Consider the following 120270-nt stretch of genomic DNA (forward strand, 5'->3'; position numbering starts at 1 on the left):
CCCTAGTCCTTCTCTTCATTAGACCATCCATGCCCAGTTCCTGCAATCATTAATTGTACGTTTCCAGTCCCCTAATCATCTTTGTTGCTCTTCTCTGCACTCTTTCTGGAATCTCAACGTCTTTTTTATAGTGTGGTGACCAAAACTGGATGCAGTATTCTAGGTGTGGTCTTACTAAGGCTTTATAGAGGAGTGGGAGTACCTCACTTGATCTTGATTGTATCCCTCTGTTAATGCAATTTAGGATTGCATTAGCTTTTTTGGCTGCCGCCGCACATCGTTGGATCATATTTAATTGGTTGTCCACTAAGACTCCAAGATCTCTCTCACAATTACTGCTATTAAGCTGGTTTCACCCAGTCTATATGTGTACTTTTGGTTTTTCTTGCCTAAGTCTAAGACTACTTTCCTTTACAATGAATTTCATTTTGTTAGACAGGCCCAGTGTTCAAGTCTGTCAAGATCCATCTGGATATTGAGCCTATCATCTAGGGTGTTGGCTATCCCTGTCAGCTTAGTATCATCCACAAATTTGATAAGTTCTCCATCTATTCCTTCATCTAAGTCATTTATGAAGATATTAAAGAATACTAGGTCTAAAATGGGACCTTGTGGTACCCCACTGCTTATTCCATGTAGATGTAGTACCATTAAGGACTACTCGTTGTGTATGGTTTGTCAGCCAGTTACAAATCCATTTGATGGTGATGCTATCTATCCCACTTTTTTTCTAGCTTCCTGGCTATTAATGTTAGGCTCATTGGTCTGTAAGTTTCCTGGGTCTGTTTTCCCTCCCTTTTTTTTGAACCACATCAGCTCTTTTCCAGTCCTCTGGTAGTTCCCCAGTGCTCAGGATTTTTGAAAGATATGGTGCAGTGGTTCTGAGATGATATCTGCCAGCTCTTTTAGAACTCTGGGATGTAATCCATCAGGTCCCAGTGATTTGTATTCATAAAGATCAGACAGATGTTCTCTTACCATTTTTTTTGCTTATTTTAACTTTTATTTCTGGTCTGTCTTTTATAGTTATGTTTTTGGTAGAGTGGACTATAGTTTCTTTTTGCATGAAGACTGGTGCAAAGAATGAGCTAAGCAGCTCTGTTTTCTCTCTGCTGCCTATTACTTCCTTGTCGTCTTCTCTCTTTAGTGGACCAACTGCTTCCTTGATTGTTTTCTTGTTATTTATATGTTGGAAGAATTTTTTTTTTATTATCTTTGACTTTTGTTGCAAGTCTTTGTTCACTCTGAGCCTTTGCTTTCCTGACTTTGTCTTTGCAGATTCTGGCTATATGCTGATATTATGCCTTAGTTATGTGTCCTTTCCATTTTTTGTACTTGTCCTTTTTGTATTTCAATTTGTCAGAGAGTTCTTTGTGCAGCCATGCTGGTTTCTTCTTGGATTTTTTTTCTTTTTCAGTTTTATTGTGCTGGTCTGGGCTTTTATGATCATATTTTTCAGAATTTTCCAAGCTTCTTGAGCTGTTTTCCCCTTTAGGATTTTCATCCAAGGAATCTTTCCCAAGTTCTCTCTAAGTTTGTTAAAATCAGTTCTTTTAAAATCTAGGACTCTAGTATTATTAGGTTTTATTGCTTGTATTTGTGTTATGTTGGATTCTAGTATGACATGGTCACTCTCACCAAGGTTCCTGCAGTTTCCCGCTGTCACTTCTTCTCTGTTTGTAAGAATTAATTCCAGTACGGCTGTCCCCAGGGGTGGGATTCAGGTTTTTTAACAACCAGTTCTGTGGGCATGGCTTAGTTGGTGGGTGTGGCTTGGTGGTCTTGTGATTAGGTGGGCATGGCCAACTCGACATCATTCATGTCAAGGGGTGTTTCTCCTCCCCTGGCCTCTCATGTCAGTGGGGATGCTGCAACAGTCATAAGTATGAAGAATGGTCATGTCACCTTTTTCAGTGCCATTGTAACTTTGAATGGTCACTAAATGAACTGTTGTAACTCAAGGACTACAAAAATACAAAAAGCTTCTTTGCTTGCAAAAAGCTGCCCTAAATACCAACCATTAGATTAAAAATACCCGCAAGCCTGAGTTACAAATCAGGCAGGGTGCCAGAGCACCTTGAGGAATTAAAATAGTTAAAATGCAGTGATAACTATCAAGCAGCCAACTCTTGCCATAAAGTGAAACCCTTTAGCAGAGAGGTCATTTAAGCTCTCCAGAAAAAGCACATCCAGGAAAAGCAATCCTTAGATCCATTTGCACCACTTAATACCAGCTGGTTTCACTCACCTCACAAGATATCCTAAGGAAATCATCCAGATTTAAGGAAAGGACACATGCCCCCCAGAAAGGCAATAAAAAAATCAATGCCAAGTTTGCATCCGGCCTCTTGGAAGTATACCCCAAAAGGACAATTCCAGATAGTATGAAAGCAGTGAGGAAGACCCCGCCTCCCCAGATAGAAAGAGAAACCATGAAGCAAGAAAAAATTCAAACACAATACAAATAATTAAATCACAACAGTAGCTGTTGCTTTTTGAAGCTGAATAGGGAAAATTGTCCCATCAATAATCATAGGGTTAAACGTCACCAAGCACAGAATTAACCTTCACCAAAAAACAGTTTTAGACCAAAACTCAGAAAGGGCATGTAAACTCATGTTTGATTGTCAATCTTTCTAGCTAGCCAAGAAGCTTTGTTGAATGTCACACATTTTGGTTCCCTGTCACTAAAAGCTTTGCTTCATTATTCAATTATTTCTTCAAAATGCTGATTGTCCAGGAAAGTATTTCCTCCCAACAGCAGTGTAAAAATCTTAACACAACCCTTCCCCTTTAAGAAAGCCAAGCCTCATAAGCTCCGGAGACAGGAAGTCTAGGCTGTCTGCCAAGAATGTAATAAGGGTGGAAAAAAACAAAAGGAGATTGCTTCTGACTACGGTTCTCCTGCTTAGAAAGTTAACAAGGGGTTCTATAGAACCGGATAGAACCGGTAGAATCCCACCCCTGGCTGTCTCTCTAAGTTGTCAGTTAGGTTGGTCAGGAACCTATTCAATTTCTCACTTGGTGCGGAATTAGTCTTCCAATTGATGTCAGGAGTTTTCCAATTGATGTCACATTATTTTTGAAAAATGCTTATATATTCCAGGATTAGTTCCATAGTAATTTTACTGACTACTGATGGGATAAGAAAAGTAGATAAGAAATGGTTATGTCTACATGAGTAAACTTGAGAGGCTCCTAGGGATGGAAATACCTCATGTTTCAGGAAAAAGATAGACAGATAAATTCCATTTACAACACCTACAATAAATGCCAAACACAAATAAACAAAACTTTTCTTCTAAAGGAGTTTAACTAGTCCCTCCTGACAACCTTGGGCCATTCTTAAAGGCACAGAGAGGCAATTGGGGGAAAGGACAGAGTTCATCCTATTTTGCTGGCCAGCAAACTAGGCTGAAGGTATTTTTCTTTTCATTGCTTATTTTAACATGATTTTCTAACTTCTAATTTAAAATTCTTGTCACTATGAACTGGAGACATTTTACATTCCCATCACACAAAGACTTTGAACACAGATGACAATATAAAGACAAGAAAAAGGAGAAAGAAAGGGAAAACAGAACATTCAGATTTAAACACCTTCTTCATTCTCACCATTAATCGCGGTTAACTGAAATTAGAAAGGCAAAAATCTAGAAGGGATTAATATTACTATATTTTCTTTTCTTTAATTGCCTTTATCTAGGCAAATTGGTTTTCCTGCTTCATCCCTGAGAATAGTCCATTTCTCACACAATCTGCACTCATGCTTTTTCCGCATCGCCACCTGGATGGGCAATGTCTCCTGGCTTCTTGCTTTCATCAGTCTCCCCAGGGGAGATCTCGGTGGGATCCTAGACTCTGAGCTCCCCATATTTGGGCTGCTCTTCCCACCATCCGCCATGAGACTCCAAAGTTCCTTTACCTGGGTCTCTTACATCCGCGGTACTACACCACCCCCATCAGGTGAAGGTACCTTTCAGCCTGTGGCCTGCTGCCTTGTATTTTTAGGCAAATGGCCTGGGAGGATTCTGTCTATTGAAATTAATCAGAGAACAGGCAGCTCCTTTTCCAGAACAGGGCTCTGCTCAGTGATTTTCAGCTGGCTGCCCAAGAATGAATCTCTCACTTTCCTTTTATTCAATCACTTCCCCATACACTCCTTCCCTTCTCTTAACAGTAGGTCCTTTGCTCCAGTCATTTCCATTCTTTTAATGGGTTGTTAAGGTCACTTGGAGGTTTGTCTGTGTCATCAGGGTCACCTGAGTGCTCAAATGGGTGTGGAACCTGAAAGGACTGTGTTGTAGTTTGGAGATAGATGATGTCATATCCCACCCCCTCTGTTGAGATCGGACTGTTAAATTTTGACATAGATGGCCTCTTTAACACATCTTTCAAACCAGCTATCCTCCCTACCCAAAATATGGACTTGTTGTCTTCAAAAGAGTGGCCTGTGTCTTTTAAATGCAGATGGACTGTATTTGTTCTCCTATGTTGTGCCACACGTTTATGAAGTGGTTGTTTAGTTTCCCCAATGTATAGATCTGCATATGGCCCACTGCATTGTACTGCATATACCACGTTGCTCAGTTTCTGTCTGGGTGTTTTATCCTTGGGATGGACAAGCTTCTGCCTTAGTGTATTCTTGGGTTTGAAGTGTGCATTATAGCACAGCAATTTTTAAACCCTGGGGTACTAGGATCTCCAAAAACAGAAATGGATTTATTCAAACCATGGTGGGTTTAGTCTAAGCCAAGTATAGTATACCCTAAGGTATACCGCTAAAGCTGGCTATGTTCCTAAGCCAGGGATCCTGAATGTGGTAAGGGCCATATTTCCCAGCTGTACTGCCAAAAGGCCAAGTATTTTGACTGCAACATGCATTTACTTTGGATGTTTCTATTGTTTTTATTGTTTTAAATGTTTTAGTATTTTGGTTGTTATATATATAATATAATATAATATAATATAATATAATATAATATAATATAATATAATATAATATAATATAATATAATATAATACAATACAATACAATACAATACAATACAATACAATACAATACAATACAATACAATACAATACAATACAATACAATACATATATATATATATATATATATATATATATATATATACATACATACATACATACACATGTTATGTCTCACCTGTGCCAATGAGGTGAGAAGTCCAGATTTCCAGATGAATATAAACAAGCAAACAAGTCCAGTAATGACAGGGTTAAATTCTTTGAGCCAGGAAAGTTCTTAGCAGTCTCCCACAAGTTGTCTGCCAAGTCCGATAATAAAGCAAGAACATAAATCACAGGCTATCGCCACACACAGAATCTATCGAAGCTTCTCTCATAAATTAACACGTTGACCCGAACAAGAACCCAGAGCTAACACGCCCACTTTTATTCCCTGTGGGGCATGTCAGTCTCTCATCTCAGTCTCTGATTTGTCCTTTCTTTCTGCGTTGCATCTCACGCTTTTGCCTGAGTCTTTGCCTCGCATCAAACCAACATTCCTCAACCAGAGGCTCTGATACGTCCTCCTGGTTATCTGCCGACACCTGAGGCACAACCAGGGGGGAAAGTTTTGCCAAAGAGGAAAGTCCTGGGGAGGAAGGCAATTCCAAATCCTCTAACAAAGCAGGCTCAAACCTCAGAGCCAAATCCTCCTCTTCCTCATTGTCCAAGTCTGTGTCCTCTAACAGAGCAGGCTCAAACCTCCGAGTCACAACACTATCCCTCACCGCAGGGCCCTTCCCCCGAGTCTGACGATCAGGACGTGGTTTCAATGGGAACTGTGCATAGAATCTCTGGATAAGGTCCGGGGCATGAACCATGGAAGCATCCACCCAGGAAAGAACCTCTGGTCCATCCCCCAGCCTCTCGATGAAGTATTGAAACCATCCTTTCAGCCAGCGAGAATCCCGAATGCTGACCACCGTGTCGTCAGCAGCAGGATCATCGCCGGGTACAGATGGAGGAACTGTAACAGTGGGAGAACGGAGAGCACACGAAGGGGCGTCAGGAACCAGAAGGGAATGGTGGAAGACAGGATGAATGTGCATGGAGCGCGGTAGGGTGAGCCAATAAGCAACGGGATTGATGACCGCCTCGATAGGGAAGGGACCGATGAAGCGATGGTCCAACTTCTTAATCGGACGATCGACCCGTAGATGCTTCGTGGATAACCACACCCTGTCTCCCACGGCCAGCGGAGGCCCGACAAAAAGTCCTGCATCTCAGGAACCGGGGAATCCAAGATCGACAATGGGAAAAACCTTGGATGGAAACCCATATTTGCCTTAAAAGGTGTCATGTGAGTGGAGGTGTGCTGGGAGTTGTTGAAGGCAAACTTCGCCAAAGGGAGATAAGTCACCCAATTGGTCTGTTGATGGTTAACAAAACATCGTAAATATTGGGCGAGAATGCCAATCAGCTTCTCCGTCCCACCATCAGGCTCTGGATGGTGCGCTGACAACAAGCACACCTGCATCTGTAATGCAGTCATCAGACTCTTCCAAAATTGAGCGGTAAACTGGACACTGCGATCTGAAACTGCCCTGTCCGGCAGACCATGTAGACAGAACACATGCTGCAAAAATAACTGGGCAGTAGTACGAGCTGACGGTAACTTCCGACAGGGGATAAAGTGGGCCATCTTGGTTAACATATCAACCACCACGAGTACCGTCGTATATCCCGTAGAAGAGGGCAAATGTGTTAAAAAGTCCATGGAAATTGCCCCCCATGGTCTGTCCGGAGTCGGCAGTGGTTGAAGGAGACCAGGAGGTGCACCCATCATGGCTTTCACTTGCCGGCATGGTACACAGGATGCGACATAGGCGTAGACATCATGCCGGACTCGAGGCCACCAAAAAGTCCATGTGACAAGATGAAGGGTCTTAAAAAACCCAAAATGGCCGGCAGCAGAGTTATTGTAACATTGAGTCATAACAAGAGCTCTAAGTGTCCTTGTGGGCATGTACAACCAACCCCAATGTCGTAGTAAGCCCTCCTCCAAAGTCCATGGGGAGTCAGGTCCAATTTCCCCCATTCCCTGCTGAGACCAAGCGTCTAAACGCTGCGCCTCTTGTATCCAAGTCCGCAAATCTACCGGTTCCTGGATAATGGACAAAGATTCCGGTGGCAGCACCGTACATGGAGGAAGAGGGTCCTCAGGACAAAGGTACTCTGGTTTACGGGACAGGGCATCTGCTCTCCGATTTTGACCAATGGGGATATAAGTCACAAAAAACTTGAACCGGGCAAAGAACAACGACCACCGAATCCATCACTAGTTCAACTTTCTCACAGTGGACAAGTGCTCCAAATTACAATGATCCATCCGAACCTCCATCTTGTGCCAGGCCCCCTCAAGATGATGTCGCCAGGTCTCAAATGCAGCCTTGATAGCCAGCAACTCTTTTTCCCAGATAGTATAGTTGCGCTTGGAAGGAGTGAGTTTCCGAGAATAGTAAGCGCAGGGAAAAAGAGGGGTGCCATCCGCTGGGGCTTGCAACAACACAGCCCCAATAGCCACGTTGGATGCATCCGTCTCCACCACAAAAGGACGATGAGGATTAGGATGCCTCAGGACGAAGGCCTTCTTGACAGCCTCAAAGGCCTGTTGCTGCGGGGGCCCCACTGGAACGGGACCTTCTTTCTAAGGAGCTGGGTGATGGGATCCATCAGCTTGGCAAAACCCGGGATGAAGGTCCAAGAATAATTAGCGAACCCCAAGAGATGTTGAACGTCTTTCACTCGATGAGGGGGTTCCCAACTACACAAAGCCTCCACTTTAGGCGGGTCCATGGCAATGCCTTCGGAAGAGATGATGTGCCCCAAGAACTCTATGGAAGTCTGGAAGAAGAGGCATTTCTCCAGCTTTGCATAGAGTTGATGCTCCTGAAGACATTGCAATACCTGATGAACTTGTTGAATATGGTTGTCCCTGGACCTGGAATAAATCAAAATGTCGTTCAGGTACACCACCACAAACCGATCGAGCATGTCCCGGAACACGTCATTCATCAGGTGCTGGAAGACCGCGGGGGCGTTGGTCAACCCAAACGGCATCACAGTGTATTCAAAATGGCCGTATCAGGTGCCAAACGCCATCTTCCATTCGTCCCCCTCTCGCATCTGCACCAGGTTGTAGGCCCCTCGAAGATCGAGCTTGGTGAAGACAGTAGCCTCCCGTAACCGCTCCATCAACTCTGGAATGAGTGGCAAGGGATAACTATTCCGCACCGTAATGGCATGTGTCAGCTTGTTTGGTTTTGGGGTCGGGGGGTGTGACAGCTGGCAAAGCAGCTGTGGTCTGTTTTCTGGATGGTGGTTGTCCTTCATTTATAGGATGGGCTTGGGCCTGGGTCTGATGAGGGAGATTGGCGGTTGTTAAGACTCTCCTTCAAAATTCAAACGAACAAAACAGAAAGCAGCCGTTTCACAATTAAATCAAACGGAAAGAAGTCTTACAAGATAACGGCTGGCAGAAACCACAGCATAAATCTTTACTCTGTCCGGCAAACCAGTCCTGGCAATAAATCCTCAGCCTCAGAGCTCTTTGCTGTAACGTCCTCACTCAAATAGTTATTTTGTTCCTGGCAAAATGTACCAGCCCAGCTGTGTCCTTTTATACTCATTAAGGCAACGTGCTAATTTACTGACTTGCTCTTCTCATTCGCTCCAGCTGATTTTGCCTTTTCAACCGTCTTCTATTTTTTACATTTAACCACAAATTTTCCAAGTTCTCATCTCCACTAGAAGACTCTCTCAAAACTTCCCTGTCAGCCATTCCCGGCTGTTGATCAGATAAGGAACCAGAGGAGGTCAAAGGTCCTGACAATTCTAATACATCAGGTCTGTCGTCCTTTGTTACGTCCATCTCCTCATCCTGGTTATCAGTCCAATCAGTAAGCCAGGCCGGTTCATATTGTTCTGCCATAACCTCTTCACTTGAACTCATATCAATCACAGGAGCTGAATCCAAGCCCGGAGCCACAACAGGCGGTGGTGTCCTGTGTTGTTTTGGGTCTGGTGTTGGTTTTCATGGCTGGGACTCGTTTGTTGGTGAGGGCTAGCTTCCAGATGTCTGGTAGGCGGGAGGGTGTTTCTCTATCTCGATGGCTTCCCTGATTATTCTCTTGCTGGAGTGTTCAGTGTTGGATATTAATTTGGTTCCTTTGAAATTAATTTCATGTCCTGTGGCTTTAAGGTGTTGGAAGAGGGAGGAAGTATTTTCTTCTCTTCTGACTGCGTTTTTGTGTTCTGCGATACATGCATTTATTCTCCTGTTGGTTTGTCCAATGTATGTGGCTGGGCAATTGTTGCATGGTATTTCATAAATTCCTTGGTTTTCTAGCTGGATCTTGTATTTGGGGTTTCTTAGGATGTTGGCTATTTCTTGGTCAGTGCTGAAGGCTGTCCTGATATTGTGTTTGTGGAGAATTTTGCTGATTTTGTCTGTGGTGCCTTTGATGTAGGGGAGGAGTGCGATACCATTGTCTTGTTCTGTCTTGGTTTTTTGGGGGTATTTCTTTTTGGATTAGATTGGTGATAGTGTTTCCTTGGAATCTGTTGGAAATTAATACGTTAGTGAAGGTGTGTAGTTCTGTTCTCAGGTGGTCTTTGTCAGCTAGGCGTTTGGTTCTGGAGATGAGGGTCTTGGCTATGTGATTGATCTGTGCAGGGTGGTGATGGGATTGTGCATTTAGGTAGCAGTTGGTGTGTGTTTTTTTTCCAGTAGATGGTATGTCCTAGGGAGCCATTGGGTTTTTTGTAAATTAGGACATCCAGGAAGGGAAGTTGGTTGTTGGTTTCTGTTTCCATGATGAATTGTATTTTGGGGTATAGGTTGTTAAGATGTGTGAGGAAGTTGTCCAGTTTTTCTTTCCCGTGTGGCAAATTAAGAAAGTGTCATCTACATATCTGAGCGGGTACTTACATGTATGGTATTTAGCTTTGTTCGGGTATTTTCCCACATCATTATAGTTGTGCTTTTAAAGTTGTAGCAACGTTTCGGGAGAATCTCATCTGCCAGCATTAGCTTCCAATACAGGAAACATAATGTTGCCAGCCAATCAAGACAAAAAAAGCCACAAAACAGACAGAAGATATTAGAAACACCAATCAAACAGAACACAGCAAACTCCAGAGCAAGACTCCCAACCAATCAGGATGAAGAAAAAAACCATTCTGGCACAGCAGTCGGCCAGCCCCAAATTTAAAACAGATACAGCTGTGAAAGTCTGACTCACAGACGAACACTATATATATATATATGTGTGTGTGTGTGTGTGTGTGTGTGTGTGTGTGTGTGTGTGTGTGTCTATGACTATGTCTATGTCTATGATGGCAGATGAGATTCTGCCGAAATGTTGCTACAACTTTAAAAGCACAACTATAATGACGTGGGAAAATACCCGAACAAAGCTGAATACCATACATATAAATACATATTTGTTAAGTTTTCGCAGGTATTTACATGTATATACACATACTAAGCCTGACACACAAGATTAAAAAGAACCCAATACACAAGCCTGAGGATGGCAGATGAGATTCTGCTGAAACATTGCTATAATAAAAGCACGAATATTAAGACATGGGAAAATACCTGAAGAAATCTAAATAGCATACATATAAATACCCGCAAAAACATAAGAAAACAAATATAATTACAAGTTGCCTGGAGTCATTAACTAAGGCAGCTATAAAAATTGAATGAATGAATAAATGGATGAATGAATGAGCACTAGCTACCAAAGTTTCCAAATTCTTCTAAAAATGCAAATCTTTGCATTGACAGGAGATGGCGCCAGCAGTCAGTATGACCCAGGGGTGCCATTTACCCTTAAGTCATTATTGACACAACCTGTACCCCCACCTATAAAACTCACTGAGAATAAAATTGGATAAAAAAAAAAAGAATGTACTCTCTACATTTGAATTTATGTACCCCAGAGCTTCTCAAGTATATGGGGCTACAGCTGCTTACAGACTTGCATAGGAAACTTAGAGTGAAATCCATGAGTTTTCACAAATACGTATTTATTTAAGCAAGCCTGATTAGATTTTGAAAAATTGTGACACTCTCTAAATTGATGGTGATTCACAAAGGTTAGTAATCCATACTTCAGCCCTGCTTTGTGAAATAAGGCATAATGTAACGAATATTTCTGTGGATGAAATTAAATGCTGGAAAATAATTTCAATACACTACTGCTGTCAAGTGTGTGAAATCCAGATGACAGCTAGATGACCGCAAAGACAGGTAATTTAGAACTTATGTTGCCGTCTAATCTATAAATATTATGTTATTGTATCATATCATATCTTATTATATATCATTGTGTTATATATAATTTACACATATACATAATGAGGATAATATATTATTATTCATGCATATATTCTTTTGGGGCTTTTAAGGTAGTTGCATTTTTCCTTTTCTTGCATCCTAAATCAATGCTTTACCAAACTTTATTTTTAATCTGCTTTACAACTGAGTGAAAATAGATTTACATTCACAATTATTTTATTCTAAAAAGCTTCACTTTTCAAAAAAGCTTTATTTTTGAAAGCTGACTTTTCATTCAGCTCTTTACTACTTTTTTTTAAAATTTTTGCTCTTTCCTGGATCAACTGAATTGGCTAACTATAATACCTCCGTCCCCACTTCAATTAGGAATTTCATCAAGAGATTCCATTGTGTCATTTTCATCACTTGTTAAAAATTCATTGTATACTTATGTTTCTGATGCAATGAAATATATAGCATTGACAAGAAATAACAGATGGAGTTGCTTAATGGGATAACAGATGACAGATGGGGTTATGCAAAGGGATTGCTAAAACTATCTGTAAACGATTAATAAGACAGAAAAGTTAAGTTGACATATTTTTCCAGATTATTAAAATAGATTATTAATTTTACTGATTATATTTTCCCCTGGGCCCAAAGGCAGCATGGACATAATTTTTATCCTCAGAATAATTCTGCAGTAATTTAAATATGCAAGCAACTTTGTGGCTAAGTCTGGGCTTAAGTCAAGATGGCAATACTTAGTTAACCTTGGCTAAACTAGCAATAGCTAAACAGAGTTAAAACTTGGATGGAAGACCACTAGGGAACTGATATGTATGTTGGGAATTGTAATCTACTGCAGCTGGAGAATTCCAAATTGGTAGTGCTAGATTAGATACAGTAGACAACTGAGTGCTCTATCACGCTGCTTATCTCCATTGATCTCCATCCTGTTACTTGTTACTTCAATAACATACCGCATATGTATGCTTGCCACAAAATGTATCACTGTAACAGCATTAGGCTTCGTGGAATTCTTTTCACTTCCTTGCCAATGTACAGCTTGTTGCTGACATAGTTTTCTAGGTTAATTCTTAGATGTTTTCCTCATTTCCCCCTTTTTCACGGGCTCTGATGATGCCTGAAGAAGCCTCACTTCCTAGCAGAACTTGCTTTCACAAGACAGGGTAGGGTGGGGGTGCACATGAGCCAACTCCTGACAAGTTGAAACTGGAAGTCAGAAGAACCACTGCCAAGCAAATTGCATCACCTAAAAGCTTGCTCATAACTGCATATGCAGTGTATCTATTCAATCTAGGGCTATGGATGGGGGATAAGAACAGAGAAGGGATGCATTGGGAGTTTTTCTGGAACGTTTTCTGCTCACCTGTTGGCTTCTGCATGGACACTACATTTTGCCACTACAATGTTCAATAGTTAGATGCAGTAAGTTCTGAATAACTTATTTCCAACATTCTATTGGACTAGAAAGATCAATAACAAGATAAGAAAATATATAAAGTACAACTTCTCGAACTCTTTCCACCCATTTATAAACAGTGCTGTAAGAAGTGTTCACATTTCTTTATTACAGTGAAGAAAATGTGAACACTTCTTACCGCCACTATTTATAAATGGCTGAAAAGAGATCAAGTAGCGTATTGTGCCTGTGAAAAGGATCTAAGGCGAATGGATGAACGTGTGTTGGATTTTTGTGCATATGAGTTTCTTCTTCCTCCATTTTCCTCAAAGTTACTGTACATCTGGATATGTATGTACGCGTATATTTGAAATGCATGTGAAAAATATATGCCCTGATGAAATGCTTTCTAGAATAATGGAGGAATTGGTTGAAGATTTTAATTTAACTCTGAGGTACTTTGGGGAAGTGCCAATGGACTCTTCCTTCTCTTAAAGAAGGAAAAAGAGGCTCTTACCATATTAGGCCAGTAAGCCTAACATTCCCAGAAAGATGTTAAAGCAGGAAATAAAGCAGACCATTTGTAAGCATGTTGAAGACAATGCTATGATTAGTAAAAAAAACAGTATTTATTCTGTCAAAATTAGATTGCATACAAAATCTCATCTCTTTTAATGATTGGTGAATGCAATGCTGTGGGTGACCTCTCTTCTGATTTTAGCAAAGCATTTAATAAAGTTCCACATGACATTTTGATTTGGATGGCACTGAGGTAAAATAGATCCATAACAGGTTGGCTTATCACAATTAATTACTCTACCTTGTCTTGAAAAACAATAGTGAGGTTCTTTAAGAATCTGTATTCTAATCAGTATTATTCAATATTTTTATAGAAAACCTGGATGATAGGATTGATAGCTGCTTGTATTTTGGTCCTCATCAAGATGACAGAAAACAATTTCTGTCTAACCTTTGGAAGATGTGGGTGAGTTGAATAAGATGCCCTTTAACATTTTATTAGCAAAATGTGAGATAGTAATAATAAAATATTAAATTTGTATGCTACCTGACTCTCAATCAGCCTGGGCAGCTTATTACATTTGGAGATTAAAAAAAAGGATGGGGAAATGATGACTTAGAAACACTATAGCTGAGAAGGGTTTGAGTGTGGACATTGACCAGTGATCACAATGATCATGTACACGGTCACCTGATCAAGATCCACTTTGCAACTGACTCATACTTACAATGGTTGCAGCATTCCATGATTGTAAATTGCTCCAGCTCCTACTACTTTTTCTCCCAAGGAGCCTAGTTATGGAGTATGTAGTCCTGGAGATCTCATACTCCTTAGTGCATATTCATCTGCATTCCATAGCACATACACATCTGTCTGGATGCTTCATGCAATGGCATGGTGGCCACTAACACATCATTCTGCACACAGCAGTTATCACCCTCAACCAGACCCTATTGGGTGGGGAATTCTGGAAGTCAAAGATTGCACAGCTTAAAGTTGACAAAGTTGAAAAACGCTTCCTTACAATATTAAAGATGAACTTCCTGTAGTATACAGGAATTGGAACAACAGTAACTGGGACCAGAATTTTCATCACTAAGCCATGCAGTCCTAAAACACTATGTCACATGGCTGTATCACTTAATGGCAATCCCAGCATTCCTGATTTTTATTGTTAAGCAAGGATTACAGGTCCTTAAGCAAGTCCCAGGTGAGACACAATGCAAGACATGGCACAAACACAATGGGGCTGTGCGAGTGACTTATCAGAGCAATTAGCAGCCTTCCTTAATGGTTTCTCCATTGGCTTTGCTTGTGAAAAGCTGTCAGGGAAGGTTGCAAATGGTGACTGTGGAATGCTACAATCATCAAGTGCCAAGCTTGTAATTGTAGGATTGCTGGGATGACTGGAAATCATAACTACTACTAGTTAAGACCCATGGGAGCACAGTGGTTAGAATCTAAGTATTGCAGGCTACTTCTGCAGACCTGCCGTCTGCCTACAATTTGGCAGTTCGAATCTCACCAGGCTCAAGGTTGACTCAGTCTTCCACCCTTCTGAGGTCAGTAAAATGAGAACCCAAATTGTGGCGGGCAATATGTTGACTCTGTAAACCACTTAGAGAAGGCTGTAAAGCAATGTGAAGCAGTATATCCCCCCACCACTGCAACTCTGAATGATTTCTAAGAATAATAACTAAAAAGATCTACTTGTATAACTATATGTAGTCTTCGACTTACAAACATTTGTTTAGCAACTATTTCAAGATGCAATGGCATAGTAGCCCTAAAGTCATATGATACAAATTTGGGCACTTGGCAGGCAGAACATATTTACGACTGTTGCAGTGTCCTGGGGTCACATGTTCACTATTTGCAAACTTCCCAGCCAACTTCAATGGGGGAAACCAGATTTGCTTAAGAACTGAAGCGATTTGCTTAACTGTGGCAAAATAAGTTATAAAATCAGGTATGACTCACTTAACAACCAACCTGCTTAGTAATGGAAATTCTGGTCCCAATTGTGATAATAATTCTAGGATTATCTGTAATATTCATGTTGAGGGAACCATCAGGCCTCAAATATATTTCTACATTTTTGTAAGCCTAAGCTGCAAAATTATATATCAGTGGCAACTTGAAATTTGAGTCTACATGGCACACTTGTTCAAAATGTTAAATAAATTGTATCACAGAACATCAAATCAAGCAGTTTGTTATATAAACTTCTCATTTATCTTTCCAAAAGAGCTAGCTCTTTTTCTTACTCCAGTGTTTGAAAACCAACAAATAGATGCCAATTCCTAAATTAACTGATAAAAGAAAGACATATTGGGAAATAAAAATGCTGGCTTTACTTCAGTGTAGCTAATAAGGCCCTCACTTCTGAATAAGTGGTTCCGCTGCTGTTTCCATTAAAACGTTCTTCCCAAAATTAATTTAAATCTCCCTTCCTGTAACTAAAATCCATTATTTATATCAAGGACTCTGAAACATGAAAGAACAGGTCTCAATTTCTTCTACATGACTTCCTGGTATTAAAAGAGTGTTAACATATTTTCCCAACATGTTTTCTTAAGACAAACCAGACTTAGTTCGGTCAATCTTAATTTCTTAGTATCTGATTGACCTCATTACCCTTCCCTGAATCTCTTCCAATTTCCAATCCTTCTTAATATGAGATGCTCAGAATTGAACACAATGTTTGAGTGTGTGGTCTGACCAAAGCAGAATGATTACTTCTCATTACATGAAAATTATTATTATACCGGAGACTTGCATCTTGCCTTCATAGACATGATGAAGAATTTAAAATGAAGATAAATTGAGATTTGTTGAAAAGAAGAAAGAGATGGATGATACTTACAGAACAACTAAATTAAAAATAAAGACTCTTTACTCTTAATTCTTACTGATTTCATGGACATGTCCAAGTAGCTTTCTTGGTTAAAGGAAGTGCCACTGCATTTTTAAAGATTTTTTTCCCCAATTTCTCAATTTAACCTGTGGTCCAGGAATTCCCCAATGCATTCTTGTTGAGCAGGCTTGACCTTGCTTGACTTTGAAACTTGAACCTTACTAAAATACAAGCAGAAAACCATTTGAAAGTTCACCAGTTAGTATAAAAAAAAATAAAAATAAAACAAAAAACATCGTACACAAAATGGAAGAAATAAAGAGGAAAAAAGAGATAAGGAGGAAACAGTGCATTTTCAGCTTGTATTTTTTATTAAGAAGATGATTACTACATATTTTACAACTTTTATTCAATATTATTAATTTCTGAGAATAAATATGAGGAGCTGTGAACACTCAAAAAAGCACTCCATTGCTGAAATTAATTCTTATCATTATTCCTACTCCTATCTAGCTGCTACACTTTGCTTTTTTTGCCCACTATTAAGGTTTTGAGTGTTTTGTTGTACAATTTAAATACATTAAATGAAATATTGCAGCACTTTAATTCACTGAATAAATTAAGGTCATTGTTCATTCAACGGTTAGGAAGAATTTTCTTCAATTCACCATTAAGATCCAACTTCACCCAATTACCCTTCAACCATGAACAGTAAGACTGCACTCTTTAGCAATGGAAGATTTAAATTTCTGATTGGACTGTGGTATACACTTTGTGCATGTATGTGCATGTTTGTGTGTCATGACGTGTGTCATGTTTATGGATTTATGTGCTTTGTACTTTGTTTTAACCTAAGTAATGGAGATGGGAATTGTCACTTGGTATTCTGGTTAGTTTATTACCTTTGTACAATTAATCAATGCAAAGCCTTCAAGATTATTGCAGATATCAGCCTTCGCCAACCCTCTATCACTTAATGTGGGGCAGAATATTTCTATCAAGAATGCTACTATATGTCATGTTTATGGATTTATGTGCTTTGTACTTTGTTTTAACCTAAGTAATGGAGATGGGAATTGTCACTTGGTATTCTGGTTAGTTTATAACCTTTGTACAATTAATCAATGAAAAGCCTTCAAGATTATTGCAGATATCAGCCTTCGCCAACCCTCTATCACTTAATGTGGGGCAGAATATTTCTATCAAGAATGCTACTATATAGGAAAGAGGGAGGGAGAAACAGTATTTGGTGTCTATTTATACTTACCAAGTCTTAAAGAGTGGCTATGCAAATGTGGCTTCAATCACATCTTAAACATCCCAACATCTTTGATTAACCAACACAACTGTCAATCAACGGTTGCATTTCTGGTTGCAGTACTGCTTAATATATAACCATTCCATTCATCTTTCAAAAGCCATCCAACTCCAGGAAGTTGCACTAGTCAAGTATTAGACTGATCATCTAATTTTTAAATATTTCATTCACAAGAAATCTGAAGGAAGATGCAAGTAAGCATTTTTCATTACAGTCTAATTGCTGTCTTATGTCAGCCTGAGTATATTCCTTAGGCACGGCTCCAGTCCCAAAGATGTCATTGATGTTCTGCAGGATTTCAAGCCCAACCACGACTTCCTTCTGCAGCTAAACAGGAAGGAAACTCAACTCATGGCCCAAGAGCAGCGTGTGCTTCCTAGATCCAAAGCTAACCAGGTCAAAGGATATCCTTTGCATCAAGTTCAAACCACAATTCTTTTAAATTTCCTCATTTGGATTGGATCAGCAGTATTTCTCTTCAGGGATTGGTCGACTTTTTCTTGTGAATTGGCCACTGACTAGTTGTCTCCTGCCGGCCTGCTTGCTGTAGCAAATATGATGATCTCATGCACCAATCAAATGTGTACAATTTGACAAAGTGAGTGGAAACTCTGCAGCACTTATGTAATACTTATGTAAATTCAATTCACGAATTGAATTGCAGTGGGGTTGCGTGTTGGAGAACTACATTCAGGAGACATGATGACACCCACAATGTTCTTGAACAAGCATACATAGAAAATAAAATTGGACAATACTATTACAATAATCATGTCTCATTTGTGGGTTCAGAATCCTGAAACAAGATTTTTATACTAAGGTGGGTTGGAGAACAGAATGCACAAGCCACAGGTTTATTATAGGACCAACAAAAATGTCCTGTATGTATAGAAGAGTGTGTGTGTGCAGGATTAGAAATACACCAGAATTCTACAATGCATCAGACTAGTGGTAGGAAAAAAAACAGAGATGAAGCAGAGAAGTAAGAAGAAGAAACACCTAAGTCAGGTATTATGACTACCAGACCTACTGTGTATTTTAAAGTCAGCTTCAAAACAGAGACTGAAATACAATCATCACTAGGAAGATGTTGGAGCTGTCAGATTATACCTAATTTGCTGGGGTGGGGGAAGGAAAAGGAGCAGCTGAGCATCAGCTCATTCTACAAACATGAAGGCTAGCTGCTATCTCAGATCATCAGAGGAAGCAGACAGGCTCCAGGCAGACAGCAGAAGTGAAAAGAACATGGCATGTATAGTATTTGCAAAGCTGGAGATTCTTTTTATATGGTGTACTTGGCAGCAAAAAAGTCAATTAATAAAAACCCTAATACATGTTATCTATAGTTATCACAGCTGCAAAATGACAACTTATAACTACGGTGGAATGAAACTGAGCAAGGTCCTAGGTAGAATGGGACAACTCATTGTGGCCAACTTGCTGTGGGACAACTTGCTGCAGAATTGGGGTGTGCATGTGTGTCTGTGTGTCTTGCTTTAGGTTTGAACCTTTTCAAGTTAGAAGTCCCTGAGGCTCAGGTGAGCTCTGCACTCCACGTGGATTGAAGGGCTGCTGGGATTCTATGCTCTGGCTCGCCCCTGCCACAAGGACTTCTAATTTTAGAAGGTTCAAACCCAAAGCAAGTCAAGGCCCGCTGCAATTCTCCGGCAGCAAGTTGTCCTAGAACTAGGCCTATGCGCTTTCTGCACAAAGTGTCACATAACAGAGTATACTTGACCGCAAGAGGGGGTTATGATTTAATATGAGCAATCCTGCATACTTTTATTAGCACCTGTCTGTTTTTTGTGATAGAATTCTTAAGATGATATCTTGAATAGACACTTCTTATTGGATCAACACAATCGCTTTTAGATGCAGTGTCTTACTAGTAAATAATTATTTTAACCAATGTATTTTTTTAAAAAAGTATAGTATTCCTTGCCTGCCAAAGAAATTAAAAAAAAAATACACAAGGTATGTTGTATTGCTCTTGACTGTCATGTTTAAAATGAGCTAATTTCCAAATTATATTGGAATTTGAGATTTTTTTTTCCATCTAGATCAAAAATTCAAAACTGTAATTAAATTTAATATTGAAGTACATTATTACAAGTTTTGTACCATTTTAAATTAGAAAATCATTCTGTTGATATGCAAATTCTACAAAAAGAAAGAAATCGATAATACTGGGAATTATGCTATTTACATACAAGTTCTTATTTTGAATCAAGTATTCTGTATGGTAAATCTTATGAAAGGACATGGAGTTGTGTGCTTTGTTCAAGCCATATATGTGGCTTACATATGTGTGTGTGTGTGTATGTCAGAGGTGGCATTCAGCAGGTTCTGACCAATTCTGGAGAACCCGTACTGGAAATTTTGAGTAGTTTGGAAAACTGGCAAGTACCACCTCTGACTGGAGATTTTACAGTATCCTTCCTCTGCCACGCCCACTAAGCCACGCCCACAGAACCAGCCGTACAAAAATTTGAATCCCACCACTGGCGTGTGTGTGTTTCGCAGAATCAATTCGCAGAATTGACTCATCAATTCACCAATTCATTAAACTTTGTATCTGTCATACAAAGTAAGCAGCTTTGTGTTTTAAACATAATTCTACAATAGTCCTCGACTTACAATTAAGCCCAACATTTCTATTAATAAGTGAGACAGTTGTTGAGTGAGTTTAGGCCCATTTTATGACCTTTCTTGCAGTTGATAAGTGAATTACTGTAGCTGTTTGTCACACAGTTGTTAAGTGAATCTATTGACTTCCCCAGAGTTTGCATGTCAGAAAATCGAAAAAAACATGACCCCAGGACATTGCAACTATCATATGAGTCGGTTGCCAAGCATCTGAATTTGGATCATGTGATTTTTATGGGGAAGTTACAACACTTGTCAATATGAAAAACAGTCACTTTTTTCAGTGCTGTTGTAACTTCAAACAGACACTAAATAAACTGTTACAAGTTGAGGACTATTTATATTTAAGAAAAAGCAGAAAGAGGTTATTCTTTAGCATTATAAAACAATTCAGACTTGCAAAAGCTATAAAAATACGAAAGTTGGCAGAAAGAAAAGAATGCTAGCCTACTAAATTCAGGTCTTTTTCAAAAACAAATATATTAGTGATTTTTTTAAAAAAAACAACTTTTGATAAAGGTCTATGCAATTTTTTGAATATGCAACTGTTTTTTGAAACCAATAATAATTTGTCAACTTAAAAATTTATATCACTGATATCTTATTCCAGTCATGTTGATCAAGAATGCAGATCCTTTTGGGCGTTTGAGAATAGGAGGAAAACGTTGCTTATAAAATAAGGCAAATCAAAATAATTTTTATTTTATTCTACAAATATTAATGAACAACTTAAGAGAGGTATCACTGGCACTGTGGATGATGCTATTTGAAAGCAAAACAAAGTTCAATACTTGGAGCAGCAATCCGGGCAAGTTCCTGTTGGGTAGTTCTGGATTGCACTTCGAAGCTAAACTTGGTTATGGGCTTCATCATTACCTCTTAGAAGTCCAGCTCCTGCTTCTGTGGAACAGCTTTGAAAAAGAGTTTTCTCCATTGCTTCCTGTCTCTTGTAATTTGGCCTCTGGCCTTTGTAAGGTAATAGGAGGATCATAAGGCAGAAATGGCTTGGGCAGCCACTCGACGGCCCAGAGGCAAGCTGAGATCTGTGATGGCCAGTACGATTTTAGGGCTGGACATATTCGATGCTTTCACCAATTCCGAGACCTGGCCAGGAATAACAAATTAATCAGTTGACCAAAGGCATACAGTAGCAAAAGGCCTCCTTCAAGTAGCCCACATCTCTCTGAAGAATCAATCTGTAAAAAACACTTATTCATGCTCTGGAAATGTATGTATGTGTATTGAATAATGCATATGTGAATATTTATTATCTTGGACCAATATCACAGAAACATAGGTATTAATAATTAAAATAAGCTGTTACTTATTAAAAATATTAAAGAGAATTATGTGTGAATTTTTTTTAAAAAAATGGTACAAATTTCCTGATTTGGGTTTTTTCGTGCATTTTGCTTAGTCTGAGTTTTATATGCCCCATACTGCATATTATTCAGAGTTTTATGGCTGATAAAGAGGAAGGCAGAAATTATACACATGAGTAAGAGTGAAGAGCCCATGTGAGTTAGTTTTACTAGTGAAACCTATTTCTAATCATGAAGATTATGAGAGCATCTTTCTAGCAAAGCTCCTTATTCTGGCAATTAGCTAGGACCCATCTCAATAATTGTTTTTGCCGGGGTGGGGAGGGAGGAAGTTATATTTGCCTCCTCAGTGTGTATGAACATGCTGTTTATACCTTATAGGGCTAGAGTATGCTGAGTGCAAGACAACCTCAGATATTAGTTTGTATAGAAAAACACAGTCTTCCATGAGACAAAACTGGGGCTTGGCTCTGTCTATGAAGCAATTTTCCTCAAAATAAAGAAATGATTGTACTCCTCCCTTAATTGATTTTATAAGATACTGGGTTTGTTTGACTTTTTTTTAAGTGTTTAGATTCAAGAAGTAGTTATAAATATTTATAATATTTCCATACAACTTTTAGTAATAACAAAAGATGTATATAGATAAGATATACTATTTTTTATTTTCTTGCATTTTTAACATCTACAAAAGTAATACATTTCATTTTCTAACATCTAAAGATCATGAATTTTATTCTGCAACTCACTGCATGTTTATCCCCCAAAAATACTCTGCAATGGACCTAGTTTCAGGTAACACACAAATGATCCCCACTTAAAACATTCCAATTGTTTTCAATATTATTTTCTGCCAGCTTACTCCCTCTTGTGTCAGAAAAATCAAACAGCATGCAAAGAAGACATTCTTACAGTTTGCAAAATGCTGAAAATTTGCAAAATAGCGATGGCCGGTGCCTTAGCAGCCCATGTCCCCAATAACAATGAAATCCAGAAGAAATCGCTTTGGAAGTGATACTTTAAGATAGGATTCAAAAACACAAAAAACTATAATGCAAATTTAGGAAGTAACTGTGCTTGAAAAAAACATCCCACCCTCACCAGAGGATTGTAGTCTGGGTGGAAGTAGCAGAGAATCTGAATGGTTATTATTGGAAAAAAAAAATTGAATAGGAGGCTATTTACAAAGGGCACCATTAAGAATCCCCGCTCAAGGAAAGTTTGAAGAACAATGGCCATCTTGCCTAATAAAAAATGGAATTGGCTTACCATGGTGAAAGGCATAAACTGTAAGATGCTGCCACGGCTTCCCTGTTCCAAGCAATCCACACATTCCTCCATGAACCACTGCACAAACTGAGTATGTGTTCCAGCTGTCTTGGCTCCCAAGATGGAGGAGATCAGCAAGAAGAGGTTGGCTGGGGAGTAGGATGCACATGAGAAAATAAATAATAATTGTCCTTGGGTAACCTACACAGCAGCAGATAATCCTGCGAGGCATCTAAGTCAGGATAAATGTTCAACTTTTCGTGAGCCAAGCTTGATTTTTGGTAATTACAAATACATTTGTGGTTTGCCACTGCGTCCTTAGGTATTTCTAATTCCGCTTAGCTTTTTTGCGATCAACTAAGGGGGCTAGGAGTTGCCACCTGCTGGATTAGTAATTCCATATTTTTTTCAAAAAATTACAACTGGTGTGAAGCCACAACAATGAATTTGATGTAGAATTCAGATTTAAAATAGCATTCTTGGATCACCGTTCTATCTCACAAAGTACAAGTTCGTGCAACACTGATTCAGAAATAAGTCAGTGAAACGTATTTCTTTAACAACTCTGCTTACACACAGTTACTTGACATCCATTACATTGAAGAGTTTCTTTTATTTATTCTTTCTTTGGCACAAATGCTATATTAAGACACCAGTTCAAAATGTTAGGCGCTAGGATTTTTCAATTCAGACACAAGGTTTTACGTACTTTTCAGAAGTAATAGCTTGCAAAGAAAAGATGTTAGTAAAATTTATCTTAAGTTTATTGTGGTAAAACAGTCATCCCTCATTTTTTTTTAGTTTGGAGGATGGTGGACTGAACAATGAGACTTAATTTTTTTTATCGGTAAAAGCAAAGCTGCAGCGATTTTCATTCTAACTACTGTATATTTGAATTTCTAAAAATGCCATTGGGATGAATCTAAAGCTAAATTTTTATTAAATTAAAAGTTTCATTCTTTACCCCATTTTAGTTTTGTCCTCTCCAAATAACGATTGGTTTGTATTACTGCTTTTTAAACATCTTGTGATGTTTAACAGTATAAAATATTTTTCTTTCTCTATTTAAAACTCTGTAAATCACTCATTGAACTTTTGAGACTTCAGCTTTTATCACTGATTCCAGAATTCAGACAAAAATATGAACAAAATGCATGCTTGCATTTCAAACTCAAAGAGGCTTTCTAAAACAATAGTTAGACTTTAATTCCATTGTTATAACAAGAAAGCAGTACCAGCTCTAAATTTCTGCATACCCTATAACAAGGGTGAATGGAGGGCTGTAGAACTGACTGGTTAGGATAAGTGGATACTTTTTGTTAACACCCCAAAGCATACAATATAGGAACTCCTTGTCCTTGACTTCTAGCAACAAAAAATTCTGCTGACCAGCACAGCTTGCCATCTGATTTGGAAAACTTATGTACAGTATTGATTCTCATCTCAGTAATTATGAAGAAGATACCACAAAATTCTTTGCTGCACCTTTGCCATGGAATAACTAGGTTATTGCTCTGGAAACGACTTTTTTGTTTAATTCCAGGTCAAAATGGCACCTTTCAAACTCTGCTTAATACAATTGGTTGTAATTTTTTGGGCATTTAGATGTCACACAGATTTTGCTATAGCGCACATGCTGCTGTCTTTCCGCTTTTCTGGTTTTGGACTAAAATAAAATATTTGAGATCTCTCTAACTAAGGTCCTGTTTAGCCCTGGGCTGCTGGCCAAAGTAAACTTTTGGCCTTTGGGGGAAATTTTATTCCTGACACTTTTAGTAAAAGCTGAAGAACTTACCAAGAACTCTGTTGAGGGGATCGCGCATGCTGACTGTGTGAAGTTGAGAGGCAGAAAGCGAAGTGCTCATTGTGCGGTCTGCTGAAAAGAAGAGAAACAAACCTGTTTCCATAACTAGAAACTCACCTAGGAAGACGCAGACTAAACAAGGAAGACTTTTTATCAAATCATGGTTAGTCAATGTGATGTCCATATATTTCTACAGACCAATCAGCACTTTGCCAACTTGAATTTTGTTAGATACTTTTAACTGTAATGATGTGTTTCTGTGCATGTGTGTGTATATGTTAGCATCACATTAAGACTCATAAGCACTTTAAAAAATGACATGGCTGCAGTGATACAAATCACTTACAGTACCCAGGAGCATATTAGATGGCATAGTATCTGACAGGAACCCCTTTCCCAAATTTGTCTTCCAATGAATAGGTTTTTGGAAACTGCAAAAGGCAACCATTTTGTGATAGCACCTACTGCATTCTTTCTAAAGTCTACACGTGCCTATTAATTTCAAGGAGTCAAGGAGATTACCTAAACAGAATTTCCTAACACTTCCCTTTTTATGGCAATCAGTCACGGAACTTTCAGTGACCAAAATAGGTTGCTGCTGGATTTCTGTTTTATCATTATTAAACAAATTGTAGACCGTCATTCTGAATGTCTGATGGTATTATTCAATCAGTTTTAATATAAAGTATTAAAATATTTCACAGTATTCCATTGGAACCTTCAGAAGTAAACTTCACCATTAGAGAAACTTATACAGCAAGCTTCATAACAATGGAGATAACAACGCTGATAAATATTTAGGGATTATCAGAAGAATTACTGTGAAACAGTTTAAACAGGTATTATATAAATCAGCCTTTGCCAAATGGTTGTCCTCCAGATATGCCAGATTACAATTCCCAAGACCAACAACGGGCTATGAATTATGAGAACTGTAGCCCAGCAGTTTTAGAAAACACTAGCTTGGGAAAGACCAATATAAATGCAAAATATTATCATGATCATTGTTATGGCTGCTGTATGTTATCAGATGAGTCTAGACAAGGCTACACTAACTGCCTTTTCTGCTATTCCCGTCTGTTGCCTACTTTTGAAGGAAAACATCTGTTTCCAATCACAGATAATTTTGAAATGGTTCAGAATTAAGCTAAGGTGAACCATTTCCACTTAGGCCATTAACTTGGTTGATCAGCTTCAGAGAGTAGACTCTATAACCAAGGGTAAATAGAGTAGACCTATATACTCTATAACCAAGAGTAAATGGGAGGGGAGGAGACATGACAGAATTGGAATTAGAAAGGAAGGCAATCTTCTTTTCCAATTCCAATTCTGTCATGGCACCCCCCACCCCACCCCCCACCCCATTTACTCTTGGTTATAGAGTAAAAAAGGCTGTTGTCTTTTGTTTTTCCTTATTAAACTACTATAACTATTACAGTAGAGAAGAAAGAGACATCTTAAACCACTTCAGTGAAAGAAAGAATCAGCACATTAAAAACTCCCAAATTGCAAAGTTATAGAGGAAAAAGGAAATTACAAGAAAGCATAATGAAATACGAGGAAATTATAAATACTATGACAACAACAAAAATTGGGCAAGATTCCAAGATGATGAACAATCATATCCTTCATCTCTATGAAGCTCTGACTAATGCTGTAAAAGTCTTGCTGTCACAGTAATTTTTCATTTCATCGTCCTTTCCTGGTTTTCCTTTTCTGTAGTGTTCTCTCTTAAGCATTTTTTTTTTTTTTTTGGGGGGAGGAGAGACAACAAGAAAGCTGAATGAGCTGAATAAAGAAAGTTCCAGAAAGATTCCTCACCGTGATTCCACTTACTGGGGCTAGACAGAACACTGGGGTCTTCCTCGTTGGAGCTGAGCAGGCGCATGAGTTTTGATGGCTGAGTATCATCCAGTGGAAAAAGACTGATATAATCCTAGAAGAGGATGACCCCCCCAAGATCAAACTGCAGTTACTGTTAACAAAATGCAAACCAATGCAGGTATTCTGGGCCTTATCCTCCCATTCGAGTATGAGCTTGTAGTACGATTAAGGATTGTTAATTAAGGATGATTCACACCCTATATTTTGATACTCCCTTCTTTTGCAATACATGAAGAGAAGTGAGTACAAAGCCAGTAAAAGTATAAGACAGCAAGAAATATATGATAATTAAGAACCTGAGTTGTGGTGCATGAGCCTCTGATTCAAAGACCACTGCTGTCCTAACACTCCTTCTGCAAATCTATGAACATAATAATACCAACTTACTTTGCAGGACAGAGATAAGTGAAAATTGACCAATGTATAATGGTAATTACGACTCCTAGTTGTTACTGAACTATAACTCATACTAACCCTAGTCAACATAGCTAATGAAAGATGAGGTTGGGAATGTAGTTCAACAATATCTGAAAAACTATAGTTTTTAAAAGGTACCGTAATTGTCAACTTACCATGATTCATTTAATGACTTTTTAAAATTAATAGGATCTTGGAAAGAGCAATGGACGGCCTGTAAAGCAGTGGCCCCCAACCTTTTTTGAACCAGGAACCGGTTTCACAATTATTCTTCCACGGACCGGTACCTGAGTAACGCGAGACTCCACCGCCATCGGGACAGCTCTTCGTTCGAAGCCACCACCACCCTTCGACGAAACTAAGGCGCGAGCACCCAAACGCCACTTTCCAACTGAAAACCTGGAAGCACTTTCCAACCCAAAACCCGGAAGCAACTGAAAACCTGGAAGCGCCGTCAAAACAAGATGGCAGCGCCCAAGTTTTGCTGTCTGGTAAAAAATGATCCACGGACCGGTACCGGTCCAGGGACCGGTGGTTGGGGACCCCTGCTGTAAAGGACTATCAGCTGTCATAAATGAAGCCATTTTATCCCCAGCATATCCCTGCATTTTCAGCACTTGGCAGCTGGCTTGCATTTATGACCGATTTGTGGAGTCTCACAGTCATGTGATGAGATTTTTTGGACACTTTGATTTAGTTATTTACTGTGTGAATCACTTAATGATCCTAGGATTCTGATTTATAACCATGATTCATTTAACAATTATCGTAAAAGCAGTAAGAGCAATGGGTCCAGTCATGTAAGTGCCTCAACTCACAACTGCAGTGACTTATGATCAAAATTCCAATTACAATGTGATTGTAAGTCAAAGACTATCTACATATATCAGGACCAAGGATTCTAACACTATAATTATAAGGGCTCTATGATAGCTGGGTTTGATTCTTTTTTTAAAAAAAAGATTTATTTAAGTTTTCACAAAACATACAAATACAAATAAAATATCTTTTTTTGAGAACAGCGTGGCCCCAGGTTATCACTTCTCCATACATACCTAAACTCAATTCATATTTATCTTATACATTCTAATCCATATCTTATAACTATTTTCACAATTTTTTCAATAGCTTTTCCCCTTTCCCTACTTCCTATAGCCTTATTTTAAATTATCTCATACCTTTCTTAATTCAATTACATATCTTTTTCTAATTTTTAAAATCTTTCTAATCAATGTTTTTATACTTTCGTCTGTCCTGTTTACAATTTCATATTATCTTTTCTCATAAAACAAATTTTCCCCTGTAATTACTAGACTGGAGTCTAACACCTTTGTATCTTTTTTCAAATCTTGTTTAAAAATTTAAGTTACACCTTTACAGTTATAACATTCATTTTCTAACCTCTATTTTATAACACATACCTATTTTCAATCAAATTCTGTTTCCCCCTCTTCTTCTCCCTCCCCTTTTTATTCCCTTTTCTATCTGATTCTCCCTTCTGTGATCCTCCCTTCTGCTTCTTCCTGATATTATGATTACTTTTCAAATTACTCTTTTTTTGGTTGTTGCTTCAATGCTTAAGTTTTTAACTCCCTATCCCCCCTTTCCCTTTTTTTACCCTGCTTAAAATTGTCTGGTCTTTAAAGATGGCTTTTTCGTTGTCCCGCCCTTCTTGTTCTGCCAGCGTTTCTTGTTGTTTTTCATAGTTCAAGATCTCCATTTCTAAAAATTGAAATACGAAGCCAAAAATATCCTCTTCCCTCTTGTGCTTCTTTCTTGTTCTTTAAGTCTCATTTTTAATTCTTCAAGGAGTGATGCCATTTTTAAAAAATTTAAACAACCCCCAATTGATTTTATTTTGTTTCATTAGGATCCTCCATCCAAAGTTCCAGGAATCATCCAATAATCCAAAACTGTTTCTTGCTTCTTTTCTCACTTTCTCTTTCCAGGGGCTTTGTTATCTTGTAGCAAAGTTTCAGCTACAACGTATCTTTTGCAAGACTTGTTAAAATTCCTCTATCATTTTTTTTTAAAGTTCCAGGTGGTCTCCTCCATTTTCCAGATTCCACCCTCTTTTTTCTTTTTTCCCTCCACTTTCTTTCTTTTTCTAAAGAAAATTTTTAAATTATCCAAGAATCTTTATCCCTTTGACACTTTATTTTCAGCTAGAAATAGAATATTAATGTCAAAGTGTATTTCTTAGTATCAATTGCTTATTCGAATCTCTTCTTCTTAACGTTCCAAGTCAATTAAAACTGTCAATGTGAGAGGAAAAAAAGCCAATTCCGTTTCCTTTCCCTTTCTCTTTTGCCGCTTAAAATCTTTTTTAGGAATAGTATTAGTCTTTAAAATTCAGGTTCCAGGTACCTTAAATAGATGTTCTCCATTCAACCTGGTCAATCAAACTTTCTCCTTTAAACTTCCTCCTGCACAATCTTGTCAGGTCAGGTTCTTCTTTGAGGTGGCCATTTCTGACCAGCGCTGCAACCGCCTTTGGGAACGGGAGTAATGGCCAGCCGAGGAGGAGAGATGTGGCTCTCCTCAACCCCGCTGATGGTTCCCCCTTCTTCACCATCTCTACGGGGTGGCTTCAGCCCCGAATCCAGGTGGCTCGGGGCGCTCCAGTGGTGAGCATGGATCAAAACCGTGCACGATTGTGATTTTGGCCCATCGCCAAAGAAGCCCAAACCGGAAGTAGTTGGGTTTGATTCTAAGCTGAAGGAGATGACATCTCTGTTCTCAGCAGTCATGGAGACTTTCATGGACACAAACCCAGTCAAACTCACTCTCTAATCACTTTGGGAAATGTTCAATTTAACTATTTTATCAGATATTAGAGAACTTCAAACGGCAAAGTTAATTTGATACCCAGTGAGAACAAATTTACTCTTCCTTGCTGCTTTTATATATTAACTCTGCTACAACATGTGATTTACAGTCCTCTCTAAGCAGTTTACAGAGTCAGCCTATTGCCCCCAACAATCTGGGTCCTCATTTTACCAACCTGGGAAGGATGGAAGGCTGAGTCAATCTTGAGCTGGTCAGAATCGAACTTCTGGAGTGAGCAGTGTATTAGCCCTGCAGTATTGCATTCTAACTACTGGGCCATCACGGCTCTTATGACTTGGGAATCATATATATAATGTTTCTGGGAAATAACTAAAATGGAACTAAGCCCTTATTAGAAACTGAGGCTTGATGAATGGGAAGAGGAAATTCCGCATGATGCCTCTTTATAGGAAGAAATGAATCTAGATATGGAACTGCTCCAAGAAGAAACCTTCTTATGATGCAATTTGCAATTTGCATAGTGGGTGGTGAAGGCTTCTTTTAAATATTGAAGAGTGATAAAAGACCAAATCCTCTTATGTCATATAAAGGTATATAAAGTTGGACTATTAGAACCATGGATAAGCTATTTGTTATTTCTGGTGGCTCCCAGCAGACATTTTGAGGAACCTGGATTGAAAAGATGATGATTTTTGGATTGAGTATAGATAAAAGTTGGTTATAGGGAGGAGAAATTTTTATCTATAACTTTACAACAAGGTGAAGAGTTAATATAATAACCTGGTGCGATGAAGTTTACAAGCCATTTTTATTGTTTTTGTTAGCATTTCCATTTCTCTTCTACTCCCCCCCACCCGTACTTTCTATAGGGTCTATGATGACTTGTCACCACTAGCTCTGGGCAGCCAGCAGGGGGTAGCCTTCTCTCTACCGTTAACTCGGTGCCACCATTTCTTTGCAGGGCATCTCAACACCTGCAGGGATATGGTGGGCACTGGATGGAGAGCTGGAAGAGCGAGCATAAGAGGGCAGAGGAGGTAGGTTGGCTCCGCCACGAGTGCTGAACTGGCAGTTCAACTGCAGCAGAGGATGGGGCAGGGGGCAGGGAGGCAGCAGCAGAGGGGGGCTTCCTATTTTGACCCCCCCTCGCTGTTGCCTCTGAGCCTTGGGCTGCACTGCTCTACAAAGGTTATTTTTTAAAGCCCCATGGCTCTGCAAAGTTTTTTTTAAAGCCCTGCAGAGCCTTGGCAATTGCCCCCACCTGGTGCTGCCTCCCCACCCTCCATCTCATACACCACTGTGGCCAACCTATTGTTACTGCTCTCTCTGAAGCTCACTCGTCCCGCTCTCCACCCAGCACTGCAGCAAGTTACCCCTGCAGCAACTTTCCAGTGTTGAGATATCCTATAAAGAAATGGCAACACCAAGGTGGCAGAGTTGAGAAGGCCGCCACCTGCTGGCTGTCCCGTGCTAGTGGTGTGGAGTCGTCCCATTCCGTTTCTGCACTTTTATTTTTAAATGCAAATAGGAAAATATAATGTTAGAAATGGTCTTAGATGCTACTGTGTATATTCTGTGACTCTGAACCCACAACATTATACATAACTTTTCAAAATGCCTTATTCTGATAAAAAAAAGCTGGTTTGGGTTTTTTTTTTTTAAGGTACTAAGCTTCTAGGTTATATGGCTTGCGAAGAAAAACTAAGACATCATTTCTATTATCAGAATTAATCATGACCAGCCTTCAACTTAACGAAAACAAAAACTAATTATTCATATCTTAGAGTTCAGAGAGAGACATTCTCCTTGGTGCAATTTTAAAAGTCTCATACTCCTATCTAACATTATGAAGATACAGAATACTAACTGCCAGAGTTGGAAGGGACCTTGGAGGTCTTCTAGTCCAGCCTCCTCTTCAAGCTGGAGACCCTATACCATTCCAGACAAATGGCTGTTAAATCTCTTCTTAAAGACCTCCAATGATGAGCACCCATCCACAAGCCATTCCATCCGTGAACTGTTCTGTCAGGAAATTTCTCCTTAGTTCTAGGTTGGATGTCTCTTTGATAAGTTTCTTCTTGTCCTGCCATCAGATGCTTTGGAGAATAGGTTGACCCACTCTTTTCTGTGACAGTCCCGCAGATATTGGAAAATTGTCATGTCATCCTTAGCCCTTCTTTTCATTGGACTAGACATTTCCAATTCCTGCAAACGTTGTTCAAATGTTTTAGCCTCCAGCCTCCTCCAATCATCTATGTTGTCCTTCTCTGAACCATTTCTACTGTGTTTCTGCAACAATATGCCCCCCGCCAATAGGAAGACCCAGCATGTTTTCTAGGCATAAAATGAAATTAAGCCCCTCCCTCCAAATTTAGGCCTATTTTAAAACATGCAAAATTGGGGGGGAAGGCGGGGGGAACTTGCCATTAGGAGTGCCCTGAGGGCAGATACGCCTCGCCATCAGCCGCTCCTAACAGCCGATCATGGCGGAGCGCAGAGGGCTCCCTTACCCCCACCAAGCTCCCTTGCTGCAGAATTGGGTCAGCAGGCGGGCAGTGTCGATGTCCACTGGCAGCTTTTCAGCCGCTTCTCAGGCTTCCGTATCTTCCACGGTTCCCAGCAGTGCTGGCGCCTCTCTTGCCAGCGCCATTTCCAACAACAGCGGTTGAGCCGCTCTTACTTTTCTCCCATCCCCGTAACAGGAGGAAAAAAACATTTTGAGGTGCCTAGGAGTGCCGCACACTGCATTTTGGTTTAATCCCGAGCAGCTGGGTGGGCGTGAGAAGAGCGGAGTGAACATCTCTGCTGCTGCTACCCTTGTTGCTCCAGCTTCGGGCTCTGCAAGTTTGCAAAAGTCCCAGTGCGCAGCCCATTCCCGCATTCCAAGCAACCAGGCTGAGCTGCAGCTGTCCCTCTCTCACCAGTGGCATCTCCAACACAGCGGCAGCAGCGGCGGGAACCATGGAAGTTACGGAAGTGGCTCCTCCACCCGAGAAGCGGCTGAAACGCTTCCACGGTTGCCGTCGCTGCTGCTGTTGTTGGAGATGGCGTTGGCGAGAGAGGGACAGCTGCAGCTTGGCCTGGGCATGCTTGAAATGCAGGAACGGGCTGCGCACCAGGACTTTTGGAAACTTGCAGAGCCTGAGGCTGGAGCACTAAGGGTAGCAGCAGCAGAGATGCTCACTCGGCTCTTCTCACACCCACTCAGCTGCTCGGGATTAAACCAAAATGCAGCACGCAGTATCTCAAAATGTTTTTTTTCCCCTGTTGTTACAGGGATGGGGGAAAAGCCAGAGCAACTCAGACGATGTTGTTGGAGACAGCACTGGCAAGAGAGGGACCAGCACTGCTGGGAACCGTGGAGGCTATGGAGGCCTGAGAAGCAGCTGAAACACTGCTGGTGGACATCCCCACCTGCTTGCTGACCCAGGTCTGTAGCAAAGGCGCTTGGTGGGGGTAAGGGAGCCCTCTGCACTATCTATCTATCACTACCATGATTGGCTGGTGGCAAGGCATAGCTGCCGGCGGGGCACCCTAGGCGTGGTTGCACAGAGGAGGGGAAGAAATTAATTCACCCCCCAAAAGACGTCCTAGCCGTTTTTTCGGAGCTCAAAAAAAACCAAACAACCCCGGCCTTATTATATGAGAAACACGGTAGAATTTAACATCTTTTTTTATATTGTGGATTTTTTTTACAAAAAATGTAAGATTTTTAGATGTTACAGCTAAAAATGCCTGCAACAACTTATCAATGACAAGAATACTGTGCTCTTTTCAAAACATTCTTGCCCCTGTTCTCAAGCATTTCTTCTTATATTCCCAATTTCACCAAATTCATTCCCTCTGCGCAATCTCCAGCCTTTTTTCTTTTCCCCCAACATTTTAAAGCAGCAGTCCTCAACTTTGTGGCATAGCTGGCAGGGGTAGAGGGGAACCAGGCCATGCAAACAGTGGGCTGACACGCATGCACATGCAGCTCAATTCATGTGAGTGGCAGGCCAGCACACACACATATTCATGTGCAGCTGGACTGTAAGTCAAGCTGCACATGCATGCACATATATGCTAGCCTGCCACTCACACGAGCTGAGTTATGCACACATGTGTGCCAGGCCACCTCTCACACGTCCAGTTCTGAATAGGCTATGGCCCAGTAGTGGGATGCAGCTTGCGGGTTGGGGACCCCTGTCTTAAGAGTAATTACAGTGTACCTCTATGTCTTCTCGGTGCCTCTTTCGCTGCCAGGGAGATACCTGTCCCTTATTGTGGGAAGAATAAGAACTGGAAGCACACCACACAGATAACCTGGTATGGGACAAAAGAAAGTCAACTTCAAGGCTGGGTTATACTAACTTCTTCCGTTTTTTACAAGATCTAGGAAATGGGTTGACAATCTCAAATTGAATTAGGAAATCATGGAATTCTACACCATATTTAAAATCTTTCTATCAATAAATAAATAGACTTAACTGGACCCAAACCCCAAACATTCATTACTATTTCAGAAAAGAAAACTGTGATGCTGACCAATAGAAAAGTCTGTGTACTGGGGGGAAAAAATTATAGTAATGGTTCACTCATACAACTGTGGAGCAGTTTTTCTCAATCTAGTGTTCTCCAGATGTACTGGGACTTGCAGGTTGGTGAAGACTGAGTATATATCAAGAATTCAGTAACCTGAAATGAGTTAATAAATGGCACTCTTTTCACTGCAAGATTTGTTTTTCATTGTTAGTGTGTGTGAGAATACAGTTCTGAAGACAAAATGGTGTCCTGTGACCCCAAGACATCATAGCACCTTTCCTAACACGGTATAGCAATTGGATTAAGGACTAACAAATTCTTAAGGAAGGTCTAGCTTTGCCCTTAAAAATATACAATTCTTAAAAGTATATACTTTAATCTACATTAAAGTGTTGTTACGTTCCATCAAAATAATGAAGCTATTGATTGTCACTATTTCACATTCCTTTACACTCAAACTGACTATGCAGAATTTCCAGGAGGAAGTAACACAGTACAATATTTGTCCCATTTCCAAAATAACAAAACAACCACAAAGCCCCTTAAGTTTCAGTTTGCATGTATCTATTTTTTGGGTGTAGTTCATTGAGGACAGTCTCTTACTTGGCAAGGGCCTTGCCTGGTGGATCCATTAGCATATGCCATTTGGAAGAGTCCGTAAGCAAATTGGGCAAGATATGTCCTAAGAGGGTGAGTGTGAGCTGCTGCATGTCCAGACAAAAAATAGAATAAAGCAACTCCACAGCTCTCATTGCATGCTCTTTCCGTGTCTCTTTCAGGAGCTCCTGAAAAAAAGAAGAGAGGCAGCAAAAATAATGCAAAGGAGAAAAAGGAATAAACTTTGCCCTTATTTCCCACTGAATTATAGCAATTAGTGTAGGTTTTAACCCACCACCATCTGAGAATTCTAATCTGGTTTACGTAGTGCATGCATTCAATATGCTAAGATCCATATTTGGTGAGAAAGAACATAAGAACTATGGTTATCAGACCAAAGACCTATAATCCAGTATTCAGTTGCCACAATGCCAATTAAAAACCTCAGAGAAACCCATACGCATCAAGTTTCTCTTCATTTGTTTTAATAAGCAAATGTCACAGGCGGGCATTGGAGAACATAGATTTGTGGTAAGTTTACTGCAAGAACTAATGAAGCTATTCCCATGACTGCTACGTATTAAATGCAAACTGTATGTATAAGGAAATAAAAGTTCAAAATCATGCAGCTTTTTCTCCTGCTCATGCACCACAATAAGCTTGAGATATTCATCTTTTGAATATTTTGTTGTAGAAATAGAATATTCCTGGTTTCAAGGTATTTGCTTCTGATCTTGACAGAACTAGTTCTCTCAACGGTCTAACAGCATCCTCCCACTTATGTTTCCAAGCAACTAGTCCTGATATCAGTATGGCCTCTGATACTGGAGACAATGCATAGCAATTACAAATTGTAACTACCAATATCCTGATATTCCAATAATTTAGTAAATCTTTTTTCCAATCCTCTGAATTGTTGGTCTTCACTTACATTTCTCATGTTTTCCATACCTTGACAAGATTGTTGCAGAACCAATAGACACCACCCATGTGTAATAGTGTATCAAAGATATGAATAGAATGGCTGTCCACCCAGCCTTTCTCCAGGACTTTGGAGAAGACACTCATCAGCACTTCTTTTATAGGTTTCTTGGCAGGAAGAAGATTCCAATAGGGCATTGTGTCAACTCCTGTAGCCGGGAATTTAATCTGTGCAGCCGTCTGCTGAACAACATCAGCACACATGTGCTCAAGGATTGAACTCATAATCACCACTCTGGATAGGGAAAGAAGAGGATAAATATTCAGATATTACACCTGTTTTCTTTTATGGTTTGCTTGGATGCTGCTATGTAATTAATGTTCTAAACAATCCTTTTCAAAAGGAAATAGGAAAAAACTTTTGAAATACTATAGCCTACAACTAGGACAGTGGTGGTATGCTACTGGTTCGGTGCAGTTCGGCCGAACTGGTAGTAAAATAACTACTGGTTCAGCTGAACCAGTAGTAAAAAAAACTACTGGTACAGCCAAACCAGTTCCTCCGACGATCAGCTGAGAGGATAAAAGAAGAGAGAAGCACATGGGTGGGATGGTCGCTCCTAGCTTTTCGTTTCTTCATCCTCTCAGCTGATTGGCATGTTAGGGGTATGTGTGCATGGGTGTTAGGGGCATGCATGTACACACGCAATCACCCATTGAATGGGTAGCGACCAAATTAGGAATCCACGACTGAACTGGGACAAACGTATCAGATGTAGCAGTGTGAATAGAATATCCAAAAATGTCTAACTCTTTATAAAGACTACCCTATTCTAAAAACTACAGCTTTCATACTTCAAGCAACACAATGTATAAATAATGGAATAAAAATTGAGATTCAGAATTCAGTGCTGTATAAAATATCCTATTATACTGAAACGACAAACATGCCAATAAGGAGAAGATGCAGATTGGTACAAAGTAGAACAGTAAACAAAATCTTGCCGCCTTCACCCTTTATTTTACAGTGCTGTAAAGTGCCTCTAATTCTTAGTCATACGCAATACTGACTGGGAATCATGAAGGCTGTACTCCAAAATAATGTTGGAAAATGCTATTTAAATACAATGCACAATGTTTTCCTCTTGAAGAGACCAAGGTCTACTGCTTACCTTTCACTGTAGAATTGTAGGGTGTTCTCACCATATAGGGGGTTGCCCAGTTGTCGAATCATCTGTAGTGACTTCTCCCGTTCATCTAAGCCCAGCATTCGGACATGAGCCACAAGCCAAGCCACAGCACATACTGCCATGCTACACACCTTTCCCTTGATATTATCTGTGATTTTCTGTGATGGGAAAAGAAAGGAGTCATGAACATAATTGAGAATTATAATACAAAGGATAAATTGTTCTTGGAATAGAGAGAAGACTTAAACTGGGACAGATATTTCAGCTGTATTCTTTCTTGTAGATTCATGTATGTGAGATTGGCAGCCAAATTCACTGAATAAATAAATAAAATAAAGTGAAATAATACTTTGGCTTCTGCTTTCCAGAATTATTTTGTTAGAAATGTAGCTGCACATAGTCTTTTAATCAATATCAGATTAAAGTGACCTGGAATAAGGGTGTGCACACAAGCCTTTTTTCACATCTTAGATGGATCTATTCAAAATATTATTTTATGTTTAGTGTATCCACAAAAAAATTATGAGCACATTCGGCTGAACATGCTTACATACTACATACATATATGTGTGTGTGTAATTTTTATTGAAGCTTTTAATTATAGTAGTAAAAGCAAACACAAACAAAATTCAGAGAGAAGAGAAACCAAAAGGAAGAATATAAAGGCAAAGAAAGAAAAATGAAATAAAGAAAAAAATATATAAAGGAATGACTTCCAATCTTCATCTCAAGTATAAACGAACTTAACTCTTCAACCCCTATAAGTTAAAAACAAGTATCTTTTCTCCCCATAACTCTTACCTATATGCAAAACAACATATCATCAACTTTTCAGTCCTGGTGTCAGCAAAAAATCCATAAAGGGTTAAGCAGAGCTTTATAGAAACATGTCTTATTTTAATCTAGATCAAATGAACCAACTTTATGTTCCTTCCTTTTATTTCTGACAATCTTGATCTTTAATTCATTCAGGTGGTTGTTATAGAATTTGGTCCCAGATCAATTTTTTTCCCATGCCAAAGTCTTCTTTTAGACTTTAGTAAACTTCTTTTGTATATCCGCTAAAAAGTCATTACTCAAACAAATGCTTATTATGTATATTTCCACTTTGATTCTCAAAGCTTTAACCAAGGTGTTTGGTGTTTTTTTTTTTTTTTGATACATACAGAAGAAAGTCTTTATTGGGCCATTCTCTTGACTTGCTTGTGTTTCCATTTTAGCTGCCTTGTTTGTCTTATAACTAACATTTATTATTATTATCACTTTTATTCATTAAATATGAAACTCAGTCAACTGAACATTTTAAAATGTATCACAAATATTCCTGACTGGGGGACTCGGGGGCCGATGTCGCGGCAGGATCGGACATGAGGAGCAGGTCTCTGCACTCGTGTGCCAAATTCTCCCTGTTGGAGGGCTCCGAAAGGAGCTAAGGCCACCCTGTAGGGATGGTGAAGAGGGGCACCCTGCAGGTCAGCAACTCTTCCGCTCAACTCAGGCTCCTTCCCTTTCATCCATGATGAGAAAAGGCAGCCATCATGGCTGCCATGAAGTTGGGACACCAAGGCAACAAAGAAATGTGCAGGAGTGGTGTAGATGAACAGTGACTGGAGCTGGGTGAGAAGATTCCTTTTCTATTTAGACCCTAATTTTAAAAGGAAAAAAAGAAGAAGAAAATCCAGGAAAAAAGACTCTTAGAACTGTTTGTTAAAGCGGCAAACCATCATAGAGAGAAAAATCCTAGACCCAAAAGAAAGGACCTAAGGGGAGAAAAGCTAATGACTTTTTAAAATATAGAAAATTGGACTTTCAAACAGAATAGGCTTTGTTTTGGAAAGGCATTATAAAATGCTGGAACTATCTAGTTGAATAGCTGACTTTGCTTCCATAAATTGAATAAAATTGGATTAATCAATCTTTTAGACTTGAAACAACACTGAAACCTAAGCTAAGGGCATCATCTACTGGTGAATGGAAAATATACCATACCCCTACAAGCCTGGGGAAATTTCTGATAAGAGAAATAAACAACATTCCTCTGGATGTCTGTAGTGATACTTACTGTTCTATAACTATTTTATGATTATTGGAGAATCTATTGTGAGAATAAGGAAGACTCTTAAGTAAAGTAAAGTGACTTTTGATTTTTGCAAAGCTGCCTGGAGTACCTAAATAGAACTGATTAATAATCCTGAGATGTAAAGAGCTATGATTATTGAACGTTCTGAGGAGCAACATTAGGCTTGAATATATTGTTTTTGGACTATTGAGTAAGAGTGGGACTTACTAATATAAGAAAAGATGCTCCAACAGGGAGAAATGTGAAATTTCAAAAGAAATTGTGTTGATGTTTCCAAGCATTAGGGATACTATGACAAAGAACCTATTGCAAGGCGTAAATGGGAAAATAGAAAATATCCTACAACTGATAATGAATGAAGATCAAAGAGTCCAGGAAAGAGATGAGATAACAGAAAGAATGGAGGAAAAGAGAACAGACAAATCAGCAAATAAAGCAAGAAGATGAGAAGGTGATGATAAAGATAATAATGACTGATGAAATAAACCAAGGGAAAAGTTCTTTAAGAGATTTAAAAATGGAATTGGATAAGCTAGAAGATACTTTTGAAAGGGAGAAAGGGGTTTGGGTGAACATTCTGGAGACCTGGCAGCTTAGGAGGATAGAGATGGGAGAAATATTCAGACTGAATGGTGAAGACATAGGTGTTGATAGAGACAAAGATCCAAGAGAGGAGTATGGGAGGCAAGCTAAAAAACGAATAAGAATTGAAGTATTCAAATGCACAAGAGATGATGGATAGAAAGGATGTTTTGGGGTTTTTCTTCTAATATAGTGATGGCATGATTAAAAACTAGAACAGAGGTAGAAATAAGAACACACGTTTATATAAAGCAATAGTTAGATGGAAAGATTGGAGTGGAAAGATGGTATTATTATGTATGTTTAAATAATATGATTGACACTAGAATGGCATATTGAAACACTGAATACCCAAATAATGAAGGACTATGTTTTAATATAAACATGTGTATTAATACTAGGATCAGTAATGGTGGCCTGACTAGAAGCCAGAAAAGAGGTAGAAATAAGAAATAGGGGGAATATTAGCACATATAATTTTTATATAATAGAATATAAGCAATAACTAGATGGAAAGATTAGAGGGTGAAAGATGGTATTATTATGTATGCTTAAATAATATTACCATTGGCATTAAAATGGAACATTGAAATATTGAATGACTATTTTAAAACAAACATGTATATTAATACTAGAATTACATAAGTTTGATTAATATATTGCTACTTGTATCAAAATGAATTATGCCCAGAGCCCACACTGTTCATGTATTGATATTGATGTATATGTAAAAATAAAATTCCAATAAAACTTAAAAAAAATATTATTGACTGGCACTAATGGTTGATACAAGTTCTGCCAGCATCTTATGTATCAACCAAGTATCTTCTTAAAATGTACGATGTTCCGAGTAGCACACTTTTTTACAGTTCTGCTGGCATTATTGCAGGAAGTTGCAATTTCTTGATGTATTTTATAAAATTCTTGGACATGGTACCAAGTGCCCCGATAACAATGGGTATCACTGTTACACATTTCATCCATAATCATGTAGTTTCAATGGCCAGGTCACGATATTTCGTGACTTTTATCAGTTCTTTTTCTTCGACTCTGGTGTCTCCTGGTACAGCGATATCAATAAATTAGACACTTCGGTTTTCGACAACTGTGATATCTGGCATGTTGTTTTCCAAATGACGATGTGTCTGTATTCGAAAGTCCCACAAGTTCTCATTTTCGACAACTTTTCCCACTTTACATTCCCATGACTTTTCAGATACAGGTAAGTCATATTTTACATGGATTCATTTAGTAACACAGTCATGTCTAGCTTTGTAATCAGTTTGCGCGATTTTGCTGCACTCACATATTAAATGTGAAACAGTTTCAACTTTGTCATTGCAATTGGCAGTTTGGATTGTCAATGGATTTTTGTATCTTTGCTTTCATGGCATTAGTTTGTAGTGCTTGTTCTTGAGCAGAAAGTAATAAGCCTTCCGTTTCTCTCTTGATGGTTCCCATCTTAAGCCATGCCCATGTTAAGTTGTTATCACATTTTCCTTCAATGTTTTTCAAATGCTTTCCATGCAAAGCTTTGATTTTCCATCCATTTAATCTGTCATCTGGCTGTTTTTCCTTATATTCTCCCTTTATTTCTGTTGTTTTTATAATGTTCTCCATTTTCATGGCCTGCAGCAATTTTTCTGTACTTTGATTCACATTCAAACTTCACTGTTCTTCTATAGTTTGATGGACTTGCAATAGCCCTCTGCCCCCTATTCCTGGAAGGTACAACCTGTTGATATCACTTTATGCATGTAAAACATAGTGCATATTCAAAAGTTTATGCATTTTCCGGTCCAGGTTTTCCAGTTCTTATTATTTTCCAGTAGTAGTAGTGGTGGTAGTAGTAGTAGTTGTTCTTCTTCTTCCTCATTATTATTATCCAATATTTCTAGTTTAATATTTCTGTATCAGGCAAAATTTGTTCCACATCTCTGTTCCTTTTTTAACATCTTTTAGTCTATCCATAGAAGCAGACATCAATCATTGCTGACATTACTGACATTGCAGTTACTAATTTCTAGCCTCCTTCTTTGAAAATATCTTGCAATATATAACCTTTTGTGTAATTTTGAAATCCCTATGCTAACCAAAATCCAGAGGCAAGTTTATACTTGTCCCCATTTTTTCCTCTTCTGCCTAATCTTTAGTCCCCTCTAGTGCCCAATTTCTGAAATCATAAAGTCTCAAGTCTTTGTTAGGATTTGCAACCAGCATACAACCTATGGTCATTGCAAAATCCCAGTGGTCATGTAATTGCAATCCAGGCTTACCAATTGCAATCCAGACTTGCCAAACTTACAACCAGGTTGCCAAATATCCTAAGATCACCTGATCACCATCTGCAATCTTCCTTGTTGACTTTCCCAAAAAGTCAACCTGGTTGTCCCAAAGGTGTTTTTTCAAGAGGGAGGCAAATGGACTGTCTAGTTTTTCTTTGAAGATGTTTTGCTTCTCATCCAAGCTGAAGAAGCTTCATGGATGAGAAGCAAACCATCTTCAAAGAAAGACCAGAAAGTCAGTTGCCTCTTGAAAAAGCACCTTTGGACAACTGTTACCTGGATCTGAGAATCTCCGTAGATGTCAACCTGATTTGTTCCTAGCTCAAAATGGACCCCAGCCTTGGATCTCAGGGTGGACACTTTTCAGCCATCCTCAGCAAAAAAGCTACTTGTTGGAGAGATTGCGTTCTGCACCAGGCAGAGTCTCTTCAAAGCTGTATTTTTGTTCTTTAAGCATTTGCTTAGAAGTTTGCTGGCTAAGAAGTTCCTTTTCAGCCAACCTCCTTTTTTAAAAAAAAAAATTATTATACATTTTCTTTGTTATACATAATGTTTCCATTTCTGCAACAGCAGTGTACTGAGTGTTTTCAAATCTCTTTTGAATATACATATTATACACATAATTATAACCATTATTCTCACAATATATACAATATAATCACTTCTAATCACCTTGTGCTGCAGCAGGGCTGGGGCTGGCAAGAGTGTGTAAGGAACACCTCCAAGTGCCCAGAGACATAGAAGGAAAGGCAGCTCCCAATCAGCTCAGCTGATTCACAGGTCCTGATTAAGGGGCTCAGCTGCCATTAGCTAACCTGGGGAAGGGAAGGGCTCCTCCTGTGCTGGCTATGCCCACCCCCTTCAGTAGGGCTTATTTTTTGGGGGGGTGGTGGAAGGCATATATTTAGGCCCATCACAAAAAATAAGGCTTGCCTTATTTTGGGGACAGGTCATATTTTTGGGGAAACATGGTAGTTCAGACCTTCCAACCTCACAAGACCTTTTCTTTGTTTTTGTGACAAGCTGGAAGATTTCTTTTTTTTTTACTGTAGTCCCCCAGACTACTTTAGTTGCTCTGCAACTAAAGAAAGATTAGTAAAGGGATGTGGCTGTCCTGGGTGGCAAGGGAGTGAGGGTTTGGCCTGGCTGAAGGGCCCTCAGGTAAGCTGGGGTAGGGCCCTACCTTGCTTCGTTCCCCACCACCTCTCCTTGCTTGCCGCCATAACCTAGCAGGAGGCTGAGCAATGCACTGGTGCAATGGCCACAAAGTGAGGCGGCGGGTGGAGTACAAAGCAAGGCTGAGGTGTGTGCCCTGCACTGGCTTACCTGAGCTCCCCGCCAGACAGGCACTGAAGCGCACAACTGCTGCCGCAGCGAGACAGAGAGAGAGAACGATCCGTACGGGGACCCAAGTTGCTGGCAGTGGTTCAGGCGACAAGAGCCACATGAGCAGCAAGGTGGGGAGGGTGGAGTATGAAGCAAGGACCCGCACCGGCTTACCTGAGCACCCCACTAGCCAGACACTGAAGCACCGCCACTTGCCGCCACAGGGAAACAGAGAGGGCGGGCTCTCCAAACGGTGTGTGTGTGAGAGAGGTGGGGGAGGGATCTCTGCTTTAATTGGAGCATTCAAGCTGCTGGCCATGGCTGGAGAGCCAACTGAGCAGCCGTTCCTCTCCTCGTCCTCCCTACTCAAGCACTGCAGGCTTTGTGGGGCAGCAAGGCCTCTCATTTCTGCCCCAGCATGGCAAACTCCAGCTTTAGTCAGGGCATTTAAGTTGTTGGCAGCGGCAGCCACCTAATGATTGACTCCTCCCCAATCTATCAGCCTGCACAGCCAAGCCTGACTGTAGAATCGGAATTGGCTGGGTGCAGGAACCAATGCCGTCCATGGCCCTGGTATGCTGCTCACTTAGGTGGGCCAGCCTTACTGTTTGAAGGCTGAACGAAGTCTTCAACTGAGCGAGGAAGCACTGAAGGGCTAAGCCCTTCACACTTGCATCCAGCCCACCGGAATTTGCTGCGCTGGGGCAGGAATGAGACTCTGTCCTGCGGAGCCCACTGCTGCTTGGGTGGGAAAGACGAGGAGAAGAACTGTGAGGATTTGCACCAGCCAGCAGGGAACAGGTCAGGCGGTGCTGGTTGGCTGGTTGGGGAGGGGGCAATCTTAGGTGGCTGCTGCCGTCAGCAGCTTAAATGCCCTGACTGAAGCTGGAGTTCACCACACTAGAGAAAAATGAGGCGCTGCTTGAATGGGGACGAGGATAAAAACAGCTACTCGGTTAGTTCTTCCCCACCCCCACCCCACACCGCTGCCAGAAGCTTCCATACCCCAACTAAAGCAGGGATCACTCATTCGCTCTCTCATACACACAGACACAGAGTTTGGAGAGCCCCTCCCCATCAAGCGGCAGCGGCAGTTGCAGCGCTTCAGTGCCTGGCTGGAAGGGTGCTCAGATAAACTGATATGGGGCATGGTGGGGGTAGCTTCCCCCCCTTGCTTCTTATACACACACACACACCTCGCTGCTTAGGTGGCTCTTGTCACTCATACCACTGCCAGCAGCTTGTTGTCTTGTATGGATTGTCTCCCCCCCCCCGAATTGGAACACTCTTGTGTTCTCTCTCTCTCTCTCTCTCTCCCTCCCTCCCTCCCCCAACTTTCTCTCTCTCTCTCTCTCCCCATTTGCATGCCAGTGTGCTCAGTGGGACAATGAGGTCTCATTAAGTAATTAAGTGGAAAGAGATTGGTGGGGAAGGGAGCACCAAACACTTTTCCAGCCAAGGATAGAAGTTTCTGGATCTCTGACTCGGCAAAAAAGGATGGGTGCCTGAATCTGTGTGATATTATAGCACCCAAGGGCAAGAAAAGGATTTTCCAGCCAAATCTCCCCTCTCTTCCTCAAAGCAAAGGCAAAGAAATGGAGAAACAAAGAGAGCAGACAGATGTTTTCAAGGTAAGTGAGTCCTTGTGGCAAGAAGGGAGGGAGAAGCATGAAGTAGCTTAGTGGGCCAGGGAGGCCCTGAGGGCATATTCTATCACCAGGCCTCCCCGTGGCCTTCCCCACCCTGAGATACCTCATGTACACATTGGCATTCTTGAATTGTGAGCTCCTAGGAAAGAATCCCCTCCTTGTGTGTTGCAAACAGCTATTTCCAGGGGGGAAAACAGGACAAGGGAAGAGAGCAAGGAAGGAAAAAGAAGGAAAGAGGGAAAGGAAGAGGAAAGAAAGAATGAAGAGGGAAGGAAAAAGGAGGGAAGGAGGAAGGGAGGGAGGGAGATTATGAGAGAGAGTGAATATCTGAGGTAAATCCTGCCTTAGCACTTGGCCACCAGCAGCCCTGCTGCCTTTTGCCATCCACTTGTCCCCCCGCTTCCTGACTTTTCCTGGTGGTCTCCCACTGAGGATGCTTTGGTTACAAAAACAGGTCTCCTCGTAAGGAGATGGAGTGGGCTTCCCTCTGACCCATACACTTTGCCCTCCTGCACACACCATGAGCAACTCGGCCGAAAAGAGCGAGCAGAGCAGAGCAGTGGGAGCTGGACATGCCAACCATGGCCACCATGGCCACACCCACCCCAGCCCCCGAAGTCAACTACAATCCTGATGCAGCCCTCAATGAAATTGAGTTTGACACCCCTGGTCTAGAGTGTCATATGTATGTGTTGATACAATCTCAGGGTAAGATAGATACCTGGACAGATTCGAAGGTGAGAACCCCATTCTCCCAGGCATTCAGGATCTCCAAGATGGCAGCAGAGATGCTTAGACACGCTTCTTGCCATTTCATCTGCCTTCTCAGTCGTAGCGATGTAGAAGGAGGCAAAAAAGCAAAATGTATGTAAGAACTTATCCAAGTCATTATTCTCCCTTATCCAGCTCCCCAATTGCCCTTATTTACTTTTACATTATTTAATTTTTAACCTGTTTTTTTCAAAGCCTAGGGGCTCCTCAGTAAATACTTACACCAACTTCATTTCAGAAGAATTATTCAGCAAAGCAACCAGTGTTTCCACTTTGGTGGAATCAGGTCGGAAGCAAGGGTGGTCAGGGTTGAGAATTTTCCCTTCTTCTGGCATGCAGGTCTGCATCCAAGTCTCAAAGAAAGGCACTTCTCCTGGAGGGCTAGCTTCTGACAGGATCACCTGAAAGCAGCGAACCAAGAAATAATATAGCATGGAATTCTTAACTAAGGACAATAGCACCCTCTAGTGAGTTGTTAGACAGCCATAGGATAATTCTGGAAATCCTTTCACAGTATGCTACTTACTGCATTGTACAAATAGCACATGAAAGAAAAGAAAAAAAAAATATTCCACTGCAGAAATAAAAGGAAGAGACTTTAAGACGCATACATCAAAGAATTCCCCAAATGAACATAATTTGGGGGAGCAATTCAGAGTTAACCACATGTGGTAATTAAACTATCTGTATGTCTATAACATTTTATTGCTATGGACTCTATTGCTCTTTAACGGCTTTTACATTTACAATTGCTTTCATTAATATGCACAATAAATTTCCTTCAGCAGTCTATTTGGAAATGTAACTCTCTCACAGCAAACAAGAAATATTTAATTTTTAGTAAATGAATTATAGGAAATTCTTGGTGAAAAAGATGGTCCAGTTACTAATAACAGAACTTTTTATTGTTGCTTGGTTCAATATCCTGCTACAGATAAAGAATTTGGGGATGGCAATAGTTTGGAAGAGGAAGGCAGAGAAGGCATTATTACCTGATTTACAAAAGGTGCCCTATTTTGTTTGTTTCAGGGTCAGTCTCAATGTAAGAGGTAAGTGACCACTGCGATTTTTGCTTTATTTATCTCCTTTGCAATTTTATGGACAAGAATAGAATCCCAGAGATAATTTCATTCTCTAAGTCTAGAGGACAGCAGAGAGGACAACCAAACCTCTGACACTAGAGTACTTTGATTACACCATTTTGCAGTACAAACACATGAAGATGGAACTTCTTGGAAATGCTTCATTTTGCAGTTTTAAATAAAGTCATCTTCCAATCCTCTACCCCAACAGCTCATTCGTGTCAGGGACCTTGACAGTTTGTAAAAATGTTTTCTTTAAAAGGCTAATGCGCTCTCCTACAAACCCCATTTTAATCCAGATGACAGAATTATGGATACTGATTGTATCCAAAGCACTTGAGGTCTGCAGGTGGTTCTTTATGATTTCCTGAACAATTTCATATTCCTCTCTTGGAATAATTTTGATGACATGGCCCTTTTGGAGAAGATTGAGTACTGTCCCAAGTCTTGTTCAATTTAATGCTCTCTGACTGTGGATTGGGTAAAACTCCAGAATTTTAGAAATTACTGTAGAAGTTTTACTAGACGGATGGGCACCAACACTATGCTCTAATTTTTATTATTTAAAAAATATTATACGGCAGCCTTCCCCAGTCTGGTACTGTCCAGAAGCTTTGGAAATTTAAACCCCAAAATTCCAGCCAGCAAATATAATACTAAAATGAAAAGTACAGGGAAGAATGCCAAATAAAAGATATTCTGTGCAGCACATGCTCAGGGATAAACATCTGAACACCCTGTTCTCACTGTTTTCTCTATGTGATGTAATACAAAAGTCAGAATGCTCCTACCTCAGAGCCATAGGTCTGGGCAACGTGACACAGCATAAGAAATGAGATGTCGAAGAGAAGTGCTCGGACTGAGGCTCCCTTAGCTAGATTTTACACGAAGAAGAGATAAAAATCAGAACAACTGTCATACATAAATCAAAATATTGATGTATGATGGGCTAGAAATGTTTAGTAGCTATCATCACACTAAACAGTACCATTAATAGAATATGTCAACTCATTCATTTTTATTTATTTAAATAAATCAAGTATCAACAACAATGGTCCTTCGATTAAATGGAAATTTGATTTCCAAAAATTTTAGTCACTACAGCTCATATTCTGTGCATAACTTCATTTATTTATTTATCTGTAACAAAACATTGACATTTTGCAGTTTTAAATAAAGTTATCTTTCAATCCTCTAACCCAACAGAGGATTGGAACATATCTAATTCTACCAAAGGAAAAAGGATTCTGAAGCATAAGCCAACAAACGTTTTGGGAAACAAACAGTTAAACACTTCTGTCCGTCCATCCATGCCCAGATTTGAAGTAAATTTTTTGAATGAGACATATAAATAATAAAGTTGGTGTCTTTTGCTCTAATTTGTGTAATCACAAAAGAAGTATTAAATTATATCATTATGCTAAATGACAAAAGAAAAAGATGCTATTAAAAGACTTATGGAAAGCCTGCTCAGTTCCACTTTTCTGGAATCTGAAATTTTATCAAACCACACACCTCCAGAATGGTTTATGATGAAATTATACAAAAACAGCCTTCCCCAAACTGGGTTGGATTTCCTCTTCCATAATACTTGGCTGGAGAATTATAGGAACTGAAATCCAATTTATCTTGAAAATAAATCTAGTTTGAGGAAAACTGCAATATTCACACAAATGAAAATAAAACAACTCTTTAACAACTTCAAACACCTTCCTGATCTGTCCAGCGGAAGGTCAGACAGCATTTGCATGTGTAATCACATGCAAACATATTCAGATTCCTTATCTTGGGCTGAGTGGGATTTAAACATCACTTCATCCAAAGGACTTCAACCACATAGGTGCACAGAGCTTAAGATTGGGGAGGGGGAGGGAAAGAGGGAAGGAATCAGACACACAGCTGCAAGTTAACCCTTTTTCTTTAGAGTTGAGCACCCCACCCAAAGCGCACAAAGTCACTATTCTTGGGATTGGAGGAAAGGCTGATGCACGTGGTAGCCAAAAAGACAAAGAGACCCCAGTCATAACTTGAATGTCCCCCTTGTTGCATTAGGAATGCTGAGCTGGGCCAGCCTACGCTGCCAGGCACCATATTCACTTTCAACTCTTCCCTGACCCAGGCCCCGTTTCCTGGCAGCTTTTTATGGTTAACCCATGAAAGCCTGTATTTCCAGGGTTAGCTATGCAGACACTTGATGGCAGAAAAAAAAAGACAAAAGATGGACTTACAGCTTTCTCCACTGATATGTTTGGTAAATTCATTGAGCCTGAAATGTGTAAAGAATGAAAATATGAAAATTTCACTTTAACTGTTTAAATTTTTTTTCAAAGCTGATATCTTTAATGTGCAAAATAATCTAAAAAAAACCAGGTAGCTCACAATTATACCTATCTTCCAAATGAGGCAAAAGCAAAATACAGGAATTCTGCATCTTCAGACTGTGGTAGGCCATTATTATTTTTGCTGTAGTAATCCTCTATCTACCCTGTAGCAATTATTCTGAGGTAAAATCTTCCCAACCCTGGTCCATTCTTTAATAAGCTGCAATGTCACAATCGTTCAGGAACCTCTGGACTTAGAGTTGGGAAAGTCCTGACTTGGTGAAAAAGCGCTTCATTAGAAGATCACTCTTTGGCCTCTTCCTGAAACCAGTCTTCACCAATATTGTAGATGACCAAAGAGACAAGTGGGACAAGTTTATAGTTCCGCTCAATCCAGTAACTCCCCAGACCTTTAATGTGCTCTACCCAGGATAACTAATGTATAGAGCTGGCATAAAGTATATATATTTCTAAAAGGAAGGGAAGAGAAAATAGATTAGCTGACTATAATTAGCTCTTAAACAACTTTGAGACAGGACAGCAGATACATGCCCTATGAAATAGAGAAAGAAATTTGATTTTCTTATGGATTCCTTATGAATATTCTCTTTGGTTTCTTTAAAATGTCACCTCTTTAATTACTGTTCACTATATTCTTTTCTGATTATAGTAAATTCAATACAGTATCAATGTATTATTTTCTGATTGCATTAGCGTTATGTTTTGGATGTATTTTATCATATGGTAATTTATATGATGATCATATGATACTTTAACATGGTAATTATAATTCACCAATACATTTTTAAAGGCATCTCTAAGGCAAAAGGGCAGCAAATAATCTGGTAGTAAAAGTTACTCAAGAGTTGACTGCTGTTGCGACTTCCGGTTTGAGCTTCTTCAGCGACAGACCAAAACCTCGTCTCTGTGAGGCTTCGATCCATGCTCGCCGCTGGAGTGCCCCGAGCCAGCTGGTTTTGGGGCTAAGCCACCCCGTAGAGGTGGTGAAGAGGGGGGAGACTGCCAACAGGGTTGAGGAGAGCCACATCTCTCCTCCCCAGCTGGCCATTACTTCCTTTCCTGAAGGCGGTTGCAGCGGTGGTCAGAAATGGCCACCACAAAGAAGAACTCGACCGGAAAAGAATGTGCAGGAGGAAGATAAGAAGAGAAAGTTTTGGTTGACCAGGTCAAACAGCAAAAGCAACAAATAAGGTACCCTGGAATTGAAACTGTTAAAAAACAATAACATTGTTCCCTAAGAAGATTTTTAAGCTGCGAAGGAGAGAGAAAAGGGAAAAGATTTGGTTTTTTTCTCCTTTTCCTATACTGACAGCTAAGAGACTTAAGCAAGAAATTGGAAAAAAATCCACTTTAACATCAATAGGCATTTAAAGCTGAAAATAAAAAGTCAAAGGGATAATAAAGATTTCTGGATAATTAAAAACTTTTGAAAACAGGAAAGGAGAGAAAAAGAATAAAAGGGTAGGATCTGGAAGAGAGGAGACTGCCTGGAATTAAAAAAGAACTTACAGCAAAATCTCAACAAGACTTCCAAAAGATACATTCTAACTGAAATATCCCAACAAAAACCCCAGGAAGAGAAAGTCAAAAAAGAAATAAGAAGACATAACTCAGGACTATCTGGATTACTTGATGATTTCTGGATTCTTGGTTATTGTTTTGAATGACTGGTGGTTGTTTAAAACTGTTTAAAATGGCTCCACTTTTAGAAGAACTGAAAATAGAACTTAAAAAGTACAAAGAAAATGCACAAGAAGGGAGAGGTTCTTTTGGCTTCGTATTTCAGTTTTTAGAAATGGAGATTTGGAATTATGAGAAACAACAAGAAATGCCTGCAGAACAAGAAGATTGCAACAAAGAAGAAGCTGTTTTTAATGAACAAGTAATCTTAGATGGGGGGAAGAAAGGGGGGAAAGAGAATGGAAAGTTTAAGATTGGGAAAAACAACTACCCCCCAAAATACACGTGAAAAATAAGTACAAAACCAGAAAGCAACAGAAGAGGGAAATGTAGAAGAGAGAATTAGAACTAGAGAGACAAGGGGGTAAAAAGGGGAGGGAGAAGATGAGAGGGAAAAAAGAAAGGAAAAGAAGTTATAAAGGACAGAAGCACAATACAGAGAAACAGGGCCTATTTAGAGATAATGGGTGAAAACTTAATGGAAAAAGAGATTCTGCAAAGGTACATAAGATAGTATGGTTATATTAGAAGCAGAAATAATTTTAGAGAATATGAAACAATGTATGATTAAAATCTCTGATAAAATAGCTATCGTAATTCAGTGGAATGCTTGTCCATAAATAAATGTAACAAAAGGTATACTTAATGATTTATAAAACATATGTGAAGAGAAATAAGGGAAAAATTAATTATGGAGATTATATGTATTTTTAAGGAAGTATGATATTTAATGAAAAGAAGTGTTAGAGATGTTAAGATTTTAATGATTATTAATGATAGGACTGAACTGGAATGGAATGAGGGTTTATAATTACATATATTTACAATCTTTCTTTTTTTAAGAAAAAGAATATAGTGTGTATTATAAGAATGTGCCAAGCAGAATTCGATTGGAAGTTATGTATTATGTATTATATTGAAGGTCATAAACTTAAGGTATATATTGAAGTTTAAATAAGAGTTGAATGGATGTAATTAAAAGATATAAAGGTGTCATACTCCAATTAGTAACTACAGGAGAAAATTTGTTTAATGAGAAATAATATGAAATTGAAACAGAACAGACAAAAGTATAAATATAATGATTTGAATTGAGATGAGATCATCAAAATAAAATTGAGAAAATTAAAAGAGGGGAAAATCTATATAGAAAATGCAAAATAGTATAAGATATGGAATAGAATACAAAAAGAAGCATGAAATTGAGTTTTGTGCCTGTAGTGAGAAGAAGTTCAACCCGGGACCATGCTATTTTCAAAAAAGATGTTTTACTTGCATTTTGTGTGTGAAAACCCAAATAAAACTTTATAAAAAAAAAAAGAGAGTTGACTGCTGTTGCAATTATTTGATTATAGCCAATTAGCACAAGTGTGCCAGACAGAAGGTCTGGTGCTTACTGGGCAAAAATCTCTAATAAGTGACCTAAAAAGCTAAATTGTTACAACTACTACTAGTTGCCATGATCTAGCCTTTTTAAAGATGTTTTTGACCTGGATTATTAGGCATTGAATTAATATCTAAATTTAACTTTGCCTTGTTAGTATACAAATCCTTCCATTCTAACAGAATCTCCCAGAATCTTTCCAATGGTTGTCATTAAATTATAATTTTTAATCAGTGAGGAAAAGTATAAAAATTTCAGATGATAAATTATCAATTGTATTTTTTAACTGAATATTAACACATTTAAATAAATAGAAATCACATTTTTAAAAATAATTCTGTGGGGTTTTTTTTGTTTGAGCATTGCTCCCTGCATATGTCCCTTATTCTAGAAATTAAGGACACTCCTGGCTTTGAAACTATTCCTACTTCAAACCAACTACCTTAACAGACTATATGAACTTTGACCACTAATTAGTATCCCCCATAAAAGAGAATATTGTAGCCCAGGGATTGAACTGTGGGGTCCTTGATGCTCTGAGGTTGTTTTCTTGCGAACATAATTAGGTAACATCACCAGTGCTTGTAAGAAACGGAGTTCATTCTCAATTTATATTCTAGTGGTTTACTCTGTCAGTGTTGGTAGGAATGGTCTGTCAACCCATCATTACTAGACCCTTTGTATAAATTGTTTCTATAGAGAGAGATCACTCTCACCAACAGTGACCTGGGCAAAACGCTAGTATATAATGAGAGCAAGCTCCATTCTCAATTAGCAGAAATGATGTTACCTAATTAGATGATGAAATGTCTGCAAGAAAATAACAAAGCTCAGAGAATATCAAGGACCCCACTATTCTCCCAGTTTGACTTCTGAATTGTGTTAAATTACTCAACTTGTTTTTTTGTTTGTGCCATGAATTAAAAACTTGAATTGTTAGCTGGCTATAATTCGGTCTTAAACTGCTCTGGTACATGCTACTAGGTTAGTTTTCAGCATAATATCAAAGAATACAGGGCAAAGTTATTCTATCTTGTTTAGTAAAAATGGGAGAAGCAAATAAACTCTGCACTTATTTAGTGACATCTGTATTATTCACATGGTAGGAGAATGTTTGTGAATCCTTTTGAAGCTTCTGTAAATCTGGAACAACATGACCTACAATGTTATCTGAGCTTCATCTATGACCTATTAGTAGATAAAAAGACTTGGTTAAACAGATGACACACAAAAGAATTCCATGTCTTTATGAAATATAGTAAGCCAACATTCATTGACTTCTTGGAAAACATATGGAACATTCTAGATTTATTAACTTGTGGCACCACAGCAATCAGTTTAAGCAAGCATTTCCAATACCTTTTGAACTTATCAAATTGGAAGTACATTGGCCCACTGCTCTTTATAGAATAGCTTCAACTCATTGATATGTTTGGATATCTTGCATAAGGTGCACTTCTCAGATATAACTGAACATTTCTAATCAGTAGTATTCAGAACTTTGATTCAGCCATTCCAAAATATTAAATTGCTTCTGCTTCAGCCATTTGGTTATTGATTTTTCTGTGGGCTACATGACCTACATTTATTTAAGCTTTAGTTCACAGATGAATTCAATACCCTGGTAGAGTTTGCTGATTCAATCTAGAATCTATTATTCACTCAATTCACCCCAAGGCTGAAAAGCAGCCCTAAATCATGATATTCCGATGCTTCATAGCTGAGATGAGGTTCTTGTTGGATTTGCAGCATCTTTGTTTCTCCCAACATAACATTTTTCATTACTATCCGAAAGTTCAACTCCTCTAACAGGAGCCAGATGGTCTTTGGCAAACTTGAGGCAGGCAGCAATGTTCTTTTTGGAGAATAGGCGTTCCCTTTTGTTTTTTGTTTTCTTCTGTTCAATTATGTCTGATTCTCAGTGACTCTCAAAGGAAACTGCCTAGGCAAGTCTTGGTAAGATTTTTCAGAGTAGCTTACCAATATCTTGCCTCTATGGCTGAGGGAAAGTGACTAGCCCAAGGCCACCCAGCTGGCTTTGTGTCTAAGGTAGAATTAGAACTTGTGGTCTCATGGTTTCTAGCCTGGTGACTTGACCACAACACCAAACTGCCTTTTTTGGCTAGCCCCTCCTATATATGTACATCACCCTTATTCAGTGTTTTCCTTATTGTAAATTAAAGAAAGGACTGCAGAAGCTTTGATATTTACCCCAGAGTTGTTCAGTTTCCCATAGTATTGTACACTTTTTATTCAGGTGACTTTTATAGTATGGTATGACCATCCATAGAAAGAATAGCAGTAACGTGTTTTCTTTATTTGTACGATGGATTGTTGAAGGACAAACACTCTAGTAACAGTTCTGAAACTCTACCCATGTTCTTGAGCACTGGCAACCTTTTTCCAAAGATCTACAGAAATCTGTTCCATAGGGGACATTGATGATTTCTATAAACATATCTTATGAAAAAGATTCTGATGATGGTGGTGATGATTTTTTTTTAATATGAAGGTCCCCTCAAGTTCAGATTTGACTGTTGTCTCATTGACTGGAAATCTAATTCAGCTTACTCTCTTAAGAGAGCTGATTATTTAAGGTTTTACATAAAGACTTGGATACATTCAATAATGTTGGCTTGGATACATTCAATAAAGGTCAGAACACCGTAACCTGTTCTAGCTGTTGTTAATTTAACTAGAATATCTTTATTTATAAATAGGATTTAGATAAAATTCTGATCACAGTGTAGGTCACAGGGTAATCTTTGAAGATGACACATAGCCCTATAGTTCTTTTGCTCACAACTGTATAGCTTCAAGTTAGGGCTTTAAGGCGTTGGCAGAAAAAAGCAAGAAGAAATCCCATTTTTGCAGTTTCCAAATATTCTGTACCATTGAATAACAATGGGGTTTTCAACTCTATGATTTGCAAGAGAAAAAATCCTTAGGTATACAATCTTAACTTTCTAACAAGTAAGCCAATTTTAGTTAAAATCCTCATTTAAAAAAACGGGGAGACAGAAAATTCTGTCTCCTTCCCATTCAGTAATGCTGCTGTTTTACTACTATGGTCCTTAGCTGCTCTCACGAATCATTTTTGAAAGTGCAATCCTGTGTCATAAAAAGGTTGCTGCCTGCTCCTTGTATCAATTTAGGCAACTTCATAGCCAGAAACAATCTCACTAAGTGATGATATTACACCACACTATTCAGTTTATCAAAGGATGGGGAATAACAGGCAACTCTGACTTTCAATAACTATTCATATATGCTCACTTGATGAATTTCCGAGCAAAGGATTTCAGCTTTCCTGTAGCTGCTGCAGCTGCCAATAATAAGTCCAAGCTCTTTCCTGAAAGCATATGGCCCAAGACTCCCAGTAGTCCTTCTGGGGATTTTGAGTGATCAGAATCCATTGTCTGGTATAAAAAGAAATAAAATAAAGATGGTGGATCTAGATGCATAAAACATAGGTATTTGATTAAAAGAAAAATCAGCTTCTAAATCTTTAATAAAATTACCTAGTTATGTGTAACCACACAGGAAGCAAGCACTGGAAAGTGGTATCCAGACCAGACTTTTTTTTCTTTAAAATATTGTAATCTGATATTGTTAATTCTGGGGACTAATTTTATCTTATCTTTGCCTACACTTGAAATATATGAATTTATTATCTTGTTTTTCTCCCCTTAAATTTAAATTTGATAGCCACATTTAGAGGCATTTGGCTAAAAGAATGTTTAAGTGTACATAATTTAATCTTGTATTTTATCATAAGTTATTCCTATACTTAGTTCTGAATTAAGTAAAGAGATATTAAGTGATACCCTGTTTCTCTAACAATACGGCCTCCCCCAATAGGACGTCCCAGCATGTTTTATAGGCATGAAATGAAATTAAGCCCCTCCCCCAAATTAAGGCCTATATTAAAACATGCGAAATGGTGGGGAGAATGGTGGGCGGGGCTTGCCATTAGGAAGTACTTTTGTTGCACACCCGGATATGGTGCTGCCTGCGTTGACCCTGATACGAAGTGCCCCACCAACGCCGAGGTCAACATCCAAGCCGTCCCCGCCCACCCGCCCGCCTGCCCGAAGATGCAAGGGGGGGAATTAAGTCACCCCTGAAAAGACAGCCTAGCCATTTTTTGGGGCTCAAAAAAAAAAAAAAGACCCGGACTTATTATATGAGAAACACGGTATATGCTGGGTAGACAGAATTATTAAAGTTTTCTCTAAAGTGGGAACAGAATTAGAACATAATTTGATTCTGCCTTCATTTATATCATCAGATTCAGGAATCTGAATTGTGTTCGTCTGAACTTCTCACGGTACTGAGCCATAATGTGCTGTAATTATAGTTAAATCCTATGGGAGAACCAAGCCGCTATGGCTTTTCTAACAAGTACTAATCCTATCTTGATATTATTATAAACGGACTATCCAGAATTATAAACTACAGTTTCAAATTGTCATATAATCTGCAGGTGAACTTTGCCAACTAAGTTTTAGCATGCTTATTGAATGGATAAAGTGAAGTTAAATCAATTGCTTCATTCCCAGAAATTGTTAAAATATTTGTGTTTAGAGCTAACTTTACACTTAATACACAACCTAAAGGAACTCTTAACTATCACTTTAGAAAATAATCATGGACTGAGCAATGTATTCCTCACATTAACTAAAACAAACAAACTTTTAATGTAAATTTAAATAATTTTATAAACCATCTAGTATTGTAAAATCATAATTAATCACTTTGTGGTGATATATACTAAACATCAATATAATCCTATTAGACAAAAACTGGTGACTTTTTTTCAGAGAAAAACAGCTTCCCAGGATAGCTGAAACAATTTCTGTAGCTGGAAAACTCTTTTTAGGTTCGGACTCTTTTTAGTCTATTAGACCTACTGTTAATCACAACAACAAATCACATAACAATCCAAAAATAACCCTTTAAAAATTGCATTAAGCTTCTTGAAATACAGCCAAAGAATTGCATGTCCTAGTTATGTTTACTAAGAAACATGCCTGTGTTGAAAATACTTTAATCCATGGAAAACATGCATAGGATCAGCACCAAAACAGGACCTACTTTTAAGATATTGGTCACAGTGGGCTCTGCTCGCAAGATAAGGCCTGGGTTGGGCTGAATGTTAGCATTTTCTGCAGATTTTAAACATGGTGCATGTTCTCGATCAGCAGCCCTGGTTGGGAAAGGAGGAAAGACATACAAGGCTTTATAAGCATGATGCATTTCACACTTCAATGTGTAAGTAAAACTCAACACACTTACTAGTCCATAGGAGTGCTATTCTAAATTTAATACCTTTGTGTTATTAAATTAAGTAAAACTAAGTAAACTAAGTAAAACTCAACATACTTGTTGGTCCATAGTAATGCTATTCTAAATTTAATACCTTTGTGCTTAGCCTTAAGCATGTTTCTACAGTTTTATTAAATGAAACACAAATCATATGACAGATTTAGAATGAGATTCTACACAGAAAGATATTTTATTTGAACTTAAGATGTGCATTTTCATATAATAAATGCCTTCATAGTCTCAAAAGCATGAAGGAAAATGCTACTGGATTAAAACAAAGCAATCTGTTTTCAAGACTTTTCCCCACAAAGAAGAAATATTCAAAAGAACAGATTGTTTTCAAACACTAATATTGCAGTGATTACATGGTCAAGAATATGAGAATACACTAATATTCTTTTATGCACATGCATAAGCAAAATTTCTCAGATAACTTATGTAAATGGCTGAAAATATTTCCTCTTGGGAATTAAAAAATTTGGGGAAAAGTAATTATTTTTGAAAGGCTGAGAAATGGCCCTGGGCTCTGGCAAATCAGACCCAAGCCTACTCTCCACTTCAACTCCAATTCATGATTGAAACTTAATAAAGGGTTAAGGTGAGGGCTAAGGAGACATAATATCTATATTTTTAATGGCCATTTTAATGTTGTCTTTTTACTTGAACTTGGCTCTTGCTGTTTTCATGAAAAGTTTTTCAAACAACCATACCTTTTTGCTATAAGATTATTCATGTTGACTTCAGAGAGCAGACCTTGCTTGCTACATTCCTGGAGGAGGAAGTTTGTGCAGTCACAGCTAGAACAACAGAAAAAAAAACCTGATGTACAAATTTCTGAAGGAACATGGCAAAAGGCAGATGTAAATATCATCTGACTTAACTGCCTCCTGTAATGGTCAATTTTGCACATTGTTCTGAATTTTCTTAAGAAAGTAGCTCAACTTGCTTTAAACAAGGTTATAAGAATGGGTAACTTCAACTGAGATTTAAAAGCCATTGGCAAACATTCCAGATTGTTGGTAAGACAACTATCCTTTTTCCAGTAACCTGTCTTTTGAGGAAAAAATGTGCTGGAAGGGAATTGAGAGAATAACAGCTCCACCCACGTTCAAATTCTAGCTTCATTCACTGCTTGCCTTAGGTTATCAGTAATTTATTTTGAAATGCAGAAAAAAACAGAAAATAAGCTGCCCACCCAAGTCTAAAGGATCAGGTTCACAGGTAAGGAATCCATTTTTATCTCTGAAGTTTTGAATAAGGCATATGTCTTTTTAATCAGATGAGGCTAATGCCACCACTGAAGTTTTAGTCCACCCTGGATGGTGACAGTCTGGTCACAGTTATCTACTTGCTACTAGCACCAATGAATACTTCATTATCTAAGGATCATCTTGTCCCCAAGTGGCCATCTCCCAACCCAGTCATGCCAACAGTTATCATCCTATCCCCAATCTCCCCTTCTGCTGGAAAGTTATTCATGAAATGATGCAGTGGCAGTTCCAGATGAAATGGGACGGTTAGTTGGTGTTGATTGTAACCCCTATCACTTGTCTCATTTCAGGATGTTGTCATTGCTTGAGGGAAGGCAGCCTGTCAGCTCCGGATCCATCTTGATCCAGATGTAGAGCTGCCTGTAGGGCGGAGGATCTGCATGCTGTGGGAATGGGAGAATCGTGAAAAGGGAGGATAGCCACAGCAACATTCTTTTGGCAAGCTCAAGGCCAAGTCACTGGAGCTTAGAGAGGAGTAACTAGACTAGACTCAGAACTGAGATGGATTGGAGAGTGTGACTTGAGGGTCATCAACAGGAACAGGATGTGAGTTTTAGTGTAGGGAGAGGAAAATGCAGGAATTCAGATTCGGGTTTTCCTCAGATGTGCCAACATGACTTCTCTAGTAAGTTCTTATTTGGATGGACTTTGTCTCTCACGGCTGAATCCGGGATAGAAAGTTTGGTTGGAACGCTGACATCCCTTCCAGTCAGGATTCAAACTTGGGCATGAGGCAGAAATTGCATTGGTTGCTCTTGTGGATAACTTGTAGCAAGCAATACATGGATGGGGAGAACATCCCTCTTGGTTCTACTAGACTTGTCAGAAAGTTTCTGATACCATCAATTCTGGAATCATTCCAGGTGAAGTGCAAAACTTAGGAGTCAGCAGTTGAACCACTGAGTAAGTGGTTCTACTTGGTGGACTGCCCAATCTACATGACATCATGGGGAGAATTATCTGTTGGCATTGAAGTATGAAGTATCAACAATACACTAATACTATCTTTCTGTATATTTCTGCTCTGGCCCAAGTAGGAAATTCAGGAGAAGTGCCTGGAAGTTGCTAAGGTTTGATATTTTGTAGAATGACTTTCTTAATATATCTGTAGAATATGAATTTCTGCCTTACCTGGCATTAAATACACTATATATTCATAAGCCTCTCACTCTGATATATAGGTTTGGACTCCAAACTTCCCTTAGATCAGTCCTTCCACCTACAATAGTCTAGTCCCTCTCTCCTTAGTTACTCCTCCCTCCAGAATACCGACCGAGAGGACATATTGTGATTGGTATTTAATGCCCAGTCACATAGCATTATGCATAGCTTGATGCTACAGAACACTACCCTAAGCATCACTCTGAGAGAGTCTGAATTGCAATACATTATAAAGTTTCTGTGGCATTTGTCTGCTCAGGTAAATGATGCAGCAACGTCACAATATATTACTTCAAAGACCATCTCAAAATGATTTCTCTAGAGAGCAGCTGGCCAGAGTGAGTGTGTACGCACTTCTCCTGGGGGAAAAGTTTGCAGAAGGGAACATCTGGAGGAGTAGCAAATCCTCCTCTGATCTCAGGCAGCTGTTGATATTCTGTCTTTTCTAAAATGTATAATGCACAATACTGCCTTTTCAGATGTTAAATAGCGGCACATAGTTCTACACATACCTACTATGCTATTATCTCATTAGCAACCGAAACAATTTTAGTCATTCTTGTTTGCCAATCACAATCCACAATGCTGGGATAAAAAATGTAGGGGTTTGGGGATACAACATAAAATATGCCCTTTTAAGGAATTATGGATACTATCTTTAAGAGATATTTGTAAAAGGCATTTATCTGAACGCAATTATTTCAGAGTATAATTAAAATTTTCAAGATTTGGGAAAATGCTGAAACCCAAACAAAAGATATAACTGTGTCACTTCAACCTTTACAATAGAGGAGATATGCCAAACAGACAAGAAATGGCCTTGGATTGAGAAAAGCAAACTTTGCATAACAAGAAATCTGCCAGGACAAGACAACCTCCCCAAATATAAAAATACAAAAACTAGGAGAAAGCTGTACTAAGCAAAAATATCTAGTTTTTTTTATTCCCTTAAAATTAACCACTTCAGGCAAATCAGCATAAAAAAGAAATAGGATATTGATAATATATTATGAATTAAATAATTTTTCAAAATTACAAAATTATTTTGCAAACTATTTCCAAGATTATTGTAAAGAGTTTACAGTTATTATTCAAAATGATATTGGCCAATAATTTCTTCCTCAAATCAAATCGTCTCCCTCCTTAGTTATTGAAGCTATTACCCTTTTTCCATTTTTTTTTACTTCTTTCCCCTCTGTAAAATAGAGTTCATCATATTTTGTAAAGATTTTAAAAGCACCCTACAAGCATTTCTGGTAAGAAGTCAGTAGCCTTCTGTTCCGGGCATCTTTCCTGTTTGTCCTTTTTTTATATAGTTTTGCAAACTTTTGTTATTGTTATGAATTCATTCGTCTGTTTCTCTTATCTATGGCCCTGCTCTCACATAGGCTTTTCACAGTGTGCCTCAACTACCTGAAAAGAAGTGGCAAATGATCACTAGTGGGATTCAGCTGGTTCACACCGGTTCAGCCAAACCGGTTAATTTTTTTGCATAGTTTGGTTGATCCCACCTCTGGCTGGCCTGCCCTGCACCACCCATCGGGGTTGCCATTCAGGGTGGGGAGGCTGCAGGGGTATGACTGGAAGCCACACTGATCAATTGGGATGCGGCTAATGGACTGGCCATAGAGCAGCTGCCCACCCCTGCAGCCCATTTTTGGCCTGGATGGCCTTCTGCAAAATCCTGCAGCAACTACAATTCCTTCGCTAACCTGCTTTCCAGCTCCATTTTCTGGCATTCAGGGCAACAAAAGAAGACCATGTAAAAAAAGTTCAGTCAGACCTTCCAACTTCGTGAGATCTTTCCCCTCTCCCCAGAAGTTAGAAGGTCTGACTGAAGATTTTTTAAACTTGTGGTCACATGGTCTTCTTTTGTTGCCCCGAATGCCAGAAAATGGAGCTGGAAAGCAGGTTAGTGAGGGAGTGGCAGTTGCTCTGGGGTGGGGTGGGAGTGAGGATTTTGCAATATGATGGTTCTGGGATGGGGTGGAAGTGAGGATTTTGCATTATCATTGCTCATAAGTAAGTAAGAACCAGTAAAAGAGGAATGGAAAAATCCCTATCTGTAGATCAACGTTTTTCAGTCTTGGCAAGTTTAAGATGGACAAACTTCATGCTGCCTTGGGAATTCTGGGAATTGAAGTTCATGCACCTTAAAGTTGCCAAAGTTGAGAAGCACAGATCAACACTAGAGTTTAGGATTTTCCATTCCTGTTTTATTTAGAGTTTGGTGCAATTAAATAAATCAGTTGTGGTTTCCTTAACAAATAGTGATTAAAGTGATACGAACCATTACTGGACTTTTTGTAAGAAACTGAAATTAAAATTTGATCTGGGCTTTGATGATTAGTTATGGGATTATGGAAATAATGTAGATAAATGTTAATCTTAGAGTAAGAGTTTAATATTTTTTTACTTATATCTGTATCAAAGAAAGTTGGAAGTCTTCCTTCTTTTCCTCTTTCTTTCTTACACTTTCACTCTTTTTCTTTCCTAAGCCTTTTCCTTTTTCAGATCTGTTTTTTATTAGTTTATCTCTTAGCTTTGTATTTTTTTGATGTATGAAGGATCAAATACTCAGCCATTATAATTCTACATTCCTTATTTACAGAAATCATATCAAAATTTAGAATAAAATCCACTGGGTGTCAGCTTTGGAAGCCATACTGAGATTCGATGCTTTCACACTGCCACAAACCTGAGAAAGTGGGAGGGGGGTGGATTCAATTGAGTAGCTCTAAGTAGACAAAATAAAATTCTTTTGTTAGTTCAAGGTCATTGAGTATGGCTCAGGAGGAAATAAGGATCTTACTTTTGGATGGATCATGACTGGGCGATGTGATGCGATGACGGCCAAGGGGGGATGGATTTGTAGTTTGGGAAATTGTATGAAGCCTGGAAACTTTCAGATTCGGGATCCCACAGATTTGCCAGTTTACTATCCTAATAAAGGTAGTTTTGAGATATGTTTGTCGCGGAGTTATTGATTGGAATGGAGGTTTGCTGGAACGCTGACACTGGGGGTCATCTTATATAAGGCAGGCTGTGAGTCCCTCTAACCAAAAAGTGTTTCTCGATAGAAGAGAATATTTGTAGCTCAGGGTTGAACTGTGGAATCCTTGGTGCTCTCTGAGCCTGATGGTTTTCTTGCAGATGTTTCACTACCAAATTAGGTAACATCATCAGTACTAAAAGGAAATGGAGTTTGCTCTTATTTTCATATGCTAGTGGCTTACCCTATCAGTGTTAATCAGTTGTTTCACAAACAGTGTTTTGATTGGTGCTGGGTCTCTACAGCCTTAGGCAAAGAAAGGCTATTCTGCATCCCACCCTCAAATTTTCTTTAAAATACAGAGTTTCCCAGCATTCCTTTAGAAATCATCAACATGCATTGAAATTAAAGGACAAGGAGAACTCAGAGTACTACTTAATCTGGAATATCTGGTATTAATGGTTAGACAGTAAAACAGGATAAAGAAAGGTCAAAAAAGGAAATAAAAATGGTATACTAGTATATAGGTAGGAAAAAGGAGAATTTGTAGAAAAGGAGGAACTGTTAGAAAAATGGAGACTTAATTAAATATCTATATTCGGATTCATAAATATCAATATAGAAATACATATAATGAACTAGTAAAAATGCGTACTCCATTTTCCCGCATGCTTACGGAATGTTAAAATGTAATACATAAGATTATAATTACTCCTGACATGTATGTATGTATGTATGTTATTCAACTTTGTTCGGGTATTTTCCCACGTCATTATAGTTGTGCATTTAAAGTTGTAGCAACGTTTCAGCAGAATCTCATCTGTCATCATCAGGCTTCTGAATTGTGTTCGTCTGTGAGTCAGGCTTTCACAGCCGTTTCTGTTTTAAATTTGGTGCTAGCCTACACTGTGCCAGAATGTTTTTTTCTTCATCCTGATTGGTTGGGAGTCTTGGTCTGTGTTTATTGGTCTTGGAGTTTGCTGTGTTCTGCTTGCAATATCTTCTGTCTGTTTTGTGGCTTTTTTTGTCTTGATTGGCTGGCAACATTGTGTTCCTATATTGGAGGCTTTTAGTGCGGCTTTGCTCCGAGTAAACAGACAGCTATCATTTATTAGGAAGCTAGGTTTCATCTGGGTGCCTGGTTGGGGTGTTTATTTATTTTCTGATGATTTCAAAGGTCTCTTTTATCGGGACTTGAGTGAATAGTGAAACCACGTCGAAACTTACAACCAGATCTTCTTGTTCCATGTGTAGATCTTTGATCATTTTCAAGAAGTGATATGAGTTTTGTACATGTGAAGCTGCTGCTTCAGCATGGGGCTGTAGCTGCTTTGCTAAGTGTTTAGCTAGGTTTTGTAGTGGTGCTCCTCTGGAGCTGACTATGGGTCTGAGAGCCTTCTTTGTGTATTTTTGGGAGGCCGTATAGTTTGGGGAATCTGGAAGATTTTTCTCTTGGGATGATCATCTGTTGGAAGCCTGCACTCACAAACAAAAAAAATCTCCACACCACAAGCCAGGCAAACACCTGGGCACAAACAGACTCCCCCTGATACCTCCAGCTCAAACATACCTCAACCAGGCACCCAGATGAAACCCAGCTTCCTAAAAAATGATAGCCGTTTGTTTACTCGGAGCCAAGCCACAATAAAAGCCTCCAATATAGGAAACACAATGTTGCCAGTCAATCAAGACAAAAAATGCTACAAAACAGACAGAAGATATTAGAAACACCAATGAAGCAGAACACAGCAAACTCCAAGATCAATAAACACAGACTAAGACTCCCAACCAATCAGGATGAAGAAAAAAACATTCTGGCACAGCAATAGGCTGCCCCAAATTTAAAACTGAAACAACTGTGGGGGCCTGACTCACAGACAGACACAACAGAGAAGCCTGAAGATGGCAGATGAGATTCTGCCGAAACGTTGCTACAACTTTAAAAGCACAACTAAAATGATGTGGGAAAATACCCAAACAAAGCTGAATAACATACATACATACATACACACACACACACACACACACACACACACATGTATATGTTTTCTTAAGTTTTTGTGGGTACTTACATGTATGGTATTTCAGCTTTGTTCGGGTATTTTCTCACATCATTACAGTTGTGCTTTTAAAGTTTTAACGTTTCGGCAGAATCTCATCTGCCATCATTTGGCTTCTGTATTGTGCTCCTTAATCTTGCATTTTTTCCTATCTGGCTACCTCTTTTCTCAGTAAAGTAATGGGTATTCGCTTATTCTTAAAAACTAAAGCCCAGGTGAATGTATGGCCAATATTTTGCCGGTCAGATTTGCCATATTCCTGGTAGCACTGGAGACTTATAGTCATAGAAACCGAAATTCTAATTACAGGTAGTTCTTGAGTTACGAATGTACTGGAGCCTACCCATTCCATTTGTACCTCAAGGATTCATGGGAGTGAATCTCGTGCCTTGAATGAGATAACTCCCTGCTTTCGCCCACGCATTCGCTAATTTAATGCATTGGTGAATGTGTGGTTTCTTAAGTGCACATGAAGTATTTCAGGGTAGGGAAGGCCATGGGGGGGTGGGGGGTGGGTAATGATGGAACAGGCCAAGGCCTCCCCAACCCACTAAGAAACATCATGCTTCCCACTCCCTGCCACATCTCTAACCTTGCAAAGATCTGTCTGATCTCTGTTTCAGGTTTTTTCCCTTTGAAGGAAAGTCAGTGGAAGATCCTGGACATGAAAAGTGTTTGAGGCATCTGTCTCTTACTTCTTCCCGCCTCCCCTAACTTTTTTCCACCATCAGGACACTTTTCACCCAGATGGAGACCTGACAGAAACTGGAAGTTTCATCTGTGTGCAAATGGGGCCTTTGAAAATGGAGGGATTTGCTCCATTTTCAAAAGCCTCATAGACACCCGTGGGGTGTTTCAAAACAGAGCAAATTCCTGTTTTCAAAGGCCCCATTTGCACACAGATGAAGCTTCCAGTCTCTGTCAGGTCTCTGTCTGGGCAAAAAGTGTCCCAGTGGTGACAGAAAGCAGTTGGAGGGAGGAGCAAGAGACAAGCAGCACAAAAACATTTCGCGCTGAGAATGGAAGTTTCTGGGGTCCATGATCTCGCGAGAGTTCAGGCACCCAGTCTCTGCAAAAGAGAATGGGTGTCTGAACCCACATATAACAGGATCCAGGAACTTCCATCAACTCTCCTCTCCCTCAAAAACAAAGAAAGCACGGCAAAGAGGAAACAGATCTTATAAGGTAAGTGAGTCTGGCGCAGCAGGATGGGAGAGAGAAGCAGTTGTGGGGGGAGGAGATGGGAGGAATAGCGTGAATGTTGCAGACCTCTGCAGACGTCTGTAAGGGCGAACAATTGTTGTGGTGCTGCAACATTTGTAATTTTGGGACTTGCTCATAAACACTAGGGGCGCTTATCTCGTAACTTTGAATGGGCGCTAAATGAACACTCATAACCCGGGGATTAACTGTAGAAAATTCTACATCTTCTATGTGTGATGTTACCACGAAAGGAACATACTTGCAGCGTTGATCAGCTTTATCCAGGAGAGGTGTCAGCTTCAGTAGGAATTCAAAGGCACAATTCACATCTTCTGTGAAATCCTGCAACAGCACAACAGTACAGTATCTTTTCCCTTAGATCTTTAAAAATCTACAAGTTGAGCACTGGTAACTCTACCCCTAATTTGTTATAAATTTAAGCTGAGACAGCGCATATCAATAATACCGTTGAATATTTTAGAGTAACTGGAATGTTTAATGAGTTTAAAAAATAATTATTTCCCATTTGATACTCTGATAAACTTTTTCTGTTTCTGTTTGCAGTGTGCAGAATGAAATTTTATAAAGTGGTTGCTTCTTTTCCCCTACCTTTGTATGTGGTAAACTGTTATCTATATTTTATGCAATTATCTTGGATTAAAAAATGATAGCTGCTTTGGGAAAGACACTCTTTAATTTTTTCCAGCTTTCAATGGAAATTAATTATGAAGGGTAGGGTGGGTTTGTGTGGGTTTCGAGGAGGAAGAGAAGCAGAAGTAGCAGCCAATTGTAATGATTTCCAATTTCAAAAGGGAAGATCTTAAGAAGTCAAATAAAAGCTGTTAATGAGTATTTGATTTTCTTTTAATTTTCTTAAAAAGTTCACCATAAGACCTCCTAAAATAAAAATAAACATAAAGATTCAAATCCCAAGTCAGTCACAAACTCACTGTTAAGTTTCTTTTTTGTTCTAATAATCAAACTGATAATCAAAACTATACTGCTCATTAATATAGGGACTTTACTCTTCACAGTCACTGACATGGGCACTTTCACATCTTACATGATCATCACTAGCTTAATGAATAATTTTCATTATGGTCGATTTGTTTCTGTTACCCATAATTTAAAAAAGCAAATATAGGAAACAAAACAGAACATTAAAATAATGCTCAAATGTCACTCTGGTATATTTTTTACCTTTTCTCCTAGAGAATACTTTTTCAGTTTCACCAAAACTTGTGGTATCTAAAAAGAAAAAAGAATAAAATTAACCACTTAGGAATTTTGTTCTCAGTCTTTTCTCCTATGTCCTCCTAACAATACAAATATCTTTATGTCCATCTGACATTGTTTCTTCCATATAAATCTATTCCCATTCCTCCTATAAACATTGGTTCATTTTTCAAGATTCTCCTCCAAGCAATTGTATTTAAAATTGCAATTAAAAAGATAAAAATTAAAATAAACTAGAAAGAATAAAAAATAGAAAGTACAGAAAGCAAAAATAGTAAGCAAAATAAAAGACAAAGAAAAAATAATATAGTAAGGAATTTCATAATTTCTCTCAGGATAAATCACTTTTGGATATTGTTTGTTAACTGCTATTGATAACAGTATTAGGAAACCCTCAGTCGACAGATTTTATCGCACTGGGTGAATTTCCTTCAATACTCAGAAAAAGAAGTTTTAAATACAAGTTTAAAGACTTACTAAATATTTTAGAGTAAAGAGTGAAAGAGTGATTAGAACTTTGATTCTGGAAAGTTACAACTGGACTAAAGATCCAAATGGATTTGAAATAAGATTTTGGAATTAATTGGAATAATCCTTCCTTTGGGAAAATGCTCATTATCCATTGCATCACCAGTGGGTCAAAAAACGATTGAGGGGATGCTGAGCACAGAAAAAAACAAGTAACGTTTTCAATATGCAAGCAATGCAAACAACGTTGTTAGCCATCCAGGAAATAATGCTAAAAATGCAGGAAACAATGACGAAAACTCATACAGAACTGAAGACAGAGATGGGAGGGATGAAGGGAGATATCCACAAACTGGATGAAAAAACAGGTACAACCCAGCAGTCAATAGAAAAGATTGAGAAAAAATAAATATAGAAGTCAAAGCAGAACAATCGGAAAAGAAGCTGGAAGTGATGGATGGGAATGTAATGATGAAGAATAAAGTTCTGGTGGTCTCGATAATACATCTAGAAATGGAACGCGCTGCGTTCTATTTGAGATTCCACAACATACCAGAAACTAAAGATGAAGACCTAGGAGCTATAATGTCACAATTGATAGCAGAAGCATTGCAGAGTGATTGGCAAGAAAATTGTAAATGAACTTGATGAGGTCTATAGAATTCATATGAATTACGCGAGGACTACCGAGAGAGATGCATATAAGGTTTGCAAGAAAGAATGTGAAACATATCATATACAAGATTACAAAAGATGAGCCGATGACATATAGAGATAAAGAAATTGTGACCTTGAAACAGATCCCGAGGCAAGTGAGGGAACTAAGGAAGGATTATAGATTCCTAGCAGCATTTCTGAATAAACAAAATATCTGGTTCAGATGGTTGGTCCCGGAAGGAATGCAGGTTACTTGGCAAGAAAAAAGAATTAGAATTGACAGTATTGATAAGGCGCAAGCATTATATGAGCAGATGATGGGATCAGAAGAAGAAACGAGTAGTAAGGAAGAGTTGGAAAGCAGAAGCCAAGACGACCAGCAACAGGAGGTACAAGAAGTGGAACAAGAAGAAAAAGACAAAGAAGAGAGAGAACAACCAAGAAGAGGATTAAGAACAAGACCACAAAGAGAAGCAAGAGTTAATACAAGACTAAGACAGATCTATAATTAGCAAAATGGAAGAAGAGATTAAACTAATTTCTATTAATATTAATGGATTGAATTCTCCAGCTAAGAGGAAGCAAACTCTAGTTAATTTAGCAAAACAAAATGTTGACATTGTATGCCTACAGGAGGTATATATCCAAAAACAGCACATTAGATGTATAGATCAGGAGTCTCCAACCTTGGCCACTTTGCTGGCTGAGAAATTCTGGGAGCTGAAGTCCACGAGTCTTTTTTTTTTAAATAAATTTTATTAAGTTTCCAAATTTTAAAAATATAAAACTTGTGAAGTCCATGAGTCTTAAAATAGCAAAGGTTGGGGACCCCTGATCTAGATTACCCTAAACTAAGTGTATTGTATGCAGCATTGGCGGATGAAAAAAGAGGGGTGGTAATGTGCATTAAGAAAGGGATAATTGCCAGACAAATTTATGCAGAAGAATAGGGTAGAATTTTAATTATAGAACTTAACATTCAACAAAAACAAATATTACTGGTGGGGATATATGCCCCCAATGATAACCAAAAAGAGTTTTATAACGAATTGTATGAGAAAATAATAGAAACAAGACACAAAAATATTTGATTAGTAGGGGATTTTAATGCCATTGTGGACACTGAAAAAGATTATATCAGTAAAGAACAATCAAGAAAAATCAAGAAAAAAAAAGAAAACCTTACCAAAACCATTCTTCGAACTAATGAAAGAAACTAATTTGGAAGACGTATACTAAAAAAAAAAACCCAAATTATAATGATTATACATATTATTCCAGCCCACTCAAGTTTTGATCGAGAATTGACATGATGTGGATGAATGAAGCAATTGAAAAAGATAGCCTTACTGTAGAAATAATGCCCAATATATGGGCTGACTATAACCCTTTGAAAATCATCTGGAAAGGACAAAAGAAAAGGAAAATGAGATGATCACTAAACTCTCAAATCTTGAAAGAAAAAGAATACAATAAAAAAATAAAAAAATGAATTGGAAATATTTTTAAGATAAATTTGAAACATCATACTACCCTGCAGAACTTATGGAATACTACGAAGGCGCATGTGAGAGGAATCACAATAGCGTATACAGTTAAGAAAAACAAGGAAAAATGGAAACAACAAAATGAATTGCAGGGTAAGATTAAAAAAATACAAATGTGAACTTCAAAAAGACCCCAAAAACACAGAAGCGAAGATGGAAATTATGATGGCTAGACATAAACTAAATTTGATGTTTCTAGAAGAAAGAGCACAAAATTTAAAATTTGTAAGGCAGAACTTTCTTGAATCTGCAAATAAGCCTGGTAGACGGTTGTCTCATAAGTTAAAGATAGAGAAGGAAAAAAGATTAATTCAACAATTTAAGGATAAGGAAGGAAATTTATGTCATCAGATGGAGGGGGAAAAATTGTGCAAAGTTATTTTGGGGAGCTGTATAAACAAGAAGAAATTACCAGGGGAAACATAATACAATATTTAGAGGAAAACGGTTTAGGTTCTATTTCTGAAGAAAAAGGAGAGTTATTAAACAAAGTAATAACCCCAGCAGAGTTGAAAAAAGCAATACAAAAACAGAAAAATAATAAAACCCCAGGACCGGATGGTCTTCCTAGTGAGTTATACAAAATCATGTATGAAATATTCAAACTAATGTTGTTGGAAATATATAATGAGGCATTGTTAGAAGCTAGACTTCCGAAGTCCTGGTCTGAGGCATTTATTACCTTAATTCCAAAAGAAGGTCCCGACCAACAATTAATTCAAAATTATAGATCAATCTCGTTGTTGAACACGAATTATAAAATATTTATGACAATTCTAGCAGAAAGAATAAAACAAATATTGAGCGAAATTATATACCCTGATCAGAACAACTTTTTACCAAATAGACAAATTAGGAATAATATTAGAACAGTGTTAAACGCTATAGAATACTATGAAACTACCTGAAAAGCAAGCAGCATTAATATTTTTAGATGCACAAAAAGCCTTCGATAATCTCAATTGGCAGTTGCTTTACAACAAATTAAAAAAATGAATTTCGGCACCAATATAGAAAAAACATTACAAGCAATATATTCTAATCAAAGGGCAAGTATATTACTAAACGGAGACCGTACAGATGATTTCAAGATAGCCAAAGGAGTGAGATATAAGGGTGCCCCCATCTTCATTTTGTCTTTGGAAGTGTTTCTAGCCACAACCAAACAAAACTCAGAAATAAAGGGGATTAAAATCAGAAATGAAGAATACAAGGTCCAAGCATTTGCAGACGACCTAGTATGCATAGTAGAGGACCCATTAGATACCAGACCTATATAAACAAGAACAAAGCTAAAATGATAGTTAAAAATTGCACTACAAAACAAAAAACAGAAATAGAAAGTAAAATGGGATTACAGATTGCAAAAAAGGTGAAATAGTTAGGAACATGGTTATCTTCTAGATGTTCACCAATTAAAGATGATAATTATATTAAATTAGTAAAACAAATTAGGAAAGAATTGGAATCATGGGGAAAACTACAATTATTTTTATTAGGGAGAATCATAAAAATGAGACTTCACGGAAATTAATGTATTTATTTCAAATGATCCTAATAAAACAGGGGGGAAATTTCTTTACTGAATTAAACAAAATGATAACTAAATTTGTCTGGCTGGGCAAGAAACCACGTATTAAATTAAAGATGTTACAGGATAGTAGGAGCAGATGTGGTTTTGGATTACCAGAGTGGGAGCTCTATTATCAGGCAGCAGTATTAAATTGGATAAAAGATTGGGTTAAGCTAGAAGATAAGAGAATTTTAACACTAGAAGCCATGATAGGTCATGATAAGTTGGCATGCATTTTTATGGGAGAAAAAACTTTAATTGACACCAAATAAGAGATTCACTTATTCAGACATGGAGGAAGATAAAGAAACATTATATGAAGATACCCTGTAGGCTATCAACCATGGAGGCCATAATCCATCCGAACAGACTAGATATAAGAAAAATGGTAAATTATAATGAATTATTAGATAATCAAGGAAAATTAAAGTCGAATCAAGAACTCAGAGAACAAAGAAACATAACTGATTGGTGATATTTACAAATTCAAAATAGATATTAAAAAGATCTAGAAGAATCTGGATTTGACAAAGGGAAAAATCAGTTAGACAAAATTCTGGTTGGATTAGAACAAAAAATTATATGTAAAGCATACAGATACTTATTGGAATTTAAAATGGAAGAAAAAATTGCAAAGAGCACCATGATAGCATTGGCTCAGAACTTTGGATATAACATCAATTTAGAAGAATGAGAGAAACTATGGAGTACAAATTACAAATTAATGACATACACAGCATATAAAGAAAATTTAGTATAAAATGTTTTACCAGTGGCATTTGGCACCAACAAGATTGGCTAAGATATATCCCAACACAAGTCCAAAATGTTGGAAATGTCAACAAATAGATGGTACCTTCTATCATATGTGGTGGCTATGTCCTGAGACCAAGAACTATTGGATTAAAATTAAAAATTGGATGCAGGAAATTACTGGATATCAAACTGAACCTAAACCGGAACTCTTCCTATTAGGAATAATCAAGGATCAATACCCAAGAGAGATAAAATATATTATTTTACACACGGTAGCCAGGATAGCTTTTGCACAAATGTGGAAAGGACCTAACATCCATTCAGAGGACTTAATTCTGCATAAAATATTGGAATGTGCAGGAATGGATATGCTTACGCTAGAAATGAAAGAGAAGGAAAACTCTGAATATTACTCAATTTGGCATAAATGGTACGAATGGTTAGAGAATAGATACAAGAAATAAGAAGAAAAGATTAGTATAATTAATATAAGAGACCTTAAGAGAATGATATGGAGATATATAAAATATATAAATATATAAGATAGAGATAACTTTGATAGCGATAAAAATTATTGGTTGATGTATATAAAATACAAGATGATTTATAAGATGACTATATCCGTCGATGTCTAAACGCTGACATAAATATGAATATGATTTGTATTGGTGGAAAATAGAATAAAAATCTATTTTTAAAAAAACCTTATTGATAAATAAAAAGGTTTATTTATTTAAAAAAAGAAAGTAAAAAGAAGAAATATCAAATTGATTCATGTGATCATGGTTAAAATAGATACATTGTTCTCTTTAGTAACCCTAAATGGACTTTTGCTGATCAAGACTAAAATAAAAGATACCTTTTTTTCTTCATCAAATGTATATGCTGCCTGGCTCCCAGCAACTCTGGGTGATTACAAATTATTAAAAGTATTTAAAACAAGAAAACAACAATGGTAATAAATGAAGAGTAAAGGTGGCAAAATGACAAAACCAGATGGGGAACAAAGAAAACAATGTACACAATCTAAAGATCTCTTCGGCCACTCACCAAAGGCCTGGGGAAAATTACAATACAATGTTACAATTTTGTGACATTAAAGTAGCTCAGCTCAGGAGAATTTCAACAAGAGCTCTCTCTATTGTACGCCATGCAATTGTAAATGTCTATATTCTTGGAATAAATTTTTCTGATATGATGGCGATAGAAAAGCCAGATTTAATATCTTTGCTTAGCTATGACATTGGCTGAATATGAATAAGCATTTGAAGACACAGCAATGACATTGTGAAGAAGATCCAAAAAAATAAAGGAAAGCTTTGATATCTTTAATCTGATTTTCATGCAGTTTCACAAGTTAACTGTCCTAGCTTTCTATTCCATAATATTCCAATTTGTCTACAGGCTGTGCCTGTGTATATCTGTTTTGTCTTTTTCATGCTTAATGTATTCATTTCTGCATGGACAATTGGATACATGATGTCCTTGAGCTGCAGTAGTGATTTACTGAACAAGCTGGGAATGTTAAGTTGTAATTTGTTGTGTCTCTTTTGGGGAATCTAGTAGCGTCATGGTGTGTTTACCAAGAAAGCCAGGAAGAAGAAAGACATAACCATCTGGCTTATGTTTATATTATAAAAAATATTATGCAGCTAAATGCAGACGTCTCCATACTCTACCAAAAGGCACCAGCCCAGAAGAAAGACTAAAGAATAACCTGGACTTCAGGTCACTAATATGGCAATGAATGTCACCAGCTACACAGAGAAAGAATAGATCTGAAAGCTTGTATTTATGAAGAGTTGAAATCAAGAATTAACATGGTTGCAGTTTTCTGCCAGAATTTATGTCATAGTATCTGAGGGTAGGTTTCCCCCACGGATCAGCTATGTCTGCAAATATCCTTATACTTTAAAAACAACATCTAATCTTTGGTATACTGCTCCCAGGAGCAGCTGATCCTGACCAATGTCCCCGGAACAGTTTGACCTGGAGTTGTCAAGAGAAGTAAACAATTTCCCTTATGTTGGGGAATTCATGCCACTGGTGAATAGCCAAAAAACAGCCAAAATAAGTAAGATAATCCCATGTTCTCCCTTCTTTATATCATCCTCTTTTTCCCTTATCTTTCTGCTCCCACAAACTGGTTCCCTTCACAGGGAACCAAAATATATATCTTTTGTCAGACACTTGACAGGCTACTTGAGGTGAATTTTTAAATTCCCACCGAAGGCCATAGGAAATCAAAGTAAGGACCCTCCTGGTTTAGAAGCCAGCACTGAAGGGTCGTGTGCTTGAGCCAATTCTCCATTTTTGTTCTTATTCCCCAAAAAGTAACTTTTTTCAATTGCAGAAAAAGCAAAAAACAAACTTACAAAGGCATCCATAGTTCATACAGAAAACTAAAGAGCCATCTAAATACATTCCTGACACTGCTATAATTCTACAATTATTTTTTTTCTGCACTCCACAATGAAAAAAAGTAACTAACCAAAGAAAAATGTACATAGGTCCATAGCTCAATGAGCGTGAATGGATTGAAATGCAAAAAAGATTCACTGGCTTGTGCAATGCCAGAGAATGTAAGAAAACTTGCAGATGTAGAAAATGCAAAGTGTTTGCTTTTTCTACATCTTCTGTTGAAAAAGATATTTTTTAAAGGAGTAACACAGATTTTAAAAAGAGTTCATATTAAATTCCTTTGGTTCACCTAAATTATACCACTGGAATAAACAAAGACAAGTGACTAAACAATTCTATTAGGAGTGAAAAAAACTGCTTTGTATCACTTGAGACAATTGGTCTGTCCAATTTGAATTTGCTTGTAATAAATACAAATTTCATAAATATTTTTTTTTGCAGTTCCGTATGTGGAAATGTCAGGAATTGAACCAAGGACTTCTTGCGCATAGTCTCCTGCTGAGATATTGTTTTCTTTGATCTTTTTTTGAAAGCCCAAATGTTTATCGTGAACAGCCTTCCGGTCAGAATCCTACTGAAAGCACCAAAGCCCAGCTGTCTTTCCCTGACATTTAGGCTTACCTTAAGGAAAGTGAAGGCTGTCCATTTCAGCTCTTCTGTCCCTTCAGGAGATTCAATCAATCCCACAAAACAGGCTTTCCAGATCTCCAGAATAAAGAGTGGGGATGGGATACGCTAACCAATAGTAGGGGAAAAAACATCCAGAAAACTTCAGGTTCTGATCAAAAGGAAAATACTTATAATACAAAACGACCTTTTCTAGAAATTCCATTTTACCCAAAGTGTGTGATTCCTGCTCTCTCAAAATGCTTCCTGCTGCCAAGAACTCAAAAATTACTTGGTAGCCAATGTTATACAACAGAGTTTCTGAAGAGAAGCATCTTTTTTTTTTATTAAGCCAATTATGCATCCTTCATTCCACAGAAAATGGAAAAGAAAAACTCTACGGCAGGTCTCCAAACTCCGTGGGCTGATGGGCATGTTTGAAATTTTAGGATGTCGTCAATGCTATGCTTGCAAAAAAGGTAAGGAAAAGGTTTACCATTTAAAAAAAAACAGCTGAAATGGTAAACCACTACTCCCAAAAAGAAGAGAGAAAACATGGAACCTTAAGAGAATCAACAGTATGTAGTAGCCAAGGGTCTCATACCAGGAATCCTAATTTTCTGGAAGGAAAGTAACTTGAAAAAAATGGAAGATCAAGTATCTAATACCTCTCCATTTCTATTACTGGAAAGGAGATTCTGTGTCTGAGATACCAGATATGGAGACATAAAGAGATATATGATTGTGTCATGGTCTTATTCACCAGCCTATCCACCAAGAAATTCATTAAATAATTCCTTGTATATCACTGTAGCCCAGGGTAGGATTCAAGTAATTTAACAACCGTTTATTCCTATGGACTGGCTAGGTGGGGAGGACGGGCGGGCGAGGTCATGTGACTGCATGGGAGTGGCTAACTCGACATCACTCACAGCAAGGTGGGGCAGCGCAGGTGGGCTGAGGCTGCAGAGACAGGGTGATTTCCTATGTACCATTCCAAGCCCCTTTCCCTCCTTCTTAGGCTGACGAAATAAAAGCCCGTCTAAAGATCGCGACAGCCTGCTGAGCATGCCTGACACATGCTGGCAAAAGGAGGCTAAGGGAAAGCAAAAGAGAAGGGACGATGGAAACACCCCGTTTTCCGCCTCCATTGGGCTGTCTGTGCCACACTGGATAGGGATGGGGAGGTGGGGGGGAAGAAGCAAAAAGCCCACTCGATCAGTACTCCCCAGCCCGACAGTGAATCTCTCTTCCAGCTCTCCCGGTTCAGGCATCGGGAGTTTGAGGAGAGATTGTGCACCCTAAAGTCCATCTGCTGCTCCTCCAAGTCCTGCTGGTTGCAGCCGACCATCCAAACCCCAGAGGCCACAGTGGGCTTGTTAAGGCACGCAATATACTGCCGCTAAGCTTCTGCATTCCCCACACGAGCACTGGAAGCCCAGTACTCCTTCCCTGCCCAGTCAGCCTGTGTTCCTCTCTCGCTCCAGGCACTGATTCCTCCAGCACCCCACATGTGCAACCCCCCAAATTTTTAAGAATTAGAGATGCATATGATCTCTGGCTCCCTCTAGGACCAGCCTTGGAAAAGCCCGCCTCCTGCCCCCTCCTACGATCAGACTCCCTTTCTTCCAGTGCTCGTGCAGGGAACCCAGGAGCTTAGGGGCAGCATATGGGGAGGAAGGAGCTCGGAATGGCACATAAGAAATCTCCCTGTCTCTACAGCATGTATTGTTTGCCAGCAGGCAGGCATTGTGAAGGCGGAAGGTAAGCGGGCTGGGCCACGGGTGCCACGTGGGAGGCAGCAGGGCAAGGAGCAAAGGAAGGTTCACCAGGCAGAGATCAGCTGGGCTTCGTGATAGAGGCAAGGGAACCAGAGGCGAGTGGCATAGGTGGGTGAGGTGAGATAAGGACTGGGAGGGGAGGGGAGGGGCAGGCAGGGTGGGTGGGTTTGGCCAGCCAGAGGTACAATTAGCCGGTTCCCCGAACTGCGCAAAAATTTAACAACCGGTTCACTTGAACTGGTCCAAACTGGCTGAATCCCACCTCTGCCGTAGCCCCATTCAAAAAGGTGGGTTGCTCTAGTCTAGATAGTTATTACATAAGTAAAATAATATTGGGCTGTACCAGCTCGGAATGAATACTGGTAAAATGCCCTAGCTTGATATTCCATCATATACTGCAAATAGAAGTTCTGCAAATAGAAGACTATGGCTAGATCATATATCTGGCTATCCACAGATTTAGCTGCTGTGTATTGTTGAACAAAATGAAACAACAGGCTCACACACGATGATAAGCCATTTGGTTGGAGTCAACACACACTACATCAGGCCTGTCAACCAGGAGGCCTGCACAGGCCATGCTCACCCAGCTCTGCAAAGGCAAGAAACATCGCAATATGTCACGATACAGCCCGCGATGTGAGCATGTTTGACAACCCTGTACTACATCAATCAATCAACATGAATATGCATGTTGTATGAACTTACTTTTTTATCAGGAGATTCTAGCCAAGTCTACTCAACATGCCAAACATAGATGCCTTTTTTTTTATTAGAGATAATATTTTACTGATAGTTGAAAATATAGTTGAATTCTAGTTAATTGAACTCTACCATACTTTTTCTATAGAAGACCAAACAAAAAAATAAGAACAGTGATAATGAGATTTCCCTATATGATCCATCCATACCTGCATCCTTTTCACCATCATCAGTTGTTCGACTAAAGGCTGCGGTTCTCCAGTCAAATTCATGGTTCCTTCTAGCAGCACCACAGCATGTATGGTGGGGAAGCCTGTTTTGTTTAGCTGTTCTGAATGAATTGAGAGCATGGTAGGGATACTGTACAGAGAATTGTGACATAAAGAAAGAAAAGACCAATTTAACTTTACTTGCATATGGAGAAGAAAACTGTTTATTCCTTAACCTGAGACTGTTGTTTGCTCACCTTTTGACAAGATTAATGCACTCTTCCAATTGATTCCGCAACTGAATGTTGTTAATATGTCCTACATTGTCTCCCAATTTGGCAAGGGACTGTTCAATTGCACTCCAGGAAGCTAAACATAAAGGTTACATTTTAATCATACAGTTTGTCCAATAGCCCAAAATAAATCTCATTTATTTTTCTTCTGGATATAGATATAGTATATAGATATAGTATTATCTATATTCTTATATAGAGATAGAGATAAAGATAGAGATAGACAGACAGACAGACAGACAGACAGTTTCTCATACAAAAGCAGTTAGAAAATGACTTGAAATTTGGCAGACTGCAACCTGGGCAGAAAAAAGGCTCAGTATTAAGCATGAACCTTATTAAATATGTTTATTGCTCATATCCATGAATAGTGATGAAAAGGATCAGAGACAAGGATAACACCTCCAGTCTTCTTGGTTTTACTAACAACCTCACCTATTTGCAGGCATATGCAATTTTACTGGATTGGAAAGAAGCGTATAAACATCTGTTCTATATCAATTCAGTCTACTCATCTGCAGTTGCTATCCAAAGTCCTAACTTCATCTTAATCTAACGAAGCATGTGGACCTAGATTAAGTGTGCTATTGCTTCCTTGAGTTTCAGGGAAGGGATGAGAATAATTGTTATGCTTATAAAGTTTTGTGAATTCACCACCCAAAACACCAAAAAATTAAGGATAGCTAAGAAACGTATGCTGTTTTAAGTCTTATAAAGAATTCCAACAAAATATTTCTATCATCAATTTAATTCAAGGTGTACAAGTGAGTTTGAAGCCTAAAGACTAAATGTTGTGTACAAAAATCTGCATTATGTTGCTCTTTCCAAAATTTTAAAAAATATATCTCCCAAATGAACACTGGCCACATACATGTATCTTCCAGCTTGGCGATATGAATCAGGGCCCTATTTTTGGTGCTCCCCAGGATTTTCACCAGACGATCCAAGCACATGTTAAGCTGGTTCTCTGCAGCCCCCTGTTCCAGCAATTCTTTCAGCTTTTCTGTATAGAAGGCAGCACATCGCAGCATCCAAATGAGAACACTCATCAGGGCACGACAGAGGCCAATACATTCTTCTGCCTTACCATGGCAGCTGCAAGGGGAGTAAGGAAGGGACAAAATAAATCATCTCTAGCAAAAAGACGATATTGCTTGTCCCACATACATTTACTGCAGAATTTCCATGATCTTCAGAAACATAAATGCAATCCTAGCTTCTATGGAGGGTGGTGGGAGAAATGCCAAATCTGACAAAAAGTATCAGAGAAATATTTTCCCTACTTGAATATGGGTATGATGCAAAGAAAGAAAAAAGATATGAGACAATAGGAAGAGGAACCTGAAAAAAAAAGCTCTGGCTCTCATCATTATTCAACTGTCATGGTGGCCAGATAAATCCCAACTGTGAAGGAGAAAAGACAGATGAAAGCTCCAACGCAACCTTCTTTCTACTTGCCTGCCTACTACGACTTCCCAGTTTCATAGCCACTGCCCATTCTTAAAAGGTCATATTGCTGCATTAGGTCTACTGGCTATTGAGTCCAATCAGGTTTAGCCATGGACATACTTTCCTGTAGCTACACCTCAGATGTAGTTTAGCAAGAGTAAATTCCCTTTATGGAAATGATGAACCCAATAGTGAAAGCAGTAGAGCAAAATGGTGTAAGAGTATATGCAGCAACACTATGTTCAACACAGCGGCTTAAGCCATAAAGACCTGTAAGTACCCTACTATGAGAATAACTTGCCAATTAGGAAATACCCATTTCAAATCTTATTTCTGTGGTGAAATTGCATGAGTGCTTAATCTCAGCCTTCCATCTGCAATGTTAGCATGGGATTGCTACAGCATAGATGTAATCTGAATACCCAAAATATGGTATAATGCAAAATGTTATTATTTTGATTTTTCTAACCAACTTCCTGTCATTCCTTCCTTTTGGGAATCTCTCAGGAAAGAGTAAAATATCAGGGGACTTGTATTATCAACCAGGGGTATCAAAGTAGTGACATGAAACATCTTGCATAATGTGGCACCAAAGTGCAGGTTTTCACTTTCGTTACAATTCATGTCTTTATTTAAACAAATTAAAAAGAGAAATTATTCAATCATTCAGTAATTAACATAACTGAGCCCAAGAAGCAGATGGGGACTGGGAGAAAAATCTTGTTGATGGGACAAGTATTTTTTCAACAAGCAGCAATAATCCTAGAGCTGAAAGGTTCTGATCAAATTAAAAAGTAGAACATTGAATTAGGCAGAGAGAGGATTAAGTATTGGGCTTTGTATCTGGCTATAACAGGTGTTTATCGGTGTTCTGGTAACAATTTAATATTCATTGTTTCTATTTTCTTATACGAAGAGAAAATTTCTGTTTCCTCGTATTTCAATCCACTGCAGCCCCCTCACCTGTTACCTCCATATAACACATTTAATCTGAATTGAGAAAGGTAAAATCTTTACAGAGTTTTAATTTTTTGTAATCAAAGATAAAAAAAAATTTTTTTAAAAAAAGCTTTACCTAACAATTGTGGTTCTCCCAGGAATATTGAAAACGAGGTAGGAGAAATTAGCATACATGATAAATGTGTGTGTGTGTGTGTGTGTGTGTGTGTGTGTGTGTGTATGTTTTCTTAAGTTTTCGCAGATACTTACATGTATGGTATTCAGCTTTGTTCGGGTATTTTCCCAGGTCATTGTAGTTGTGCTTTTAAAGTTGTAGCAACGTTTCGGCAGAATCTCATCTGCCATCATCAGGCTTCTGTATTGTGTCCGTCTGTGAGTCAGGCCCCCACAGGTGTTTGCCTCCACACCACTAGCCAGGCAAACACCTGGGCACAAACAGATCCCCCCTGATACTTCCAGCTCAAACACACCCCAACCAGGCACCCAGATGAAACCTAGCTTCCTAACAAATGATAGCCATCCATTTACCCGGAGCCAAGCTGCACAAAAGGCCTCCAATAAAGGAACACAATGTTGCCAGCCAATCAAGATACAAAAAGAGCCACAAAACAGACAGAAGATATTAGAAACACCAATCAAGCAGAACACAGCAAACTCCAAGACCAATAAACACAGACCAAGATTCCCAACCAATCAGGATGAAGAAAAAACCATTCTGGCACAGTAATAGGCTGCCCCAAATTTAAAACTGAAACAACTGTGTGGGCCTGACTCACACACAGACACAATAGAGAAACCTGATGATGGCAGATGAGATTCTGCCGAAACGTTGCTACAACTTTAAAAGCACAACTACAATGATGTGGGAAAATACCCGAACAAAGCTGAATACCATACATGTAAGTACCCGCGAAAACTTAAGAAAACACACATACATATATATGTGTGTGTGTGTGTGTGTGTGTGTGTGTGTGTGTATGGTATTCAGCTTTGTTCGGGTATTTTCCCACGTCATTGTAGTTGTGCTTTTAAAGTTGTAGCAACGTTTCGGCAAGAAAATAAATAAATAAATAAATAGATAGATAGATAGATAGGATAGATAGATAGATAGATAGATAGATAGATAGATAGTTGCTAATTGTTGCAAATGCTTCTTTTCACATACACAGCATAGTAAAGTATTTTTCTTCCTCCTGCTCTTTTTTGTATCCTTTATGTTCTTTTTTAATCTAGCTCACTAGCTCAGGCAAGTGTTGAATCTATATGTTGCTCAAATCATAGTCTGTTATCACAGGTAGGTTAGTGACTTCATAATGCTTGAAGACTGGACCTAACTAGTTGTGTAGCTTCAGATATGCTATCACAATCTCTTAGACTGATCAAGAATACGCTTGAACAAAGATACTGGGTAAAGTGAGTCTCACTGTATGCTCTCAGATATATAAGTGCCTTGATAGTCAGTACATATTGTTTTGAGATTCATGTATTTGGAGTACATGAATTGTAGAGTTATGAATTCCATTTATTTGGATTAGAATTTCAACTGTCTATCAATGAATTTTTGACAAGTTACAAAAATATATGACTGCATGTAATTTAAGCATTATTAATAGGATTTGAGTGATCTGAATGGCCTCCTTTCAAAATATAAGAAATCTCTTGCTCAGATTAATAAGGCAACTAAGCAGAAATTGCACTGTCTACTTAAATGCAATTCATTTTACCAGGATACTAAATATATCACTAATAAAGGATAATATTTGTAGCTCAGGGTTGACATGCTCTCTGAACTTGCTTGTTTTCTTGCAGACATTTCATTACCCAAACTAGGGAACATCATCAATGATCCTAGCACCCTCACTAAATGTATCATTTTATCTCGGTATGCTTATACTCATAAGAATCCATTTTCAGTTTTCACAATGTTTCAATCTTCTACTTCTTTTGAGGTCTCTTGTTGTCCTTTTTTTTTAAAGAACTTTGGTTCTTTTTGTTAACAATGATTCTTTCATTAAGAATCACTCGGCTCTAAAGATTGCAAGAAGGATTTTGCTTTTGAGACAGTAAGTGTTATCAAGTTTACATGAATAGAAAGCACCAAAGAGAACACACAATCTTGCAACCGAACTCAGTGCAAATACTCATACATAAATACATTTTGTGACTGTAATGTCATAGTTAAAAGACTGATCCTAGCAACCAGCAGGCTTTTGATAAGCCACTGCCTGATAATACCAGTGTCTCATCTACATTCGACACATATGCACCTAAACATACAATTTACTTCCTACCTGAGATGGTCACAGAACATGTCCATAATTTCGAGTAATGACTGGACACAGAGATCTCGGGAGAAGTCATCAAACTAAAATAGGGACCACAAAAACATTATAACAGGTCTTAAGTAATACAAAAAATTAAGGCAGACATGGGCTTGAATCTTGCAAAGTTAATGTTTCCTAGCCTTTTTTTCTAAAACACTTCGATATTTCAAGAGCCTTATACCAAATATTATTAATAGATAATTATGTTCCCATTATGTTTTATAAAAATGTCTCATACTTTATATTTTACAATTAAGTCTACAATGGAAGTATGTTTTCTGATTCAACAAAATATCACCAAGTATTGCCTTCTTAAATGGAGATGCAATACAGTCTAAAACTGGAAGACTATTACCACCTGCTAAATCTTTACCTTTTATATTTTTTTATTTACTCTACCTGGCATAGATTTTAAAATTTCAGCCATGTTTAATTTTGAATCTTCCTGCAAAATGGATGGTTCCAAGCAAAGGGGGGGGAGAGACTAGTCATTTTAACCAAGTCTAGCATCCAACCTTCAGTGCAAAATTTTGCTGGTTAGGTTCTAACTAGCAAATTGGAAATTCTGAAAATAAATGCTGGAAGAAATATAGAGGCAGCCCTCAACTTATGACTATAATCGAGTCCAAAATATTCATTGCTAAGCAAAGCTGTTGTTAAGTCAATCATGTACCATCTTACTTTTTTTTTTTTTTTGCTATTGTTAAGTGAATCCCTACATCTGTTAAATGAATCATGCAGTTCTTCAGGAAATCTGGCTCCCCCACTGATTTTGCTTCCCAGAAATCTCCTGGAAAGATTGGAAAGTGATGATCGCAGGACCCTGGGATGCTACAACCATTGTAAACATATATGCCACTTGCCAAGCACCTGAAGTGTGATCATGTGACTGTGGGAATGCTACAACAGACATAAGTGTGAGAACTGGTCATAAGTCATCTTTCTCGGTATCATTGTAACTTTGAATAGTCATTAAACAAATGGTTGTAAATTGAGGATTACTACATTATACTCTTAATATTTTGATTTTGACAGCCAACTGCTAGTCAGTTACACTTAGGATAAGTTCCCTCATTTTATTATATCATTGTGTTATGTTACTGTGCTTTACTCACTCACAATTAACTAGGTTTACACCACATGCTAAGCCATAGATTGTACTGTGACTTCAAAATTACAATGGCTGAGTCTATACTATAAGCCGAACTGTATATACTGTATTGATCAGGATTAGCCATGAAAGCCAGCTGGATAAGCCCTGCGACTCACATCACATGGTTGCTGTTGTGGGGAAAATAGGAGGAGGAAAGTGTGTTGGATATGTTTGCCACCTTGAATTATTTGTAAGAATAATAATGGCAACATACAAATCAATGAATACATAAACATGCCAGAGTGTATGAATGCAGCCTTAAAACATAATTAAATACACAATTCTAGATTTAAAATTCCAAGTTTAATTCTGGGAAATGGCAAATAAAGGGTTTGCCTGGGGTAAGCTGACCAAAATTACTGAGAGTTGGGCAGTGTATGTACTGTATAAATATTTCTCAGGAAAGGGGGAGGAAAAGCTATTAATGATTGTGGCATCTGAGGTCTCTATTTTCACATACCGACTTCTGAAAGGGTTCCAAGACTATGATATGAAAACCAATTAGACTAATGAAATATATATACATATTTTTATGATTTTTTTTAATGAAATGCATATTTACAGTATTTGGTTCTTTGTTGAATGACAGAGGAAAGAAAAAGTTTGTGGAAGATGAGTCTACAAAAGCAAGCAGATGATAATTAGGCAATGCTGCCAAGTGAATAAGATCTTATACCTTCAAATCTTCCTCTTTTTCTTGTTTTGCAAAACTTGTCAAAATACACATAGAGAACCAATTTCTTCATTGTACTATATTTCATCGAGCATGAATAACAGAAACAATGGTAAAATGTTGCACTCAGTCACATGGGCTAGGATTTGCTGTAAAGCTCTAAGGGAAACTAACACTTCTCCCTGGCTCACCAAACCTGATAAATTGTACACCTGATGCCATATCAGAACAGATTTCTGGGGGCTCTGAATATACACTGGTGCCAAACCTGCAAAGAGCAGAATGACAAAATTCAGAGGAGAAACACAGATAAATGTTTGAATACTACCTTGCTGATGGCCATCAGAACAGTAGAATACGACACCATCTGTAAACAAGAGAAAGGGGGAGATAGTTACAAGCTAAAGCTAATATTTAATCAAATCCACAAACAAGGCCTGCCATTTCAACTGCTGCGTGAAGGGGTGAGGGACAACAAGGTCACCTGTCAGCAATACAGCTTTGCTGAAGCACTGGCCTGGCACAAATTTAAACAGACATTTTTAGGCAATGGTGTAGTTTCACATCAACATTTGAGTGAGCAGCCCAAGGAAAAAAAGGAGAGTTTAAAATGAAATAAAAAGTCTTTTCTTATGGCAATTTTTACCAAGAATCTCACATTCACACCAGTGGAAAAACTCACTTGTTTCATTTGGGGAATAATGATAAGAAAACACATCACCACCACCACCATCATCACAAAACTTGTACAAGGTATCTAACATCCTTTTTCAAGAATAATAGATGCTTCCATGGGGGGGGGGGACTATATTGGCCCCAAACCAGTTGATTAGCACTAGGCTTTCACAACTTTTTTTTCCCTCTTGGACAATTTTTTTCAATTTTTGGCTACAAAAGCATGAATTAAACATTCATATTTAATCCATTCAAAATTTGAACCCCCCAGTCACAATAAAGCCAAATATCTGCTGTAGTTTTGCAGATCAGCAGAAAAGCAACAGACTGAGATTCACTGATTTCAATAAAAGAAAATTATTCCCAAAAGTTAAAGTGGGCATGTGAATTAAATCAAAGGTAAACGTCTAATGGAGATTCTCAACCATGCAGATCATGGTTGTTCGAAATGTACTTTTCCAAGATGCAACTGGACTTTCTGATTTTTCTTTGAAGATGTTTCGCTTCTCATCTGACCTCAGATCTGAAGAAGCTTCTTGGATGAGAAGCAAAACATCTTCAAATAAAAACCAGAAAGTCCAATTGCCTCTTGGACAAGCACCTTTGGGAAAATCAGGGATAGAGTTTCAGTGCCCTCCACAAACCTTTCTTACAATTCAGCAAGATGAAAATAATTTACACAAATTAAAAAAGGTTAAAATTGCATAATTATTTTAAAATTGCTCCATGAGCTACTTAAAACTGGATCAGCTCAGATGTTTTCAATTTTTTTCAAAGATACTTCCGTCCTTCAGATACTTCACAGATACTAGTCCTATAGCTAAAATAATATTTAACCCATTAACCTTAATTTACACCTCCTGAAATTGAAAGGATTTATAATGGGATTATTACCTGAGAACTGATGGCATATTTCAGATAGGACAGGAGCAATGGGTTTGGCGATGGGCCAATCATGGCCTGTTCAAGAAGTGCTTCTGTAATTTTAAACGAAAGAAAATATTTATAGAAAAGTACAATCATTTTCACAAAGAATAACAATGGCCATAATTTGGTCTATTAAAATCACTCATGAAATTGGATCACTTTCACAAAACATCAAACTTCTATAATTTTACAGTGTTCTGTAGAGTAACAGAAGCAAATAATTCAAGGGAGAAAAAGAAATTATAGTATCCTTTGTTCAACTACTAAGACTTCTGAGGAAGAAATGGATATGGCTGCCACCACCTTCTCCTCACATGGTTAAATACACTGCAGTCAAAGAACACGATTATATATAAGTTCCACAGCCTCAGATTTAGCAGAATCTTTGTCAGGTGTCCCCTTTATGCTCTGTGTTTCCTAGGAATGAGACAGAAGTTTAAGAACTGATCCAAAGAGTATCTCAAGGCATACTGTTGGCATGAACTTCCCGATGGCAGCTTTCACTGGATTTAGTAAAAAAATAACCATATGATATGGTTTTGTGATCACTTCATATCTTTTTGGGATTTCCTAATGCGTTCAAATAGATTTACTTTATTATTTAAATGTTAAATAATACTTTATGATGCCAAAACTATATACCAAGGTTTTGGAATCTGGCTGTTTATTAAGAATTATGATTGTATCAAGCTTGGTAGTGGTAAAACATGATACTGAAAAATTATAAACATATTTGGAATAATCTTGATTATTAAGGAATGGTTGTTGAAAATTTGTGATTTATCTGTTTTGGAAAAGGCAAATCAAAGGATGCAGGAGGATGGTAGAGATTTTGTGATATTTTACAATACTATAATATTGCATTTAGTAAACCAGTGAAAATCGATAAATGTAAAACATGAGAGATGTTTATTTTCTTTTTTTCATAGAATATATTTTTTGATTTGGATTATTTCTTTTCTAAATTTGTTTTTTTAAAAAAATATAAAGGTATTTGTTAATTACGCATGTTAAGAATATTAAATAAAAAATAAAAATGATATACATTTTTCCTATTCAATTTTTTAATTAGATTTTTTTAATTAAAAAAATTCTATAGCTTAAAGACAGATACAGAAGTATATAAAGAAAAGAAACAAAAAAGTGAAGAATACAGTTAAAGAAAGAAAAAAAAGACAGTTAAGAAACAACTTCTGCCCTTATTTACAAAAACTCATTTCAGATAGCCCTCAAGTTATGACTGCCTTTGGTACTGGAATTTTTTTGTACAGTAAGTCACTGCAGCTATAAGTCAAGATGGACTCGATTTTACAATTTTATGGCAGCTGTTAAGCAAATCTTCACACTCTTTTAGTGATGCTGCAACCAGTTGTATATGTAAGCCGGTTGCCAAGCAACCCAAATGTGCTTATGAGATTGTAAGGGTGATGTGACAGTTGTAAGTGCAAGTACAGGTCATAAGTTATTTCTTCTGAGGCCATCATAATTTTGAACCATCCTTTAATGAACAGTCATAAGTCAAGGATTACTTATGCCTCCCCCCCCCCATTAAAATTACAATACTGTCTTTGAGCCCCTTATTGTTTTTTCAATCTTCAAATCTAGGAATCACCACATCACTTTTTCCATTTTCAGCAAAGTCTATAAAAGATTTCCAGGCTTTTATAAAAGTACTTATTCTTTCATCTCTGACAAAACAGGTCAGTTTTGATATTTATGCTACTTCTGCTTTGTTCACAATGCATTCCTTCATTGTAAGTATTTCAGGTTTTCTTCATTTTTTGAGTATACCATTTGTTAAGTGAATTTTGCCCCATTTTATGACTTTTCTCATCGAATTTGTTATGTGAATCATTGCAGTTCTTAAATTAGTAACATGGCTGTTAAATGAATCTGGTTTCCCATTGATTTTGCTTGTCAGAAGGTCACAAACGGTCACCTGACTCTCAAATATTACAACAGTCATAAATGTGAGTCAGTTGTCAAGCATAGTGTTGCTGCAACAGTTATAAATGTGAAAAATGTCGTAAGTCACTTTTTCAATGCCATTGTAACTTCAAATGGTCACTAAACAACTGTTGTAAATTGAGGACTACCTGTAATAATCTTGCTGCAGTTACCACATATAAAATCAGTATTCCATAACTAACTTCCCATAGGTCCCAATAAAAAGAATTCTGATTTCGTCTCAATATTAATCTTCAAAATTCTTTGTATCATCATATATATTTGTCTCTAATTTCTTTTTTGCTTTTTCACAGATCAATGGTACATGGTAAAATGTTCCTTCATGTCTTTCAATTTCCATCACTAACTTGAAGTACCTTTATACAATTTAGATAATTTCTTTGATGTCCTATTCCAGCAATACATCATTTTGTAAAATATGTCTCAAAAATTATAACACAACATGAATTTCAATCCCTTTATCCACATTCTGTCCCACTGATCCACCTGTATATTGTAACCAATATTCTTTGCCCATTTTCTCATGCAATCTTTAATTTGTTCCTCTTCTGTTTCAAATTTCAACCGTTGCTTTTGGAATCATATGTTCATCATTTGTATACAATTCATTTCAAATTCTGTTTTATGCTGTTTAATCCCCATTATCTTTTAATCTACATTAAACCTTTCTCTTAATTGTGCATATAAAAACCACTGAAAACTAAATCTCTCTGCAGTTAGTTAATTGTTCTCTTAAGTTCATCTTCTTGTATTAATAAGTTTTGATATATTAACCATTTCTCTTTGCCTGCTGTTCCTCAATTACAAAATACTTCCTCTACTGAGGAAATTTTTAATTATAAAATACTTCCTCTGAATTTTTTTTATTAATTATTTAAATAACTACAGATGAACATAAAAGGGCACAGGGAGATTCTACCAGAAATCTAGCTGTCGGGTTTGGGGCCAATTAAAATTTCCATAACTTCTTAAACCCAGTTTCTTGAAGACCTTATTCTAATGGTTTGATCATGATTACATGGCTAAATGTGGCTAAGTCATCCACAACAAAAAAAAAAAGGATCCAGTTACCTTATGCGGATGGCAATGTTATATTAACCACTGCAATAACTTATGTATGCGTGGACATCATGTCTCAGATCACCCCCAAATTGTGGACCAGATATTTCCATCTTTTGGAATAGAAAGTATTCCATCAAATTGATTAACCCCCTTTCTCCAACCATCAAATCTTCAGGCTTGTCTGGATTTAATTTTAATCTGTTACAACTCATGCTGCCTGAAGTACAGTCTTGGTAGGAATCAATCAGGAGCCCAGCAAATCTGACAAAAATTGAAAAGGAAGGTGCATAAAAGTGCCACTGAACATTACCACCTTTTACAAGCTCTCTGAGCAATCTCACAAATATGGTAACTAATCAGGAGAATAGAACTAATTCCTGTCAGAGTTATACCTTAAAAAAAGATTGAAGTTAATAGAACTACTGTGTTAAACCTACTATTAACTTGGGAGCAGGGTCACAACAAAGCCATATTATAACTCACAAGTCTAAGGGTGGTTCAGAAATTAATAATGTCAGAAGCTATCAAGGCATTCACAGGAAGGGACTAGTTGCCCCTATCAGGCTCTGTTAATAAATAATCCATCAGGGCAACCCATACTATTATTGCCTGCCCTGGAACAGATTTAGATAACCGATTTCACTCAAAGAACCTGAAGTTATTTCACCATCATCCTCTCAGAAATGAAAATATCGAAGGTGGCCTAAAATAATTAAAAACCAAAGAATCTATTATTGGTTTTGCAAAAGGTGGCATACCACTGATATCTCCCCACTGCTGACATAAATATTAAGGATCAGTATTTCCCTGACTGATCTCTCAAGGATATGTGGTTGCACAGACTTATAAATAAATCATAAATATAAGCAAAGTTGCTTATATTCATGGTCAATAGTGAATATGGCCAAGAATATAAGCAACATTGTCTATAAACAGTCTATACAGATATCACAACTTGCTACCAAAGATTCAAGGAGGGCTTCACTCTTCTAAAAAGGCCACATTAGTCCTCAAGTCACTTGAAAAATTAACTTATCAATCCCAAATAATATAAATACTATATTTATTTATTTATTTATTTTAGCATATGGCAAATACATAGACTTATAGTAGTTCAAATGTTAATGTCCAGTTCACCCAACCATTTCAATCATATTGGAAAAAAATCAGACATTGGGCCTGTGTAAACTCTTGATGGACATTCAGATACAATGTGATGGATATTTTGTCAAGGAGCACCAGTCACATTGAGGAGTAGAGACAAGACACCACTTAAACAATGATTCCTGGCAAACACCATGTTGGGTACGGATCCTGTTCAGAATTAACCAATGCTGGCGAGGAAGATCAAAACTTGGCATTTTTTGTATAGGATCATTCATGTAACTGCCTGTATCTGGGCGTTCAGCAACCCATTTGGCTTTCCACTATGAGTTGATGTCAAAGATGTTAGACAGCTGTTGAACAAGTTCCAGAGAGGTCTTCCTGGATTTGAGCCTGCCAACTGGTAGATGAGGAAGATCAGCGTGCACAGGAAGAAGTGGGTTGGCAAACCTGGCAAACCACAAGACAGAGTAGAAAGCTTCCCCCCCCCATTGCCCTTCTGAGTTCTTGTTACAAATTACTGGAGAAACTTATCATTAACAGAATTGGACCCTCAATAGATACATTTCTGCCCACGAAACAAGCCAGTTTTCATCATAATCACAGTTGTGTTGATCAGGTCCTGAGCTTAGCAGGACATATCGAGGCTAGTTTCCAGCAAGGCTTAAAAACCACAGCTATGTCCATTGACCTTAATGCAGCATATGATATCGTGTAGAAGGAGGATCTGCTTTACAAACTGAGACACATCATCCCCTGTAAAATCCTCTTATCACCTAATAAACATGCTCAGCGATAGATCCTTTCAGATCATTATGTGGGACAGCGCTAGCAAGTTAAGAAGACTCAATGATGGCCTTACACAAGCTTCTGTACCGCCACCCACACCGGCACCCAGACCAGCACCTACATCTTTATATCTCAGATATGCCAGCTACAAGGAGACATAAATTTGGGTATGCAGATGACCTGGTTCTAGCAGTGCAAGATAAAAATTTGGAAGTATTGAACAGGCTCCTCTCTGAGGATCTGAAGTCTCTGGGAAAATTCTTTGCTGACTGGAGACTCATATCCAGTGTCAGCAAAACGGTCACTACCTGTTTCCATCTCAACAACAAACTCGCCAATGTCACCCCAAAGGCCTACCTGAATAACAACCTTTTCCCTTATGATCCTCAATTCAAATACCTTGGAGTAACTTGGATTGGACTCTCTCCTATAAGAAACATCTAGATAACATGTCCACTAAAATCAATACCAGGAACAACTTAATCCAGAAACTAAGAGGATCTAGACGGGAAGCCTCAGCCTCTACTCTCTGAATATCAGCACTAAGGTTGTTCTACTCTACAGCTGAATACTGTGCCCCCGTTTGGCTTAATAGCTGCCACACTAGCAAGATCAATGCTAGACCAAATGATACAAAGAAAATAAAATAAAATCTACTCCTACTTGCTGGCTCCCCATCTTGAGACACATAGCACCACCACCCCTACGAAGGCAGGAAGCCTTAGTAAAGGCGAACAACAAAACTATAAATACTATAATTTAGGAGTAACTAAATTCCATAAAATCTTTCTTAGTATCTTATAAATTTAATGTTTTATAGTTAATAATATGATAACCCATCCAAAAATATATATCAAATTTGGAGTAACATTAGCTATAACTATATCTATTCTTTCCCATATATGGGGATTTTTAACCATATATTATACCAGCCTTAGTTTGGAAAAAGAATATTAGCTTCCAGCAACAAAGACATTTTCTAGGCTTACATTTCTGAATATTTAAATGATTCTATGAAAATTTTAGAACTAGTAGCAAGTATATTAAGTTTATTAAAATTAACTAAATAACCTGAAAGTTTACCCAAGTGTTTTACAATGTTCATAAACAATATGTCTCACTCAATTCCAGGTAAACCTATTTTGAATTCTTAGCTTCTTGCACCTTAGTCTTGCAAAATGGACAGAATATTTAGCAATGATATGGCCACACCTTCTTCAGTTTCACAATCAAGGATCAAATCACCTAGATGATGACCTTATTTAAAATTGGCCTAGAATTCAACAGGACAAGTAAAAAGGGAGGTATGGCTGTATCTTCCCATTTAGCTGGAAATCAGGCCAAATGAAGAAACAGGGACTATCTACCTGACTTTCTCTTTCTTGAAAGAACCACTTCTAGTCCCATCATTATGGAACTACCAACTACTCCAGAAGCTGTTAATCAACCATTCCTTCTCCAAATGCAAATTCTAGCTGATAAAATGAAGCACCTCTACAAAGTTCCACCCAAATATAAAAGCACCAGCTCAACATCTTAAATATCAATTCAAATCCTATTTACAAAACCAGTGAATAAAATTCCTAAAACTACTTTACCCAAAAGAGCAAATGAAAAGAGCAAAAGACAACCTCGGAATAACTTTGGTGGCAACTGTTTTTCCACACAGCAAGTTATATACCAATGGTATTATACCATATTGTTTTCTAGTCATGGTAGTAACAAAAGACAATACAGATTCCCTTTTCATTAAAATGCCATAAAATTATATACTTTCTAAACATAAACAGTAAATATATTTTGTAAATAATTTGTGAACAGTTCCAAAGAAATGTTAACAATCTCCACAAAAATTGCTATTTACACCAGTAATTCCCAACTCATAGTCCAAAACCCAATCAACTCAGCATTCTTTCCTTCCAATTCCACAAAAAAAATGAATACAATGAAAAGTCTCAACCACAATTCATATCCTTCACAACTCAGCTGCTCTCCTTCCTATATACACTTTTTCTACTACACAATGAAAATCCACAACTAAGTTATTATAGCCTATGATATACTTCTATTTCTTCCGCTTACATGTTTCTCATTCTTCCACACTGCATGACTTTTCCAACCATCTACTTCTATTTTCCTGTAAGTACAGGACCTTGCCTTTTTTTTCTGTTGACACATTCATGAGCCTTCTTTTATCACATATAGCACCATTAGTACTGTACATTTATAATGTGGTTTTAATATCTACTCCATTATTCTTTCTAATACTCATACACACACCAAGAATTTGTATGTCTTCCCCATCAATCTTTTAATGAGAATGTCAACAGATGTTAACATTCTTCAGGACAAAGCTTGGATAAAAAGAAATTACCAGGCTTCCAAACAATCCTAAAATCCAAGTATCTTTCCTTTTTATATGTATATCTTGTATATTAGTTTTAGGTATTGGAATTTGTGGTTTTAACAAAGAAAAAAGTAGCACTCAGAAATCTTTCTCTGATATACAAATAACAAATATCACTAGAAAGAATCTCTGCACATGGGAACTAATATTTCAAACTCTATATCAATAGTTAGTAACTCCCTTAACAATTGTTCTGATGGATTATTCCATGCATCTACTGTCATTATTCCAATTCCAACTGTTAAGATTTTCAAATTTTTAGTAGTCAATAGATCTTGCCAGGAATGCTATACTTAGCAGCCATTCAGCTCACATAATCCCACTACTTACACCATATATTCTGGGTTGTCTCTAAAGCAGTTTTAGAAAAGCATACTTGCTGCAAATTCTGGAAGCTATAGACCCAATAAAGTTTCCAATGTTTTGTATTTATATTATGTATTTATATAGTGTGCGCATTCTTTCTATGTAAATTAGATATATTTGCACAATGTTATTTTTATTAGGAAAATTTATGGTGCGGGGTCCGTGGTGCTCTCTGAGCTTGCTTGTTTTCTTGCAGATGTTTCATTACCCTAATTAGGTAGCATCCTCAGTGCTAGAAAGGAGTGCTGTCTGGTGTCTTCCCTATCTATGTGAGTGGGGGCAGTCTTAAAAATTCTTTGGTTAGGCTGTTTACTGATGGCTCTTTGGCAGTTTCTTGATTGGTTACTGCTTACTTCATTGTTGGTCTGAAGTTAACCTTAGAGTTAGTCTATGCTGGTCTGAGTGCTGATTACTGGTAGAAAGGTGCTGTAGTCTTTTTCTCTTTTGGACTGGTTGATTGTTTCATTTGCATACTCTATAGATGTTGTTAATGTTTATGTGTCTATTGATGGCTGATTTGTCAGAGTGCCAGGCTTCTAGAAATTCCCTGGCAATTTTGGACTTGACCTCCCATTTCTACAAATTCACACTTTTGATAATTACCCATGGTTTTTACAGGGTGGATTGTTTGCATAATTATGCAGGAAAAAAGTATTCTGTCTAAACAAAGAGCTAAAATTAATAATGACCATGTTTGTTTAAATTTCAATATTAATCCAGATGGTCTGTTGCAAAATTAAACAGAGCAGTACAAAGCTTTAAAAGCTTTAAAAATGTTGAACAGACTTTGAATTTCCAAACTTACACCATACAAGAAATGATACTAGGATTATCATAAAAAGGACATATTTTTTAAAAATAGAAAGAGTGCAATATTGATCAAAAGGTGAGAAAGCTAGAGAAATCTGTAGTGATAATACAATTAATTTATGCAGAGATCCAGATAGATATTTTACTAGGTAGTTCTCAATTTCCAACCATTCGTTTAGTGACTCTTCAAAGTTACAACTTTGAAAAAAGTGATTTATGACCATTTTTCATACTTAGGACAATTGCAGTATCCCCACGATCACATGATTAAAACTTGGACACTTGGCATGATCCCCTGGTTGCAGTGTCCAGGGATCAAATTATCATCTTTTGCAATCTTCTGACAAAGTCAACGGGGAAGCCAGATTCACTTAGCAACTGAGTTACTAATTTAACAAATGCTGTGATTCATTTAGCAACTATGGCAAGGAAAGTCATAATCTGGGCAAAAAATCACTTAACTGTCTTGCTTAGCAATAGAAATTTTGGGCTCAGTTCTGGTCAAGCACTACCTGAAATTTCTAATAATTTTATGAAGACTTATGTAGTCTTGTGAAAAAGGATATCATGAGGCAATGAATAATAAGAAGGAATGACTGAATTAAACAATTAAACCAATGTGAGACCAGTTTAATTTTTATGAAATAGCACTGCTTATATATTTTCCTTTTCCTAATTTTCTATATGGAGGTTTTAAGTATTGTGGTTCCATTTTTAAATAAGCACTGTTTTATTTCTCTAAAGAAATAAACCATAATGGGTCTTACCTATGATTAGACAGAAATCTATTTCATTAATTATCATTAATTATATTATTTGTTTCACCAATACCTCTTTGAGATAGTTATATTTTATCTGTATTTAGATGAATCCAAAATTCAGTAAATGGAAGTAGAAGCTTTTAATATATTTCTAGTACAAGAAATTAAGAAAGAAATTGAAAGCTACACCCCCTGACAGTATCTCCTAAAAACCTCTCAAGAACTACAATTTAATAAGAAAGTTAAATTCTGCTTAATTGCACATTTATTCTAGGATGTTTTCATCTTTTATTGCTAAAGCTAAAGCAACCTTAAGAAAAAAAATTATGTGTGCCATTCCATAAAAGAAAGCAGAACAGATTGAGGATTTGTAAGGGGTGTGAAAGATAGAAAGACATACTGAGAACCTATCTATACTGCAAAAATGATTTTTTTCCAAATCAATTCTGTAAATTAGAAGATTTCATTAATGTAATAAGTCATATTGGCTTTCTCTAAATGAGAGAACAAAGTTTTGCACAAACCATAATTTATCTGCAATCTAGAGTGCTTTTATGCTAAATCTGAATAAAAGGTTGGGGCAGAGCCAGAAAATGTTTATGGTTGGACAGCTAGGCTACAAGCCAGATTTTGAACACATATTCAGCAAAGCAGTAAGAAATTTCTCTCTTTGGGCATTTCAGATTGGCAGCTGAGCAGTTTTCAATCACAAAGACACATTCTTATGTGTTTCCTGGCGAAACGTCCCCTGCTTTTTCAAACCTAAGTAGGCAATTGCAATATCAATAGCAGCTTATATAAACTCCAAGTACAAACGAAGATGCTATAATAATTCCAAAGTAAGAAAATGTAACCAAATGTAGGTAAGGTATTGGTCAAAACATTTCTAGCTCCCCTTTCTCAAAAGAAACCCAAAGCCAGGAATGGGCTTAGTTGCAAAAAAAGTTGATTGACAATATTTAAACAAGAGTAAAAATTAGTCCATTTCCTATACCGACTATTATTTAAGAAATATATTTTTATATTTCTGTTTAACAGTTATTTCACTGGCAAAAATAAATAGAAATTACACATTCTGCTGTTCTGAAGTGTTTAATTTTAGATTAATTAGATGTGTGCATATGGGAAGTCAGTGAAAAATAAAAAGGCTTTAATGCAGTAAATAACAGAATAACAGAACAGTGTTGATGGGTGACACTCTGCAGATGTAATAAAAGCAGAGAAAAAAATGTTTTGCTGCTCTTATTGCCATGAGATAGCCTTAGCAGTGACTCTAAGTCATGTCCTATCAAAGTCATCCTTTTGACCTTCTTAGGGAACATACGCTAAATAATAAATTTAAAAAGTCATCCTTTGTTTTTAACCAGTGTGGTCTGCACATTTCTTAACCTGTAGCAAAACCCACAATTCCTTTGTGAACCAAGGGGAAAGACAGGAAGTGATAGATTAAGAGAGCCCCATAGACACAAACCTTTCCAGAGCCTTAACAGCCTTTTGATTCCAGGCTATTATTAAGGCTTTGGCAGGGCCCCTGGAACCCATTTGGGTCCATTGTTCTCTGAGATCAGATCATACAAACGAGTCCAGTCTCCCTGCAGAGTGGGATGGTTTAAAAGAACCTCAAGAACCTGAGCGCGTGACTTGACCATGACAGGGGGGATAATTCTAGATTCCCCACTAGATCACATTGATATTGCTCCAATTCCAGTAAGAGTATCAGATCAGGTTTGTGTCCTGCGTCAGATCAATGATAATTTGGAATAGGTCCATGGCTGTCATTGTGGTCATGAACTCTTCTGAGGCCAAACCCAGGAAGACAGATTGAAGTCACTGAGAACCATAAGTCTGGGGAACTTCACCAACAACCCTGCAATGGCTTATAGCAAATTGCCTATAACTGAGCTACATCTGCGATGAAATGCTTCAAAGCAGCCACCAGTCTCTTTTTGAGAACAACCACACCAACCCTAAGTCTGTCCTCCCGTTCTTCCTTGTTATCTGAACCAGAGGTGGTTTTCAGCCAGTTCTCAATGGCTTGGGCGAACCAGGAGCAGTGATTTAGCGTGGGTCGCCGAACCGGTGGCAACCCCTGGCTGGCCATGCCCCTGACCCAGTCACCCAGTCGCTCACTTGTCCTGGTCGCTCTCCTAGCTTTCCCTACCATGTGGTGACCATGGCACAGCTTGGGCGGCTGTCCCAGGCCTGCTGCACTTGCGAACTGTGTGTGCAGCCGTTACACATGCGCACTGCATGTGCAGCCATTACACATGCAGTGCACACGTGCAGCAGCCCCGGGACATCCGCCGCCTTCCTGCCCTCACGGAGCACATTTTCTTCCTTCTCCCAGTGGACGCGCCTCTTCCAGTCCGGCCCAGCCCAGCCAGCTCTCGCCCTTGTCGTGAAATGCTTGCAGCTGCTGCATGCTTTTTTCGATGCGGCTACAGTCAACGAACAGGCAGAAAAAGAGGAAACTAGCTGGCCAGTTGGGGGAGGCTTCTTGGAGCTGCGAAATAGGAGGCTACTGATCTCTGGCTCCGCTCCACTTCTCCAGCAGTCCGGCGCCACCTTGTTCTATGTTCCGGCTGCTCGGACTTGCCGGGCCCGGCACATAGAACAGGGTGTGCTTTTTTCTGTGCGGCTGCTGGATTGCAGCCACACTGAAAAAAGCACACAGCAGCTGCAGGCATCTCACGACAAGGGGAGCGAGAAGCCTCGGGACATCCACCCACCCACCTGCTGGCTGGCCAGGCTAGGCTGGAAGAGGCATTTCTACAGGAGAAGGAAGAAGACGTGCTCCGGGAGGAAGGGCGCTGGGCAGGCGGGTGGATATCCTGGGACTACTTAAAGGTCGACTTTAAGAGCACCCCCATGGAAGAAACCGAGAACCAAAAGCAAACGTAGTGGCAGGGGTGACCGGCATGTGTGTTCTTCCACAAGGAGTGTAAAGGGAAGCAGACACACACCTCTGAGGAAAAGAGGTGCCAAAGCCTGGCTGTCACCCGGGAGGGGACCGCGGAGGGACCCATTACACGCCGTCACCCCCGCCGCCTTACTTTTGCTCTCATTCTTGGCTTCTTCTATGAGGGTGCCCTTAGTCAATCTTTAAGAGGTGGAAGACATTTTGTTAGATCGCCACCAACTCATCATTGGGAGAGATGTAGCCCCTAAATACACGAGAAGTCTTGGGCAAAGTTCTCTGACTTTTAAAATGCATCCATGTGGTGTCTGCCTCCCTTCATGCTCCTTGTGCACTCTGAAAGCGCCTAACTAGAGCGTGAGAGAGCGAAGTTGACTGCTATGAGGCAAGTGTCTTGGATTCCGCTCTTGCTCCTCACAGTCGCCCTGAGCTGGTGTGGTTCTTTACTTGGGCAGCCAGACGGCGGCAGCAGCAGCCACAGCAGCAACAGGCTGTGCTGCAACAACAGTAAGATTTGGCGGTGCAAATTTATCTCCGAGGGGTTTCTGGCAAAAAACAAAACAAAAACCACCCCAAAACAAAACCCATTCGGCAGGCAGACTTGGCAGGCCGTCGTGATCTTTAGTTGCACTTTTTTTTTTGTTCATCCCAAGGGCGGAGAGAGGGAGAAGGTGACATAGGAAATCACCCTCTCTAAAGCATCGGTCATGTGACTGAGGGGGTGTGGCCAACTTGACATCACTCACAGCAAGGTGCCGCACTTGCAGCAAGGTGCTTGCTGAGTTGGCCACGCCCACCCAGTCACATGACCAAACAAGCCACGCCCACAGAACCGATAGTAAAAAAAATTGAATCCTACCACTGATCTGAACCTTGATTATTTGATCTGACTGGCTGGCTGGCTGATATTCTGGATTCCATGTTTCAGTCTCTGAACTGTGCTCCACTGGCTCTGTACTTAAGTTTCTTACCATTCAGATCTCTGGCAAGATGTGCTCCTCCCAGCTATATTTCTTGAAGCTTTCTGTCTTGTGATTACTTGCTACTCTATTTGTAGCACCCTATACTTGCTACATACAAGTTAACGTGTATACATTCAGCCTGAAATAAGATGCCATACTTTCTTCAGGAGACAGGGATACTGAGCAGTCAGAATTTGACACAATTACACTTTTTGAAGGTGTTTGATAATCTGCACAAATGCAGAAATTTCCTATTCCAAGAAAGCTATGCTATGGAAGATGAGATATGAAGCACTGGCTAAGTGCTTCAGCTAGCATGGACTGCATTTATTCACAAAACATGAAAGTGAAAAGCAGTGTTTCCTATTTTGCCTCATACAGACCTGTATTGTGGTGCCTTAATATTATGCATGGACAAAAGCCATAGAGGGATTTTTAAAGCTCCGAATGTAAAAATTAAAATAATTAGTAAATTCAAAGTATTTATTTGCATAGCACACACTTGTAATCCTTTAATTTGAGGTAGTTGTTATATAGCTTAAAATATTTGATTATATTTAATTACACCAAAGGCATATTTCCACAGTGATTCAGCTTTCTTATTAGCCCGATAAATCAAAAAATATCTTGATTTCATGACGTACCATGAAGGAAAAGACAAGTATTTTAAAAGAGTGTAACCCCATTTTTTCACTGATCTGCTTCATAATTCACAGAAATCTACTTACCAAAGACTCTAGGTAGTAGATGTAAGGAGATTATAGGATAACAATTTCTTTTCAAAAAATAATAATAGCTACTTTGAATACTTGGCACCACCTGCATAATTTCTAACATGATCCCTTGTCTTATAGTAACTAAGCTTGATTTAGCACTGCACTTACTAAGCTCTAGAATCCACTGTAAGGCTTGGGTTATCTGAAGTACCAGAGTGGTCAAATACTAATGCATGTGCTGCTAAACAAGAAATAAGTTGTCATTCACAGCAATTGGTTTTTTCACTGAAAACCACACCATTTAGGATCAACCCAGAGTTTAATATTTATGATGTACAAAAGATATGAACCATACCTGCTAAGTTCAGGATGTCCCAGGTAGTCCCCTTGGGGAAAAATTTCTTCATATTTATGGCCCACTGATAATCACTCCACCTTTCCTTCCAAGCCTGGAGGATGGCCTGTTTGAGATTGACCACTTTCATCATCTTCCTTTTCTGAAAGAAATAGAGAAAATGTTTATAGTAGGCATGACCAACCCATGGACCATAGAGGTCTTGGACAGCTAGTAAAGTGTGCCCACAAGATTGTAAACTTTTAACATTATGATGTGATTTTTAGCAATATTTTTAGCATTGCTATATATTTTATATGCGGCTAAAGACAATTCCTCTTCACTCAACGTGGCCCAGGCAAGCCAAAGATTGGACACTCATGGTTTACAGCAATTCTATCATCTATCATCATGAAGCTTCTGGTTTCAGAACTATATAACTATAAAACCTTGCATTATATATAAATGTGTAATATTGCATGTTATAAACAATTTTTTTACAACTCCCATGACTTTTTGCCTACATTAGAATACATATGGCCAGAATATTCAGTAAGCAATTCTCAAATAGAAAGTGGGAAGAAAAAATATTAATACATCAGATCACAAAATAGAACAAAGAGTCATTTCACACATTGCTCTGAGGAGAAACAAGGACACTTATTAAAAAATGTCATGTGGAGGACTGCCTGTATTTTAAACAGAGTATATTTAAAATAAAGGTAATCCTCTACTTACGAACCCAATTGAGCCCAACATATGTGTTGCAAACAAGGCAGCTGTTAAGTGAGATTTATGTCATTCTACAACCTTTTTGCTGTTTTTAAGCAAATTGCTGCAGTTGTTAAACGAATCATGCGGTCCTTGAGTGAATCTTTCTTCCCCATTGACATTGCTTGTCAGAAGATAGCTGGGAAGATTACAAATTGTGATCATATGACCCAGGGACAGTGCAACTGTCAAAAATGAATGTCACTTGCCAAGCTCCCAAATTTTGATCACATGACCATGGGGATGCTGCTGAGATCCTAAGTGTAAAAACCAGTCAAAAATCATGTTTTTCATATCACTAAGCAAATTTGTTTGTGGTTATATATAACATTATACAGCTTTTTAATCATGCACTGTGACTTACCATGTTATCAAAACATCTGCCCTTTTGAGTTGCCAAAGTTGAGGTTTGCAGCCTTCAAAAAACACTTAGCTACAAGACCCAATCCGAAACAGTAGCTATTTCCACATTGAACAATGTAGAGAGGTGTAGGTTTGTTAAAAAGCTATGCATAGAGTAGAATAATACACAGTAGTAGATGTATATGCTTGTTTATACTCTTCAGCTTAGAACATCATAACAATAGATCTTATACTACTTAAGTATTATAGGAATGCAATCTTTATTTGTATAAAAATGGAAAATAAGTGAGCAAAATATACTTTTTATGATCCTAATATAATGGATCCTAGCATTTTAGGATCCATTACATTAGGATCATAAAAAGTATATTTTGCTCACTTATTAACAAGCAAGCAAATTAAGATCCTCACACTTTTATTTAGTTACAAATATTACATTCTTTCACACTTCTTGAATTTTAACATTATCTCTAATAAGGTGCTAAAAGCTCCTCAAATTTTTCATATGCCTGCTGGTGTGCAATCTGCATTTGTGTCGAAACACAAATAATTTATATTCCGATAGACCTTGATTTGAATCGAAAGGGCATCGTTAGGTTCTTAAACACACTCACTTCAAGTATGAGTGATAACCACGGTCATTTTAAATGGTAATTTTAAAAACGTGCCTTTGAAGTAATTTAGGGTACTTATTGCCAAGTAATCATGCATATCACTAAAAACTTCACTTTTACGGATGCCCTGGATAACACTACGATCTTAAATTTCAAGCAGATGGGCCATCTCCGAAAACAAATTAATAAAATAGCTGACTGAAATACATTACGAACCCTTAGTTTCTGTTACCGGTTTTGGGACAGGAAACGTGATGGACTAAAGCGTACAAACTAACCAGCGAGAGAACACTACAGGCTCATTTATGATACCGAAAAGAGAAGGACGAACATCCTATATTAGACTTACCAGCTCCCATTCACATATAAAGGAAAAGCACAGCCTTTACCTCCTGGAATCCGCCATCTTTGTACCTTAGAAAGAACCTCACCCGGATTGGCTAGTACAACCTTCTGCACTGCAAAGGCTGTTGGGAGTTGTAGTTCAAAAGTGACAATTGTTCAAACACGTGAAAATCTGAAATGGTCAGGGAAAATGTGATTACTACATATCCTAGTCAGCAGGCTAACTGGGAATATTGAAAAACATTTTGTAAAAATTAGAAACGACTCTGTGGAAAAAAATAGTTAAGAGTTCAAATAGAAAGAATGCCAATGTAGTTTTCAATTATGTTTCCCATGCTTTAAAAATTCAAGGCTAAAATAGGGATATATTTAAGATGTAAGGAGGAAGAAAGCTAGTTGAAAACTAGCAACTAGAGGTATTTGATCCAGTTTTTTTTTAATAAAAGTTTTATCAAGCCAATAGGGGGAGGGAAGTCACAGTCTTTCTTCTTTGTCTCCATTCATTAACAAAATCATGAAGAAAAAATATGTGGAATCTACAATGATTTGGTGCCATGTAATCATTATCTATCAACAACAAATAATAAATTCAAATAAATTCTGGAGTTGCAGTGCATACTACAAACATTATTCTAAATAAAGGTTTCAGGTTTCACACTAACCCCTCTATGCTATTCATTACAAAGCTCAAATATTTTCAGACTCATGCAGAATGCTAAAAAAAAGCCCAAAAACTAGTGTGAAGGTAATAGTACTCACAGACTTTTCGTACTCATGGCTACATGAAATTTAAAAACAGCAAACATCACTAGATAAGACTGGAGTTCCCACCACAGGGAAACAACTAAACAGAAGTTTTACAGAGCTGCAGCACTTCAAAGGAAAATACTATATTTGCAGTGACTTGAAATAACCACAGGGATGCCAGTAATAAATTGATTTGGTGCCCAGATTCTGCCAACTTTGTGAGACTGTGCAGGATTGGAACTGTTGTAAAGAACTTATGTGGATGTGCATACAATAAGTCAAACAACTCTGACTACATTGCATGAAGAATTAACTATGGTTTGCTGATTTTGCTAACTATCATCATCAGTTTAGCTTAATTTGTTGAATTATCCTAGTCATATGGCTTTGTATGACATGTGATTTAGATCTGTGATTTGTATTTCTAGACAAAATGAAACCTAATGTTCTGTGCTTTTACTTAGCCTGCTATTCAGGCTCCAGCTACCGAGAGGTAACTTCAAGATAGTTGCTCTCCATTTTCAGAATTCTTCAACCTAACTTACTATGGCATGAATCTATAATTGTGACTACACTATCCAGAAAAGGCTATAGTTGTATCAACAGCATCAAATAGTCAGATATCATTTGTTCTCCTCCTGTCAAAACTTGATCAGTTTAAATAGTACTTTCAAACTGCTAACTTGAATATTCAAATAAATTACTGAATCAAGTTATTGAAGACAAAGCATGCCATAAAAAGCTTGTTCCCAAGTTTATTTATTGTGGTCATATGTCAAGGAATAACTGGAATATGTTTGTTCCTAGTTGCTCCTAAATTTCCAAATTCCCTCTAGGAGCATTGCTCTCCAAACCTGGGTAAATTATCCCAAATTGAGTAAAAGTGGTTTTTCTTTGGGTAATGACACACAAACCAATCATAATAGGGACATTTTAATTTACTTAGTGTTTAATCTACATTAGATAAAAATGGTTTTCTGATAAGTGGTTTTGGGTAATAAAGGAAAGTTTGACCCAGGGTGTCTAATGGTTGACGAAGTCTAACATATTTTTGGAGGGTGCTGCTGAATAATACCAAAATAATGGGGAACACATGCATACCTGTAATGAGCTACAAGAATAATCTGGAGAGACAGGAGGAAAAGCCGCAGCCTAGGCATTAGTCTGATAAGAGAATGAGTCCAAAGTAAAAATGGGAGGGAAAACGTGTTTCAGAACTGACCTTCCCTAGGGTTCTAGGACTTAAAGGCAGGGAAGGGGGGAAATACTTTTGGATTCCAAGGTTCTGCTATTGCAATCTTACAATAAAGGTGTTTTTATTCTTGTTTTCTGATCTGGACTACCTTGAATATCTAGTTTGATGTGTAGAAAATAAATTGATTGATGGTTCTCCAGTTGCTTCCTTCCTCATTGACAGAAAAAAAATCCATCTCTTGTTGTGAGCTGCCTTTAATCGTATTCAAAGCATAAAAACAAAGGTCAAATATTGCACTTTTAAATCAGGTTGCCCAACTTTGGCAACTTTAATTCCTATGGACTTCAACCCTCAAGATTCCCCAGCCACTCCTGTTTTAAATAATATGATGAAGACTAAAATAGACAGATGTCAGTGATCACATCACAGCAATTCTATAGAATGTGAAATGGAAAGCAAAGGCAAGAAAGCGGATTAAAGCCAGGTGAACATTCCAGAAAAGCCACACAGTAATGCAAGAAGGTATACTAATACAAAATAAAACAACAGCTTGCTCCTTCTCAATTCAGTTCGTTGCTCAAATCTAAATTAGTTGCAATGCTAAATGCACAACAGTCTCTCAAAGCTCACTTCCCAGAACTAGCCAAGCTAAAGGTAATTAGCACCACTCTGGTAATCTCCTATTTAGATTGGAGCACAGACTGGCTAAATTTGTAAATTACAATACCATATTCTTTAGACACAATCTGGTTGTTGTTTTTGCTGCAAAAGAAAAAACGCTCTAACGAAGCTCTCCTCTCGAGGCTTTTAAATAAGCAGAAGATTAGAACTCCTTCTGTGTGAGGAAAGGATTGTAACAGCTAAATTCACATGATTGATTAGGGACTAGCAGTGAAATAGGCAGCCTTCAACCTGCAAGCCTCGTATCTTGATCTCCAGGGCCATTTTTTGCAGGTGCCTCCCTGAGTCCCTCCAATATCACACCACCATAATTAAGATTTTCATGGTCTTCATGTTTTGTTTTACTTTTGTTTATTTTGGCAAATTACTATGCTCTAAAAGAGATAGTTGAAATTTCTGGAAGTCATTAGAATTAAACAGGGATAGATTTTATTAGTAGTTGGATAAAACCCCACCAGAAAATGCAAGGCTTTCAAACTGGTTCTACACAACTCATCTTTATCTCATCCAATACTTGACTAGGCATCCAATCAAATCAACAGCCTAGGCTGAATTCTAATATTTTTCCTTCTTTCTTCCTCCTGGGCAGCTCCAAACGCTAAAATATATTGAACAGCAGAGATTCCATAAGTCATTAATTACTAGGTAAGAGAAAACAATATCTTAGAGAGCAGTCCACAGGTCCCTTTTCATTGAAACTAAAGGAAAATGTTTACTCAATTGCAAAATCATGATAGGAATCAAGAAAAAAAATACAAAAGAAGGAAGGTTTTTCTATGTTCCAGAAAAAAATGTAGGAAGACTTCTGTTTTTAATAGAATGAGGATGGAACACCCATTTTCATATGGAAATATCTTCCAGGGATAATGGTGATGGGAGGGGTTATGTATGGATAACTGGATGAGATGGAGAACGAATAGGCAAGTTTAGTGAGCTAAACTGTTCTAATGACTTTGAAAGAAAAGAACTTTAAACGTTAATTAAACACAGAAACTCTAAGCACACACCCAGAATTTAACTGATCCATGTTTTGCAGGCATAGAAATAAATAATAAGCTGTACCTGTTATTTTGCTATATATCACAAGATATTAAAACCATAGGAACCAGACAATTCCATCTTTAAACTTACCTGCTTCCAAGAAAGTTAGGGGCATTTGTACCCCCTTTAAAACAGATGGAACAGAGGTTGAAAAAGTAAAACTAAACACACAAACATACTATATTGTGACTCAGCTAAGTGAATCAGTTTACTTAATGAATTCCTTTTAAAGGAAAGATTGAATACCAGGAGAACATTGATTTATAATTCATTTTAACCTAGTATCCTCCGTTTAAAAAAAAGGTTTGCTTGATACATTAACTCACAGTTTATGTGGGCCTGGTTTACTCAATCCAATTTGCTGGATTTAATGAACCTGAAACATAACCCAGCAATATGCTTTAAATTTACATGTTAGACTAAATACAATTGGTTGTTTTTGTGATTCATTCTGTCTGCCAAATGCAGGGGGTGGGGGGAGAAGCTGTTTGTAAACAAATCTAGTTTGTTTATTTATTTTGCTCCCCTGGAAGTTTTTTATGCCTCTAAAGCAGCAAAATAGGCAGATATTCAAAGGGTGGGGGGGAATTGTCATGCCAGAAAAAGTTCAGATGCTGGATTTGTCACTGCTATGCAATTATTTTTTAAAAAATGAATGTTTGAAAGGAGCAAAACTGGCAAAGATCATCCACAAGCATTACAAAATGAGTCTGGAAAAAAAACATAAATTTTGCTCCAGGTGAGCTGATAGAATCCAGGCCAGGAATTCTGGAGGCTTTACTTTAGCAGGTATGGGCAGGGGTGGGGAAATGAGAGAATCTAATCAGCAGGAATGTGAGTTAGAGACCCCACCCAATACCTTGAGGCCTCGTATTCTTCAATTTGTTGGAAAAAAGCCAAAGAACTTGATTTGGACAGGGTGGGAGGTTAGCAGATGAGATAAAGAAGGCAGGGTGCAAAGAAGTTTATGGTATTGAACATTTCTGAACACATCATAGTCTCAATATCTAAGGAATAAAAATGTCACCCACTTCCCACTTCTGCTTTGCCTTAAGTGTTTTCCTCTGAATAAACATATTGCCATTTATAAAAAAGCAAAATGTGTACAGTACAACTATAGCAATATAAATGGTATGTAGAGGAAGAACTTGTATTTTACAAGGATTCCTAACAGGTTAAGGCTAGCCACCAAATTTCAGCAGGGAAATGATTGCATTTTGGCAATGTCTAATTCTTAAAAAAAAAACACAGATTGAACAGATTGGTATAATAGATTGTATTATTCCAGGGATGGAAAAATTATGGCCTGCCCACACTTCTAACCCTTAGTGCTCAACTAACATCTTCCATAATTCAACTTTGTAACTCTGAATAGTTGTAAAGATACCAGTCATAAGTCAAGAATACCTGTAATTAAATTTCTTCCCTAGCCTATTGTGTCATCCTTCTGACAACCAGTGGAATGACTTGCCTTCAAAAGTCATGGTGCTCCATCACTGGAAGTTTTTAAGAAGATACTGGACAGCCATTTGTCCAGAATAGATCTTCTGCTTGTGCAGGGGATTGGACTGAAATACTTCCAAGGTCCCTCCCAACTCTTCTATTATTCTGTTATTCACCATTTTGGTGCTTCACAAATATCAAGTATGCTATATTACTCACAAAAGTTTTTGTCCCAAATGGTCAGGGACTTTACCTTACAAGCACTGATAGAGAAAGCACCAGATTAGTGAAGACAATTATAAATATTGTTGGACAATCTAGGCTCTCCAAGGTTGTCTTTGACCCCAATTGTTGAAACCAATGGATATAGTTAGTTTTTAACTGGCCCGACGCATGTATTCCTGAACTGTTTAAAACAGTGGTTTTCAAACTTGACAATTTTAAGATATGTGGACTTCAATTCCAGAATTCTCCAGCCAACATGTTCACTGGGGAATTCTGGGTTTTGAAACCCACACAGCTTGAAAGTGCCAAGCTTGAAAAAACATTGATTTAAAATATTCAAGTTTGGTCTTGGCCATCAAAGGATTCCCATTCTTCTTGTACAAGATTGTAGAGTTTCATAAGAGAGATATATGTTATAAATTGCATCTATGTTTTAGCCAAGATTCACCAAGTTCCTTTAAATCAGGGGTCACCAACCTTTTGGACCTCAGGGACCACCAAACTCATAATTTTAGATCCCAGGGACCACTAACCGGTTCTGTGGGCATGGCCTAATTTGTGGGTGTGGTTTAGTGGTCATGTGACTGGCTGGGCATGGCTTGTATGTAAATATTATAAATGTTTATATAAATATTGATTTTTTTTAATAAAAAGAGCAACTTTTACCCCAAATCAGGCAAAGCAGGCAGATTGAGTTGCTGACAGAATCGCAGATTAATTCAGAGATCTATCTATCTGCCATTGGCTAGCTCAGTCTGTTACATAAAATTTGCTTGCAAGCAAACTCACAAAATTAACTCACAACACACCATGCATATTGAATTCATGCATATTGAATTCATGCATTGAATTCACACATATTGAATTTTTTATAAAAAGGAGCATCTTTTACCCAAAATCAGGCAAAGCAGGCAGATTGAGTTGCTCACAGAATCATTCAGTGATCTATCTATCTGCCATCAGCTAGCTCAGTCTCTCAAATTTGCTTGCGGTGAGTCTGCACTGAATTTACTTGCAAGCAAACCTTCGGTCCTAAGGGAGGTTTGTGCTGAGCCGAAGATCTAAAGACTAGCTAAAAAGCAAGAAATCCAACCATTTCCTGCTTCCTAGCTAATCTAAATCTTCCAGCCCAGCAGAACAAATGATGGTTAGAAAAATAGCAATTTAGCAGGCAAGTTTACTGGGTAAGGAGTGAGTGGGTGGGGAGGGTTCCCGCAGGCCATGTGGGCAGCGCAGCCTTGTGTTTCTGCACAGCCTGGATTAATTGCTTTGTGGGGGTGCTCTGGGGGTGAGATTTCTCTGCGGCCCACCAAAATTTTCTCAAGGCCCACCAGTGGGCCGCGGCCCACCAGTAGGTGACCACTGCTTTAAATGGGCTTCAGCAAATTACTAATTTAATCACAGTTGTCCCACCAGAGATTGTAGCAATTATTTAAGCTGCTCTGGTTCTGGATGCTTGCTGGTGAAAGATTTATCCTACCTTGCTAATCTGGGTACAAAGATGCTCCGCTAACCTTGTGACTCAGTCTCCATCGCATCTCTAACCCACAGCAGATTCAGCTTATATTAGTTCTTTGCTATTCCATTTTGAACTCATTTTTTCTTGTTCTCTCAAAATAAGACACGTACAACATTCTGTGATGTCAATGAGAAAATGAGAAGATAGGACTTCCGGTGGTGAGATCACAGCTGAGCGGATCAGGAGAGCGATCTCTACAATCCTGTATCCGAATTTTCATTCTTGGAAGCTCTCAGAGGCATTGTAAAGCTTGGAGAGACCCACAAGTTAGAAGGGGAAGCCTAGGAGCAGAGGGAAGGAAAGCAACCTCCCATTGCAACGAGGGGAAGCCCTTTGAATCCGGTGCAAAAGAAACCCGGCATCTATGGTCGGTATGAAGCTGTGACAGCCAGCTGCAATCAGGAAGAAGGAAAGTGGATCAACGCAAGACATTAGAAGGAGAACAGCAGACTGGGACAGTTTTTGAGAGGTGAGAGAGCCCTGTGAAAGACTTTGACAAAGGGAATACAGTGAATACAGTGGCTAATTGGCGGGGAAAGCGGAGCGAAAGGGAGAGGAGGAAACAACAGTTTAACAGCTGAGAGAGAGTACCACAGAAGAAAAGATCAAGACTCTGTGAATAAAAACATAAATTTCTACAATTTGGACTGATTACTGGTAGAGCAGAAAAGAGACATTAGAGAGAACAATTGGAACTTTAATGGAGAACTGTAGTTGAACGGGGAGTGGAACCATTTTTATAGAAAGCTGTGACTGTGCAATTTGAGAGTAAAAGTGACTAAGTAGTTAAAGAGGACTAGGAAACAGGAAATGAGGAAAGTCATGTGACGGTGTGCAGAAGAAAGGGAAAAGAAGAAGAAAGCTGAATAATTTCTAAGTATTAAATTCAAAAGTGTATATTGAAAAAAAATCTAAAGATATATATATATATATATATATATATATATATATATATATATATATATATATATATACCATGTTTCTCATAAAATAAGGCCAGGTCTTTTCTTTTTTTTTTTTTTTTTGAGCTCCGAAAAAACGGCTAGGATGAAAAACGGCTAGGATGTCTTTTCGGGGTGACTTAATTTCTTTCCCCACGCACACCTCCACCTAGAGTGCCCCATGCGCACTCACCGCTCCATGAGGCTGCCACTGGAAGTTCCCCAAAGGTAGAGTTACCAACCACTTCTATCGGCCGGTAGAAGCAGCCTCAGAGCAAGCACCCACGCGCACTTACCTCACCATGAAGCTGTTTCTATCAGCCAATGGAAGCTTCCCAAAGGCAGAGTCACCAGCCGCTTTGGGGTGAGGTGTGGCTGCCCACAGGGTGCTCCTGAGAGGAGCGCCCCATGCACACTCTCCTCGAGGCTGTTTCTATCAGCCAATGGAAGCTTCCAAAAGGCAGAGTCACCAGCCGCTTCCATCGGCCAATAGAAACGGCTTCATGGCGAGGGAAGTGCGCATGGGAGAGCGGCTGCAAACTTTTCATAGCAGAAGGGAAGCAAGCTGAGTTTCTCTCTCTCTCTCTCTCTCATGCATACACACAAACACAAACACCACCCCTACTAGCCCTCGTCCCTGCACCGGGTCACTGGGTCCCCTTCTGGCAAGGAAAGGTCTCAGCATCTGCGGGGTTCCCACTGCTGCCCTCCCCTCCCCAGGCCAGACCTTTTCCGGGCACCCTGCCAAAGTCCCAGGGCAGCCGACCTCCCTTTACCTGCTGCCGCCACTGGTTTGGGGAGCAGGGGGGGTGACAGGGAGGGAAGAGGAGGCAGCAGAGCTTGGCTAACCTTAGAAGGGAGATTGGGAAGACTCCTGAAAGGAGACGCGGGAGCGGTCCTCATAGGAATGTGGCGGGGAAGCGGGGTGAGTGTGAAAGGGTCACCGCCGTGGCACAGGAGGGCGGGAGGGAGCTGGAGCGAAGAAGGGCAGGAGAGAAGCTAAACTGTCCTTTCTATTGCTCTGGTGAGGGCCGAATATTTGCAGGGGCTGGTTGGAAAAGCCTAATTTTAGTATGAACCTTGAGTCGTTGTGGGGGGAGCTGAACGGCGAAGGCACTCAGCACATGATCCGAGGCAATCCTGCCACAGCTTACCGGTGGCATTGCTAACAGTGTGGGGGAGTCTGATAACTTCAGTGACGCCTCCTTTTCTCTCTCTCTCTCTCTGAGCACCTGAAAGAGCGCCCGTCATTAATCAATTAACCAACGCCAGCCTCGGAATCCCTTATTTCAGCATAATTCGGGATGAGAGAGGAGCCATAAAACCAGGGACTTGGCGACGAGGTGCAGGTTCTTTTTTTTTTTTTATTGAATTCAATCACAAGACATTTCTTGATTTCATCGGACGTCGGAGGCGTTCAGAAGAACTTTTGAAAAAGTTGTGGGTCTAACTTTGAGAAGCAATGAGTTTGGTCCTCTCAAATGATGGAGGTTCTGGATGGTTTTTGGAGACCTCCCCTCTCTTTTAGCTGAGGGAGACCTGGGCGATTTTAGGCTAAAAGCTGCCCTGGAGAGATTGATCAGAGAATGGGCAAGAAAGCAAAACAAGAATACATTTGGGCTAAGGCGTTTTCTCACATTCCCTCTGTCGCAATCTCACAATTTTCATCCAGACACAGATACGCGTGTGCTTTCTCTCCTGCCCCGCTGGTAGATTCAAAGACAACTAATACGAGCTCCACACACGAGGCCATTTCTATCGGCCGATGGAAGCTTCCCAAAGGCAGAGTCGGCCGCCGCTTCTACTGGCTGATAGAAGTAGCTGGTCACTCTGCCTTTGGGGTGCTTCTATCGGCTGATGTTCTATCGGTAGTAGATCAGGGTATTCTAGCCTAGGCTACCTGCATGGAGCTCCTAAAGGCAAGTTTTCTCCCCCGCTTCCCTTCCCATTTCTCTTCACCTTGTGTAGTTCTAACGAATGATGTGAGAAATGGTGGGGAAATGCATGGTTTAAATAGACCTAAATTTTGGGGGTGGGGCTTAATTTCACCTCATGCCTAGAAATCATGCTGGGCCTTCCTATTGGTGGAGGCTGTATTGTTGGAGAAACATGGTATATATATATTTCATCGAAACGTTGCCTAGATACTTCGAATCTTACGCGGAGAAAACCCGAACAACCAAAGATCCACATACAAATACCCATGAGAACCTCAGAAAATATATATATATATATATATATATATATATATATATATATATATATATATATATATATATATATATATATATATATATATATATGGTATTCAGCTTTGTTTGGGTATTTTCCCACGTTGTTATAGTTGTGCTTTTAAAGTTGTAGCAAGGTTTTGGCAGAATCTCATCTGCCATCGTCAGGCTTCTGTATTGACGAACACAAGTAGAATCAATAGAAACAGAAATTAATAGGAGAGAACAAGAAATTAGAAGAGCAATTGCATATTTGGACATGGAAAAGGTTGATTTCTTCCTCAGATTTCAGAATGTAACAGAAGAAAAGGGGAGGACTTGCCCAAATTAATGGCAGATCTCATAGCAGAAGCATTACAAAAAGAGGGCCAAGCGATTAGAAGGGAAATTGACAAGGTATATAGAATATATACCAATATATACCTATACAAGATGTTTTAGACTTCCAAGAGAGGTTCATTTATTGATTCTCAAAGAAACAACTGAGAGATGAGATATACAAAGTGACAAGAGACGAACTGCTGATATTCAAGGGAACAGAAATTGTAACGTTGAAACAAATTCCAAGAATAAGGGAACATAGAAAGAAATACAGATTCCTGGCCACCCAACTGAATAAGAATAACATCCTGTTCAAATGGCTTATCCCAGAGGGAATGTTAATATCATGACAGGATAAAAAATTTAAAATAGACAGTATAGAAAAAGCAAGGAAATTCTTTGAACTGTGTGTGGTATCAGGGAAGACCAGAACAGCAAAGAGGAAGTGGAAAGTAGGAGCCAAGAAGAAGATTGGGTGGAGGAAAGAGAAAGAGAACAAGAGGAAAGAGAGCAGGAAGAAGTGAAAAGAGAAGGCGTAAGAACGAGACACCAAACAAGAGCAAATAAGCTTCAACAAGAAACAACTACAGAGTAAGATGGCGGAAGAAATCAAATTGATATGCATTAACATCAACGATTTAAATTCACAAATTAAGAGGGGAAAAAACGATAACTAAACTACAGAAATTGAACTTAGATATTATATGCCCTCAAGAACCACATATCCAGAAACATCAAAGTAAACTATTAGAAGCACCAAAGTTAGGAGATTTATGCGTATCTCTTGCCCATCAAAAAAAGAGGGGGATAGCAATATATATTAGGAAACATTTACAAGCAAAACAGGTATATGCAGACAAGGAGGGTAGAAGTTAGAAGTTTATATAAATTATAAGAAAATGTTATTGACAGTGATATATGTGCTGAACGAGAAACAAGAAAATTTTTATACCAAACTATACAGAAAATTAGTAGAACAAGAATATGAGAACATATGCTTGCTAGGTGACTTCAATGCAATAGCAAATTTAGGAAAAGAGTACAATAATGAATACCTAGGGGAAAAAAGGAAAAGGAAAACATTACCAAAAGTATTTTATCAAATGGCGAAAGAATTAGGATTAAAAGACATATGGAGAGAAAGAAATCCAGACAAAAAACAGTATACTTACTATTCAGCACCATGCACATCATGGTCAAGATTGGATATGTTATGGACAAATGGAGAAATGGAACATAATATAAAAGAAATAGAAATTGAATCTAACACATGGGCAGACCATAATCCCATTAAAATAATTTGGAAAGGGTTGAAAAAAACAGAAGATGGATGCTAAACAAGGAGATCCTAAAAGAAAAAGAATGTGTTAAGATGATGGAAAAAGAATTGGCGTTCTTTCTGAAGGAAAACAAAAAACAACAAACATCAATTCCAAACCTATGGGACACAACTAAAGCATATATTAGGGGCCTAGCAATTTCAAATAATACACATAGATATAAGGGGAAAAAAAGGAGAACAATCTAAATTACTAGAAACTCCTAAGGAGTTAGAAAAAAACACTAGAAAAAAACACCACATAATAAGACAGCAAATACAGAGAGAATAATGATTAGACATAAAGTGAACGTGTTAGCACAAGATAAATGGTTACAGGACATGAAAAAGATAAAACAGAATTATTTTGAACATGCGAATAAGCCGGGAAGGTGGATAGCCTATAGACTTAAGAAAGAAAAAGAAAAAAAAGCAATCCAACAATTGAAGGATGCTGATGGTATGCCACAACATCAAACTGAAAAGAAAAAACATATTGTTAAAAGTTTTTTTGAGGAACTATATAGTAGGGAAGACATACCAGAGGGAAATATCCAACATTACTTAGAAGGAAAAGGGCTACCTGTGATCCCGGAAGAGGATAAAGAAGAGATAAACAGGGAAATAACATTAAGAGAACTGCAATAGGCAATCCTGAAACAGAAAAACAATAAGACACCGGGACCGGATGGTCTCCCTGGGGAACTATATAACACGCTCCAAGAAAAATTAGAAATGCAATTATTAGAACTCTATAATGAGGTACTGATGACAGCAAAATTACCTAAGTCATGGGGGGAGACATACATAACATTGATCCCAAAAGAAGATTTGGACCATCAATTAATTCAAAATTACAGGCCCATATCCCTTTTAAATGTTGATTATAAAATATTTATGTCCATAATGGCAGAAAGATTGAAAAAAACCCTTAATCAGATCATTCATAGTGACCAAAATGGATTCTTACCGAGTAGACAAATTAAAAATAATATGAGAATGGTATTGAATATAATAGAATATTATGAAGCAAACCCAGGAAAACAATTGGCAATGGTCTTCCTCGATGCGCAAAAGGCATTTGACAATGTTAATTGGCAGTTCATAATACAACAATTAAAAAGCATGCAATTTGGCAATAAATTTATTAAATTGATTTTGACAATTTATAAGACACAGACAGCCAGTGTAATAATGAATGCTGACAGAATGGAAACATTTAAGATTAACAAGGGAGTAAGGCAGGGATGCCCACTGTCACCCCTTCTCTTTATTCTTACCCTAGAAAACTTATTGGAAAATGTTAGGAAAAATGTAGAAATCAAAGGGGCTTTAATAAAAAAGAAGCATTATAAGGTACAGGCATTTGCCGATGATATAATATTTTTTCTGGACGATCCAGAGGATATGGGAGTAAAATTAATAAAGGAAATAGAGGAATTTGACAAGCTTGCAGGTTTTAAAATTAATAAAAACAAAACAAAATTATTGACTAAAAATTTAAAAGATAAGCAAAAAAAAAAGAGAATGCAAAGTGTGAAAAAGGTAAAATATTTAGGCATTTGGTTAACAGCAAGATGCTCTTCAATCAAAAAAGATAACTATGACAAATTAATAATACAAATCAAAAAACAATTGGAAACGTGGAGGAAATTACAGCCTACAGCCTACACTACTGGGGAAAATTGCAACAATTAAAATGTCTACCCTACCAAAAATACTAAATCTTTTTCATACTGTACCAATAAGATTGGATAAAACCTTTTTTTAGAGAATTAGATCGAATAATAAGTAAATTGGTTTGGGATGGGGAAAAAGCTAGGATAAAAATGAAATTGTTACAGGACAAAAGAGAAAGGCTTTGGACTCCCTGACTGGGAAATGTATTATCAGGCTGAGGATATGGTATGGATTAAAGATTGGATCAACCTGGAAAATAGAAGAGTATTGTCAATAGAGGGTCACGACTTGCAGAGTGGGTGGCATAGTTTCCTATGGGATGGGAACTGTAAACAGTATGCATATTTTCAGAGACACATGATTAGAGATTCATTAATTCAGACATGGAACAAGATTAAAAAGAACCATTATACTAAAATATCGAACTGGTTGTCAACTATGGAAGCACAAATATACCCAAACACAATGGATCTGGGAAAAAAGAGGAGTTACAAAGACATATTAGACACACAAGGAAGATTAAAAACGAGACAAGAATTACAGCAACAAAATATAAAGATAGATTGGTGGCCATACATGCAAATCCAGGCGAGATATCAGAAGGACAAAGAACAATTTGGTTTCTGCATGGAAAAGCATCAATTAGATAAAATTCTACAAGAAATGGAAAAGAAAATGATTTCAAGAATATATAACTTTCTACTAGATTTTAAAATGGAAGAGGAGGTGGTCAAAGAGACGATGGTGGTATGGGCGAAAAATGTTGGCCATAATATAGACCTGGAAAATTGGGAGAGAATGTGAGGATCAAATTACAAACTAATCACATCCACAGCGTACAGATGGCACCTTCCTCCAGCTAGATTGGCAAAAATGTTTAACTCAGACCCAAATTGTTGGAAATGTGGAAAAGAAAAAGGCGCTTATTTTCATACCTGGTGGACATGCCAGGAAGTGAAAAAATATTGGAATACAATTAGACAATGGATAGAAGAAATCACGAATCAGAAAATTGAATTTAATCAGGAAACTTTTTTATTAGGTATAATAACACAAAAATGCAATAAAACAGACAGATATATTATGTTACATATATTAACAGCTGCAAGGGTTCGTACGCACAACTCTGGAAGGAAAAAAGGGTTCTACTGGAAGGCATGGTTATTAAAAAAATAATAGATTGTATAGAGATGGACAGGCTGATGAAAATAAAAGGCAGAGAAGATTCAATTTATTATAGGGACTGGGATGCCTGGGATGAGTGGTTTAGAAATAAAAAGAAAATAAAATGGCAATTAGGAAAAGAATGAGGGAATATGTAAATATGCAAATATACCATGGAGAAGATTGAGATGTAAGGATAAAAGATATTGATTTATAGTAAGAGCAAGATGCATATACATATACTGAAAAATGTGAGGAAATGCAAAAGTTGTCTTGATGTTGATAATAATGTATAAAGTTTTGTTTTATGTTTTTTAACATTTGGAAACTTAATAAAATTTATTTTTTTTAAAAGAGAGAAAATGAGAAGATAATTGCCTGGGATCTTCTCAGCCACTGCCCACTTGAGGATGCTATCATATGCAATACCTCTTCCTTGCTCTGATTGTTGGGATATGGTTTTCTCAGACATTTTGGCTTTAGCTTCAGGAACTTCAGGAGGGATCAGACATTTAGTTTTTGCAATGACTTCTGCCTGCCTAGTGCCTGGAGAAAGTGCATTGCACAGGTGATTCTTTTTAGATACATAGAACTAGCATCTTTTGGGGAAAATGTCAGACCAATTTCAAAACAGGGGTTTTTACCACGTTTGAAAAAGCAGCAACAGCGGCAGACCCATGTTTATAACCCAGGACTAATATACTCTGCCTCTCTTGATTTTACTGTTTCCATCCCAAAGGATGTACACCTAGTCCTCAACTTACAACCACAAGAGAGCCCAAAATTTCTTGTTGCTAAGCAAGGCAATTGTTAAGTGAGTTTTGACCCATTTTAGACCTTTCCTGCCACAGTTACTGTAAGTAAATCACTGCAGTTGTTAAGTTAGTAACACGGTTGTTAAATGAATGGCTTCCTCAACAACTTTATTTGTTGTAAAGTCATAAAAGATCACATGATTCTAGGACATTACAATCATCTTAAATAGACTGTTGCCAAGCATCTGAATTTTGATTACATGACCATGGGGATCTGCAACAGTTGTCCTGTTTGTAAATATTTTTATTGTTTTGTATCAAAAATTCAATTTCTATATTGAACAGTGTGTTTTCAAGGTATCCAAAGTGTTAAAATATAAACATCATTATAATCATTATAATCATGTACATACAAACATATATAAGATAATATCAATCATTATTATGATTATTATTAAATTGTTTAGTAATAATTTATTATTATTAAATTATTAAAAAGTATACTATATTCCATATTGACATCAATTATATAGCCATCAGAAATTTACTATGCAGTTTTTCTTTCTCATGTAGTCCATATTTCATACAAATCCACTCATCTAACCTCTGTATCTATCAACTAACCATTTATAGAAAAGTTCCCATGTTATAAAATATTCCGAATCTTCTTTTTCTTTAATTTTTAGAGTTAATCTATCAATTTCTGCACATTCCAGAATCATTTTGATTATATTATAATCTGTAGCGGTTTCTTCATTTTTCCAGTATTGTGAGCATACAATCCTGGTAGCACGCCCAACAGGAATGTTTCAGGTTTCAAGCCTATGTGTTGTTTTGTCATAGTTTCCAGCCATATGTGAATTTTATTCCAATATTTTTTTGCTTTGGGACACGTCCACCACAAATGATAAAATGAACCTGGTATTTACATTTCTAACATTTAACAGATTTATTTTTATACATATTCACTATTCTTGTAGGTGCCATCTATAAAACATTTTATAGAGATTCTCTTTATACACTGTTGACGTTGTAAGCTTATAATTTCTATTTCATAATTTCTGCCACCTGTCCAAATCTATTGCATAGCCAAAATTTTTAGCCCATATTATCATAGTTTCTTTTACTTGTTCTTCCAATTAAATAGCTAATAAATAATTGTACATCCTCTTAATTAATGTTTCATCTGTTCCCATTAGAATCTGATCTAGCTCATTTGGTTCATTAGCCCATGCTCCTTCCTATCTTTTTCATATCTGGATTGTATCTGTAATTGTGGTCATCATGATAGGTCAATCCCTAATCTTTTTAGTTCTTGTTTTGTTTTTAGTTCTCCCCTTTCCTTTAGTATGCCCTTATATCTTATGATTTTATCCATATTTATAACATTAGGATATATCCACACCTCCATTATAAATAACCATGCTGGCACTTTCAGGTAGTGTTGCTCTTTGATTTTGGTCCATACTAGCAGTAATGCATTTCTAATGTAATGCCTCTGGAAATAGCAGTCAATGACTACTTCAGCTTCAACCACAATGATACAAGAGCACACAACAGATGCAAACTCAATGTAAACTGCTTCAAACTGGATTGCAGAAAGTATGACTTCAGCAACACAGTGGTCAGTGCCTGGAATGCACTACCTGACTCTGTTGTTACATCCTCTAATCCCCACTCCTTTAACCTCAAACTATCCACTATTGACCTCACCCCATTCCTAAGAGGTCTGTAAAGGGTGTGCATAAGTGCACCATCTTGCCTACCGTCCCTGTCCTATTGTCCCCATTTATTCATACCTATTTCCTGTATTCTTACTCATGTTTATACTTATATCTATTATCTTGTAAGTTATTGACAAATCAAATAAATAAATAAATAATAGCTATGTATCTTACCCTTCTCTGGGATCTGCAACAGTTGTAAACAGGTATAAACAGTTGCAAGTCTGAAAAACTGTCATTTTCAATAGTTGTCAATCCCATTTTAACTTTGAAATGTCACTAAATAATGGTTATAGGTTGAGGGCCACCTGTATTGTAGTTTCTGTTTATACTAGTTTTTTAAGGTTAATGTTTCACTCCAATGTTGCCACTGATATGCCAAGATTAGGAAATATTGATCTAGAAGTTCAGGTCTGTTCCATAAAGCCATTAGAAGAGCATTTTTCTTTTCCAAAATCTTTCTTACTTAATATACTTGCTCAATTCCATTATTCACTGAAGTTGGATAGCTATCTGAAAGCTGTGAGGAGTTAAGGAACCACAGAGTAAAAACAAAATTTGGGATAAAAAAATGGTTAATGAATTCTT

General features: G+C 38.1%; 1 protein-coding gene across 7 annotated transcripts; it reads right to left on the minus strand.

The window, feature by feature from the left end:
• Positions 1 to 20761: 20761 nt before the first annotated feature.
• MED24 (mediator complex subunit 24) lies at positions 20762 to 120015 on the minus strand. 7 transcript variants are annotated; one of them, XM_087917837.1, is made up of 26 exons: positions 119857 to 120015; positions 100626 to 100767; positions 86376 to 86458; positions 85135 to 85173; positions 82948 to 83021; positions 79119 to 79342; positions 78212 to 78323; positions 77955 to 78105; positions 75278 to 75391; positions 67199 to 67246; positions 66258 to 66340; positions 58022 to 58108; positions 57081 to 57192; positions 55260 to 55402; positions 48806 to 48843; positions 47369 to 47451; positions 45718 to 45896; positions 45446 to 45545; positions 36785 to 36960; positions 35643 to 35907; positions 34698 to 34879; positions 33782 to 33875; positions 26301 to 26415; positions 24471 to 24548; positions 22676 to 22824; positions 20762 to 21188 (listed from the first exon to the last, which is right to left on the minus strand). In XM_087917837.1, exons 1-26 carry the CDS (start codon positions 119941 to 119943, stop codon positions 21072 to 21074), a joined length of 3075 nt encoding a protein of 1024 aa, XP_087773963.1. In that variant the 5' UTR covers positions 119944 to 120015; the 3' UTR covers positions 20762 to 21071. The 7 variants fall into 7 exon arrangements, with proteins under 7 accessions (XP_087773963.1, XP_087773965.1, XP_087773964.1 ...); XM_087917839.1 differs by having other exon boundaries at positions 26316 to 26415; positions 119857 to 119999; XM_087917838.1 differs by having other exon boundaries at positions 24471 to 24551; positions 26316 to 26415; positions 119857 to 119999.
• Between the last annotated feature and the right edge of the window lie 255 nt (positions 120016 to 120270).

The sequence above is a fragment of the Pseudonaja textilis genome, chromosome Z, assembly GCF_049901715.1.
Source record: "Pseudonaja textilis isolate UNSWEBS1 chromosome Z, rPseTex1.2, whole genome shotgun sequence".
Lineage (NCBI taxonomy): Eukaryota > Metazoa > Chordata > Lepidosauria > Squamata > Elapidae > Pseudonaja > Pseudonaja textilis.

Bases quoted from the DNA above. Each gene is read 5' to 3' on its own strand.
- MED24 (XM_087917836.1), bottom strand. From the start codon at position 119,943: ATGGGATTGACAACTATTGAAAATGACAGTTTTTCAGACTTGCAACTG. The intron at 35,908-36,784 runs GTAAGCAGTAGA...TTCCCTATCCAG, and splicing joins CTACAATTCTACAGTGAAAG to AGTGGTGATTATGAGTTCAA. The intron at 22,825-24,470 runs GTAAGTTCTTCA...CCTACTCCCCAG, and splicing joins TCCCCTCAACAGAGTTCTTG to CCAACCTCTTCTTGCTGATC.